General features: G+C 37.4%; 13 protein-coding genes, 2 long non-coding RNA genes and 3 pseudogenes across 15 annotated transcripts; 9 read left to right on the top strand and 9 right to left on the bottom strand.

Moving 5' to 3' along the window:
• Window positions 1-2,241: 2,241 nt before the first annotated feature.
• Window positions 2,242-6,080, top strand: LOC126583344 (2-alkenal reductase (NADP(+)-dependent)-like). Its single transcript, XM_050247695.1, has 6 exons — window positions 2,242-2,747; window positions 2,864-3,047; window positions 3,288-3,454; window positions 5,294-5,376; window positions 5,475-5,601; window positions 5,761-6,080. The coding sequence occupies exons 1-6, from the start codon at window positions 2,517-2,519 to the stop codon at window positions 6,013-6,015; spliced, it is 1,047 nt and encodes a 348-aa protein (XP_050103652.1). The 5' UTR covers window positions 2,242-2,516; the 3' UTR covers window positions 6,016-6,080.
• Window positions 6,081-16,976: 10,896 nt separating this feature from the next.
• LOC126583345 (transcription factor MYB101-like) lies at window positions 16,977-21,398 on the bottom strand. Its single transcript, XM_050247696.1, has 3 exons — window positions 20,588-21,398; window positions 18,999-19,944; window positions 16,977-17,632 (listed from the first exon to the last, which is right to left on the bottom strand). Exons 1-3 carry the CDS (start codon window positions 20,945-20,947, stop codon window positions 17,475-17,477), a joined length of 1,464 nt encoding a protein of 487 aa, XP_050103653.1. The 5' UTR covers window positions 20,948-21,398; the 3' UTR covers window positions 16,977-17,474.
• An 8,325-nt stretch (window positions 21,399-29,723) lies between these two features.
• Window positions 29,724-31,581, bottom strand: LOC126583346 (probable membrane metalloprotease ARASP2, chloroplastic). The gene has a single exon (XM_050247697.1). It carries the CDS (start codon window positions 31,409-31,411, stop codon window positions 30,041-30,043), a length of 1,371 nt encoding a protein of 456 aa, XP_050103654.1. The 5' UTR covers window positions 31,412-31,581; the 3' UTR covers window positions 29,724-30,040.
• A 13,892-nt stretch (window positions 31,582-45,473) lies between these two features.
• Window positions 45,474-48,279, bottom strand: LOC126583349 (uncharacterized). Its single transcript, XR_007609726.1, has 2 exons — window positions 47,773-48,279; window positions 45,474-46,307 (listed from the first exon to the last, which is right to left on the bottom strand). It is a non-coding gene; the product is annotated as an uncharacterized LOC126583349 (long non-coding RNA).
• Window positions 48,280-57,683: 9,404 nt separating this feature from the next.
• LOC126583348 (uncharacterized) lies at window positions 57,684-58,887 on the top strand (annotated as a pseudogene).
• A 1,187-nt stretch (window positions 58,888-60,074) lies between these two features.
• LOC126583347 (aquaporin SIP1-1-like) lies at window positions 60,075-60,983 on the bottom strand. Its single transcript, XM_050247698.1, has one exon. The coding sequence runs from the start codon at window positions 60,909-60,911 to the stop codon at window positions 60,189-60,191; it is 723 nt and encodes a 240-aa protein (XP_050103655.1). The 5' UTR covers window positions 60,912-60,983; the 3' UTR covers window positions 60,075-60,188.
• A 649-nt stretch (window positions 60,984-61,632) lies between these two features.
• LOC126633747 (protein ANTAGONIST OF LIKE HETEROCHROMATIN PROTEIN 1-like) lies at window positions 61,633-67,567 on the bottom strand. The gene is made up of 5 exons (XM_050304318.1): window positions 67,518-67,567; window positions 66,646-67,157; window positions 66,323-66,548; window positions 65,841-66,226; window positions 61,633-61,653 (listed from the first exon to the last, which is right to left on the bottom strand). Exons 2-5 carry the CDS (start codon window positions 67,153-67,155, stop codon window positions 61,633-61,635), a joined length of 1,143 nt encoding a protein of 380 aa, XP_050160275.1. The 5' UTR covers window positions 67,156-67,157; window positions 67,518-67,567.
• A 2,310-nt stretch (window positions 67,568-69,877) lies between these two features.
• On the top strand, window positions 69,878-73,253 carry LOC126583350 (L-ascorbate oxidase homolog). The gene is made up of 8 exons (XM_050247700.1): window positions 69,878-70,295; window positions 70,376-70,485; window positions 71,016-71,286; window positions 71,453-71,555; window positions 71,645-71,990; window positions 72,162-72,527; window positions 72,619-72,697; window positions 72,791-73,253. Exons 1-8 carry the CDS (start codon window positions 70,155-70,157, stop codon window positions 73,001-73,003), a joined length of 1,629 nt encoding a protein of 542 aa, XP_050103657.1. The 5' UTR covers window positions 69,878-70,154; the 3' UTR covers window positions 73,004-73,253.
• Window positions 73,254-74,479: 1,226 nt separating this feature from the next.
• LOC126633748 (glycine-rich cell wall structural protein 1-like) lies at window positions 74,480-75,673 on the top strand. The gene has a single exon (XM_050304319.1). The coding sequence runs from the start codon at window positions 74,480-74,482 to the stop codon at window positions 75,671-75,673; it is 1,194 nt and encodes a 397-aa protein (XP_050160276.1).
• A 2,261-nt stretch (window positions 75,674-77,934) lies between these two features.
• LOC126583352 (uncharacterized) lies at window positions 77,935-78,406 on the top strand. Its single transcript, XR_007609727.1, has 2 exons — window positions 77,935-78,075; window positions 78,168-78,406. It is a non-coding gene; the product is annotated as an uncharacterized LOC126583352 (long non-coding RNA).
• A 372-nt stretch (window positions 78,407-78,778) lies between these two features.
• LOC126583351 (dihydrolipoyllysine-residue succinyltransferase component of 2-oxoglutarate dehydrogenase complex 1, mitochondrial-like) lies at window positions 78,779-83,329 on the bottom strand. Its single transcript, XM_050247701.1, has 15 exons — window positions 83,120-83,329; window positions 82,794-82,855; window positions 82,548-82,625; window positions 82,307-82,367; window positions 82,165-82,189; window positions 81,534-81,604; window positions 81,355-81,429; window positions 81,099-81,154; window positions 80,939-80,983; window positions 80,524-80,802; window positions 80,336-80,430; window positions 79,885-79,975; window positions 79,631-79,741; window positions 79,302-79,496; window positions 78,779-79,206 (listed from the first exon to the last, which is right to left on the bottom strand). The coding sequence occupies exons 2-15, from the start codon at window positions 82,827-82,829 to the stop codon at window positions 79,015-79,017; spliced, it is 1,410 nt and encodes a 469-aa protein (XP_050103658.1). The 5' UTR covers window positions 82,830-82,855; window positions 83,120-83,329; the 3' UTR covers window positions 78,779-79,014.
• A 6,765-nt stretch (window positions 83,330-90,094) lies between these two features.
• LOC126583366 (uncharacterized) lies at window positions 90,095-92,834 on the top strand. Its single transcript, XM_050247714.1, has 3 exons — window positions 90,095-90,264; window positions 91,410-91,713; window positions 92,251-92,834. The coding sequence occupies exons 2-3, from the start codon at window positions 91,431-91,433 to the stop codon at window positions 92,631-92,633; spliced, it is 666 nt and encodes a 221-aa protein (XP_050103671.1). The 5' UTR covers window positions 90,095-90,264; window positions 91,410-91,430; the 3' UTR covers window positions 92,634-92,834.
• A 505-nt stretch (window positions 92,835-93,339) lies between these two features.
• On the top strand, window positions 93,340-95,213 carry LOC126583367 (dirigent protein 1-like; annotated as a pseudogene).
• Window positions 95,214-96,588: 1,375 nt separating this feature from the next.
• On the top strand, window positions 96,589-97,667 carry LOC126583370 (dirigent protein 22-like). Its single transcript, XM_050247718.1, has one exon. It carries the CDS (start codon window positions 96,975-96,977, stop codon window positions 97,500-97,502), a length of 528 nt encoding a protein of 175 aa, XP_050103675.1. The 5' UTR covers window positions 96,589-96,974; the 3' UTR covers window positions 97,503-97,667.
• A 1,967-nt stretch (window positions 97,668-99,634) lies between these two features.
• On the top strand, window positions 99,635-100,313 carry LOC126633749 (dirigent protein 1-like; annotated as a pseudogene).
• A 5,390-nt stretch (window positions 100,314-105,703) lies between these two features.
• LOC126583362 (mitogen-activated protein kinase kinase kinase 18-like) lies at window positions 105,704-107,058 on the bottom strand. Its single transcript, XM_050247711.1, has one exon. The coding sequence runs from the start codon at window positions 107,001-107,003 to the stop codon at window positions 105,729-105,731; it is 1,275 nt and encodes a 424-aa protein (XP_050103668.1). The 5' UTR covers window positions 107,004-107,058; the 3' UTR covers window positions 105,704-105,728.
• A 6,392-nt stretch (window positions 107,059-113,450) lies between these two features.
• LOC126583359 (aspartic proteinase A1-like) lies at window positions 113,451-117,845 on the bottom strand. Its single transcript, XM_050247708.1, has 14 exons — window positions 117,685-117,845; window positions 116,962-117,330; window positions 116,784-116,844; window positions 116,478-116,572; window positions 116,286-116,398; window positions 115,961-116,129; window positions 115,810-115,849; window positions 115,632-115,696; window positions 115,318-115,431; window positions 115,070-115,134; window positions 114,808-114,964; window positions 114,613-114,732; window positions 113,848-113,936; window positions 113,451-113,753 (listed from the first exon to the last, which is right to left on the bottom strand). The coding sequence occupies exons 2-14, from the start codon at window positions 117,319-117,321 to the stop codon at window positions 113,669-113,671; spliced, it is 1,533 nt and encodes a 510-aa protein (XP_050103665.1). The 5' UTR covers window positions 117,322-117,330; window positions 117,685-117,845; the 3' UTR covers window positions 113,451-113,668.
• Window positions 117,846-120,251: 2,406 nt separating this feature from the next.
• On the bottom strand, window positions 120,252-123,469 carry LOC126583357 (probable WRKY transcription factor 31). The gene is made up of 5 exons (XM_050247706.1): window positions 122,861-123,469; window positions 122,207-122,305; window positions 121,488-122,048; window positions 121,273-121,386; window positions 120,252-121,143 (listed from the first exon to the last, which is right to left on the bottom strand). Exons 1-5 carry the CDS (start codon window positions 123,299-123,301, stop codon window positions 120,481-120,483), a joined length of 1,878 nt encoding a protein of 625 aa, XP_050103663.1. The 5' UTR covers window positions 123,302-123,469; the 3' UTR covers window positions 120,252-120,480.
• Window positions 123,470-143,863: the final 20,394 nt, after the last annotated feature.

Raw genomic sequence — 143,863 nt, forward strand, 5'->3', positions numbered from 1 at the left:
ATACAAGTACTGCCTCGGAACAACTGCCGCTTTGGCCCATACATAGATTCAATTTGAAGTCTCCAGCCAACAGACTCTATTGACCGAAGACTTGGGGGACTACACTATACACCATATATTGAGCCTCAACTGGGCCTCATGAAAAATACTTGAGGGACTCTAACCCATCATTCATGTATTGAGGAGCGAGCCCTTATTCTATAAAAGGGACTCCCTCACCACCATTAGAGAGCATCAACTCTAGCCCATATTTATGTATTGAGGAGTGAGCCCTTGTTCTATAAAATGGACTCCCTCACCATCATTAGAGAGCATCAACTCTAGTATATTATTCATGTATTGAGGAGCGAGCCTTTATTCTATAAAAGGGATTCCCTCACCATCATTAGAGAGCATCGCCGCTTACTGAGCAACCGCCTCACCGCGAGCATCAACTATAGCCCATCATTCATGTATTGAGGAGCAAGGGACTCCCTCACCTTCAAACGCCACAAGCCGAGCCAACCAAGGCAACATAAGCCACGATCCGAGTAGCCTCGCAGCGTGTGCTACTTCTAGTGGAGCATCATTTCAGATTGAGCATTGCCTCATATCGAACATCAGTTCAAGACAACATCTAGTTACTTCGGCCCACACATGGACCGAATTTTAAGTCTCCAGCCAAAAGACTCTCTTGACTGAAGACTTGGGGACTACTGTTTATACCATATTTAGGGCCTCCGTATTTAGATCTCGTACAAATACTCGAGGGACTTAAATGTAATTATATAATAAAGGAAATGGCAAATATGTAATAAGTGAGGAGTCTTTATTCTATAAAAGGACCCCTCACCCTCACAATTAGGGGAGGCCATTTCTTAAGGCTCCTTCATCCTCCCAAAGCTCTCACATTACAGAGCTCCCTCACTCCCCTCACCTCTCAAATAAATACATAATCAATGTGGACATAGCCCAAACCTTGGGGTGAACCATGATACATTTTGTGTTATTTCCATTTCTTGCAGATTCACGGTCGGATTTACGTTGTTCCAAGACCTCTGGTTTTGTGCATCAACAAGATTCATTTACAAAAGATCTAGCTTCGAAAGCTTTATTTACAGAGCTCTAGCTTCAAAGCTTCACTTGCAAAGCTTCACGTATAAAGCTTCAGTGCAGGGTATACAAATACCGCATCTGAACAACCGCCACTTCGGCCCATACATGGATTTAATTTGAAGTCTCCAACCAACAGAATCTATTGATCGAAGACTTGGGGGACTACATTATGTACCATATATTGGGCCTCAACTGGGCCTTATGAAAAATACTTGGGGGACTTAGCCCATTATTTATGTATTGAGGAGCGAACCCTTATTCTATAAAAGAGACTCCCTTACTTTCATTAGAGAGCATCCATTCTTCATGTACTGATGAGCAATCCCTTATTTTATAAAAGGGACTCCCTCATCATCATTAGAGAGCATCGCTGCCTGCTGAGCAACCGCCTCGCCGCGAGCCTCAACTCTAGCCCATCACTTATGTATTGAGGAGCGAGCCCTTATTCTATAAAAGGGACTCCCTCACCATCATTAGAGAGCATCGCCGCCTGCTGAGCAACCGCCTCGTCGCAAGCCTCAACTCTAGCCCATCGCTTATGTATTGAGGAGCGAGCCCTTACTCTATAAAAGAGACTCCCTCACCATCATTAGAGAGCATCGCCGCCTACTGAGCAACCGCCTCACCGCTAGCATCAACTCTAGCTCATCATTTATGTATTGAGGAGCAAGCCTTTATTCTATAAAAGGGACTCCCTCACCTTCAACACCACAAGCCGAGCTAACCAAGGCAACATAAGCCACAAGCAGAGCAGCCTCGCAACATGTGCTACTTCTCGTTGAGCATCATTTCAGATTGGGCACCGCCTCATATCGAGTATCAGTTCTAGACGACATCTAGTTACTTCGGCCCACACATGGACTGAATTTCAAGTCTCCAGCCAAAAGACTCTCTTGACTGAAGATTTGAGGGACTACTGTTTGTACCATAATTAGGGCCTCCGTATTTAGATCTCGTATAAATACTCGAGGGACTCAAAATGTAATTATGTAATAAAGGAATGGGCAAATATGTAATAAGTGAGGAGCTCTTATTCTATAAAAGGGACTCATCACCCTCACAATGGGAGAGGCCAATCCTTAAGCCTCCTCATCCCCTCAAACCTCTCAGATGGAGAAGAGCTCTCTCACCCTCAGAACTCTCTCTCTCCCTCTTCAACATCTCAGAGAAATACAATATCAGTGTGGACGTAGCCCAAACATTGGGGTGAACCACGATACATCTTGTGTTATTTACTTTCTTGCAGATTCACGATCAGATTTACGTTGTTCCAAAACCCCTCTGGTTTTCTGCATCAACACATATCATGCTATACAAATTAAAAAGGAAGAGGCCGGCACTAAGAAGAAACAAAATCAGTATACAAGGTGAATAAGCTAGGCTAGAGAGATCGAGAGAGAGAGAGAGAGAGAGAGAGAGAGATGGCAGAAGTGGAAAGCAGAGAATGGTACTTGGCTGCTTATGCAGCTGAAGGTGTTCCAACTTCTGATCATCTCAAACTCCGTATGGTCACACTCTCACTATCCCCTGATTCCATTCCCGAACAACATGTCATTCTTGAGACCCTCTTCATCTCCATCGAGCCATATTTACGGAGCAGCATCACTGGCCGGGAAGATGGGCTATGCATCCCTCAGTTCAACCTCGACCAGGTTCATGCAAGCATACCATAATGTATTCAATCGCACATGCATGTAACATGGGCATGCAAGCATGCTTAAACATTGATATCAAAGTTACAGTTTAAGATTATAATTTATGCATGCAGGTAATTACAGCATTTGGGGTTGGAAGGGTAATTCGGTCAAAAGATGGTAACTATGCTGAAGGTGACATAGTCGTCAGTGCATTCACATCTGTTGCTGAATATTGTGCGGTACCATCCCAGTTGATAGCAAGAAAGATCCATACAAATAGTGGGATTCCCTTGCCTGAATATATCAGCTTGTTAGGTAACAATTTTCTTTCCCAATCTCTCTCCTTTTGCATTTTCCCTAGCTATGGTAGAGGCAACGACACTCCTATTTTAGCCTCCTGCACTATAAACTGGACGTTCTATAAGTTTTCAGTGCTCACTGGATGATCAAGAAGCTCAAATTAGAGTTCCGTGATCGTACTTTCTTTTACTTCAAAATAATTCAAACGAAAATTACTTGTGTCATGGCTAATCCACTGTGGATGATAAAATATAGGGGTGCCGGGGTTTGCAGCATGGGTGGGAATTGAGTTGCTGGCAGACCCAAAACCAGGATCCAATGTGTTCATTTCAGCTGCTGCTGGGGCTGTTGGAATGTATGCTGGACAGTTGGCCAAGCTAAGAGGATGCAGGGTCATCGGAAGCACCGGATCAGATGAGAAGGTAAGTAGATTAAATTTTAGAAAATGCTCTAATCTGTAACTAGTTCAAAGTGAATGAAATACCACTGTTGCATTGTTTAGAAGTGAATAACTAGTTAATTGCTTAAGTGGCGTTTCATTCAGTTCGAACAATAATAGTGGTAAATTAGAGTATTTTTCAAAACATCCCAGATACAATCGATATATAGTTGTCATTCCAACACAAGTTTATTCATCCTCAATCAATGCTATGGTGGTTTCTCGTCCCATGTATCGTCCTGACTGAAAATGGCATCTAACTAAACCTTCTTAAGAAGTTGGTAAAATATACTCATATCTGTCTCCTACTGCTCAACTCTTTACAGAAAACTCGTACGCTGCCGGCTACTTTTTCCCTTTTTTGTTTTGTTATATATATATATTCATATATTAATTTTTCGTTGAGCTTATTTGAGGCATCTCTTGTAGAACAAATCTCTAATGTATTTCAAGGATCTAAATTGTCTATCATTAAGGGCTTTCCTCTAAGATAATCTATACCAAAAATATCCAACTCCAAACCCATATGACTGTCCAATTTAATAGTAGTCATTTAATGTTTCTTTGGAGAACTGTATTTGTTATTTTCTTCAATGTAATTGGATGTCTAAATGATTTTAAATTTGTCAAATTTTAATCTTTTACAAGAATGATCTATGAATGATAATTTAAAATATAGACCATTTAGTTAAGTTGAACAACTAAGACATTATAGTATAATGTTTGGTAAATAAAATTTGATCTGCTTGCCACTTAGTACTATGATCTAGTGGTCTTTCTCTTCACTTATAAGTGAGAGGTCTTAGGTTCGATTTTCGCCAAAGACGAATTTGAACCAAATTATTATTAGCTCATTGTGAAGCTAAGCACACCCCCTTCTCTTTATGTAGACAATATCGTTTGTTAAAAAATAATAATAATAAAATCAAATTGATCTGCTTGATTTTATTTTACCATCAAAAGTTAAAAGGGCTATTTCGAATAGTTTCGCTATTTCGATTTTATCTCAAGATCGTATATTCATCTCCAAAGTTTTAAGTCGTCTAGGAATGAGGTCAAGTATGAAGTATTCAAACTACCCTCTGGCTTAATAAAAAGAATTGTAAATGAGAGATTGTCTTGATGAATAGGGCACCTACTCTTTTTCAACCTAATGCATTTCGAATTTAAACTCTCCTACCCTCTCCTTAATATAGCTTATGGCAGTAATATTGCAGTAATATATAAAGAAATAATATATCAATAAAAAAACTAAACTATAAGTTGCATTGATATTTACAATGACCCAATGAAGCGCGACATGACAAACAAATATATATGAAGATGACATAAAGTATGGAATTTGAGTTGACGATGTAAAGATGACATAAAGTATGGAATTTGAGTTGACGATGTAAGAACTAGAAAATAAATAAAAATTGCTTGCATAATCCACTAAAGAGCGACGTGACAAATTAAGCGAAAGACAAATTATTAGCAGTTAAGATTGAAACGAAATCGTTATCATTGTTCATTTTTTCATTGAAAATATTTTTATTAGGGTTCACTCTTTGGAATTTCTGTTTGTCCCCATATTATTAGGAATTTATACATTCGATCATAATTGGTACAGCAAATTCTTAGTAGAACATGGATTCTTTTTATTTATTAGAATGCTGATTAATTAAATAATAATCTCATGAAATATCTTATAAGATATTTGATATGATGATGCATTCAAATACACTGATGTAAACCTCTGAAATTTTACACACACAGACTTCTATCTCTCTGATAGATTAATTTGCTATTTCCAATATTGTTGATAATTTGTGATTCTTAGGTGAGGCTAATCAAGGAGGAATTTGGATATGATGATGCTTTTAACTACCACACAGAGACGGATTTTGATGCTGCTTTAAGCAAGTAATCAATACTAATATTTAGATAAATTAGCATTTATGTGATGATTTTGATGAAGCGTACATGAAGACTCATGTGAAAGGTTTCCTTATAATTTGCAGGTATTTCCCTAATGGAATTGATGTCTACCTTGACAATGTTGGCGGTGAAATGCTTGAGGCTGCTCTTAACCATGTCAACAAGCATGCAAAGATCCCTCTTTGTGGCATGATATCAGGCTACAATAAGGTAATTTAATACCATTACAATTACTAACCTTTGTCTTCTTCATACGTATAACTGTCATATACATAAAAAGACATGTTATTGGAAATATATATATATACACACACACACACATGTTCGTCCGTTTCTCAACTGCAAAGCTCATCTATTTAATTTGTTCAGGTTTGGACTGAGAGAGAGGGGGTGAGGAATCTGCTGAATTTAATCGGAAAGGAGGTGAATATGCAAGGGTTCTTGGTGGGTTCATACCTGCATCGTTATGGAGATTTTGCAACCGAGATGGAGAGCCACGTAAAGCAAGGCAAGATTGGTTATTCTAAGCTCAAAATCTTCCATGGAATTGAAACATTATTGGAGAGCCTAGGATCCCTTTTCACCAGCTCTAATGTTGGGAAAGTAGTAATCCAAGCCAAGTGATTTTATTGAGTTGAGGTAAATCTATGTTAAGGGCATTATTAATGCTTCATGAAAAAGATTTTTTGTTTGGGAAATTGAAGTCTCCAGAATTAATTGTGAACTTTTTAAGAATTTAAAGGCGTTTGTGCTAATTAGTTTTAATAAAATTGTTTGCACACACGAAATTAACATACTTGTTGACACATTTGAATTGTGTCGTGAAGATATCTCAGTATTCTCTTGACAGATGCAAAGTGTGATTCTGTTGGTGTAGACATAAACTAACATACTGAGTTAACTGCATACGCAATATCTGGCCTTGTGAAAGTCAAATACTGCAATGAACTAACTAGACTCCTATACAGTGTTGGATCTGTCAAAATAGTGCCTTCTGCATCAAGTAATTGTCAATGTGGTTTACATGGAATTGTTGTGGGTTTGCAGGAATCCATACATACTTTGTGAATCAAATTTTTAATGTATTTAGACTGATTCATAAGAATATTTCCATTAGATATGTAGTGAACCTGCAATCCTAAGAAATAGATGAGTTTCGCTCAAACACATAAGACAATTCTTGAATAACTTGTTGAAGTTTTGAAAAGTTTGATCCTATAAGTATGATGTCATATCAATAAAGCAATAGGATTATCATATTTGTATCATCTGCTTTGACAAATAAACTTGTATCAGAAGGTGAAGCAACAAACTGTAAAGCTACCAAATAACTAGTGAACTTGGAATTCCATGCCCGTGGGGCTTGCTTCAGACCATACAAGGATTTGATTAACTTGCACTCATATGTAGGATGCGATGCATCAACAAAACCCTGAGGTTGTTTCATAAACACCTCTTCTTGCAAATCAACATGCATAAATTCATTCTTGATGTCAAGTTGTCTAAGATACCCAATAATTTATTGCAGCTAAGGCTAGAATCATTCTAACAGTTGTATGCCTTACCACAAGACTGAAAGTGTCTAATAATCAGTACCATGCTCATGTGAGAATCCTTGAGCTACTAGTCTTGCTTTATATCTTGAAATACACCCATCTAGATTCTTTTTAACCTTGTACACCCATTTACTCCCAACAATTGCCCTATTTTCTAGAGATGGTACCAAAGTCTAAGTTCCTTGTGCTCTATGTGAGTCATATTCATCTTGCATTGATGTATGCCGTGGTGGCAATGTTGTAGCTTGTTATACCCCACCCCCGATTTTAAAGGTAGTTTTGGGTTTTTATTTAAAAATGGATTTTTTGTCTTAATTAGTGAGCCTAAGGGGGCCCACCCCCTGATTTGTCCCCCGGTTCCTTTCCCCTTTTCTTTGTTTTTCTGATTTTTATAACTCATTCTATAGCTCTCTCTCTTTCTCTCCCCAAAACTCTCTGCACTTCTCTCTCGACCTCACTCTTCCCTCCTCACCGTCGATCGTGCACACACACAAGCATACAAAAACACGACGGCAGCACCACCATCGTTGGGCCTTTCTTCTCTCCCTCTTCCTTTGTGAAACACAAAGACCACCCAAACATGCTTAGCACACCCATACGAGCGAGTTTTACTATTCTCGAATAAGTGAGGCTCGAAATACCATCACTCATTCTTCCTTTTCAACGTTCTGGTAGTTTTAATAAAAATAGGTATTGTCTTGGGGACGTTATGACATAGGAAAACCACCTTGGAGAACTAAACCCAGATTCCAGCAAATACTCGTGGCTTTCAGACCACTTTCCAGCCAAACTACCATGATTTGGTCGACGTGCAAGGTATCAATCTCTTCGTCTTGCTGAGTATTATAACTTTCCTTTTTGTTTCACTCAATTTCATTGAGTATTGAAGAAGTTATACTCATTTGAATCTTACCCAGTTTCCGTCGACCTTTGCGGCTTTCGAGGCATTTTCCGGCAAAACCACGACAAGTTAGATGTCATGCAAGATATCATTCTCTTCATCTATTCGAGAACTATAATTTTCATTTTTGAATCGCTCGATTTCGTTGAGTATTGACAAAGTTATGAGTGTTCAAAGTTTGTCTAATTTCCGGCCGAATTCCGGCCTTCTCCTTCGATTAGGTCCGGCGACCTCAATGCCAATAAGCCAGGCCCTTAGGCCTTTTCTCAAAACACCACGGGCCTTAGGCCCTTTAAGCACCAACCCAACCCTTTTTAGTTTTTTTTTAATTAATTAATTTATTCTTTTTCAAACTAAAGGCCCTTTGGGCCATTCTTTTAAAACCCGGGCCTAGGTGCAACCCAATCCTTTCTGTGGGCAGGGCTTTAACCCCAGTAACCCCAAAACCCATTGTGGCCCAAACCCTTTAGAGACCAACCCTTTTAAAAGTTTAACCTAAACCCTTTAACCTTTCAAACCCTAAACCCTAACCGGCCCAAACCCTTTATAGAGAATACTCTGTTAGGGAATATTCTGTTGACTTTTACGAAACTTACCCGGGACTCTCTTTGGGTAATTCAACATCCTGAATCCGTTTTTTACGTCTGTTTTCCCAAATTCAATTGTTATAATAGAGTTTTATTAATTGGACCCTTTATGTGCTTAGGAGCAATTATTATGGCGTTTTCGTCTTCGCTAGTTTGCGTGGCTCTTCAGCGGTGAAGTATCTGTGAGTGGACCCCTTCTAAAATACATGTTTTAATAGTAGAAACGCATAAATGAAAAGCATGAATTAATGATTATGTTTTATGAACCGTTTAATGAGATAATATGCTTACTAAGGCTAGATTGAAATATTACTATTTTTCCTATAACACGTGTTCTTATAGAATATTTGATGGATGACGATATGAAGGGATAGATTTCGGTCCGTTCCGGGTGATGGTTATGGTGTTGGCATATGGCCTAAAGTGTTTTTCCTTTGGCTATTAGCACAGGAACGGGGAGCCGGCATGGGGCTTGGGGGTAATTTTCCTTTGATTGTTTGCTCAGAGACAAGGAGCCGGCATGGGGCCTGGAAAGTTATCGAACATTTACTAGTGATTATTATATATACAAGTTATGATTTGAAACACTGCACGGTATGCTAGGTTTCGGAAAACCTATGTTTATCATGATATATATGTGTTTTCATAAAACCTGGGGGTTAGTATGTTGATAATTGTTTTATTATATATATATATATATATATATATATATATATATATCAACTTGGTCCAGTCATGTTTGTTTTGCGCCCCCTTCAAAACTTAGAATCAAGGCATATAATCCCGACATCCAGGCACTTCCGTATCTGCATCTTCGAGTCATCTCGGTGTATAATCCATCCTTTGTTTCATTCAATTTTATATTATTTCTTTTAGTGTTCTAGTTAGTTGTATGCTCTGAACACGTTCCTTAAATGCATATTCATTATATTTTATATTTATAAGTCTTATCTATCCTTTATTTTCAGGTTTTGCACTCAATAAATGACTTTGGTCACCCTCGGGTGTCGACCAGCATGTGCCTATCCTTGTATTCGGGGAATATCGGGATCGGGGCATGTCATAGCTTTTCTGAATGATGAAGGCTCTGAAGCATCAACAATCTCAGATAAGAAGGAAAAACCCCTAACAAATGGTTCATCCTCAGTTAATTGTAGAGAATGCAATTCAGGACATGAGACAAGTAAAGTTGCATAATTCTTTCTAGGTAATGTGCCACTCTTCAATCTAGTGGTCATAGAATGTGTGATTGACTCATTGTCTGCAGGTAAATCAGTTTGTGTAGAGACATGAAGTATTACCTCAAGTTGTGTGGATGAATGGATATGCAACATTGATGATATACCAGAGTGATGATGGGATGAATGGGGATGTCATTGTAACTTTGGAGATTATGCATTACCACTTAAATCACACTGTTGTGAACTGATAACCCTTCATTACCATTTGAATTAGAAGTATAATCATTTGTCATTGATGTATTTTTTGAATCAACATTAGCCATTGCATAAATTTCCTGTGAATTCTATATCTATTGCTTGTTGAATTTCCAAGTGTGTCAGCTAAGTGATTATAACATGAAACTGTGTTGTTGTCTTATGGTCTTCTATACTTCTTAAAACTGACTTACACAGATGCTAAAAATGATACGTATCTTCATTATGTACTATATGCATGGACACAATAAACTTTCTGGATTTAATATCATAACTAATGACCCCATTATACCCCAGAGCAAAACCCATAAACACACATTGAATGGCTATGGGTTGCAGTCTATTAGCATTAAAGAGCCTGAGTAATGTATAAATAGCAGTTCCAAAGATCTTGAGATTATAAATCTTAGGATTTAGTCCAAAAAGAACCTGATAAGGAGACTTCATATCTAAAATTCTACAAGGCATTATGTTAATTAAGAAAGTTGCATGTGAACAAGAGTGATACCAAAAGGATGTAGGAATTTGTGCTTCTGTATGAAAGTCAAAGTTGTCTCAACTAAGTGTCTATGCTTCTTCTCAGCAATTCCATTTTGTTGAAGGGTATGAGGAAAAGACACTTGATGAGTAATTCCTTTATCTGCCAAAAAGCTCTTAAATATATTACTCATGTATTCCCCTCCACCATCAGATTGGAGACATTTAATAGTGGCATTGAACTAATTAAACACAAAACTTTGAAATTTGATAAATATGGAAAATGTGTCTAATTTATTCATCATATGGTAAATTCATACAAACCTAGAGAAATCATCTATAAACCTGATGTAATACCTATAACTTTCTACGGATTTCTGAGATGAATGACCCCAGACATCTGAATGTATCTTCTAAAACATAAATTTTGATCTCTCTTGTTTTACATGAAATGGAAGTTTACTCATCTTGCCTTGAATACAAGTAGAATATATAGAAAGAGATGAATTTATACTAACTGGTAATTATGCACTCTGCATCATTGAACTCAATACTTCTTTTAAAGGGTGTCCCAATCTTCTATGCCATACTAAAGTCTTTACTTACTTCCCTATGAATGCAGCACACTTTCCTAACTCTGCATCAAATGAATGAGAAAATACATTGATTGGTATCTTGAACAACTCACTATCATCACTCGTTCCTTGGTACAAAATCATTCTTGTTGCCTTGCCTTGTGTAAAGTAGATCAAATCATCATACACAAACCAACAATCATTATCTCTACATAACTTTTTAACTTACAACAGGTTCATAGTTATTTTCAGAACATGCAAAACATTATGCAGAATTAGTGCATTAGATGGTGTTCTTATAATAAAAGATCCAATATGTTGAACTTGCAAACCTTCATCATTACCAACAGTGATCTTAGCATCACCATTGTAAAGAACATCTTGATTGATGATATCAAGATTAGCTATCATGTGGTGAGTGGCCCCTGTGTTCACTACCCATGTATCAATTGCAGAGAATTCATGCACATTTGGATTGGAACCAATACCATTTGATCCTTGAGCAATCATACCAGCAAATGATAGAGGTGGTGGAGGGTTGCCTTGATATGAGTAGTTGTTTCTATGATAACATTCAAATGCTATGTGGCCTCTTTTTCCACAAATTTGACACACATTACCATTCCTAAATAATTGATTCTGATGATGAGTACTTCTGTAATAGCAGTTAGGGGTAGTGTGCCATTTTCTAGAGCATATTTGACATTCTGGTGAAACTGATGACCTATAGTTTGTATTGCCCTGCCAACCAATTTATTTTCTTGAACCATTTCTAAAAAATAAACCATTTGAACCATTCCAACCAAAACTATTCTGAGAACCTTTACTATTTGAACCAGTACCACTTTCATAATTAGAATTCCCTGTCTTATCTCCAAAGTTAGAATAGGACCTGAAATTGTTGTTGTTACTTCCAGAATACCTCATGTTGTTGTAATTGTTTCTCTATTGTGGATGAACACACTTCCACCATTTCCAGCATAATCAGTTCCTCCATCAAAATTTACTTCTCCTTGAGATCTTTGAGTATTAAAACTTTCTCCTTGTTTATACCATTGATAGCTTCCTTGATATCTCTGTAATTAGAAAGCTCACCTTGAACACACATAGCTGACATTGTATTTGGCAGACTTGTAATCTTGGAATCAATATTTGCTTCAACACCAAGAAGTTGTGCTCTAAAATCTTTCAGAGAAATTGATGTATCTCTTGCCAGCAATAATGTTTTAATGACTTCAAAATTTGTTGGTAAATCGGACAAAACAACAGTCATAAAATCATTATCTGTTATCTTTTTACCATCGACACTAACTGATTTCTTATCCCTTTCAATCTGAGTAAAAATTTATCCACATAATCAGCCCCTTTCTGTGCAGTATGAAATTATGTGTTCAATTGATTCACTCACACCATCAAAACATATGCAAACCTCTCTTGAAGACACTCATATTCTTCTTGTGATGTCTTACAGCCAATGACATAATCCATGGCCTCATCAAAAAAAAAAAAGTGTTGCAATCAGTAAGCTTAATAAAGCTAAATCATTTTTTACCCATTCTTTGTAGGCAGTAGTAAGTTCCTTAGTGACACCACATTCAAGAGTGATGCAAAACTTTGGTGGACATTGAGATTCTCCATTAAAGAACTCAAACAAATCATAACCTCTGATAGCCTATTGGAATTGATAACTCCACTTGACAAAATTGTCATCTTGAAGTTTCATAGTTATCATTCCTAGCAATCTTTCAATCTTGACATTATTAGACCCTATATCGAATCAAGGACTGCAATTAATCAATTTTCACAATAAACAATCTTCAGAAAAGCAAACTTACAATAAACAAACTTCACAACAACAATCTTTACAATAACCAGTCTTCAATTCACAATCTTCACAATAAACAATCTTCAAGAAAACTGTTGATTCACTTACAATTTTATTCTTCAAGAAAATTCTCACTTCTTTTGGCATTGGCCTCTAAACAACATACTTCTGATAATTCTTTCTTCCTGAAAATCTTATTACTCTCGGCATCGGCCTTAATCAATACAAACTTCATCAAACTTCAACACAATCCTAAGAAAGACTGACATTGATCTCAAAATCCTTCAACAACTGAGCAAGAATGGCTTTGGCCTCAAACAATCACACAAAAAAAACTTAGAAAACTTTTCACTGTGGCAATTTATCAAACACTTGCAATGCATAAAATTCCAAGAACATAACCTGAGAAAGCGACAATCTTGAATCGAAACCCAAATGAAGAAACTCGGATATGAGCTCCCCAAAGAAATCTCCAGTCTTTAATCTTCAACGGAAGAAAATGGCACCAAGGATTGTCTGGGCGATTGATACCATGATAACCAAACCAGAAAACTGAAATGAATTACTAAAGCTAAAGAAATGTAGAGAGAGAGAAAGATGTTCACTCAATGAAGGATATAGAATCTCAATCTTCGATTATTTTCTCAGTAGTTACAAATGAGATACAATCATCTTTTTATAGCTCAGATGAGTCGTAAGCCACAAGCTACAATGTTAACTAACTTTTAACAACCTCTAACAACTCTAACAAACTCTGCTGACATGGCTTGGCTGATGTGTATATGGTATTGCTAATGTGTCACTCCAACACCACAATCATTTCCTTCTCACACATCTCTTTTAATTTCCGGCCATCGAATTGAATGAATTATTGAAGATCAATGTCCAAAAATTAACAAGTGTATGAGAGTTGGGCGGGTGAACATTTTCCTATATATATTTGGATCCCACCAGCATTGGAGAGAATTAACCAACAAATATGTCCAAATAGCATCACTCAATTTGTTGAGGTATTTTTAACATTACTAAACTGACCAAAGCAGACTTACATATAATTCATCATATATTTAATGTCTAAAAAAGAAAAAAAAATTAATATTTTAATTGTTCTTTAAAATGATATAAACCACCATCCATTAATTAACGCCAAATTAATCAAAAAGGAGGAGGATTCAAAGGTGTCTACAAATTATAAGTTTTCAATGGCTAGAAACGGGGTGGTGTGGAAACTGCTTTACGTTGTGCATGAGTTACACGGACAAGTATATCAATGCCACCAATCTTTTGCTCATGCAATCTCTATGCCCCCAAAAAACCCCAGGCATCACAATGTGCCAATGTAGTGAACATTCATGCCTTACCCCCATTCCCTTAGGCCACTATTATGCCCCCACAATCCCGGCAAGCTAGCCACCGGTCCTCACCATCTTATAAAGGATGTTGCAAGAAATTGTATGAGTTGGTTAACTTTGGATTAACATAAACTACTACATTATAGTCTAGAGGCCTTCCACAGTAGGGGAATAATCAATCATTATACTCTAGAGGCCTTCCACAGTAGGGGAATAATCAATCATAGTATAGGAAAAAAAAAATTGGCCTTTCAATGAATACATAAAACTCTACTCTATCAAACTCACATTAGTGTAGCAATAATGTTATAATAAGAATTAACCTCAAGGTATTTAATTTTTGTTTAGAGAAGTGATTTTCACACACCCTTTTTGGCTTCTCACGCCCTTCTTTATTTCTAACCATTAGATTGAATAAATCAAATAGAATCAATGATCATGATTAACCATGGTTGTGTAAGAAGCTGAAAATTGTGTATGTTTATCATTTTCCTTATGTTTATAGGAACCAACCTAAATGTGAACCACTACAAAAGACGTACTTCCAGAGTGGTATACGTGAGTTTGATTCCCATTTACAAGAGAATTAAGTCGTTTGAGTTTAATTGTTATAACATTATTTCTGTAGTGGGGTGTGAGTTTGATTACCTTGTAGTAAAGGAATCAAAACTAGCAAGACACATTACACTCAAGAATTGGAACACAATTTTTCCGGCCTATTGTAATTTATAAAAATTAAACTCATGTGTTAGAAATACTATGAGGGGAAATTGTTTGAATCCTAAACACAGTGCGCTCATGAAAAAAGACTTTATCCATCATGACAATTCGTCACTTACAAAATACCTCCTATATTTAATATATAAGATACATGAAATAATAATGGGAGACTTTGGATGCGGTCCCTAGTTATGAACAGTCTTTGACTGAAACCTTGTTGGTTTTCAATTTTTGATCCAAGTCCCTGAAATTAATTGATAATTTATTTCTATGTAAGTTACTATATTTTTTAAATTAAAAATTAAAATTTATAGTTGTTTATAGTAATGAGATTTAAAAAAAAAAACCACAATTTGTGGGATTAAAAATATTAAAATATAAATATACTATTGTGTGTGTGTGTGTAAACATGGGTACATTCATAAAAAATAACAAAAAAATTATTGTATCAAAACATGGGTACATTCTTCAAAATGGGTACATTTAGCAAAAATAAAAATGGGTACAAATAAATAAAAAAATATGGGTACAATACAAATAAAACTTTAAAAAATATGGGCACAAAAAGAAATTAATATATGGGTACAAATTAAAACTGAAAGGAAAATTGGTACAAATTAAAAAAGGGTTGCAAATTAAAAATAGGTACAAACTAAAAATAAAAATATATGATAAAAAATTTAGCCATAAATATAAATATACTAATTGTAACATTTTTAATATTAAATAAATATATTTAGAAATAAAAAATATTTTATTATTGAAATAATTAATGATATTATTAATACAAAGGACCTTGATCAAAAATTGAAAAGTAATAAGGTTTTAATCAATAGAGTAGTAAAAATAAGGATGAAAACCTAATTACTCCAATAATATATTTAAGTCAATTACGAAACGCACACCACTTGGTACTTGGAACACTGATAAGTACGTATATTTTGTTCTTTTATCGAACTCAACAATTGATCTGGTACGTACATTTGAACCAAAAACTGAAAATGGTCAAGCAAAACTAGTAACCGATACAAGAGAGTCAGAGACACATATATTGTTTCCCCCATTGACCAATTTTTCTTCCCTTTACTCACTCACTGGTCCTACTGTGGTCAAATGGCCAATTAGTAAAACAAGTTGAAGTTTAATATTGCCTTTTTTGTTGTCTTGAAGCTTGTTCAAGTGTCTTTTTTTTTTTTAATGTTTATTTTGTGCTAATGATCATTACCAATTTATGAAGTGGAAAAGCAATTAGGATAGAACGTGAAAAATGTTTGCGTGCATATATTGTCACTCCAATTCAAAAGCAGCATCTCCTGAGTTTGCTCTCACATTTTCTATACTTTTTTTATTACAACATCAGTGAGGGAAGTAGGCGATGAATAGGGAAAAGAGGGTATGCGTGAACCCTTCTTTTTTCGTTTTTTTTTTTATTTTTGCTAAAATACGCTTATCTTGTCCAACTTGAGGGAAAAAGATTCTCTCCTGAGCATATGCTCAGGATCCTGCTGAGCAGGACACAAGGACCATTGGATGAAAATCCAACGGCTATAAAAAGGTAGATCCCTTTAAAGTTATAATAATTGTAACTGTTGGATTTTCATCCAACGATCCTCGTGTCCTGCTCAGCAGGATCCTGAGCATATGCTCAGGAGAGAATCCTTTTCCCAACTTGAGATCAAAGGATGACTTGGCGCCCAATGGCTACAAAGCACACCTCTATGTTTATAATTTGGCAAATTTTCTGTGATGTTCGTGATAAAGTTGTCTAATTGTCACTTGGAGTTTGGATTTACTACATTACAAGCCTTCAATTTTGGCATTGCGTGTGTCCGAAAACTAGGATAAAAGTTAGATTTATGTGTAGATAAGAAAACGCCCCAAATAGATGAAAAAGCGTCAGAAAAATGTGAGGGCCGCAGAAACTTAAAACTCAAAAGCTTCTTTTTAGAGTACAAGTTGGGTTGGTTGAGTTCCTATTTTGATGTATACAACTTCTCCACTGGGTTCGTTTAATCCAAACAGCTAGCATTTTCTCATATTATGGAAATTAAGAAATTCATTGAAAAACACCCGATAATTATGAAAGAAAAACATAACACAAAATAAAATTAACAAGAATCCATAAAATGGTTCTATCTCATGAAGAGCTGGTGCCATTAAAGCCAACTAAAACTCCAATTAAGTTAAACACTGATGATATATACAACACACGCATAACATAAGCAACATTTTTTTTATGTTTTTGAGTTTAATTACTAGACTTCAACATAAACGCTGAACTAAAATAGAAGAGAAGGTTCATTAACCCTAAGACAATTTTCGTCTTCCTTACTGCTAGAATAACTAGCCCTAATTATGAAAACTCTAGCGAGCTAAAAAGATAAATCCCTGCGAGACGGATTCACTAGCTAGTAAAACTCTCTAGCATATTAACCATATGCACACTAAGCTCTAGTCCTCATCAGTACTCATATGGACATTCTCACTATCTCTAGTCTGTTGAAGCAGATGTTCTCAACATGGAGCTTTCAATTCTAGCATATGTCGTCCATGTCGTTCCAGGATAAAGATCCTAGCGAGCGCTTAACTTCAGATGCTGCCGCAGTGCTGGTCTTGACCGATGGCGTCAACGGTGCATTTTGCTATCTCTAGACTCACTCACTAGTACTCACGCCTGACATCGATGCCCGGTTAGACATGCATCCCTGCGCGTACCATGACTCAGACACTGCAGGCATTGTGGAGGGAAAGTTTAGCAGGCTCAACAAGTCATCATCCATCTCCTCTAATGGATCCTCATTTTGTATCATGCCTGTGCAACAAACCACAAGTTTAGATAGTATATTATATATTGGTATCAAATGATACAAAAACTATTGACTTGCTACGTACATTCGTCAAATTTTTTTACTAAATTTTGTTCTCCAAACAGTTAGTATTTCAGTTAAAATTTGAACCCACTAGATTGTCTAACAACATAAAATGCTTATATTGTCATATCGTATATTGATTTAAAGTATTGATTAAGTCGGTTTATAAATGGATTGTACAAATTCAATGTTTGCAACATAAGCATTACATTAGACTAACAAGATAAAATTACCATAACATGCATAGTATTCTATTCAATTTGGTGAACAAATTTGATAACAGTGTTAAATTACCATAACATGCGTACTATTCTATTCAATTTGGTGAACAATTTTGATAACACTGTTAAATTATTAAGGGGTTTTTGAACATTAGTCCTTGCAAAAGATTAAAATTTAAAAAAAACCTGATGCTAGATTAAATATTCAATTTAATCCCTTGAGTGTACTTTTATCAAAATTTATATTCAATTTTTCTTATTTAATGTGTATTTTTATTTAATCTCTCATATTAAATTTTAATTTTATTAATATGCACATATTTAATTTTTTAATTAGAAATGAACGTAAATGAGAAAATATTAAAAAAAAATTGTGATACAAAAATATATAGATACATAAGTGTACAGAAATGATTGTGCCAAAATATATAAAATTGACTTTTTTGTACCAAAATATTTGTACCTACATGATTGTACCGAAATATATTATAATGTACCTAAATGTCAATACCAAAATGTATGTACCAAAATGTACGAACCTAAATGTCAATACCGAAAATGTATGTACCTAAATATCAATACCAAAATGTATGTATCTAAATGTAGTTACCGAAATAATAATTGAATTAATGTACCTAAAAGTCAATACTCAAATGTGTGTATCAAAGTGTACGTAACGAAATGCCTTATATTGAATCAATGTAACTACATGTTTGTACCGATAGATATACCAAAATATTCAAATGTATTAATGTACCTAAATGAAGACAATACAAAATTGTTATCGGAATATATATTATAAAAAATTTAGTTACCTAAATGTAGACATTAAAATATATTATGATGAATGAAATAAAAATTAAATTTAAATGTAATTAATACATTAAACTAAAAATAAAAAGATAAAATAAAACATCAAAATACAACTAATAAATGATATGATTAAATGTGCTAGGGACTAAAATTGGATTTTAATCTTACATATGGTTATAATCTAAAACTCATCTTTTTTAGGGATTAAAATGAAGTTTTCTAAATTATTAATTACACTAAAACACAAAAGACATGCAAAAGTTTTAGTATTTACCAATTGATGACAGAGAGGAGCTGCCACCCCTCTGATTTTCAGCACTATTCTCGCCGCTATTCTTCAAAGTTGATTCGACCTGCACGGTGTCTTCGGCTTCCTCCTCAGCAGACTCTTCCTCCTCCTCCTCTTCCACCATAAGACCTTTCTCTTGACCGGACCACCCTGACGAACAGCTGTCGCCACTCTTTGCTTTCTTATTCGATATATTCTGAGCCTCCACCAAAACATCATCCAAAAGGCCACTATTCCCTTGGGACGGCACTGGTGCAATTTCATAGTGATCTTCATTAGCGGTATAGCCTGAGCCCCCCATCTGACCCTCGCTGCCGCCATTAATACTCAGCGGTGTTTGGTTGGAAGGGAGCTTTGGATTGGACCCTTGAACCAAAGGGGTTGGGTCATAAGTAGGAGGCCCCATGATCATGGAGCTCAGACTAAGATTATTGTAACCACCAAACCCTCCATGAGAATTGTACTGACCTATTAGGGTTTGGTTTGGAATGTTGCTCTGGTTGAAGAGAGCTGAAGACCCGAATGGAGAAACGGGGGACAAAGGCATAGCAAAGCCACCATTTCCATGGAATTGAGTCATGGGATTGGAGTAAAGAGAAGAAGAATTGTGGTGGTGGTTTTGAAGAAAGTAATTGTTATTAGGGTTTTGGTGGTCTGATGTGGAGGAGAAAGTACTTGTGATGTGGTCGTAAAGAGAAAGCTGCGAGGGACAGAAACTGTTAGGTTTCCGAGGGTGAGAGGAAGAGAAGAGTGATGAGAATGAAGAAGCAGGAGACGAAGAAGAATGTCTAAGTTGGTGTTGGTGGTGGAAGGCTGCAGCCGCTGCTTCTTGTTGAAGGTCATGAGGGTAAACTGGTAAACCGGCTCTCTGGCGACGCTTCATTCTAGTATTCCAGTAATTCTTTATTTCATTGTCAGTCCTGCCGGGTAACTGATGATAGATCATATGCAAAAAAAAAAGTAACAGACGAACATGAGTTTCTGAGAAAGAGAAAGTCAAACAAATTGAAAATTAAAAAAAGAAGATTATCAAATAGGTGGGTCCAAAAGAAAATTAAGAGAGATGGGGAATCTTGTCAAAAAATGAGATCAGCACCATATATATAATAAGAACACATTAAATTTTTGTCATAAACAAGAACAACGGATTCATTATTAATAAAAAAAAAAGGATTTGAGCTAGAAAAACTCAGAAACTAAGATTTGTACAACACAAAATATTGTTACAAAAATGAGTTGCAAACTCTGATCGTCTCTGACTTACTCAGAAATTTAGAATTTTATAACTTGATAACAATTAGAATAAGGAAGCGAATCCTCCACTAGGTTTCTGTATATTTTAGACAGATAGTCGAAGAAGACCAAAAAAGAGGGAATGAAAGCAACTCGGGGCACAATCAGGATCAAAAATGAAAACAAAAAATCACACAAAAAGGTATAGTCCAAGGGACAAGAAAAAAGAAAGAAAAAAATTTATTCCATGGAGAGCAAAAAAAATATAAAATATAAAAATAAAAAATAAAAAATAAAAAACCAAGAAAACCAAAAACAAATGAATGAACAACAAAATTAACCTGAGAAGCCATGCGAGCCCATTTGTTGCCGAACTTAGCGTGAAGCTCGATGATGAGTCTCTCCTCCTCAGGCGAGAGCGAACCTTTCTTGAGATTAGGCCTCAGATGGTTTGCCCATCTGAGCCTGCAGCTCTTACCGCATCTAGCAAGCCCTGAATTCTTCTGCACCGCGTTCCAGTTTCCCTCTCCGTGCTTCTTCACGTACTCTACCAAAATCGCGTCCTCTGCTCCCGTCCAGGGCCCCTTCTTGAGGCCCCGCTGGTGATGGTGGTGGTGGTGGTGGTGGTGGGAGCCGCCTCTCTGAGCTCCTACCGCCGTCTCATGAACTCTGTCCATAACTCCGCTGTTGTTGATTATCATGAAGGCTTTTACGCCTACACCTACCTAGCTCTCTATTAGTTATATGTGAAGTTATCGGCCACCTATGTTTCTTTCTTAATTCTTTGAGTTTGGTTTTGTTCAATGTGATTTCTTTATTTATGGGATGCTTGAAAATGTTACTTTAAATTGGGATAGAGAGAAAGAGAGAGAGGGATATGAAGGTTTGGAAGGGTTGATCTTCTCTCTCCTCTCCCAGAAATGCAAGAAAGAATAGGGGAGAGAATCGGAATTTAAAGAGAGAAAGACAGATACAAGAAGCTAGAGCTAAGATCTTGTCTCTATTCTAGCTATGTTTTCGTTTCAGACATGGATTTCAGATTAGAGAGAAAAAGGCGAGAGAGCTAGAGAGAGATTGAGAGAGAGAGAAAGGGAGAGGATGATAGGAGAAAGGAGGGTCTCTGAAGTTTGGGGCTTTGGTGGGGATGGTGAGTGTGTGTGAAAGAGGGGGGATTTATTTAGAGGTATGAGCTTCCATTTCGGTCCGGGTTGCATGCTAAGTGCTACGTCCATGGACGCGTTTTTTATGTCCACCCTTCGTTGCTATTACAACACTCTTCCCCTCTTTCACTCTAGAACACCATTTTGGACATTTGCCCTTCCCTTTTTTTTTTTTTTTTTTTCTTTCTATATATCAAAATAACCCAAGCATTGTAAATTCAATTCATGTTCATTTCACCTGTTTTTCTTCCGCGGTCAAACTTCAAAGATACATTTTAAGAAATACATTTGAAGTATACCATATATACTAAACTAATTTGACCACATTTACAAATCGCATTGCTCGTCGGACCTCTCAAAAGTTTAGAGTTTATGTGGGGCCCATTGAGAGTTAATTACAAAAGAATCTCTCACCCTTCTAAGATTAAAGCGACACATGGAATTAAAAGATGGACGACTTTTCTGAGCATTCTTATCCAATCAGTACTAAAAGTTATTATTAGGGTTACGTTCGCTGTAGACTAGTGTATTATTAGTTCTTGTAGTATGTTATTATATAAATAAAAAAATCTCATCAAACTTACCAAGAAAAGGATTTGCCTCGATGTTTTAAATTTATTCCTTGAGAATTTCTCTTTCTATATTTAAATATATTTCAGCATTTTTATTTGAAAGAAAAAGAACGAGAACAAAAACAAAGTTATCACCAATTCTCTTTTTCTGACTCGGTTACATAAATTACATAGAGAGAAAATATGAAAGTTCACCACCAATTAGCTTATAGTGCTTGCTTAAGTTTTATTTGCTAAGTGAGTCTATGACTTTTTACAATATGATACAAATAGTTTTCTTTATCAATCAAAGTTAATTAGGTAGTACTTACTTGACTCGCATCATATCTTAAGAGTCTATCATCATATGTTTGCGAACAAATATGCTTAAAAGCGAAATTTTATTTATGCACTGAAACTTTTTTTTTAACAAACGATATTATCTACACTAACAGACGGGGGAGTAGACTAAGCCTCACAATGGACTAGCAATAATGTGGTTCAAATTCGTCTTGGCAATAATCGAACCTAAGACCTCTTACTTACAAATGAATAAGAACATCACTAAACCGTAGTACTAAGTAGCAGTTACACACTGAAACTAAATCTAGTCATTTTCACCCTCCTTTCTTGCTACTTGGGCACCCCAGGGGAAATTTTGTATTTCTATCAAAATGAACGTTGCGTTCTTTTTTTTATTGGCTAAATAGCCAAAATGGTCCCTGAGATTTGCATAACTCATCACTTTGGTCCTTAACATTTCAAATCAATAAAAGTGGTCCCTGAGATTGTCCACCATCCATCATTTTGGTCCTTCCGTTAAAAACTCTGTTAAGTGTCCTGGAGCTCTTGGCCAGAAGTTTGGGCAATTTTTAAAGCTTCGTAACTCAATCGTTTCTTAACCAAATTCGACCCATAATAAATAAAAATGAAGATAGAAAGTGTAGAATAAGATTATACCTATTTAGAATCCCAATGTATGCCGGAGATGGCCGGAAAATAGCCTCAAAGTTGACTGGTCCGAGGGAAACTGGAAAACTCGCCGGAAATTGGGTAAACTTTAAATACTCATAACTTCTTCAATACTCAACGAAATCAAGTGATTCAAAAACAAAAATCATACTTCTCAATGAGACAAAGAGAATGGTACCTTTTTGATGGCTAACTCGCCATGTTTTTTTCTAGAAAACGGCTTGAAAGTTGCTATCTTGGTCTCGAGTTAGCCAATTTCAAGCCGTTTTCCAGCCAAATCATGGCGATTTATCCATTTAAAAAGATACCATTCTCTTAGTCTCATCGAGAAGTATGATTTTAGTTTTTGAATCACTTGATTTAGTTGAGTATTGAAGAAGTTATGAACATTTAAAGTTTACCCAGTTTCCGGCGAGTTTTCCAGTTTTCCTTCGGACAAGTCAACTTTGAGGCTATTTACCGGCTATCTCCGGCAGCTATTGGGCTTCCAAATAGGTATAATCTTATTCTACACTTTTCTATCTTCATTTTGATATATTATGGGTCGCATTTGATTAAGAAACGGTTGAATTACAAAGTTTTGAAAATTGTCCAAACTTCCGGCCAATAGCTCTAGGACACGTAACGGAGTTTTTAACGGAATGACCAAAATGATGGATGGTGGACAATCTCAAGGACCACTTTTATCGATTTGAAATGTTAGGAACCAAAGTGATAAGTTATGCAAATTGTCACGCCCCAATCTCGACATACATCCAGGATCGACACGTGACGTCACCAAATGCCCGTATATCTAACATACCCCGCCTCCTGAAAATATACAAAGTATAATTCAAGATCCAGATGCACAATAATTTTTCGTATACTTTATGGCTGCATCTAACATCTTCGTTAGACTGCCTACGTACCCTCAACAGGGATCAAGCCATTCGTAGTTCAACTTCTCTATAACTCGACATATAACACGATTCATTCAAGCCAAAAAGGCATAACATTCCTCAATCAAACACTTGGACTTGACAAGCATGAATTATTCAATTCAAGCTACATAATAATCCACATGATAATCAAGCTTTCTATTTCATCCATCATATACATCATTATGTTTCAACATAATCGTGCAAGCGGTGATCACCCAATGCGGATATACCAAGCATGATCACCCCTGAATACGTAAGGTCCCCCATCGTGGATATACCAAGCAGGACCATCCATATACCTCTGCTACATGGTGCAATAACTTCAACACACAACTTATCCACATCTCAACCCCTATGAGTTCCAACATAGTCATCTACACCATCAACTTCTCAAGGCCATCACTAATACGTCACACAAGCATATAGGTGCTACAACATACTTCTAATAGGATTCTAGGATAACCTTATCATAAAAATAATCATACACATCAATCATAGTACTAAAAGATAATTAAACTCAAATATATCCCAACCGTCATCAGTACACAAGCCAAGTCATGTTTAACAAAATAGTCTATGTCTAATATATAAAATCACATTTCAATACAAATCCCATTTATAAGACCAAGACATATTCACATACGATATTAGTAAAAGAAAAATAAGTTAATATCCATATCACATGTAACGTATCCAAGAACCAACAAAGCACAATATTATTCTCAAGCCACTTTGAGCAACGAGACTAATCATAATAATAACAATCATATCCCACATCATTCCGCAATCATTCTACTTAATCAATCCTAAAAATCAAAGATGCATGATATCTATAATTACTATGTTATTCAATCAATAAGGTCCCATATCAATTCACAAATTTTAATAAAGGATCCCTACATAATTCCCCATCTGGATTCCAAGTACTAACATGATAAGTCTAATTTATACACAATGTCTACTGTGAACAATTCATATTCACTCGACTCTAAGGTCGGACTACCTTTATGGAAATGAGCAAGCGTAGGGATTCCAGACCACTCAACAGAATCCAACCAAAATACCAAGCGACCTCTTGTAATCTTTTCAGAACTGACATCTATACAATCAGTGCCTACACCATGGGAATGGTGCATCGACATCAAGAATTTAGATAAGCTGCAAAGCTCGGGTGAGTGACAATAATACAAGGATATGATAATAATGATAAAGTCAACCATTAATCACAGTTTACATCTCTTGAATATAAATCATTCATAAGGAATCAATACCAAACCTTTGTAACTCCGAATGAGTCACCCAGACATCCAATGGTTCGTCTGAAACAAATCACAATAGCTCACAATCATAATCTCATACAACACAATGAAAAGTAGGGTTAGAGTGACACAGTTCGGCCGAAGTCTACATCTCTAACGCTATCTCAATCCAAATTCAGCAACCCCAAGGTGAACACGATCCCAGACCATCTCTCAACGGAATCGCGGAGCAGAAGGGATTTCGGACCATCACTCAACGGAATCGCGGAGTAAAATGTGTAACACCAATCAATGAAACAAGACATGGATCAAGTTACCCAAGGTACAAAGACTCAATGAAACAAGAATGAAATAATGACACGAGGGTTGAAACATGTTTCGAAGTAACAAACCCCATAACAATGGGTTAATGGTCCACTACTAGCCCTCGCATTTCATCACATCAATCCAATCATACAATACAAACCATATTTCCAATATGCACATCAAATCACACCATAAAACTACATCAATGGCTAACTATAAAAATTACCAATTTTATAGGAAACATAATTATAAAACCATCTCATATCCACACAGGATAGTAGTTATGAAAACAAAGTAATCACCAATATCACATATTAGTCATTCACATTTCTCCACATCACACCAACAATTGAATTTCGGGAAACCAAGCTAGACATAGGTTCACAGGGTCACTAGAAGGTATTTGGTACTTAGACAATACTCGTGGACGATCCCACACACCACCACATGCAATGGTAGCCATGGTGAAGGGTTTGAAAACCCAATTTTTCAACCTTAACCCAAGAGGCTCAAATTCACGTGGTAACTAGAGCTCAACAAGGGAGACATTATTCACAACTAGACCAACAACAAATTCTAACCGGAAATCATCCAAATTCTTCGGGAAAACCGGGTTTCTAGGGTTCTAAACATCCAACTCTAAAACGAATACGAAAGCACAAACCAAGCATACCAACTCGAAGATTATGAAGACTACATGAAGTTTCATACCTCACTTGAGGGAAATGGTTGCCGGAATCGCCGGAAAAAATGACAAAACTCTCGGAAAACCCACGGGACTTTGCTGCCTCTGGAAAAATGGATAAGAAAATGGAAAATCTAACATTACAGAGTTGTATGGCTCATCAAAAGCTTTCCATGGACACCATGATCACCCAAAACGGAGATCGGATGAAGGAGATACAATAGGGTCAAGTTTGTGGTTTTAATGGGTCGAAAACGTCCCAAAACGGGTCAAAAAATCAGACCCCTCCTTCTTCCCCTTTTTTTCAGAAACCTTCCACTTTTTAAACTCACTTAACTTTTAACCCACATGTGGGAATTAAATAATTCCCACAATCTATAGTTCACAACTTCAAACGTCTGTAACTATACCGTTATAACTCGGACTCACAAACGGCTTTCGCCTATGCGCTCGTGACTTCAAGACCTATTCGAAAACGTTACTTGTGACCTCAAAAGGTCAACGAATTTTAAATAATTATTTTTCAAACTTCACTCTTCATAACTAGTTTAATTAAAATCTAAATCCAAACAATTTAAAATAAATTCTCGAGAAATAATATAAAATCTCAATAATACAAATACGTAAATTATAACAGTGAAATCCGGGAACGGGATTTCATACAAATCTTAGGAACCATTTTGACTATTTAGCCTTTTTTATTTTATATCTTTTTTATTACTTTATATTCACTCCCTTTATTTCCATCAAGGATCTGAATTTTTTTTCAATAAAAATTTAATGCCTTTCCTTGAAAACTTATATGCATTTTGACTGTATTAATTATACTTGAACTTAGCGTTTTTAGGAAATATTGTTTCTGCAAAGTTCAGTACTTATTTGGAATATAAGTAAACAATGTTGAGAGAAACTCAACTGAGTCAGTCACAATTATTTGTCCCTTGAATTTCATCCTCAAAGTTATAGAAGTATAATCGTATTTTGTTATATTTAGCTATGGGCTTTGTTTGGTATGAAAAAAAAAAATTTAACAAACGATATTATTTATATTAGGAGGGGTGGGCTAAATCTCACATTAGACTAACAATAATATGGTTCAAATTCATCATTGGCGAGAATCGAACCTAAAACCTCACTTACAAATAAAGAAGAGTATCATTAAACTGTAGTTTTAAGTGGCAGTATGAAACTATATCAACCAAGAATAAAATATGATGTTTTTTTATGAATCAATTCATCTATGACCATATTAATTTATTACTACTAAAATGAATTGTTTTGTTTATTTAAAATGAATTAAAATTAATTGATTAAAACTATATTCATTTTAGTAAATGATATCAGAATTGACCAAAATGAATTTATTATTTAAATGAAATGCTGATTACTAAAATGAATTGTTTTGCTTGAAGTTGTGATGGAAGAATCTAAATGGAATGCTGATTGTTCTAGAAATTTGTAAATGAGTTGTGAGTCCAATTTATAAGAAATTTCTTTTCCCTAAAATTTGTAAGTATTAGGTGAAATTTGATCACACTAGTAAACAATGAAATTATTTATCTTAGTTTTGAAGTTCAAAATTTGTAGATCCATGATTTAGGCTATTGTAATTATTGCTTAATTTCACTTGTAATTGTTACTTAGTTACATTTATAATTGTTACTCAATCAAATTTATATATGTAATTATCACTAGTTACGTCAAACATCGTATCAATGTCATATTTATACAACTAATATTTTTAATGCATGTTAGATGTCGAAGATTTGTCTAGTTTATATGATATTTTTAATGACTCTTATATAATATTTAAGTTTGAATTTTACTATACTTTACAAACTTGTTGATACATATTTTCCAATCAAGTGAAGACAACGTCCACAATAATTATTAACAAGCATTTTAGTGAACAACATGCAATGAGTATTGTTGAATGCTATAGGCAACATGCAATGCATAAGTTACAAATTTAACATGCAATGAGTCCCATAAAATACTTTGTATAAAATTTCATGAAATACCAGTATTCTTTTCTTGTAGACATTGCATAAGTTGCAAATCCAATTCTTTTTTTCCTTATTACTTTGTACAAAATTAAATTAAACATACGAGAAAGGATGTGAAATCAAATTTAAATTAAACAAGCCTACAACTACAAGGACCCAATCTAACTTCAAACCTTATGACTTATGTAGATTTTTTTTTATTTGAATATAACAAAATATACATTGGATTTTGAAAAAAAAAATTTGTATACTAGGTTGAATTTGAACATTCCAATCACGAGACAACAATGGAGTAAAAAAGATTGTGGCCCAAAAATGACTTTCAGGCTTATCAAGAACAAAGTCAAATATAAACTATATCTTTTAATAGTACCAAGGAACTTTAAATATAATAGTTGAAAACCACTACTATAACATGGATGAGGATCCTCTTTGGATTCTCTTCGTGGGGATCCTAGGGATCCTCACATTTTAGCTATTCATCGTACATCGTGCGGCTAATTTTCGCTAGATACTATTTGTGTTTAATTTTAAATAAAATAATTTAAAATAATTTCTGACTGCACAATTTACGATAAACGGTTAGAATGTGAGAATCCCTATGATCCCCGCAATTTAGATCTAGATGAGATCCAAATCCCTATAACATTATCAATGAAACCACCCAAGCACTACAAGCTAGCTACACATGCACTATAAAAGCCCCAAACAAAATGAGACATATCATGGAGTCATTTGAAAATTCTCTCAAATGCAATGCTCTAGAATGTTCTAAATCCCTCCTTCTAATATTTGTATTGGATTCCTAACAACTTTAGCCTAATCTCAACAATACTTTATAGTCCCACATCAAAATGCGCCAGAAAGCTCTGTGAAAAGGTATCTAGAAGCCTTTAAAACTATGACCCAGATACGAAATGTAAATTCTATGAAACGTATGTATGCCACCCCCTCTCTCTCTCTCTTATTAGATAGAGCAGGGTGGCATGATACAACCCACGAGATGGAAGTTTTTCAACTTAGATACGACTCAAGGAGTGATCTGAAGACCAAAGTGGTACCAGAGTACATCATATGATCCTGAAATTAATTGGTGCCTTTTGCATTCAAATAAGGAAAATTGACTTTCAAAGACCAACTCAGCATAGCTAACTCCAACATAAAGTCTGAAAGTATCTATTGGTCTGTACTAAATCTCTATTCCAAGATAATTCCGCAATTCTTTCGACTCATTGTGCTGGAAACAGAAAACCTTACTACATTGATTCTCCGGAAGACGAGAAACCTCCTTCTGCATCGTGAATTCAAGTTGCTGCCACTTGTGTTTAAATTCCAACCCAATACAACAGAAGTGCAAACCACACCTGGTAAAAATGCTATGACTCTACTTGCTTTTGACAAAGCTAAGTCCCAATAGAGGTCTTGAATCCGTCAAATCTAACAAAGCCGGACTCATTACTTCAGGGTGTTTCATTTCGTACACAAAGAGCGTGTTCGTAAGATTCATGACCTTTTTTTTTTTATGTATTGCAGCAATCAAACACCAGTGATGACTCCTCTGTATTACACACATTTTCGGATAAGCACAACCTCAATTACCAAATATTTGCCACAGAACTTGAGTATTAACAGTTATATTCATGGACTATCATGAGTCAAAACAAAAATGTTAGACAAAGTTGCCAACGGGATTTATTAAAAAAAAAAACTATTATTTACAGGACCATAAAGAACCACATTTTGTGAAACAACTTGAAAAGAGAAGATGCCAGAAGTACCTCCTACACATTGTGGAATCAAAGTAACCATATATGTCAAGCATCCCCAAAGTTCTTGGTTTGTTTCCTTCTTCACACATCAGATGATTTAATGCCAGTGCCACAGGGCTTTCCCGAAACCCAAGTTTCATTCAAACTTCTAAGATTTTGTAAGCAATTACAACATGTCCTTGATAAAATCGAGGTTAAGCGTGTCCTTAACGATAAGGAACAATCCTAGGAAAATAACAAGAGTTATCCCTGATGACATAATCCCCTGCTCTACTTCTAGAGGGAGCTTTCTCCCACCCCTGGCAGCCTCTATGAGGATGAAAGCCAAGGTACCACCGTCTAAAGCAGGTAACGGAAGAAGGTTGATTACTGCAAGGTTGAGATTAAGCAAGGCTGCGAACTGATAGAGTCCATCAATATTCGACCTTGCAACTTCTGCCCCTACAGCTATGATTGCAACTGGACCTGAAACCTTGCTAGCTGTCTGCGAGAAGTTAAGAACAGTCTGCTTTAAACTATCTAAAACATTAAATGACAAGCCCCAAAATTCTCTCCCAGTATAATTAAAAGCTTCTGAAACACTTTTGGGTTTAACTTTCGTAAACTTCACATTTGGCGATAGTTGCACTCCGATTTTGCCTGTTCCATCATAATTCTCATCCGGGGTGATCCCAATTTCAAAATCCTGCTGTCCCCTCGCAACCTTAAGAACCACATTTCTTTTGGGATTCTGCTTAATCACATCAACAATCTCTGACACACCATTAGGACCTCCTCTTGGCAATTCATTTCCGTTAACCTTAAGGATCACATCGCCGGCAAGCAACCCATCTCGGGAAGCAGCGGAGAAGGGGCGAACCTCGGGCACAAGCACCCCAGGATAGGCCTCTTGTACAGGCAAACCAACAGACAACACTTGAGTAAAGATTATAAGATAGGCAAAAATAATATTGGCAACCACACCAGCTGAAACCACAATTATTCTATCCAATATTGGCCTGTTTTTAAGCAGATTCTTATCATCAACTGGAATGTCACTATCTGGATCATTATCTGGAAACCCCACAAAACCACCTAAGGGAAAAGCTCTAAGAGAATACTCCACATTGTTTGCATTGAATTTAGCTAAAATTGGACCAAAACCAACTGCAAATTTACTTACATGGATGCCTTGGAGATAAGCAGCAAGGAAGTGACCACTCTCGTGAACAACAATTATGGCCGTTAGCACAGAAGCCGCCTCCAAAACCGACTGAGCACTCTCAAAGTTGCCATGGTCGAACCCAGGAATCGCACAAGTCCTAAACTTGAACCTTTTCCCACGTGGGTACCTGCCATTTTCGATGAAAAATCGATCCTTGCACTGAAAACCGACGTCTGGAGAAGAGAAAGAGTAGCAAATGGAAGAAGACGGAGGTTTTGGAAGGTGGGTTTTGGGTTTTGATGGAAAACCTGAGATGGAGGATTTGGAATTGGACAACTTGATGAGAGAGAACGAAGAAGAGGAGGGTAGAGAAGCTGAGAGGTTAACGATCATGGTTTTTTTTTCGGTGGTTTTCTGATAGGGGCTGTTAAAAAGGTGAGGTTTGGTTTTGTGATGGAGGAGGGATTGGATAATTCATAATCTCCTGCCTTTTTTGGGTTTTGTGGAGGGGAACTCAACTCACTCATTTGTCTTCCCTCCCTCTTATTTTTCAGCATTCGGGTGGCGTTCTCTCTGCAATTTTTTTTGTTTTTGGGTCGAAGTTTCTGTGCTTTTTAGATGGGCCTTCGGCCCTTGTGCTCCATAAAAAAGAAGGGTTAATTAGATTTAAACGCTTAAAATTTAAATTTCTTTTATTAAACATCCATGCCTTTTAGAATTTTGATCAACGTGCTTTAGTAGGCCACATCAGTATTTCTATTTTTTTTATCCGGCCATTTTTTTATTCATGTATTTTAGGAGTTGTGGACTCTTTTTTAGGAGATAATTCTGGTTTTTTTGCTCAACATATTTATCCGATTATCTCTTTTAATTTTTGTTTTCGTTCAAAACATTTTTTTATCCTAAAATTGAAATGATGGACGCTTAGATTTTTTTGTTTGTTTATTATTTAGTATATTTTTTGTTAGATAATTATTTTGTATACGTTTGAATTTGTACATATTGTTGATTAGTGATAATGGTATATTTATTGTTGGTTATCATATATTCGTTTTGTATTGATTGGTACGTTTATTTTTAATTTTTGGGTGTACATATCGTTGATTGGTACGTTTAGTTTTAGCTTTTGGTACGTTTAGTTTTAGCTTCCAGTACATTTAGTTTTGTTCTCGTTGATTGATAGGTTTTTTTTCACGATTTTGTTACGATTGTTTTTGTATACATTATGGATTGTACCATTTAGTATCATATGAGTACGATTAACATTATACATATCGTTGATTGGTACATTTACTTTTGTTGTTCAACGTTGTTTACTAGTACATTTATTTCCGGTTTTAGTAGGTTTGTTTTCATGCATTTATTTTTTATTGGTACGTTTGTATTATTCTCGATGTTATTTTCTTATATGAATTACTACAAAAAATTATATATGGATTACTACAAATATCTTAAATGATATTTTATTTCTTCATTGAAAGGAAAATAAATAAATAAATCAAACGGCAGGGTATTTTATTCCTTAATAAATTGTATATAATCATTTTTTTTTTCTATAATTATCTTTAGAGGGAATCAAAGGAGCTAGATTGTAGGAATTTGTTTCAATATCTCTGCAATTTTTTTCCCTGACGTGAAGAATTTAGGCAGTGGTAAGATCTGTAATTTTGGTAAAAATAAAGGATATTTATGATAGATGAGACTCCAAATTTGTAGGAAAAATGTTTAATTAAATCTCTAAAACCAAAAAATGTTTAGTCTATAGAGTTGAAAATTCAGGCACTTATATCAAAAAGCCCCTAGAAAGAAGGCTGTGTGATCCGATTTGATTAAACTCGTGTAACCTCTTTCTACATCCTATTTAAATTTTAAATGTGAATTGTCTTTTTTACTCTATTGTATCATTAGCATAATGTACAAAATGAAAACTAATAATAAAACTAAAATTGATCAATAAACACACACTCAGTAATTAAACATTTACCATCATGCAATTCTTTTCTAACGTTCTATTTGGCTAAAACGGTAAGACAAGAGCAAGTTCTTTTCTGCGAATGGATGGTGACCTGGAGTTTTGGATCCTCCAACTAAGGTACGAATTGATTTATATAAACGAATGAACCCTCTTCCACCTTTGAAGCCTAGTGGGGCAAATAAGTAGTTTTAACATGCCCTAGTTCGTTCTATATATAAACGAATGAACTCATTTCAACTAAGAGCTGGTTGTGGTTGGCAAAAAATGTGAAGTGGATGGCTTCATTATGGATGAATCAATCTCGTAGCCTTATCGCAGCAGCACCAGATTTAAACAGCTAACTTCGGTTGCATTTCCACGACTTCTACAGATATTCGTTGGTCCTACGGCAGTAGGAGTTAAAACCTACGAGAAACTAACTAGTCTAATAGCTATAATGACTCACAAGTCAAGTTGGACTGCTCAATCTTCCCGTTCCATAACCAAATTGCTCATAAAAGCATCAGAAAGTGACCAAAAATGGTGTTATCAAGCTTTTCCAACATGGTAATCACGCACTCCTTTACTTAGCCTCAGAAGATCAAGCTTTTCCAACATGGTAATAGCATAAAGGGTGGCTTTATGTCATTCTCCTGTAAACCTAAACGATAAATTAATTCTCATCAATTCTTATTAATTTCGATTTCTATTAAATCATGAAGAATTAAAAGGGAAGACGACGGGCTTGTTGGAGGAGAGAATGTGAGAAGAGAAAACTAAATTTACATATTGAATTAGATTTGTGAGGGTAGTCTAGATAGTAAATTAGGGTTTAAAGAGATATTAATAGTTTGATTAAAAATAAGATGGGTGTATATAATAAATTGCGTGTAAAGAGAGGTTATATGGGTTCAAATAAAATTACCCTTATGCATTTGTCATGTGTAAAATCTTTCTCTAATTATATGAAATACTTGATTCACAGTCGAGGATATTAAACGCTAAACTATTTGATTATAAGAGAGTAATTAGAGATATAGACATATCAATGCATAAAACTAAAGTTTTTTTATTTTGCAAGACAATATTTTAAATTTGTCGAGCAATTGAACTTCAGTGAAAAGAGGCAGTCATACTACCCTAAAAACTAGTTAGTGTTATGTAGATTAGATACTACTGTTTATTTTTTTTAAATTAAAATTGGAAGTTAAAAAATGGTAGGAGGTAACCGAATTAAAACCCACTCCAGATTTCTTTGTCTCAACCTCACCGATCAAGAGATTTAGACCACTCAACTTTAATCATACAGTTCCTATTAGCTCATCTCACTGACTCAATTCATAAAAACTAAAAAAACTTGAACTGTCTGTATCTCTCTATCTTTTGAACGGTGAAAATATCTCGGTCCGCAGAGTCTCGACACAAAGATCCAGAGTCGATCTTTTTGAGAAGGTAACCAATTAAAAAGGGTCCCACCACTCTTAACCCTCTCCTCTGTATTCTTCATCGATGTAGCCCTCCATCTCCCAACTTCCTCATCTACTTCCACCATGACCAAGTCATCTGCTATCAAAATGTGATGGTCTCAAATCCCATTAATCTCTTCTAATTGTAAAAAAGTCAAACTTGTAATTGCATATATTTGAATCAATGAGAATCCCCAGGCTTTAAGCTCATATGCTGCCACGACAATCGGTTTAGCAAATTAAATGTTGGTTTAATTAATTTTCATGTGGGGTTTTATAATTTACAACTTTAAGATCTTGGGTTTCTGTTGGACAGTCCAATTTCAAGGCTTTCTCTTGAGAAATTGGGGACATTTGATTTACATAGATCTCGACATTTAAATTTATCTAATAGTAGTAACTAGTAAGTAAGTTGCTAAGAATTATCACCACTTGAGAATAGTGGGCAAAAATACACCTAAAGTCAATAGGAAAATGTTGTAACCTGTTACCTGCCATTGCCCTTCGTTTATCATATTTATTTGGATTTTTAGCACAAATGGTTCTTCAAATTAACTCACTGGGCCACTCCGTCAAAATGATCCCTAAAATTAAGTGTCGCAAATCAATATAATTATTTCGTCATAATTCCATCAAAAATTATATTATGTGATGATGTGACATATACATGGATCCCATAAATTTAAGGGTGTGTTATCCACACACCTCATTTTACTTCTCACACACCCTTCTAATTTTCGGCCGTCGGATCAGATGGATTAAAGAAGATCAACAGACAGAAATTAACAAGGGGTGTGTGAGAAGTAATTTGGGGTGTGTGGATAGCACAACCCAAATTTAATTAAGGGCAAAAGATTGTTTACTACTCTCATGTTTCATGGTTTTCAACATTTAGTACATCAATTTTTTTTCGTCCCAAAGTCATACCTAAATGTAAATTTTGGGACAATTTCATACATCCGTTAGTCAAACTGTTAATTCTCCCATTAAGTGATGACGTGGCGCTCATGTGGACAATGACTAGGCGCCACGTGTCATTAAAAATATTAAATTATTATTATTATTATTATAAAAAAATTAAAATAAAATAAAAACCTGTCGTCTTCCCCACCCCGACCCCCCCTCCCTTCTCGCTCCAACCCCCAACCTCTGCACCTTCCCCCACCCCGAAACTAGACTCGACAAAATACCCTTCTCTTTTCAGCAAAATACCTTTCTCTTCTCTGCACCTACCCAACCCCAAACCTCTGCACCTTCCCCCACCCCGAAACTGGACTTAACAAAATACAAGATCCAGCCAACCCGAAACCGGATCCGAGCTCCAGCTCTCAGGACGCATGGTGCAGCCGTTGCCAGACGCAACTCCGAGCGCCCCGTTCCGAGGCTCCTACCACCGTCAAACCCAATCTGAGGTCCATTTTCTGATCCCGACGATCTACTCTAGAACCCGTTCGAAGCCCGTCCTGCAGCTTCGAGGAGCTGGGCGGCTTTGAGGATGACATCTTCGGCACCTACTGGACATGGAAAAGCTCGGATCCAAACTCGATGATGGACCCTCCAATCGACTGTGTTTGGGAGAGAAAGGTGAAGAGGGAGGGTGCTTGGGAGAGAGTGGTGAAGAGGGATGAATGAGGGGGATCGGGGAAAAGGGACAAGGGGTGGGGTTGGGTTGGGGTGCAGGATAATGAGGAGGAAGAAGGGGTGGGGTTAGGAGAGGAATGGTGGAGGAGGTGGTGGTTGTGGAGAAAGGGGGGATAAAAATGGGGGAGAGAAAAGGGGGAGCCGAAGAGGGTGTTGCAGAGGGAAGAAGGAAGGGAGGTGGAAGACGGGTTAATTTACTTGATTTGGATGTGCAGTGGGGGAATATAGGGGGTGGGGGAAGGTGCAGAGGTTGGGGGTTGGGTAGGTGCAGAGAAGAAAAGGGAGAGAGAAGGGACGGGGGTTGGGGTGAGGAAGACGACAGGGTTTTTTTTTTTTTTATAATAAATTTAATTTAATAACAATAATAATTTAATATTTTTAATAACACGTGGCGCCCAATCATTGTCCACATGGGCGCCACGTCATCACTTAATGGGAGAATTAACAATTTGACTAACGGATGTATAAAACTGTCCCAAAATTTACACTTTAGGTATGACTCTGGGACGAAAAAAAATTGATGTACTAAATGTTGAAAACTATGAAACATGAGGGTAGTAAACAGTCTTTTGCCCTTTAATTAAATATCAGATGTGAACTAAAAATATTTAAATAAAAAACAATTTTTATTTTTATAACTAAAAAAAAAAAATAGGAAGACTCACCACCCAATCAGTAAAAAAAATGGAGAGCTTCAAAGCAGCCTCAACAAACCCAGTTGTCCTTATTTCAGGTCTCTCTCTCATTCTCTCCTTTGTTTACCGAATCGCAACCCGCCTCGCCTCCAACTTCCACCGCCAAACACTTTGATTGATGGGTGTTCACTCCGAACCAATCCTGCTGCCTTTTTAGGCAAATTGAGTGCCTTGATGAGGTTTAATTTCTCATCCTTTATGCGATCATCCCCATTCTCAACCCTAATTTTTCTTCTTTCTGGCCGAGCAATTGCAACGGAACGGATTGCATTGAATTCGACGAGCCAGTACTGTGTCGCTAATGAAGAAGCAGAGGTAGAAGGAGACATAAAACTTAGGAACAGCAGACCTGCTGCCGATGAACAGTGTTCAATGATTCCTTCTTCTTTTATTTTTTTAGATTTTAATTATAAAAAAATAAATTTTGTTTTTATTATTTAAATATTTTTTATTCACATAATAATATTTAATTAAATTTATGGGACATATTTATATGCCACATCACATTAGCACTTAATAGAATTTTTAACAAAATTGTGACAAAATGACTATATTGATTTGCAACAGCTATTTTCAAGAACTACATTGATTGATTTTCAATTTCAGTAATCATCTTGATTAAATGACCCTATTTATTTTATGATAAGTTTCATTTGACGGTAGCAGACCCTAAAACTAAGATCTAGTTTGGGAGTGAGGTGCTTAAAAAAAAAGCACCCATGAAAAAAAACTGTGAGGGTTTTAGGTGTTTGGTAAACTGAAAAAAAAATGGCTTATTTTGGAAGCTGCTGTGAGAATTAGGGCTGGGTTCGGTTCAAAACGGTTCGGTTTTTTGCCAAAACCGAAACCGAACCGAAATTTCGGTTCGGTTCGGTTCGGGCCATTTTTTTTTCGGTTTTTTTTCGGTTCGGTTTTTTTCGGTTTCGGTTTTTTCCGGTTCGGTTTCGGTTTTTTTCGGTTTTTTTTTTTTTTTTTTTTTTTTTTTGGGAAAATTGAAAACAAAATTGAAATCTAAAATTTTAACATCTCCAACACAATTATAACATAAGCATTCTAACACAATGAACAAAATTTATATGAAAAATGCACACATCTTTAAAATACAAAGTACAAGTCTATCATTCCTAAACATGAAGTCGTTTAATTACCATACCTGTTTCACCATCAACTGCATGAACACTATCAGTAATTTATTTGAAGGACCACAAAGCCATTATCTGGACGTCTAGTATTCAAAGGATAATCTAAAATTGAACACCACCCAGATGGATGGACAAAAAGAACGCTTTGAAGGGAAGCCTAAAATTAATTTGAGACAATACAGATGCATATAACCAGTTTTCTCTAAAGTGATATAAGTATATCTTATATAAATCATGTCAACAAGAACAAGCCTGGATGTTCAATTCTATTTGTTCTCTGAGAAATCAATACCAACTTCATATATTGTCCAGATCCGTTTACAATTTAAACTCTAATACTCATACATAATGTAGTCAAGAAACAATATGCTCTATTGATGCTAGGTTTGATGGAAATCTTCCTTCAGCACCAAAAACGTTATCCATAATAAAACGCTACTCAGAGAATTGCAATGCCTATGCTACTTTTCAGAACACGTTACCAATGAATCTTTGGTCTTTTCCATCATGACTTAGCAAGTCCAAGAGTCCATAACCTAAATGAAAATACATGTTTAACAAGATTTTTACCACTAAAAGAACAACATATGATTTACAACCTTCAACAACATGTCAAATTTGCAGGGCCATAGTTTCACTTAAGGAAATACAAGAGTCGGCAGAGAAATTCAAAGATAACAGGTAATCACATATCATGGAAGCTCTGATTCCCAGAGAAATATACTTATCTCCATCCTCTTTCAAATTATACATAAAAGTAGGCTATCTATCGTCACTACACCTTGCCAAACCATAAAGCTGCTGATTTCCTCCAATAGCCGAGCTTCCACATATATTACCAGCTTGACAGATTACCCCAAAAACAAAATGATAAGTCAAACATGATCAAATTGTTCCCAAATTAAGACGAAGAAAGAAACTGCAAAAGTAGCTCAAAAAAATCCAATTGGGTAACAAGTAAGCAAAAGTTCCCAACTCAAATTTAGCATGCAATTAAAAATGAATGAGCAAAAAAAATTCAGAAGTACAAAAAAAGACAATTACTTTCTATTTCCCTAACCTCAAATTTCTCCCCTGAGCAAATTTAACATACAATTAACTGATTAAGCAAAAAAAAATGAATGAGCAAAAAAAATTGTAAAGAAGTGGGAAAGAACACAGAACACCTTGATTTTTGTGTACTTTTCGTAGAGTTTGGAGTAGAGAGCTTCCGTCTGCGAACGAACAAGAAGAAGCTCACGGCGAGACTAACCTTTTGCAGTCGAGACTCGAAACGGCAAGAAGAAGCTCACGGCGAGATGAAGGACTGACGACGAGGGCGAGGTGTGAGAGATTGAGAGTGAGATGGGTCGCCCCGTCGTGCGTCCTGAGATTCAAGACCGAGAGAGACAGAGAGTTTGAGAGAGACAGAGAGTGATTGAAGTTGAAGACCGAGAGAGAGAGAGGAGGCTAACCTTTTGCTATCAAGACTCGAAACGGCGAGATGAGAGACTGATGGAGAGGGCGAGGTGTGAGAGATTGAGAGTGATAAGGGTCGCGCTGTCGCGGGTTGCCTGAGAGATTGAGAGAGACAGAGCGATTGAAGACCGAGCGAGAGAGACAGGAAGCTCAGGCGGCGCGAGAGGGTTACTGGGTTAGGGTTCATGGAGGGAGTCTGGAGGCAGGGAACAAGAGAGAGAAGAGGGGAATGAAAAATAAAAAAGTTAGGGTTAAAGGATTTTGTTGATTTCTCAACAAAATTAAAAAACAATCTCATAAATCCTAAAGGCATGAGGGTTCGAACCCATTGCCACCAGTGTGAAAAATTTCGCTTAAACCAACTTGGCAACAAGTTCTGTTTTGTTATGATTGTATGCCTAAACTATTTATAATATTGAAAAAAAAATTAAATATATATATATCGGTTCGGTTCGGTTCGGTTCAGTTTTCGAACCTCAAAAACCGAAACCGAACCGGTCAGATTCGGTTCGGTTCGGTTTGACAGTTTCAGTTCGGTTTTTTTCGGCCTCGGTTCGGTTCGGTTTTCGGTTTTTTGAACCCACCCCTAGTGAGAATAAGCTGAAATCAAAGGAAAAAGCTAAAGCTGCTATTTGCAGCTTTGGAAAACTGGCTTTTTTTCAAAGCACACGGAGCTACAATGCTTCTTTAATGAAAAGACCCACTATTAGACTGCTTTTTTTTCCAAAAGCACTTTTACAAAAAAGTTTATCAAACACTCTACTGATTTATTTCACAGCCGCTTATTCTCGCAGCAGCTTTTTTTCAAAGCACAGCAATATCAAACCAGCTCTAAGTTGACTCCCTATGGCTTATTTGGCCCACTTGAGGTTTGATGGCATGAGGGTTTAAGATCATGTCTCCTTCATATATTGGTTTGACGGAGGCCTTTAAGAAAATGAATCTTTATTTTTATTTTTTAAATAAGAATTAGTTGTGGGAATTATATCACAACGAACTTCAACAATTCAAATCGTTTATTTTTTAAGTTGGACCTCGTAGATCATTCTTACAAAATATTAGCCAATTTGGAAATATGTGAGACATTTAATTGAGTTCAAATAAATTGACCAACACATTATTCTATAAGAGACAATGAAATTTCATCGTAATAATTAAATAGACAAATTGTTTCGGATTAAATTGAATTTTTGCAAGGATGATCTATGTAACATCTCACATCGCCCAGCGGAGTGATTCTTAAATGTATATTCCCATCCCTACCTAGCATGAGGCCTTTTGGGAGCTCACTGGCTTCGGGTTCCATAGGAACTCCAAAGTTAAGCGAGAAGAAGGCCAGAGCACTCCCATGATGGGTGACCCACTGGGAAGTTGCTCGTGAGTTCCCAAAAACAAAACTGTGAGGGAATGGTAAGCCCAAAGCGGATAATATCGTGCTACGGTGGTGGAACGGGCCCGGGAAGTGATCCGCCCCGGGCCGGGATGTGACAATCTATGAGTATGTAATAAATTTAGAATTACGACATCTGTATATGTGTCACACTATAATTTTCAAGTAATGAAAAATGATTCATTTTATGTATAGAATCAAGATGGTTCTACTTCTACATTATAATATCATGATAATAATCACAAAAATGTGTAAACTACATAAATAAAAGTATAAGTATTCTTAATTAATTATCTAGGTAGGTCATCATTACCAATTTATTGACCAACTTGACGGATCAAACACAAAATCTAGCAAAAGATTAAAAAAAGTAGAAGATGTTTTGTTTGGAATGAACAAGAGTAACAAGACGGCTACAACAAAAGGATTTTTGCTTGCAAAAGTTAGCATTTCGAAAGGCTATCTGGAAGCTTGAGGTGCCCCCGAAATTGCGCCATTTTCTATGGCTCACTTTGCACAATTGCCTTCCTACTTGTGAGGCTCTGTTTCGCAGAAGGTCCTCTGTTTCCTCTACATGTCCTATTTGTCTTTGCCATGATGAGACTATTGAGCACCTGTTTTTTACCTGTCCGTGGGTTGAGCCCATTTGGTTTGGAGGTGCCCTGACTTACAAAATTGATCGTGCTGCTATTCATTCTTGGGTGGATTGGTTAACGGGAGTTTGGTCTTCTTCCTTTGCGTCTTCTTCCCATGCTAAATGGTTGCGGACTTATATTGCCTATACCTGTCGGTTCATTTGGAAGACTCGATGTGACTTTGTGTTTAATAAGGTGCCCATTTCTCCTTCTAAAGTGTTGTTTGCTATTTCTACGGCTGTGGGCTCTTTTTTGGCTGCGAACGTCATTTTGGGTGTGTCCAGGTCGGGGGGATCTGGTGGGGTGGACCAGATTTCACGGTGGTGTGCTCCTTCCTCTCCTCTCATCAAGATAAATGTTGATGCCAGTTGGTCTAAGGTCTCTAAGATGGGTTTTGCTGGGGTGGTTATTCGGGCTGCGGAGGGGAGGTTTGTTGCCGCTGCAAGGTACCCTATTTCTGCTCCCTCAGCTGCTGCAGCTGAGGCTCTTGCTTTGCTTCATAGCTGTGAATTGGGTGCAGCTTTGGGTATCCATGCTCTGATTATTGAATCTGATTCTCTTGATGCTGTTAATTGTCTTTCTGATTCTCTTGAGATGGGCAGTTGGGAGTATTTCCCTGTGTTGGCTCGGGTCAGGCAGCTTGGGAAGGCTTTCCAGTTCTGTCGCTGGTCATGGGTTCCTCGATCAGCAAATGGTGCGGCGCATGAGCTGGCGTCGGTTGGTTTTCTTAAGATGAGTGAGTTTGTCTGGGTCGAGAGGCCTCCATCTTCGTTGGTCTTTGTCTTGAACAATGATGGGCTCCCGTGTCCTCATTGACTCCTTTTAGTGGTGTTTGGGGTGACGTCTCCACTTGGTGGCGACGTCTCTATTGTATCCCCGTCCACTACTTGTTTTCCTGCTCTGTGTTTGCCTCTCTGTAGGCTTTCTTGGTCTTTGGCTTATTTGCCTTGCTGTTCCAAAAAAAAAAAAAAAAAAAAAAGTTAGCATTCTGAAAGGAAGAAACTACTGTTTGGCTTTACAAATGGCACTTTGAAAATAACAATATTTGGCTACTTAAAAATGAGTAGGGACTCCTACTCAAAAAATTTCAAAATTATTTGTTGACAATTTATAGAACCTCATGTTTTATAATCAGAACCGTTCATATTATAAATCACCCTATAAAAACCAACTCTGCAAAAAATAATTAAAACTAAGATCGTTTAATCATCAAACTGTTTAAAAACAAACGAACGGTATTGGTAAAAGCATTACACATTGTCTATGTATTTGCTACAATAGATTGACTAAACGATCTTAGTTTTTTTCTTCTTTTTTTTTTAAATTTTTTTGCAAAGATGATCTTTACAGTGTGATTCATAATATGAACGATTTTGATCACAAGCACAAAGCTCTATGATTAAAACATTAAAAATATTTAAGTATGAATTCTTACTCATTTTTAAGTAATCAAGTATTATTCCTTTGAAAATTGTCACACAAATTATTAAGGACCCTGCTGAAAGTGAAAAATTAAAATTAAAAAGGTTAAAAAATTAGTAAAGATGGCCATGGTTTTCGCCCAAATCCCAACGTATCTGCCAAGTGGGACTCGGGGCAAATGGGGCAGAGAAAAGTATCAAATCATCGATAATTAAAAGATGGACATGGGTCCTTGCAAACAGCCCCATATATGGCTTGTGGATTTGGATCCTCTCCGAGGTAAATGATCGGAATCATTCTGATTAGTGTTCGTGGACCGTTAAATTTTTATCTAACGGTTACAAATATGAGACATTCTAAAAATTATAATAATTGTAGCCGTTGAATAAAAATTTAACGGTCCACAAATACTGATCAAAAGGATCCGACCAATTGCCTTGGAGAGGATCCAAATCCCTGGCTTGTATCTTCTTCACGAAGGGCCCTTCTACCAGCAACTAATGCTATTGATGATGTTTCTCTGACATCAATACATGGCCAAACATTACTGCTACTGGGGAGATAATTTTTTCATTTTTCATGTCCAACTACCCAATTTTTTACCGCCGATATTTAGTTCATATTATTGATACTATATTTTGATACTTTAAAATGTTTATGTGTAAAATTCTATATGAAAAGCAAATGAAGACGTGATATCATCTTATTTAAGTAACATAACCTAAGTTCCTTGATTTGGGGAGAAGGTCCCGGATACGAGTAGTTGCATTGCGGCATCTTTCTGTCCAAGACACGCCCATAGGAGACCCTTCATTAAGGTCTATCAAAATGTGCCCATGTGAGATCTAAATGCTAGAGTCTTGTCTGTGTGTCTTGGGCGGGCAGGTCATGTGACACAATTGTCATACTAATTACTTCTCCTAGTATTGACTCTTCAAATCTTTGCTTTTTTTTTTCTTTTCATTATAAAGGTTTATGGATACATGTAAAGTGAAAGTACCACTAGTTCACAGTGCCTTTTGTTTCAATATTAGTGATTAGAGGGTTAAAAATGAAAATGATGGTTAGGGTTAAAAATGAAAATGATCGTTTGAAGGCATATCAAGAAGAATGATTGTATGACATAGGTACACCATCAATGAAATAAAGATAAAAATATGTTTAAGTTTTAGTCCACATATTTTTGTTTTATTGAGAAGGGACATTATATGCTTGTGTACTCATATCATGTAAATTGTTCTACATATCAAGAGGCTATAGTAAAAGTTTTATAATAATGAATTGAAAAGTAGGTCAAAATTTTGGATCATATCACATAATAAGATGATATCTAGGAAGGAGTGCCAAACAGGCCAATTCGAATTATATTGGTCGGTTTGGTTTAGTTTTGACCAAGAAAAAAGTAAGACAATTTAAAAACCGAACTGAACCGATTTTACTTTTGATTTGGTTTGGTTTTGATAGTTTTGAAATCGACCAAAACCTATTAGCTCAGGGTTCTTTCCAAATTGCCTATTAGCAACTAGGCCGAGCATGGTACTTTCTGACCGCCGAGATGCAAGTTGATGCACTGACAACTTTATGGTACAAGGTCTCAAAAACAAAAGGACTGGCCTATTCAAACATCAATTCCAGGCCACATGGCGGCTAACCAAGAGAGCAAAACCCAATGATAGGACATAAAGGCTAATAGGTAGGGCGCTTGGGTGCGGGTTTCCACCAACTCTAGAGCCGAGCATGGTGCTTGATATGCGTTGTCCCATGAAAGCATGCAAGTGGGCTTGCGCAAATGCAAAGGTCGTGAAAGACTTGAGCCCAGGGACCTGAGGCTCATTAAGAGCCTATAGAAAGAGCACAAGTACTCCTTAGAAGGGGTTGAATGAATTGAGAGAGAAAATATATTGTGTTGAGCCAAACGTTGTTTGTAACTCTATATTCAATATATTCAAGAGACTTATGTATGCAGCCCAGTTTTGAGGAGTGAACCACTTAAATTATGTTGTCAATTCCATATTACTTGCAAACCTTGAACCCACCAAGGGCCGACACACGACCATCCTGATCTTTGTTGACCTCACCAGTTTTGAGCGTTAACAAAACCAATCCGGACCAATTAATGATGTATCTTTTAATTATTAATTTATTTGTTTTATAATGTCAACTAATTATAGGTTATTTAGAGGTTTTACCATACACATATTATTAGTTGTAATGACCATTAATAATTAAAATTTCATATGTGTTTTTATTCTTATGTGGATGTTTAGAAAATTAAAACTGTTCAAATATTGACCCTTTTTTATTAATGTATTCAATAGGCTTTAAACCGACCGAACCAAATCAATTTTCAGTGGTTTAGTTTGATCCGGTTTTAATAATGGTATTAAACCAAACCGTTTTCTTTTTTATGTAGATATCTACCAGTAAAATTTTTACAACTATGCAATCGAATCGAAGTATAAGATATTGTATCACCGTATTATATTGTATCAATAATATGGTGAGTATGTCGGTAGTTATCGATATATGGTAAATTGAGAAAGACCACATGAAAAGAAACAGCGAAAGTAAATTAGTCCTTCCATAAACATGAAATTAGCCTCCAACACATTTTATCTGATGTGATCATAGTAAAAGCACGAAAACTCAACAGACAATAATTTCTCAAAATATTATAAACAAGTAAATAAAAAGGTTAGGTTTTCCAACCAATTTGTCTGGTAACAAATTGAGAAAACTCATATGTACACTCTTTCTTTCATTCATTACTTAAAGATAAAGATCATACACATACAATTACATATACAAACAAGTAAATCACAACACACTCTTTTTTTTATTTTATTTTTTTGATATATGTTATATAAACAAGGAAACATATATGATCGGCTAAATGAAAATTTCTTTCCATAAACCACACGTATAACTATTCGATTGGACATTTTGTGAGAGATTTGCTTGTTCCATTGATGATATATCTCCACGAGTCTACAACACTACACACGTTGATTCCTTAGACCAGCCGTTGGAGAAACCTTCTAGGTAGAGCTAGAAGTTAATTAGTACTTGGTAATCGACAGGGATGGTGGAAATTTTTAATGCAAAGCCAAGTGAAAGAAAAGGATCGTAGGACCTACTCACATTGCAGTTATGGTTCCCACTTCACCAGCTAGGTTCTGGATCTGAGATTCCTGAAGCCCTTGGACCATATCGAATTAAAACGATTCTTTCATTGACAGTCCTGCATGCATATGTCTGTTTTCTCTCTCCCCAAGTCTCTTTCACTTTTAACGTTTTTAGATTTTTCTGTAATTTCATTTGAAATTTTAGATCAGTTATATTCCTCTAGTGAAAACGAAATTGGTTTAGAGAACTGAAGGTATATACAAGTGTGAACTGTTCTATCTTATGTGTTCGAGTCAATGGTAACAGCCAAAGTTTGGTACACTTTATACATGCTGGTCCTGCAAAATAGGTTTGAACATGCTACAGAAAGCAACAGAAAATCAAAGAATTAGAAAAAGAACAAACTAATTACGAACTCATAATGTTATTCCAAATCGACTACATAACGTGAAAAGAATACTCCTTATCAAACTTAATGCTACTGAGTTACAACATGATATAGACACCTAGTGCATTTTTACTTACAAGGAATAGGAATTGAATCCATTTTGGTTCCTTAGTTTCTAGTGTTTACTGAAAAATAAGTATGAGAATCATTTAACTTCTTAACTTTAATTTCATATGTTTACTAACACGTGTGAATCAGAAAAAGTGTCTGTTTTCTTTTGAAATCCGTAATCAAATACCTAAAAATTGATTTCTCCTAGTTGATTTGATTCTCTTTCCTTACTTCCCCTATTTTTAAGTTCTCCCGTTCCTTCCTTGTCTCATTTCTTTTAAGTGAGCATGCCCATAATTCAGAAATAAACAGGAAAGCAATCTAATCAAAATAGAAAATATGAAAGGACCATAATCCTTATCTCACTAGAAAACATTAAGACAAAATATCAAAAGCTCAAACAAACATGCTTAAAAATAAGCCAAGTGGCTAACTAGTCAATTTTCCCAAATTAAATATTTATACAATTTTGAAACATTGGTTTCATATATGCGTGTGTGTGTTGGATAATATACAAAACTAAGCACAGGGATCATGCGTGTATGATGAGTTGAATTACACGATCTTAAGAAATTATACAATTTTGAAGCATTGCTCCTGCTTTAGTGTAATGCGGTACTCACAACACAATTGGAACATTTAGACCATGACATTTGTATTTTTTTAATAATTAGAAGGTTCCTGCCAGATTTATTTTATTTAACATATGCATAAGCTACTAATTTGAATATCTCATCTGTGTTAAAGTATGAACGTGCTCTCTTCTTTTATTTGTTTTTGAGTTTTGAAAAGATTGGATGGATCTTTCAATATTTCGTAAGATAATTTAATATTCAATGATATAGTGGGAGAGATGGGCATGGCCCGACCTGAGCATCTGCCCTTAATTTTCTACCTACTCTCTTGAATGACAATCACCTACATCATCATGCTTTTTTCATCACCTTTACAATTTCCAAATAATTCTCTCTCTCTCTCTCTCTCTCTCTCTCTCACATACGGTATCAGTCAGGAGCAAACCCTAGCGAGCGGGGATGAGCTGATTATATATGCATGTATGTTATAATCATTTCAATTTTCTTTGCCTAATTGATTGGATATACAGAGAAAGTATATGGATCTAATAGGAAGTATGCATGTAGAATTAAATCTAGTGTGTGTATATATATACCAACTATATAAATGCAAATTAAAGAATATATATAGCAACAATCAAAAGAAAAATTAGCGCTTAAATCATTCAGAGGTTTCTAATAAAACCCAGAAAGAAACAGACGAGACTAGGAATCAAAGAAGGAAGGGGGATAACTTAGATCAACAACATACCATGAATATATGATGTTGAGTTGAAAGGATAGATGGAGAGAGATGCAAGAGGAGATATTGACGCGGCTCAATCAGAATCGCATGATTAAGTCTCCAATATTAGCCACGCGTTCAAATTGAGGCGCGTCAATACCTTCGTTATGAATTCACAACTTTCTCCATCAAAACCTGAAATTGAACCAGACTTTTGCCTCTTTCTTCCTCGGTAACTGCTGAAAAACCCAACTGCAGCTCTCTCTCTCTCTCTCAAAAGATGCTTTTATAGACAAAAATCAGTTTGATGCATTTATCTCCTTTCTTCTATTTTGACTTATTAGCTAGCTTTTGGCATCTCGCCCACATCACCTGCTGCCTAAAGGGAAGCAAAAGCCGAAGGCTCATAAAACCCACTTGTTCCAACTCGAAACGATTTTTTGTGTTTATGTACGTATGCCAATTTGGCCATATTTTGACTCATACATATCCCGAATTTTTATTCTGCTTATCCCTTAACCAGTCAGGGACTCCACGTAGGGCTATTCATTGTTTGTTCTCAAATAGGAGAGATTCTTGCATATAACCGAAATATATTTCGTCAAGTAAATATGGCACTCATTCAGGTGATGAGTGCTATATTCACAAGAGATATACTCTCAATTACAGCTAAGTATTAGATGTCAAGTAGGAAAAATACTTTCTTGCAAGTGTGTTTGTAAGTACTTTTAAAATAACTGAAAACAATTTTTGATGAAAGTGATTTTTGCAAATGAATTTTGAAAAAACACTTGAAGTGTTTGTAGTGCTTCCAGCTGGTAGAAGCACATAACTGGTGCGTCTTCTAAAATGCACTTCAAGTCCTTATAGAATCCAATAACCCATTCACCAAAAGCGTTTTTAGTCATTTTAAAAGGACTTAAAAACGAGTCGGCATCACACATTTGATGTCAAGGAGGAGAAAAACTTTCTTGCAACTAAGACATAATCTAATAGCATCACATATTTGATAGATGTTGTTCCATGCTTAAAAAGTGTATTACCCATCCAATAAAATGTTTGTCACTTAGTGTTCATGGTTACAAGAGAAAGGGAAACCATTGTCAAGTAGAGGGTAGTTTGAAGTTGCCCTTTATTTTTTGTTCTAGTTTTGGTCAAGAGGGAAGAGGGCTGGCCAAGTCTACTGATGCACTCGCCGTGGAATCCCAATTAAGCTGAAAAGAACTCTATGGGATGATCTAGAAGCATATATACAAATTGACGGGAAGAGATCCGGAGGGGATCTCTTCCCCAAATTGACCAATCAAAATGGAATTAAGAGATTATAATTATTGGAAAGGGATCGTATCCGGATCCCTTTTCACCAAATTCCCCTAGTCTGGGATCCGGACTGTTAGATTTTGATCCAATGACTACAGTTATTATAATTTTTAAAAAAACCCTATGTTTGTAGCCGTTAAATTAAATTTCAATGGCCCAAATCTCGAACTAGGTGGATTTGGTGGAAAGGGATCCGAAGAGGATCATTTCCATAATTATTTGTTACCGACTACTCAAATATTGGACCAACTTTTCCAAGGACTTGGTTCCCGCTTACCCAATTAAATTCTTAAAGCTAAATCCAAGTATGCGATGATTTCTGGAGGTAGGTGAGTAGGTACAACCCCAATATATATTATGGAAAATGTTTTCCGAGAGCACAAAATTCCCTGCACTTAGCATCATTGTATCCAACTGGTTAGCTAGACAGCAACATGATCAAACTACCTAGATATATATATATATATATATATAGAGAGAGAGAGAGAGAGAGAGAGAGAGAGAGCATACAGACATTGTTAGGGTAGTTTAAGCAGACTACGCAAATTAGGTTAATTAACTTTCTTCTGTATATATGTACCCAATTCAGCTTCTTGAGTTATTTGTTACAGCATATCTTGGGACAGATTAAACCAGTAAACTCCGATATTGTGTTCTTATCATGCAATCTAAGGAACTTATATGAGAATCAAATTAGAAAATAAGAAACCATTAGAAAGCATGAGAAAATTCTCAAAATTTAAGATTGAATAATATGAAGGATATGACCCTAACACCATTTAAAGTCTACCTCAACCCTAGACTTGCTAGGAATCCTAATAGAAAACAGAATACGATAATATCAAATAACCAAAATTATCATTAAAACTTATAATGGTGTTTTAACCTAGTAAACGTTGAAATTCGGATTAAAAAGGTCATATATGTCACCGCATAGAGAATTGCACTTGCCATGTCATTCTCTTTTTTTTTTTGGAAGCATGGTTCAAAACTTCGTTAAGGGAAGGAGAACCAGGGCACAAATGCCATAGAGAACACAGAAAGCCATCAGGAAGGCCAACAGAAACCAAAAATCAACAAGCAATAAAGGGGATGAAAAAACAGACAGTATCACCAAGATCCACTGTCTCCCCCAACTGACCAACAAATCAATGGGGACAAGGCAAGCCGTCTTTATCGAGGACATGAACCAACGAAGATGGGGGTCGGTTGACCCAACATAAATTGCACATCTCCGTACAGGTACGCGACGCCAACAGATCCGCCGCTTGATTTGCTGATCTTGGAACCCAAGTCCAGCGACAGTCCTGAAAGGACTCTCCCAAACATTTAGCAATAGCTAAGGTAGGAAAAGCCTCCCATCTGCCCGTCTCTAACGACGCCGTTAAAGCAGAGATGGAATCCTTAGAATCAAATTCCACAATGATACAGCCAAGACCCAAACCCGCGGCAAGCTCACACCCCTTCACCAAAGCCAAAGCCTCCGCAGAAGCAACACTAGGAGCAGAGATATGCTCCCGCCTGGCAGCCACAAAAAGCCCCCCATCTGCCCTGATCACAACCCCAACGAAACCCGACGAAGATGAAGAAGACCAGCTAGCATCAACATTTACCTTAAAGAAATGGAGGAGAGGAGGAGTCCATCTAACTTCTGGACCAACCTGAGGCAGCGCAACAGATGAAGCAAGAACAGGTGCACTCTTCGCTTCAAAAAAGAGTCGGCGGGCAGAGCGAATGGCCATAAGAATTTGATGAGGGTTGAGAGTAACTTGCTGGAACAAAAAATTACAGCGGGCTATCCAAATATGCCAACAGGAAAAAGCAATATAAGAAATAATCTCACTTCGATCCTCCTTTGATCCATAACGACGAGAAGCAACGGAAAGGAACCAATTTAACCAAGAAGAGATTGAAGATCTATCAATTCTGAGATTTAGCATACCTCCAAACCAAATAGGCTCCACCCAAGGACACAACAAGAAAAGGTGCTCCAGAGATTCCTCCTGCATTTGACAAATCGGGCACAGAGGGGATGAAGCCATTTTCCGCACATAGAGATTCTCAAACGTAGCCAAGGCCCCGTGGGCAAGCCTCCACATAAAATGTTTAATTTTTGGAGGAGTTTTTAACCTCCAGATCAGCATCAAAAGCTGCGAATGAAACGTGGACGATGAGGACGCACGGGTAGGCACCGCAGGCTGACGAGAAGATCTAGCCCAATGATATCCAGACCGCACAACATACATTCCATTACGAGTGTGTGGCCAAACAAGACGGTCCTGCTGCAGATCATCGCCAAGTGGGGTTGCTAAAATCGCAGACCTCTCCTCCACCGAAAGAAACGGATGAAGAAAATCAATATTCCACATACGGGGAGAAGTCGACAGAAGAGAAGCAACCCGAGTATCTCTAGTGACAGACACCCGTCCCGGCAGAGGATGACCCAAAGACAGAGAAGGTAACCAACGATCAACCCACACCCGGACAGATCTCCCGTTCATAATTTGCCAGTGCGCCCCATGAAGTAAGAGATTTCTGCCCTCCAAAAGACTATTCCATCCCCAATAAGCCCTACTCCCTTTCTGAGCATCAAGAAACGAGCAATTCGGGAAATATCTGGCCTTAAGCACCTTGGCCCATAACGAATCCGGGTTGTGAATCAATCTCCAACATTGTTTCGCAAGTAACGCATCATTGAAATCAGAAAAATTCCAAAAACCCAAACCCCCATCCTTTTTCGAGAGGCCCAGAGTATGTTTTGATACCCAGTGAGTTTTACGATGATCGCCCACAGAACCCCACCAAAACTCAGCAATTAGAGAGTCTAATTCATGGCAAACAGTCACAGGAAATTTAAAGACACTCATAGGGTACGCCGGAATCGCCTGGACGACCGCTTTGATTAAAACCTCCTTACCCGCAAGAGAAAGGGTATTTGACGCCCACCCATGAAGTTTCTTCAAAATCCGACCTTTAATGAAAGCCAATCCTTGCCTCTTTGATCTACCCCACAAAGCAGGAACCCCAAGATACGTACCCGGATCATCAACAACCTACATCTGGAGAATGTGTCCCAACTCCCTCGACAGCTCAGAAGGAGTATTAGAACTAAAGAACACAGACGATTTCTGAAAGTTAACCGCCTGGCCCGAAGCAGCACAATAATCATCAATAAGCTGGACCAAAGAATAGCAATTTTGCCGATTGGCCTTCAAAAAAAGAAGAGTATCATCAGCAAAGAAGATGTGGGAAATAACTGGGGACTGCAAATTCATCTTAACACCCTCCAAAGCCTGCCGATTAACTGCCCCTTGAAGCATCCGAGAAAGAACATCACTCACAAAAAGGAACAAATAAGGAGATAACGGGTCTCCCTGACGTAGACCTCGAGAGGGGGCAAACTTACGACTCGGGTGCCCATTTAACAAGATCGAAAAAGTAACCGAGGTCACACACCCCATAACCAGCTTGCGCCACCTGGAATGAAAGCCCATTTTCTCCATAACGGCATCTAGAAAATCCCACTCCACCCGATCATACGCCTTTTGCATGTCCAGCTTGATCCCCATCTCAAACCTACTCCTAGCTTTCCTCAGTTTGAGGAAATGAAAAAGCTCGTGGGCAACTCCAATATTATCCTGGATTTGGCGCCCACCAACAAACGCATTCTGCATGGGAGAAATAAGATGCGGCAGCAGCGGCTTTAATCGATTTGTTAACACCTTTGCCAATATCTTATAAGAGAAATTGCATAAGCTAATCGGTCGAAACTGAGAAACCTCTTCCGGGTGGGGAACTTTCGGAATAAGCACCACATGCGTGGCATTTATATTCCCAAGAGAAATCTCATCCGAATCCAACAGACGAACTAATGCATGAACCTCCCTCCTTATAGGCTCCCAAAATTTATGATAAAACACACCCGAAAAACCATCCGGGCCTGGAGCCTTAAAGCCATCCATCCGCATCGCAGCATCACGAATTTCATCATCAGTTATAGGGGCCAATAAATCATTATTCATACTAGCAGACACAGACGACGGAACATGCTCCAACACCGAGCCCCAAGATCTGCTGCCCATAGAGGTAAATAAGTGAATGAAATAGTTATCCACCACTTGCTTTATTCTTTGTGGCCTCTCCTCCCATCTACCATCCTCAGCTTTAAGTTTCAACACCTGATTACGCCTTCTCATTTGCATAGTAGACTGATGAAAGAACTTAGTATTGGCATCCCCGTCCTGTAGCCATTTAATACGTGACCGCTGTTTCCACACACTTTCCTCCTGCGCCAGCAATTGATCAAGCATTCGCGATTTATTATTTATCTCCTCCTCATGGTCTCCCCAGTTCAATTGAAGCTCACCTAACTGACGAGTGAGCTGCTCGATTTCATGCTGCCTCATTTTAAACTTTCTCCTACTCCAACGCTGAAGTTGAGTGCGACAGTCATTGATCCTAGCCGTCCACCTGCCCATAACAGCACCCCCTACAGGTTTTGCCCAACATTGCTCCACCAAATTCAAACACTCAGCCTCCTTAACCCAAACAGATTGAAACCGAAAAGGCCTTTTGCTTGAAGCTCTCTTAGGCTCCCGTTGGATGATCAGAGGGCGCCATGTCATTCTCTTTGAAACAACATCACATGACCCAAATTGGAGTTCGAATCTGTAAGACTTATACTTTGCTGCCGAAGTGCACTTGTCCAAGCAAATCATCGATCTATTTGAAGAAAGTTGAGGCTTCACCATAAAATCAAATATGAGGAGTATTCTAATTACTTATAAACACATGCAAAATAATGAGGGTTTGTCAAGACTAGAGGAATTGAAGATACTAAGTCATGTTACGCAATTATATGCATTGCTAGAGCCTTTGCTCTAGAAAGCCAATGCCGCCCAACGAGCCGGGCAAGGGCCCAGTTAGAGTTGTAGGTGTAGTTTCCACTTTCACTCTCGTGCACACCCTCAAGGGCTAACTCTGCATATAATATTCCTAAGGCACATGCCCTAAGGTTTTTCAGGTTCCTCAATACCTTTATTCCCTCTATTAGAAGTCCACATTACTAAGCTCGGCAAACTAAAATCCCAAAGAATTTGTCGATTGAGTGTACAAATTAACTACGGATCCATTTTCAAGGGGGATTATTTATAAGAAGAAATTGGAATGTTTACTGATATTTGTACAGTTAATTAGTGATTAATTGATTTTCTACGGCAAATGTTGGTTGCAACCCAAGAAAATTCCGATTGAATACACCTCCCTAAGTTAGATACCCCGCACTACAATGTGTTCCGATGGCAATCTCCCAAAAATAACTGAGAAATCAAGAACTTAACCAAATGTTTTAGGAGTTTACATCTTCTGATCTGCTGCATTTATGTACAGTGGGCGTTGTGGCGCGTTGGAGTGGACTAAAACTGGACTACTTTTTTGGATTGCACGGCATGGATTGGACTGCTTTGGGGTTTGGTATGTGTCTTGACAGTGAGAATGAAAGAATGAATGGTTAGTCTGACCCAAGGCCCATCTTCAAGGACTCAACACTCTTAATTAGCATCTCAATACATAGCATGCATTGACTATACACATGCACCATGGGCCATCAACTTTCACAATACACAACCCAACTAGTTTTAGATTTGGTAGTACTTCTTTTTCGAATGCTAGAAGAGATGTCCTCAAGACATTATTGCCCCAACATCGATTCACAAATCCACGTGACTAAACTCGGCAAACTAAAGACCACACGCACGCACTTGTTAACCAACCAATATGGTTTGCAACTTTGCATTCATATTTTTTGGGCATGCCCGCTTGCAGTTTCGTCTTCCTTTTTTGATGTGATATTTTCTTATTTACCTAATTCTTTTAGAATTTTTTTTTAATTTTTTTAATTTTTTTAATTTTTTGACAACTTGTCTTACAAGTTCTTACTTTTTGGGTTTATTTTAGAGAGGTTTGATCCTATGTCCCCTTATTTTTCTTGTATTCTATTTTTCAAGAGAGGTAAGATTTATGCCCCCTCCTTTTTCTTGTATTTTCTTTTTCAAGAAGGATAAGATTTATGTATCTTCTCTTTAATTTCTTGTATTTTATTTTTCTTGCTTTTTTAAGGATAATGTTTATGCTACTCGTATGTAAGTGTAACTTTTTTTTTATATCAATAAAATTTCCTCTAAAAAACTAAAAAGAAAACCACCAAATTATGGGTATGTTTTGTGATGTGGGATTTACTAAATAAAAAGAAACAAAATTATGCATATGATGTCGTCTCAATCTTTGGTAGATTCTCCTCCGCCCTAAAAAGTGAAAAAAACAACAACAACAACAACAACAAAAAAAAAAAAAAAGGAAGAAAAAGTCGAGTGCCTTTAGCTTTTGCCGTTGGGTGCCGAATGCCGATGCCATAATTGAGGTGAGGCAGCAGCCTTCACAAAACACATGGCCAATTGGGTTTGTTCACATGCTCTTCAAAGTCAAGTTGTTATTATTTTTTTACCACTTTGAAGAGTTCTTAGATGTGCTCATGGATGGGAGCCATATAACTCATTTTTTTACACATGAATGAAGACTAAGGATTTGACGGTACTAATTATAGAATTTATACAGTAAAAAAATGTTATTTTCAAGAGATAGATCATGAGATACGTAAATATTATCCATCGAGTTTTAAGCCTCAACAAAAAAAAAAATTTCGAAAAAAATGGGCTGAGAGAACCATGAGGGACATCCTCGAGCCACAAACAGCCATATATCCTAACCCTAATTCAGATTCTGTCATGTGGCCTTTGTCCTTTTTCTTGGAAATTTCTTTTTGAAATTAGTATATGCCAATATGACAGTGTCACAATCCTCTTGGAATGGAGACTATCCTTGTGGGCAGATACAGTCTCTTGCAAAAGAATGAAGGGTCCCAGTTTTTTTTTTTTAAAAAAAGAATGAAGGGTCCCATATACAAACCCTTTCCTTCCTTTTTTTTTAATAGAAAAGTTTAACAATTATAATGGGAATCAAATCACCATATTCCTCACATGTACGGCAATAACTTTGTATATAGCTCAAGTTTTTAAAGCTATTCCGCGATGTCTGAGTATTGTTCTCAAATTCTCATTCAATATCGTTAGAATAACGCAATACAATGACTTTTAATTAAAGTAGTTAAAATTATTTGCTTACACGTTCGAGAATATATGTTTGATTATTTGACAAGTGCGTCATCTAAATGCAATTAAATTACCCAGTAAGTAAGTGATGTTGATCATCTGATACATTATATGATTTTTTTTGTTATTATATATGTTAGTAATCATGCATATGTGCTATGCTTATATAATATATATATATATATATATATATATATATTAAACAGTTGACGACATAATTTTCATTCTTCAAAAGAGGTTGACAGAAATTTTACTCTTAAATTATAGTACAGGTAAAGGTGTCCTGAAACATTATAAGGATCATCAGCTAGCGTGTCCAAAAATATTCCTTATGCTCATGTGTAAAGTAGTGAGAGCTCAAGGTCAAGCTCCATTCAGAGCCAGGTTCAATGAATCTGAAAATATTACCTACTTTTTTTTTGTGCTGATTACTATTTAAACCTTGTTCATGGTCAGATAAGACATCACAAAAGAAGAGAGGGTTTAATATCATAGTCATGTTATATATGATCATGGCCCTTGCTGAAGCTTCTCGGTCTCAAACTGCTGCTGCTTATAACTTCCTCTCCTTCTTCTTCTTCAACCTCTTTCCTTGAGCTCCATGGTAGGTCTCCTCTCTCCTCTCTCCTCTCTCTCTCTCTCTCTCTCTCTCTCTCTCTACACACACACACACACACACACATATGTGTGATTTACATATTGGTTTTTGTCCGTTAGGCGTTAGTGCCCAATCTATATATCTGGATTTTTGTTATTTTCTCTTGTGTTTTATTTGGTCTCGTATTCGGATTGCTCCAATGGAGGAGGAGAATTTGAACAACCAATCAGGGGAATGTTACTTTGATTAGAAAAATAGTGTTTTCTTAGTTTTGTTATATAAATATTATTGGAGGACATTGATCATTAAGGGTTCTGAAAATAATCCTTTGTATTTTCTTGAAACAAAATTAAATTATAGTTGAAGAAAGTTAAGCTTCATTATAAAAATCAATTGGCAATAAGGAAAGTAGTCCAATTACTTAGAAGTATGTGCAAGGTTCATTATTTCGCTGATGTGGGATTGATGCTCTCAACATGCCCCTTTACGGGCTGTGAATTTTCAAGCCTAACACGTGGACAACACAAATTGGTTAATATGGAGCACGTGTGGCCATTGAGCTTCACACGCCGCACAACCTGCTCTATTACCATGTAGAAGTTAAGGTTCCACCCAATTATTTATAAGCACATACAAGATCTTTTTTTTTTCCTGATGTGGAATTGATACTCTGAACAATAGTCTAATTCCGGTTATAAGATTTAATAATACACACATATAATATTTGTTCCTTTTTGCCATTCATTGTATAGTTTGTATAAGATACATTGTTCCAAGGGCTCGTAGAAATTTGACAATGTGATTACTATGCATATCTGGGTTGTTCAGTGGAGCTGAGGATGTCACAGTGTGATTGAATTTGCACAGAATGGTTGCCCCGTTCGATATCTTAAACCCGATTTCTGGTAGCAGAGTTCTTGTTGACGAGGACTTGAATGTGGCTTCATTTCAAGGCTTGGATGGCGTAATTGGCAGCTTACTGATGAAATGGAACCAGCAAATCGCAATCATGGGCTGCCAAGAAATACGGCACCAATATTATTGGAAATGCCTTCAAGTTCAAGACATGGATGTGGCTGCAGTTACTTTGCATTTTCCTCAAGAATTTCTGTCGACTGCAGAATTCAAGCCATGCAATATTATTATGCCACTACTCCTGTTCTGTCATGATGAAAGAGAAGGGGTGTGGTGGCCGGAGGAGGTAAATAAGGCCACGGAGTGTGGGCTAAAGATGGGAGACGTCGAAGTCAAACAAAAGTCAAAGCTCCCCCAATTCAATGAGAGTTTTCTCAAGCTAGAGAGCCCATCTGCACCTTGGCTTGTTTTTCTCTTCACTCTTTGGTACCACATTTGCCAGGTAAGATAGTTCTTGCCCAATACTAATATTACAGCGTAGTTTAAGTACCGCATTTGTGCGCATATAGTCAAGCTCTAAACCAATGTACTCCCTCAACTGTACCCAAATTTAAATTAATTTGTCTGCAGTTTCGATTAGATTAAATAGAATATTGCAGGAATAAAAACACTATAGTTTTAAGTAGTTCATAATTTGGCGTTCTATTTTGTTAATAAAATAGGCTTTGGAAGAATCACGTGTTGAATTGGATGAAGGGCAGATGGTAAGCACTCATGATCGGGCAAGTTCAAGCCAGATGGTTACACCCTCTCCTCCAAAAAGGTCCACGCTGATGACGATGATCTGTTCTTTTTGTTGATGATGATTGACGGTCATGATCAATGCCACATGGATCTTCTGGTATGGAACACTAGGATCTCTCCAACTCCTGGGAGTTTCTAGATTGTTCTACTGAAGAGTTCCCCTTTAAGCAACTTCAAGTCTTTTCTGTTCATGTGTAATAGTGCACTTGATCAGTCTGCCCCTTTTATTTTTCCTAAACTTCGATAAAACAATGGTGGCAGTCCTGGTTTGTAGTTTTGCATTTTATTTGCTTTTGTGAACGACAATAATCTGTTTGATTTTATGCTTTAATTTGCAGATTTTGTATTTCCTATAATTTCCAATATTTAATGAAGCGAGCTAGATGGTTTTCCTTTTGAGTTCTGAACTTCCTAACTTTTTGTATGTTAAACTATATAAAATTTAGGGTGTTAAAAGTTCAACTGATGAACATTTGGGAGTTCAACTTTGTGTAATGTTTAGCCTAAGTTTGGTTCGTGGGAAAACGGGCTTTGAGAATGAGAAATCACTTTGGTTAGTCCATGCTCGGCAGCCCGGAAATAAGTTTCATGTCATATAGGTGTTTCCCTCTTTTCGGAAATTTGGGTACAAACAACAGGGAAGGCGGAATATGAAACCCTCCATTCTACTTCTGTCAATGAGATTGAAGGGAAGCATGCTGCAGCATTGTATTTGTACCACAAATCCTTTTAAATTTATTAATGCCATGAATCAAATTCTGTATGTCTGTAGAGGATTTATCAATCAGAAACGTTTCTGATGTGTAGTTTGGTTCAATAGGCCAAAAAACGACGCAAAGGGATGCAAAGCGAAGGGATCCCGAATCGCTTCTTCTGAAGGAAACCCAGAAGAAATTCAAGTTGATCATGCATAATTCTGTGCTTCCATTCTTAAAGAAACTCTTTGATTTGGAGGTTAAATGTGTATAACTCTGTTTTCTTTCTTTTAAGTGGGAGTTGATGGCTTTTTGAGTTCTGCAGTGTGTCTTTCTAGACAAGTTGCAGATATAGAGAAATTTTATGAAATAAAAAGAGGAGAAAGGAAAAGGGATTGTTTCTTTCCTGATGCCTTCAAATAAAAGGGAAGTGTTTTTGTTTACAACTCTTCTAAACACAAAGGTGAAATACACGAGATCTTTTGACCATTTTAGCCAATTGCCTATTTATTAATGTCGTGAATCAAATGTTTTGTCTTTGTGGTTTCTATTAGTCTTTGAGTTCTAGTTTCTGATGATATAGTTGGGAATTAGTGAAAGATTTGCTTGTGCTCATTCCGTTTGAAATGCAGATGACCAAAAAAGCAATGCTGAAATCACGACCAATTTGACGAGAGATTTCTCAGTGTGTCGTCACACGAGGTGATACACCACGTGTCCCTATATAAATAGTGGGTTATGTGTGTTAAAATGTTAATAACTTAAAAATTAAAATTTTCCACCACTTGCATAAAAACACGTGGTGTACCATCCGTGTTCCCGTCACAACTAAAAATTTCTCCAATTTGACTGCCTTCATAATCATTAAAGCCCAAAACCTGAGTCTTAAAATTCACAATTTTAAATCATTCATTCATAGGAGAAAGGGAAGAGAATCACAAACAGCAAGCCAGCTATCTTGCTATTGAATCGAATATATGCATTAACCTAAAGTTCTTTTCTTCTTCAAGCTTTCTTTTCCTTTGGTACCGGTGGGGGAAACAAAACCCTAAAAGCCGAAGCAGCTACAGTTGCTCCAACAAAGGGGCCAATCCAATAAACCAAGAAAAGCTCCCAACTGTTGTGCCAATTGTTCACATAAGCCCACCCAAAAGCATTGGCCGGGTTCATGGAAGGCCCCGTGTACCCATTTCCGGCAACCACCAATCCGAGCGTCGTGACCGAAAGCATCCATATGTTCACAATTGGATTTCTAGGCCCTCTCATTATAATCACAAGCAAGGCAAAGCAAAGAACACAAGTCATCACCCCCTCAGCTATAACACCAGTATACAAATCCACTTTCAAAGAAGGCCCTTTAAGCATGTGCTTGTACTTTTTTGGCATCACCTGCAAAATTGCCTTGGCACCGCCTACTCCGCCGGCCGCCTGAGCCGGGAACCGAACCGCCATGGAGAGGAGGGAAGTTCCAGGATTGAGGCCGGCGGTGTAGAAACTGACGGTGGTGGAGGGGTTGAAACTGGCACCGCCCAACAACTTGCCAATCAAGCTGAATATTAAAACCACAAGTGTCGAAATTATTGTGGTGATGAAAAGACCTACCAAAGACCTAGCTTGGATGCCAAGAAACGAAGCAATGATGGATGTGAAAACCCCCATGCTGGGTGCACTGAACACCCACATGGATGTCAAAATTGCATCTCCTGCAGCTGCCTTGATCACCCCCATCTTATCTTTCTTTTGCTCCACTGATTTTTCTCTGTTGAATCTGTTTTGTTTTTTACCTGTATATATTGGTGGTGTGTTCCACCGATGCGGGAGAACAACATGTGAACTATAAATGTCAGCCGTCGATTAAACCTAACAAAGCACTTACGTTTAAATCAGATTGATTGGATTGGTAGAGCCTAGTTAGACAGCACTTGTGGGCATCTTACACCAACCACTTGCCTACTTACCAAAATTATTGGAATACACGAGCACAACGTTAACGTTTTTAAATTAAGGGTGAGGTGGTTTAGACAGCATATAAATAATTGACCCAAATGTTTGGATGTTGACAGAATTGTGGACGTATGCAGAGAAAAAGAATATGAATCTTTGATGAAACTGTGCAACCTTAGGAAAATGTGAAGGGAATCTTTCCTCTTTATGGGATTAAAAAAATTAAGATACGTGATTAGATTTAAATCGCAGCTTAGCCGAATTAACTAGAGTAATATATACACTTTTTCTACAGTCAAGTACAGAAAGTCTTTTACGTAATTCACTTTGATTTAATAAGGATTATCGATTGATAATTAAAATGAAAAGAATACTTGCTACAATGACGATAGTGATGCTATGATGCTCTTGGATGCCTGGTAAAATAAGTGAACCCATTGATATAGAAAAGTGACTTTCATATGCATTTTTCTCTTTCTGTACATTCTGTTTATTTATCTCTCGATTATCTTTTAGTTTGTCCAATCTGAAATAGACATCAACATGTGTGTAAAAAGAGAAAAGAATGTGAGAAATCACTCCTCATCGATATAACGGCTATAAACCTCTGTCCTTTAATCAGTATTCTCATTGTATAAATCTATCTTATCATGTACACCATTGGTGCATATTAGCAAAATATTTTATGCATAGTTCTCCCATTTCTTTCGTTACTAATTAGAAAACCCGTAAAATAACCTAATTCTTAACCTAGTAATATTTTCGTCATCATAGATCATGAGAAAATCCAGTGATTATAAATTTGATGTATTCGAGTATAAATTTGATGTAAAACCAAAACGTCGGTTGAACATCGTTGTCATTTGCCTAAGTTTGTTCAATTCGTCGTTGTTTGGCCTTCCTAGCAACAATTCCATCCAGCTTGAGCTTGTATATCCATCTCTGGCCACTCAATTATTTGGGCCACCAAGTTTCAAAATTTCTCGACTTTCTTTTTTTGTCCCATTTTTATTTATTTATTTATAGAATGGAATCGTGACATCACTTTTTCACACAATTTTTAACACATATTTTGTGGCGTTGATTTTGTAATGTATTTTTAGGTTTTCTTCAAAGATTATGTTTACCAAAAATCACCCAAATTTGGCCACTCAATACTACGGTCTCGTGATATTCCTCTTCACTTAGAAGTAAGAGGTCTTAGGTTCGAATCTCATGGATGACGAATTCGATACCAAATTAGGCTACCTATTGTGTGGCTGAGCCGAACCCCACTTTCCCTTAATATAAAAATATCGATATCTCAAAAAAAAAAAAAAAACTCAAATCTGGAACTATATGAACGTTGGATTAAGTGTTTAGGGTTTTTTTTTTTTTTGTAGAACTGTATTTGATGGTTTTCTTTACTACAAATAAATGTCTAAATGGTTTTAGTTTCGTCTAATTTTTTTGTAAGGATGATATATGAATAATGTCCTAAAATATATACGGTTCGAATTGTTAAAATACATTACGGAGCGAACCCTATAAAACTGTGTGTCAAAAGGGAAGTTAAAAAAAATAATGTCATGGATCCACTTTATTTATTTATGTCAATAATTGAAAATATTCTTACCCAAAAGAAAAAAAAAAGAACTATGTGGTCAAGCTTGGTGTTATATTAAATTATTACTCTTTGGAACCAAAGTCTTCCATAGTCAGTAAGATTTGTGGCCCATTAAAAAGCATAATTAAATCTAATTTCCTTGTTTAGCTATTAATTAAATATTTTTAGTCACTTCACCAAATATATATATATATATGTTTAGTCAGAACTATCACCGACAAGGCTCATGCCAATCTAACATACCACAATGATTTTTTTAGTCAAGATCTCTTTTTTTTTTTTTTTTATCTTCAACAAGACATGTTACTCGTGCGTGCAGATGATAAGAACTTATCTACACATAAATGTAATTGTTTGGGTATTTAAAGTCAATCAAGTAATGATATGTGTAAAAATGTGTAATTATTAAATTAGAAAGAAATCAATCAAATTAAAAATAATACGTAATTGACTTGAAATACTATTACATTATCATCTCAAGTGTAAGTAATGTTTCCTCCAAACAGGGAATGTTTTAAGAAAATTGGATGTTATACGACAATTACAAACCACTTGTGCTAAAATAGAAAAATTGACACAAATTTTAACACGAGAAAATATCTCAAATGCCTCTATAATATACAACTTTAAGTTGAGTTCGTCGTCCAAATGCAATATTTTACTTGTCAATCGTATTATTTGTACACAGATGTCCATGTCAATTGAGTCAGCCCTGTTAATTTTTCTATTTCAGCAAAGGGAATTTGTAATCGTCATCAATTTCCCAAATTTTATGTTAGATTTCACCAATCACGCTTAAACAGAAAGCAATCAACCAAGCAAATGACTTTCTTTCTGCATCTCTACGATAATCCCAATACCCTAATCAAGCTCCTTTTATTTTACCAAATAAATAAAAAAATGATTTGTTAAATGTCCTAAAATTTTGAATTTCTTCACGCCAAGAGATTTTTAGTGTGTCACGTCTATTTATTTTTAAGGGGTGTGATATCCACACACCTATTTTTACTTCTCACACATTTTTTTAATTTTCGGCCGTCAGATTAGATGAATTAAAAAAGATCAACAGATATAAATTAACAAAAGATGTGTAAGAAGTAAAAAATGTGTGTGGATAGTACATCCCTATTTTTAATACTAATTATGAGATGCTTGTATTAAAAAAATCGCTAACTTCAAAAATAAAACTTGATTCTACATATATAATGACATGTAAACTATTTAGGGTGCGTTTGTTGCGCCGGACTGTCTCGGACTGGACTAGCTGCCGGGACTAAGCTGGACTGGCTTAGACTGGACTAACTTAGTGAAGCGTTTGGTGTAATGTCGGACTAAGAAGCAGGATAAGAAAAACAGTACTGTTCACCATATTTGTGTTTGCTTAGACTAGGACTACAAATTTTTGCCATTGTGTAATAGAGTAATGCTACAAATCTCATGATATGGGTTAATTGGAGCATATTTTTTCCATGTATATTATGAATCTTAAAAAAAATTGACAATTGTTTTGTTTCTATTACCTGCTAATAGAATTGGGTTTAATTTGCAAATGTAGCTTGGTTTAAACTCTATCACCCAACAGAAGAAAAATAATAGTGCCCAATACATGCAACTTCAACAAATACAAGTACATAAGAAGATCTCCATAATTTAGAAAATCCTAGTTAACATTAGTTAACATTAGCCAAAATAGATCTCCATAATTTACAAAATGGCTAGTTAACATAAGCCAAAATACTAGTGCAAAGCTAAGTTATAAGTCATAACATAAGATTGTATGATTAATAAAATACATCCATGTTAACATTAATAAAATACATCCATGTTAACATTAGCCAAAATCCTCATCCGCTTGCGTTGTCGCTTAAAAGCCTTTGGACGAACACTTTCTTGAGTTCCGGTTTGATTGCCCTGAACACTCCCACATTTTTTGGTTTATCCAAAATAAGAGACAATGCATCAATTTGATCCATAGGAGAGAGACCCATTGCTTCAAGTTCATTAGCTATGTCAGTATGATCTGCAGTACCTTGAACTAAAGCTTCAGTTACCATTTGCATCCTCTTCCCACTTTCAACATAAAAATCTTTCAGTTCACTGATAATTGCCTCGGTTCCATCACTTGAACTTCCCACAGCTCTTTTCCTCTTTCTTTGGCTATTTTCAGATGGGGTGCTTTGTTGGCTTTGTTGGTTCATTGAAGAAACAAAATTTTCACCTCCAATATCACTTTCACCAACATGATCATGACTTTGTTCCTCCACCATTTGAGCAGGGGTTTCGGCTACATTACCCGTAGCCTGATCTTTTCCAAATATATATGCAAATCTATCAAACAGTGGAAAAGGTTTGCTTCTCTATCCATCGGCTTCTTTATTTCTCTAAGATTATATCAACATAGCAAAACTAAAATTTAGCATGCGTAACAAATATAGCAGCAATAATATAACTAATGTATAAATAAAATAGGATATGAACCTGCACATAAGTTTGCCATGAGTCATCACTGTCAACTTCAACGCACTTTTTGACATCATTCCATGCAAATCCACTTGTGTTTATCATGTCAACGACCATACTATATGTTTTTTTCCATTTCTTCAACTTGGACTCAATATGTGGATTTGCCTTTATATTTGAATGAGGACATAAAACATTGACAGCTTTTGCTATTTCAACCAAAGTACCTTGTTTGAAAGCACCGGTGTCACACCGTTGCTTCCGAGCAACAAAATCCTCAAGAACTCCTAGTAATACTTCTTCCTCAAATGCTTCCCATTTACACCTTCTTCCTTTTGGCTCTTGAGTAGCATTCAAAATATTTTCGTTATCCATACCTAAACAAAAAATATTTTAATGAAGGAAAATACCATACAAATAATCAATTTGCATAATATCCAATCAACTTGCATAATATCCAATCAACTTGCATAATATCCAATTAATTTGCATACCATCCAATCATTGTGCTAATATCTAACAAATGCATGATAAAAAGGAATACTAAAATAAAATGTTATCATTAACACATATAGCTAGTTCGGTTGCTGGTTCCTAATTGCTCTCCACTCGTTATACATTTCCTGAGCCATATCATTCCTCTTTACAGTCCATTGGTCAGATGTTTGAACACTACCAACATATTCACCTTCTTCTGTATTTTGTCCATCTTCTATTATTGGCAAATTCTCCATTGGATCTACAGACATCTCTTGCCTAATAAGATTGTGTAGTAGGCAACAAGCGGTAATTATTCGACCTTGTGTCCTTATCGGATAGAAAGATGGACTCCTTAGTATCGACCACCTTCCTTTTAGCAAGCCAAAACAGCGTTCAATTACATTCCTTGCCTTAGAATGCTTCATGTTAAAATATTCTTCCTTATTAGAAGGTGTTCGTCCCTCCCATTCAGATAAATGATAAGGTATTCCTCTATAGGGTGCAAGGAATCCTTCACCATTTGTATAACCACCATCTACAAGGTAATAATAACCTAATGAAAAAAAAAAAACAGACATTATTAGTGTTTTGTAGTTGACAAACAGAACTAGACCTAACTTACAAAGTTGAGACTAAGTAATAGTCTTACCCGCTGGTACCTTAAAACCATTAGGCCTAGTAATTGCATCATGTAGCACTCTAGAGTCTGATGCGGAACCCTCCCACTCCGGAAACACATATATGAACTGCATATCTCCTGAACACACACCTAACACATTAGTTGCGACTCGACCCTTTCTTGTTCGGTATCTTGGTTTGTCAATTTCAGGTACATGCACATCAATGTGTGTTCCATCCAATGCTCCCAAGCAATTCTTAAAAAAAAAAAAAAAAAAATAAATTTTTGTTAATTTATACAAAGGGAATGAAGAGTTAAATCTTAGGGAAAATGAAAAAAAATTCTCATCATACCTTAAAACATTGCCACCTAGGATCTGTAGAATCAATAGGCACAGGCTGAGGGACTTTTAGTAGGATACCTTGTAATCGCAAAATTCCTTGCAATACGCTATTGAAATACCTACTTATAGTCTCTCCCGACCTATAAAATCTACCGACAACACTACGATTCTTAGTATGATGTGCTAATATTTGTAAAGTCATACACACCTGCTCCTCTACAGACACCAAACCATCAGTTTTTACCCTCCCATCTTGACGAAGTAAGTCACATAATATGCCAAAAGTCCTTCTATCCATTCTCAATTCGTTGACACATTCAGTATCAGTATTCCCTATTATACCATTCAGATAACACAAACTAATCTCTCGTCTAATAAGTGAACGGTTAGTCAATGTGGGTCGTTCAACATGTCTCTGTTTGCCACGTAGCATCATCAACACAAGAATCGTACAAATGCAAATTGTCTCCAAATAAGACATCTCTAACAATAAGATCAATAAAAGCTTCATTCGATCCATATCTATCCAAACAAACAAAAAACAAAAAACAAATTAAGGACATTATATATGTAATATTTACTGTTATTAAGGGTGATGGAAATGAAGTGATTATGATACGAAATGAACTAGATCAAAGTAACTAGCGATGTCACAATCCGAGGCATCAAATATACGGGTGGTGTTGGAAAAAAAAAAGTTATCATTAACCCGAGGCAACAAATATACAGGTGGCGTTGAAAAAAAAAAGTTATCATTAACCCGAGGCATCATATTCAAAATGTTCTACTCTTATACATCTATAAACATGTGTCTAAGAACACTAGTATAAGGATTGCTATCATTGCTAGGCATTGCATGTGAAGAGGGAAATTAAAGGACACCTGTAATGCAGTAGCCTTAGCCTTAGCCTTCCGTTTATGCTCCTCTTCTCTGCAACCAACAACCACAAAAAATTGCAATTCAACATCAACCCCACACAATACAAAACATTCACATTGTAATATCATAGTTATAAACCAAGTACACACACACACACTCATGGACAAATGTGCAAAATACACATACATACTCACACTCACACTCACACTAACACACACACACACAGACATACACACTCTCACACACGGACATACACTCACACACACCCTGCATACATACATACACACACACACACACACACACACTGCATACATACATACATACACACACACACACACACACACACTGCATACATACATACACACACACACACACACACACACACTGCATACATACATACATACACACACACACACACACTCACACTGCATACACACACACACACTGCATACATACACACACACACACTGCATACATACACACACACACACACTGCATACACACACACACACTGCATACATACACACACACACACACACTGCATACATACACACACACACACACACTGCATACATACACACACACACACACTGCATACATAGACACACACACACACTGCATACATACACACACACACTGCATACATACACCCACACACACACTGCATACATACACACACACACACACGACATACACACACACACACACACACACACACTGCATACATACACACACACACACTGCATACATACACACACACACACACTGCATACATACACACACACACACACTGCATACACACACACACACTGCATACACACTCACACACATACTCACACGGACATACACACACACACACACTGCATACATACACACACACACTGCATACATACACACACACACTGCATACATACACACGCACACGCACACTGCATACATACACACACACACACACTGCATACATACATACACACACACTGCATACATACACACACTGCATACACACAAACTGCATACATACACACACACACACTGCATACATACACACACACACACACTGCATACACACACACACACACACTGCATACATACACACACACATACACGGCATACATACACACACACACACACTGGTCAGCTGCACACACTGCACTCACACGGACATACACACTCTCACACACTGACATACACTCACACACACCCTGCATACATACACACACACCCTGCATACATACACACACACCCTGCATACACACACACACACACACACACACACACACACACACTGCATACACACACACACTGCATACACACTCACACACATACTCACACGGACATACACACTCTCACACACGGACATACACTCACACACACCCTGCATACATACATACATACATACATACACACACACACACTGCATACATACATACATACACACACACACACACTGCATACATACATACACACACACACAGAGTATACACACACAGATTACACACACACACATATTACACTTACACACACAGATTACACACACACACACACACACAGAGTATACACAAACAGAGATTACACGCACACAGAGAGTATACACACACACACAGACAAACCAGAGTACACACACACATAGTATACACACACACGCACACACACACAGACACACACATAGATTACACACACAGATTCTAATCTCAATTTGACCTAAAAATTGATTTTGAAGTTTACCAGAAAAGTTGAAATACGAAAACCCCAAATTCTAATCTCAATTTGAACTAAAAATATGAAAACCCCAAATTCTAATCTCAATTCGACGAAATCAATCGAAGATTTGAAGCTTACCAGACTGTCTCCGACCATATGAGGGCAAGAAGACGCAGAGATAAGGGTGAGGAGGACGACGACGAGGAAGCAGGGCAAGGTCGACGACGAGCGACGAGCAGGACGAGGGACGTTGGGGATCCTCACAGAGATGAGGACGAGCAGGACGTTGGGGATCCTCGCGGTTTTCTCTCCGAGCTTACGAGTCTGCCCAAAATTGGGGTTCTTCGTTAAGAACTCGTAAGGAGGCGTGTAATCCGAGCGAGTCCCACCTAAGCCCATTAAAGCTAATCCGGTTGCACACCAAACACAGGACTATAGTCTAGTCCAGTCCAAGCCTTGCTAATCCTGTCAAACAAACGTGCCCTTAGTATACTACGTGTGTTTCGTAAAGAATAAAAAATTTCTCTTTCGCGCCACCCTAGGCACAGGACTGTGGACTGATCAGTGACTAGTGACTGCAAAGTCTGCAACAAAACCTATTTATTTCCTTTACATAGAGACGGGAAGCAACAAGTACAGCTCATAGACACTCACTCCCTGTTGGCTTACTAAAAATAACCAGCAAACAGCCGAGGGAGGGAGATCTCATCTCGCAGACAAAAGCACTCTTGTAGAACCCTCTCAAAGGTGCTCAAAGAAAAAGCAAAAGCAGAAAGAAAAAAAAGCACAGGCGGTTAAGGGGAGCTTTACAGAGAGAGAGATTTAAAGCTTGAATCTTTATCTTCTGGGAGGGTTTTATTTTGCATCTCAGTCCCATTTCTCCATTGATTTCTCTCAAACATCCAAATAAGAATATTGGGTTGGAGAGAGAGAGAGAGATGGGAGTGTACAAAAGCGCTTGTTGCGTGATATTGGTTGCCCTGCTTACTGTGATCTGCACAAGTGGTGAAGATCCCTACAGGTTCTACAACTGGAATGTCACCTATGGTGATATCTACCCCCTTGGAGTTAAACAGCAGGTAACCTTATCATTGCTCTCTCTCCCCTCTGTTGTGGGAATTTTTGGTGCTAATAAAATGAGTTTTGAATGGAAATGCAGGGGATATTGATAAATGGGCAGTTTCCAGGGCCGCAGATCGAGTCTGTCACCAATGACAACCTCATCATCAGCGTTTTCAATAGCTTGGATGAACCTTTTCTCATCTCTTGGTTAGTCATCATTCTTCTGTTTCTTTTTATTTTTTCCTTAGCATATGTGGATTGTGTATTTACTTTTCCCAATGGAAACACTTAGAAATGAGACGTGAGTTAGGCTAGTTGGTCGCTCAGTAATGTCATTCTAGTGGCACTAAGTTTGAATCTCTCTTTTAAAACAGTTTAGAATATCCGCTTTTAGAAAAGAAATGGTATTAAATTTGTTGCCTATTTGGATGGGCACTTTTAGTCACTTTGTTCACTTGGCAAAAAGTGAGTAACATGGAAAATGATTGGTCATTCTGTTGTACATCAATCTCTTAGATCCAATCCTTAAACTCGGATTCTTTAGCGCACTTCCAGCTGTTCAATTCAGCAATGTCTGACGTTTTTGCGAATTTTTTTCTTGAAAGATTTACTACTTCTCAATCGACAGTCTCTGGGGTCTTCTGTCGAATTTTTCTTCTTTCCTGTTCTCTAAGTAACTATTTCATTAGCAGAATTCCTTGTTCGACTAACTAACAAGTCCTGCAACTCTTGTTCAGGAATGGAGTACAGCAGAGAAGGAACTCATGGCAGGATGGGGTGTTTGGCACGAATTGCCCCATCCCGCCGGGACATAACTTCACATATGTTCTTCAAGTCAAGGATCAGATTGGCAGTTACTTCTACTTCCCTTCCCTTGGCCTCCACAAGGCTGCAGGAGGGTTCGGTGGTATCAAAATTGACAGCCGCCCACGTATTCCAGTACCTTTCCCTCCTCCTGCTGGAGATTTTACCATACTCGCCGGAGACTGGTTCAGTAAAAATCACACTGTAAGTAGCATATAACATTTGCAGTTGCTCGCTCGCTACATAATGTGGTGTAAAAGTGTGGTCCTTGTAGCGTTACTCGTGATTTACTATCGTTAGCGAATACCTAGTAGAAAATTTAGGAATGTGATGTGTTGTTGTTTGATGGGATTGTTTTGAATCCTTACAGGATTTGAAAGCAATTTTAGATGGTGGAAATAATCTTCCCATCCCCGACGGACTCCTCATTAATGGCCGTGGATCCAATGGGTTTACATTTACAGTTTATCAAGGTAATTAATGAATACAAGCAGCATTTTGATCACCATTTCTGTCATTATTTTCGTTCTCATGACATTTTGATGTTATACTTGCTTGGCAGGCAAGACATACAGATTGCGGATATCGAATGTGGGGCTTACAACTTCCATTAATTTCAGAATCCAGGGGCACAAGATGTTGTTAGTAGAGGTGGAAGGCACCCACTCTCTTCAAAACACTTACAGTTCTCTTGACATTCATTTGGGTCAGTCCTATTCTGTATTGGTTACAGCTGATCAACCGCCACAAGATTACTACATTGTTGTCTCTTCGCGTTTCACGTCACAAGTGCTCAGTGCAACCTCCATTCTCCACTACAGTAACTCTGCAGGAAGTGTTTCTGGTCCTCCACCCGGTGGCCCAACAACTCAGATTGACTGGTCTCTTGAACAAGCCCGATCTCTAAGGTAACTAACTTCAAAGAATTGTTGAATGTGTCTATATCTCATGCTTTTTGAACTTTTGCAACCTAAAAGAATTGTAGAATATTTCTATATCTCATGCTTTTTGAACTTTTGCAACCTAAAAGAATTGTAGAATATTTCTATATCTCATGCCCTTTTCATGTATAAAACCAGACGGAATTTGACAGCGAGTGGTCCGAGGCCTAACCCCCAAGGCTCTTATCATTACGGATTGATCAACACCACCCGCACGATCAGGCTCACAAACTCTGCTCCAATTATCAATGGCAAGCAGAGATATGCTGTGAACAGCGTTTCATTCATCCAACCGGACACACCACTTAAACTTGCTGACTACTTCAAGATCTCAGGGGTGTTTTCCCTTGGAAGCATCCAAGACAACCCCACTGGCGGCGGTGCTTATCTTCAGACTTCTGTCATGAATGCTGATTTCCGTGGCTTTGCTGAACTTGTGTTTGAGAATCCAGAGGATACTGTGCAGTCATGGCACATTGATGGCCATAATTTCTTTGTTGTAGGGTAAGTTTCTCTGCCTCAGAAGTTCAAACTTTTTTTCGACTGCGAGAAATTCAATAACACATCTTTACTGTGGTGATTTCGATATGGGCAGGATGGATGGTGGACAGTGGACCCCTGCAAGCAGATTGAGATACAATTTGAGAGACACTATATCTCGCTCCACCGTTCAGGTACATTGATAAATCCAGTTTTGTAAAATCATATGCGCGACTTACAGTTATGTCTTCGTGATCGATTTTAATGTCTGTTCTTTCTATGAACAGGTGTATCCCAACTCATGGACTGCAATCTACATGCCATTGGACAATGTGGGAATGTGGAACATAAGGTCCGAGAACTGGGCACGGCAGTACTTAGGCCAGCAGTTCTATTTTCGTGTCTACTCGCCTGCGAATTCATGGAGGGATGAATATCCGATCCCAAGGAATGCTCTTCTATGTGGTCGTGCATTGGGGCGCAGAACCCGGCCTCTTTAAGCAAACCTGCATTTTCGGAAGGTGAAAACTGTAAGCATTGTCAGGTTCAAAGATGTGAACTACAGGAGAGGATATTGTCTGCAAATCAAAGATGTAGGGCGTAACTTGAGCCATTTTCGTCACCCTTTGTTAGTTTGTGTCTTCTCTGTGTGATCCAAATCAAACTTTTTGGATCTAATTTTTAAAGATAAATTGTTATCCATCATGTATTCTTTGTTTAACGTATTTTAATCACAAAGGATTTTTTTTTCTTTTTCGCATCACTAATTTTAACCTGAAGATAGAAACTAATCACGAATGTGATGAACACTAGAAAGCATAACTTTTTACATATTACTCGTAGCTCATAGCTAGGTTGGTTAATAACATTAACTTGTGCATCCGAGCTTATGTATTCGACTCCTCCATCCTCCAGTATCGGTTTTCTTACATCAAATAAATAATAGCGTCCAATCTGTTAACAAAGGCTTATCATACCAGTTCTTGAATGAAATTTAAATTATATACTTGCGTATCAAATCACTCAGTAGCTGGTAAACCATTCGACACAAAACCAATTAGCAACCGATGAAATTAATCCAACTCAAAACCAATTAACGATGAAATGGATATACTCGCAATGCCTCGCACTTCCTGGCCCAACTTGTTCCCGAAAACTTGACAATCCTGCATGAACAGTCACCGGCTACAACCACTTCCCATTTGTTTTTGCAAATTGCAAAGAGGAAGGTGGGTGATTTAATTTGGCAAAGAGTAATATTAATGGTCGAGCGTCGGTGAAGTTGACCGGCTTCAAATGCAGAATTGCAGAGCTCACATAAAATTGGTTAGGAAGTGTTCGGCCTACTTATCATGTCTAACTTTCTTTAAACTTTAAAGCATACATGTTCTTTAAGTGGAATAAAGAAAAATCAAATGTGTGAAAGAATCGACAAAATCCAAACAGAATACTAATTAGGTCCCAACTCTTGATCAAATTAGATGAATAACTGCTACAATAATATTTGAAAGACTAGTTTTTTAAAGAAATGATATTAAGGTACTAAATTACGAAGATCTTTGTTTCATTGTGTTTTCATTTAAGCCTCTATGTAATAAGATATGAGACTAATTACACATTGTTATTTAACTTTCACACATAATATGACGGTGCGAGAAAAAACTAAAAGAAGTGGATGTGCATATAAGTCAAATGGTCAATGCAAAACTGAAGTGATATATATCCAAATTAGCCTTTTGAGTTTTGACTTCCTCCTTCATTTGGCATTTAATGGTCCTCCAAGTTTCCCAACTGTGCCAACGCGTGCCATGAACATGCACCCATTAAAGGCTGTTCAGTGTAGCTGTACGTACTGTATTATTGGCCAAAGACCCCATGCCTATAAAACAATCGTCTTTTGAAGGAAGAAGATAACAACCTCCTCAGCAATCTACCTGAAAATTTAATCGAGCATTTTACAGAAGAGGAGAGAAGCCATGGTTGTCTCTCGAAAATGGCTGTCTTTGAGTCTTGTTGTTCTATACATTGTCCTCCAGCTGAGTGCAGTCACCACTCTAGGTGATGAGAAAGTTGACAAAACTAGATTTCGCGGTGATGATGATGATTGCCAATGGGGTCGGAGATGTGGTGGTCGGTTTGGTCGAGGGAATCGCGGTAGGGGACCTAGGGGCGGTGGCTTTGGAGGCAGAGCCGGAGGAGGAGGAGGAGGCTTTGGTGGTGGTGGAGGAATTGGTGGAGGAGCAGGGGCTGGTGGTGGTATAGGTGGTGGAGCTGGAGGAGGAGTTGGAGGTGGTGTTGGAGGCGGTGGTGGTATTGGCGCTGGTGGAGGCGCTGGTGGTGGTGGAGGAGGTGGTCTTGGAGGTGGGTCAGGTCATGGTGCAGGTTTTGGAGCTGGAGGGGGTGTAGGTGGTGGAGTTGGTGGTGGGATTGGAGGTGGTGGTGGTGGTGGAGCTGGTGGAGGAGGCGGTGGCGGAGTTGGTGGCGGTTCTGGGCATGGTGGAGGTTTTGGAGCTGGAGGTGGTGTAGGTGGAGGTGTTGGAGGAGGTGGTGGTCTTGGAGGAGGCGGCGGAGGTGGTTCAGGAGGAGGTGGTGGTGTTGGTGGAGGTTCAGGCCAAGGAGGCGGGTTTGGTGCCGGTGGTGGAGTAGGAGGTGGAGCTGGAGGGGGCGTTGGTGGTGGAGGAGGAGCAGGAGGAGGTGGTGTTGGTGGAGGTTCAGGCCATGGAGGCGGTTTTGGTGCAGGAGGTGGTGTAGGAGGTGGAGCTGGAGGGGGCGTTGGTGGTGGGGGAGGTGGAGGAGGTGGAGGTGGAGGTGGTGGGGGTGGCCGTGGTGTTGGTGGAGGATCAGGCCATGGAGGCGGTTTTGGCGCAGGAGGTGGTGTCGGAGGTGGAGCTGGCGGAGGTGTTGGTGGTGGAGGAGGTGCAGGAGGAGGAGGAGGTGGTGGTCTCGGTGGAGGTTCAGGTCATGGAGGTGGTTTTGGTGCTGGTGGTGGTGTAGGAGGCGGAGGCGGAGGTGGAGTTGGTGGCGGCCTAGGAAGTGGAGGAGGTGCTGGTGGGGGCGGTGGCAGTGGTGGAGGATTTGGAATTGGAATTGGGGTTGGCATAGGTGTGGGAGCTGGCGCCGGTAGTGGCCAAGGGTCTGGAAGTGGATCCGGTGGAGGTGGTGGAAATTAAAAGCAGGTTCTGCATGGCTGATGACACCAGCAGCATATTTGAAATTCAGCAGAAGAGCTTCAAATTAAGAGGAAGCAGCATTGAAATTGAAATGGGAGCAGCAATCTTATTAATTACTAGAAATATTTAGGCACATTGCCGTGAGTTTAATCTCCTGAATTGTTATTGTAATCAATCCACAACTTGCCCTTAAGTTGATTTAATTTGTCTTCTTATTACACATTAAACATCATTAGCCATCAAATACTTATATCAACATAATTTGATGCAAGGATTTCTTACAATCTCAAACATTATTTCTACACTTTGGAATTAAATGTTACATATATACCTATCCATGATTGGCGTTCGGTAGCAATAATTGTTGTTCTTCTTTCAGCAACCAAGTAGTGTTCAAAAATAAATTGAAAGGAATCAAAGCCACCCTTGTGGTTTGCCCTGTCGTTGCTGTGAGTCAATGGGTGAGTGAATTAGAGCAGTTTACTTCAAAAGGAAGTACAAAGGTTTAGGTTTATGATTTTGTCATTACTACCAAGGACGGATCCACATAGGGACCTGGGAGGTTCCATGACCCGTCGGCAATCCTAAATCGCTGTTAGAAATTTTTCGGGGACCCCTCGTACTTGAGCATGAGGTCTGTGCAGGTTGTAGGTTGCATGTTGCAGGTTGCAGTGGCTGTCTTCTTTTTGGAGAAGATGACCGCGCACGGAGAAGAAAGAAAATAAGGACCCTTCCAGCCTCTCTCCTCCTTGCTTCTGCCATGGTCTCATCCATCAGTGCCACCCACTCTCCTCCAACCTTTCTCTGTCGTCTGACAGGGCAGTACATAAGCCCAAATTTTCCCAAATTATTTCAAACACCTTAGTAATTTTTCTTATGGGTGAAATTTCCTGCATAAGGTTAGTAAGATGGATATGATCTATCATGGGTTGGTGAAATTTGGGGGTTGAGCTGCCATGGCTTCGAGAGAATGGGGAGGGAGACGGTTGATGGAGGTATGGCAGCTGTGTTCTTAGTGAGAGAAAAAATGGATGTTTGGAAACTAGTAAAAGAGAAAAATGGTGTGCTTGGTTAGAAAGATAGTGGGAGTTTGGAGAGAGTTTTATTTGACTGGTGTTTTAAATTTAGTGGTCCATATTAGATAATCAATAACTTAGGTACTCCCTAGTAACTTATGAAACCTCATAATAGACGCTTGAATTATGATTTTATAATTTGTAATATTGTTTTGCATATGATTTTTGAATGAAATGTATTATATTTAAATTTTCAATGTTGTTTTTGTCTATAAATTTTTTGACCTTTATTATTGGGACCCCCCGAGTTTAAATTCCTAGATCCGCCACTGATTACTGCATACTCCATTGTTGAGGCTGACTACAGGAAGAATGTGATGCCTCCCAAACAGAAGTGCCAATATTGTGGAAAGTTGTATTATGAGAAGAAAATGTCAACTCACTTGAAATATTTTTGTGGCCTAACGCTTTTTGAACTGAGAAGCAGTCTAAGCAACAAAGGAGAAAGCATCCACAACCAATGTCACAGAAGACATTTTTCTAATGTAACTGGAACCTGCAGTTCCGCAGCACTATGTTCGAATTGCCCTCATAATTCAGTTAGACATTTTCGTTGGTGGAATAAAGTGAGTTTCCAATCTGGTAATTTTTTTCGTTGATTTCTTTACAGAAATAGATGTGCTTACATGTTTTGTAATCCGTGATCCTTGCAAGTATGTGGCGACACCGATACAGATGAATGGAAATCATATCCAAGGCAAAAGAGCCATGTATTTGCTAAAACATAAAATTCTAAATGTATGTGCTTACATGTATTGTAATCCGTGATCCTTTCTGTTGCTTATTGTTTTTTCATCAACAAAGTTCTATTTGGTCCATTAGTAATGTGCACTAATTTTTTCGTTTACTCTCTACAGGCTGTTAATCATCCTTACCTTGTGGTGTATTCTGCATCTGCTGCACTGAGAAATGGAAGCAACCTTAATATAAATGGGAAAATCTGTGGAATTTGTCATGAAGATCGCACTTTCCTTCTTCGTTTGTGCATTTGATATTTTCTTGATTGTCGAATATGTCAATCATATTGATTTACTTAGCACAGGTACACATGTAGCGTGCTTATCATCTTTCTTAACTTCCTCGTGCCTTTTGAATTTCCTCTATATGGCTCTAGAGGGAAGAAATCAGGTCCATGGTTGAAAAGGATGGCTCTGCAAAAGGAATTGTTTTCAGCCAGTTCACTGTTCTGTCACAGTTTTTAAACTAAGTTTGGTAAGATCTCTAATATTTTCTTCTCGGTTGCAGAATTATGAGATTTGTGATTGAGAACGCTATCGAGGAGAGGATTCTAAAGCTGCAGGAGAAAAAGGAATTAGTGTTGGAGGGGTAAGTTTGATTCGTTTGCTGTCTGTTCTTCTCTTTGTAAATTAACTAATGGTCATACAAGCTATCTCAAACGCCTTCTTTTCGTTCTATAGGACCATCGGTGGCGCTTCAGACGCTCTGGCAAAGTTAACAGACGCTCTGGCGCTTCAAACGCCTTCTTTTCGTTCTATAGGACCATCGGAAGATGAAGCGGAGAATTTTCGACAATTCGCTTGCAGTTTATTGGAATAGAAATGGAAACATTTGGTAGAACTGATGTTAGAGTTTCAGTTATTATACATTGGTTACGGTCCATTTTTGGGAAATGCAATAGTAAAATCCTTGTCTTGCCTGTTTCTCTGTTCAAGTTTTCTCCTTTTCGGCTGTAATTGTTTTTTATACCATCAAATATGTTATTGGTTTGTATGCTGGAAGTTTTTCTTAAAAAATAAAATAGGATCAAGCCTCGCAGTACATCTTTTCGGGCGTCAGAAGACTCAGAAGCATCACTATTGTGTGATTCACCAGCGCAAGACTCAAACATAGGACGTGCCGTGTGAAGTACAGACTTGAAATTTGTCCTCAACCACTAAGCTATCCCGAGGTGGTTGTTTGTATGCTGGAAATCAAAAAGATCCCTAGAACAACACGAGAAACTGGATCATATATTTCTTGAGGATAAATAATTAAAGGCTAACGATCGTCAAAATACACCCTTGAGAAGTAGAGTAAACTGAGTTTTTTTATTTAAAATCCTCAGTGAACGAAAAGCCGTAGTAACCGGGCTGAAAGGAAAAATGTACTTTTAGATCAACCTGTCCTGCAGAGTATTCCAACTCTAATTTAAAAAAAAAGGCATTGGACAAAACACACTTGCCAACCATATCGACTTCAGAATGCGGTGGGATATATTGCGTTCTACATATAGTTCAAAATCGGGGTTCAGGGACACCGACGCCTTTACACATCAAGGAGAAGCCTGCGAGGGTCTTCCACGACATCTTTAATGCGGCGCAAGAAGAAAACAGCCTCTCTTCCATCAATGAGACGATGATCGTATGTCAATGCAATGTACATCATCGGCCTTGGTACAACGTTCCCCCCAACGACCATGGGACGGTTCACTATTGAGTGCATACCCAAAATTGCTGACTGCAAAAGGAAAAACAAATCAACAAATAAACTTGTCTGAGAGAGTATTGCTACGAAGGTTTTCCGGAAAAAGAAAAACGAGTACAGAGCAATACCTGTGGAGGATTGATGATTGGTGTGCTTAGAAGGCTTCCATATACACCTCCGTTTGATATTGTGAATGTGCCTCCAGCCATTTCATCAATTGATATAGAACCATCAGCTGCTTTCTTAGCCAGGGTATTGATTTCCTTCTCTATCTGAGCAAAGTTCATACTACCAGCATCACGGACAACCGGAACAACAAGGCCCTTCAATAAAAAGAATTCGACCGTGGTTAGTTCACATGCGACACTGGAATTCATCGTGCCAAACTATGAATGACCAGAAATAACTCATAACTAATGCTCATGTGTGTTAAGTATCAAACGTAATACTAGCATACCTTCGGTGTCCCAACAGCTATGCTGATATCAATGTAATCTCTGTATATGATATCATCACCATCAATAACAGCATTGACAATTGGCAACTGCTCAAGTGCGCTAACAGCAGCCTGAAACAAATTAACGTATAACTTAAGAACGGCCCACACGCACAAAAAGTATAGTACTACAATTTCACAATAATTTAATAGTACTTTGCACTTCCAATTTTCATTTGGCGATAAATGACAGTAATTTATGCAACAACACATACTTTAACAAAGCCGGACATAAATCCCAATTTCACACCATGCTTTTCCAAAAAGGTGTCCTTATAGTCTGAACGGAGCTTCATCAAGTTAGTCCTGCATTATATTTTACCGATCATTAGATGGGAATCAAAGAGAGCCACTACATAACATTGTCATAAAAGAATTGAAGATTTTGGGGGGCAAATTTGTCCACTTTCAAAGTAAAGACAGAACAAGAGAGCCATTGTGGTAGATGACTCTCATCCTTCACACTCAACTGAACACTTAGACAAGTGATTTCATTGTAGGTAAAACTTCAAGTAAAAATACTAGACTAAAATCTCAACATTCTAAGCTTGCATAAATGGTTAAACCTGAAAGTCCATTGCAGAGAAGATTTGAAAGGAAAGATAAAAAGGATATATTGTGAGGAGACATGGTGAAACCATATTTTGAAAGGAGGCATGAGCTTACATATCAATCTCATTAAATGTGGTTAAGAGAGCAAATGTATTCTGAGAATCTTTCAAGCGTATTGCCACCCGCTTCCTTAGTCTTGTCATAGGAACCTATACATGAGAAAACAATTTATACCTATTAAATTCCTTTCTCATCTAAGAAAAAATCGTTTTCCTTAGATAAACAAAGAATCCTGAACTTACTCGTCTTTCCCTATCCTTGGGAGGAAGCCGGAGTTCTGAAGCTGTGTGTTTAGGCGGTGGTGGTGGTGGAGAAGGTGCCTTAGTTTTGGGTTGTGCATCCTTGACGGGGGCAGGTTCCGCTTTGGGGACTTGCTTTTCTGCACTTTCCTTCGGTTTAGTAGGTTCTGGCTGAGCATCAGCCTGCTCTGATGGCGCAACTTGTTCTATACCTTCACCAGATTTGGAAATGATTGCAATCTTTACACCTGGCTCCACAGTCTCGCCTTCCTTAGCCACAAACTACTAACAAGAACATGTTCAAGGTAAAAATAAAAAGATTAGTATACTAAAACCAGAATGCATGATTGTAGGTCGTGATTAGTGATGATCTCATAAGGAATTTATAATTTATATTGTGATGTTGCTTGAATATTACCTCTTTAATGACACCAGCTTCAGGACTAACTACATCAATTGTCACCTAGTTGTAAACAAAAAAATTATATATATGTCAACACGTAGATTTAGTGAAAATGCATGTCAGCACTTAAGAATGGAAAAGTTATCAAACAGGAAAAGTTTGTTTGAAAAATTACCTTATCCGTTTCAATTTGGGCAATAGGCTCGTCAACTGCGACTCTGTCACCGGGTTCTGCACATGAATCATACACATGACTCTCAAAGAATTCAACTTATGCATACACTACACTACACACGCACAAAAGTTCTCCACATCAGCTATCATCAGCATGAGTCTCAAAAGAAATCACGTTAGGTGAATTAAATGCACAGACAGAGAAGAAATAAATAACATATGGATTAAAGTATCACAAGGCATCTTCAGTAACATACTCTTTAGGAATGTTGCCAAAGTTCCATCAGTAATAGATTCACCCATGAAAGGAACAACAGCTTCTACCAAGTCTCCTGCATAATTCAACAGTTATAAAGTTTAATTACTTGCATATTTTATACAGACAACAGACCCAAAAGCATGTAAATATGTCAAGACCAATATATTCATTAAATACCACTGTCTGAGGAAAATGGTCTATTGCTCAATCGGATAAAAGACTCTGTTTGACATAGAGAAGTAGCTTCCCTGCAACCAAGAACAAATAAACACCATAAGAGAAATAAAACTGAGTGTGTAATATCAAACGAAGTTTATTGCACTTCAGTCATTTGGTTTAGGCTTGGGCCAAACATTCTGATTCTCATCCAAGATTAAGGATGTCAATTGTACGTCTGTAACACACACCAAACAATCTCATTGCTAGTGGAAAAAGGTAAGCCTTTTGAGGTACATTCTTGCTAACTCACAATGCACCTTAAAATTCAACCAAAAAAAAAAAATTGCAGAACCTCTCTCTCTCTCTCTCTCTCTCTCTCTCTCTCTCTCTCTCTCTCTCTCTCTATAGATAGAATTGGTGAGCAAAAAGAAAAAAGTAAAATAAAACAGCAGACTGAAATATATAGGGAAAGAGAATTGTGGTTACATAATTATGAAGAGAGTATTTGAAAACGATAATCAAATTTTGAAGAACCTATTAGAGGAGGTGGATTTAAACAATATCTATGATCGCATGTTATGTAGACATATTGTGAAATAGAAGGGCAGAGGATTAAGTTTATCGCTGAAATAAAAGATCAGAGCTCAACCTGCTTAGCGCTGGAACACAATTGCCTGGAAAGTAGGAATTCGAAAAGGTCAATAACACCACCACAAAGAAAAAAGGAAAAGAAACACACAGGTAAAAGCAGCCTTAACAAACATGATTCAGCTTATAAAATCTAAAATTACCTAAAACAATGTGGTAGCTTGCACTCTGAACGCACTCATATCCTTTCCCAATTAACAAAGCCTGTTGTGGATAAAAGCTATTAAATTATATTCCAAAAAACTACAGACAAATACTAATATCAAAGGAAATAATGTTACATGGAATTGCCACCGGTTGCAAATCCAAATACCTCATCAAAGACCCTATATTCAGTAACGAAATAATAAGCGAAAGAGAAACAGAAGCTCAATTTCTCAGTACCTCTTTTGGTACAGCTCGGTAACAGCTTGGGGCGGACACTCCATGCCTAACCTTCCACGCTTGTCCCAGCACCTGAGACTGTCCATTCAAACATACATAAGCAACTACCAAACTACAACATTCTTTAACAATTACTTGAAACATAGAACAAAGAATCCCAAAACTAAAACTACACAAAGCATGCACATTGAGGATCAAAAATATATCAACTGATTGCAATACAACAGCGAAAGTTTGATCGAATACCGAAGCTACTTTACGGCGAATAGTCCCCCAAATCATTGCTCTTCAACTCTTCAGAACCTGACCTGAAAGAATCGAAATTTCCAACCAAATCAGCACCAGTAGTAACTGAAATCCGCAACCATAATAATAATTTGAAAATGTAAAGATTAAACTACGTGAGATGAATATCATCGTCTATACCTAAACTCCAAAATTATGGGAATTTTTTTTATATAAGTGATCAAATTATTCGTAGAAAAAAAAAAGAAATTCAGAAAATTACGAAGTCAAAATTACACCTGTTTTGGTTTTCGATAGATGCAAAAATTGAGGAGGGAAGCGTTTACCTGGAAGCTGAGAGCGGAGTGGCGATCCAAATGCTGGAAATACAGAAACGAAAGGGAAGAAGAAGAAGAAGGAGGAGAAGGATGAGAAGGAGGACGGAGAGGGAGGGAAGGTGGAAATTCCAAGCGGAGGAGAATGGTATGAGCTTCTAGCGGCTGCTCCTGCTTTCACGCCGACCATCTAACGTGCGCTTCCATCCTTCTAATTTCTTTAGAAGGATTAAAATTAAAAATAATATAAAATCTAATCTTATGAGATATTTCCTTTTGTAGGGTACATTTTCTTTACTACTTTAAAATAGTAATGTTGTAATTTTTAAACTTCTCTTGGCCACAGTCAAGTAAATTTGCCGGTTTGGAGACTTGAACCTGAGACCTCTTGATTTTTTTTTGTATTTTGGGAGTCAGAATTCATGCCCTTATCATTGGGTCACTTACTATGGTTACGTAATTAGGTGTGTTAGAATTAAGTTAAAATTCGTCTGAATTTAATTTGATATCAATATCTTTTATTGATTAGGTTGAGGTACTCATCCATGTCAATCCAAAATCAACTGAATTCTCTTATTCACATCCTTATAGGGTTAATTGCACTAACACCCCCTTAGTTTTATTGTATTTTCACAAAACTCCTGTGAAATCTCATTCCTGGATTTCACTGTTATAATCTACGTATTTGTATTATTGAGATTTTATATTATTTTTTGAGAATTTATATTAATTTATTTGAATTTAGATGTTAATTAAACTAGTTACGAAGTTTGAAGTTTGAAAATTAATTATCTAAAACCCGTAGACCTTTCAAGGTCACAATTTATATTTTCGAATAGAGCTCGATCTCATGAATGCGTAGGCGCAAACCATTCATGAAACAGAGTTATAACGACAGAGTTATTAACGTTTAAAGTTAGGGATAGTTTTGTAATTTTGGCCCTCATCTAGAAGACTCCAGATTTTCTGGAACAATCAGACGATGCCACGTGTGTGGCCAGATGGTGGGATGAGAAGGGAAATGAGAGAGATGGACGGATAGGAGAAGAAGAAAATGAGAAAGTGGGGAGGAAGATAGGCCAATCAGGAAATAGAGAAAATGAGAGGATCAATGGGAAAAGAGAAAATGAGGGGAAAAGAAGGAGAAGGAGAGGAACTTGGACCCCCTTCGACCCGCCGACCCAACCCAGCCACAATTCCTTATTCCGGTCACTGTTAACGACGGGGCCTGTGTCAAATTACTCCTCACTTCGAACCTAGTCGAGCCTTCACCTTAATTCCGCCTGTGGATTACCATGTTTGACAAAGTCGAGCCTTCACCTTAATTCCACCTGTGGATTACCATGTTTGACAAATGAAGCACGAGAACCTCGCGAACTAGCCGAAACCCTAGAGTCGTTATATCTATTTCTTGCAACAATCACGAAACCCTAGATGTTAATTAAACTAGTTACGAAGTTTGAAGTTTGGAAATTAATTATCTAAAATTTGTAGACCTTTTGAGATCACAATTTATATTTTCAAATAGAGCTCGATCTCATGAACGTGTAGGCGCAAACTGTTCATGAAACGGAGTTAATACGAAAAAGTTATTAACGTTTAAAGTTAGGGACATTTTTGTAGTTTTAACCCTCATCTAGAAGACTCCAGATTTTCTGGAACAATCAGATGGTGCCACGTGTGTGGCCAGATGGTGGGATGAGAAGGGAAATGGGAGAGATGGATGGATAGGAGAAAGAGGGGAGGAAGTCAGGAAATAGAGAAAATGAGGGGAAAATAGGGAGAAGGAGAAGGAGAGGAACTTGGACCCCCTTCGACCCGCCGACCCAACCCGACCATAATTCCTTATTTCGGTCATCGTTAACGACAAGGCCTATGTCAAATTACTCCTCACTTCAAACCTAGTCGAGCCCTCAACTTAATTCCACCTGTGAATTACCATGTTTGACAAACGAAGCACGAGAACCTCGTGAACTCGCCAAAACCCTAGAGCCGTTACGTCCATTTCCTGCAACAATCACGGTGGCGCACCACCTAGGTTTGGTAACCTTTCCTTGCAGGAGTAAAACCAACAATAATCACGGTCATTGGACCTTTGACGGAGGAGCGGCAAGGCTCGAAAGTTTTTGGCCACCAGACCATTTTGAGGACGTTTTCAGGTGCTTTCCGACTGAACTAAGCTTCTGCCCAGGCGACGATCAGACGTGGATGCCTTGATATTCGTGCTAGAAAGTTGAAGCGCGGACTCTAGGTGAGTGACTTTAATATATGTGATATGATTATTACCCTGTTTTCGTATTTAGTATCCTTTGTGGATATGACTTGGTTTTATAAATGTGGTTTCTATTAAAAATGGGATTTTTAATAATTAGCCATCAATATATTATTATGAAATGTGATGTGACTTGTGCATTGGAAATGTTTGTGAAATGTGATTTAAAATGCATGTTGAATTGTTTGTGAAATGTGAGGGCTAATGGTGGACCGTTAACCCATTGTGATGGAGATTTTTATAGTTGCGGGTTTGTTGCTTCGAGACTTGTTTCACATATTGTATCATTATTTCATTTCTTGTTTTGTTGAGCCGTTCTAATTATATACCTTGTGCTTTGTTCAATTTCTTGTTTCGTTGAGCTTTTGTATTTTGAGTACTTGATTCATGTCTTGTTTCTTCGAGCCGTTGTTATGTTTCTTGGACTTCCACTCGGTTCCGTTGAGTGACCTAGAATTGGGTTTCTGTTGGGGTTCCGTTGAGTGGTTTGGTTCCCTACTCTGTCTGGATTCCGTTGAGTGGTCCGAAATCCCTCGTATTCCGTGATTTCTTTGAGTGGTCCGGGATTGTATCCAGCTTGGATTTCATTGAGTGGTTTGATATGCATTGTACTCCGCAATTCCGTTGAGTGGTCCCGAATCGTATCCACTCGGATTCCATTGAGAGGTCCGGAATCCTTTATACTCTGAGATTCCGTTGAGTGGTTTGGAATCGTATCCTGGTTTGGATTTTGTTGAGTGGTCTGGAATCCCTTTTGGTGTCTTGGTTTCGTTGAGTGGTCCGGAACCCAATGTTCATGGATTTCGTTGAGTGGTCCGAAATCGCATCATTTGACTTGTTGGTTCCTTGGATTTGATTTCAGCTACAGAAATGTAGGCTTCGGCTGAACTATGTTGCTCTAACCTTGCATTTCGGTGTATTGTATGTTCTATTCATTGGTGTGATTATTGGATGATGTTGGTTATAGTTGTTATTATTATAATTAGACTCGTTAACCAAGATGACTAGAGAATATTATTATGCTTCGTCGAATATTCCTTGAGATGTTGCATGCCTGAATTGTGGTATTATGTTGAGACATAGTGATTTATGTGATAAATGTTCGAGTGTAGTGAATGGTGAACTACAAATGGCTTGATCCCTATTGAGGATACGTAGGCAGTCTAACGATGAGGTTAGATGCAGCCATAAAGTATACGAAAATTACTATGCAATTCAAATTTGGAGTTGTGCTTCGTACGTATCCCGGATGTGAGGTATGTTAGATATACCGTTACTTAGTGATGTCACGTGTTGATCTTGGACGTATATCGTAATTGGGGCGTGACAACCTCCTCATGTTTGAAACATATTACTAACACCCCTTAAGGTTTTAGTTCACTTTCACATAACCTCTTTAGGACAAATTTTCCCTCATTATAATTAAAAAATAAAAAGAAAATTATAGAAATATCGTTATCTTTCTTCCTCTACTATGAACCCATATCTTCTTTGGAATTCGGCAAAAAAGTTCAAGGTTTCCAATGACAACATGCTTTTCGTGAGGAAGATTAATTTGGCGGTTTTCATGTTTTTTTTTTTATGGCGGAGGGTGAGGCCAAGCTTGTGGAGAGGCTGATTGATTGAAAAACCGAGACGAAGGAGTAGCTTCTTGTGAGGACGGCTAGGGAGGAGGTGAAACATGTTAAGAATTTCCATTATGTTGTGGTGAATGCGGAGGAGAGGCCCTAAACCCTATATTGTTTTTTAAAAAGATTGTTTTTATTTTTTAAGTAATTAAATATAAGGACAAAATTTGTCTTTAAGATAATATTTTAAGGTGACGTTAGCCCTAAAGAGATTATGTGAAACAAAATTAGAACCTCAAGGGGTGTTAGTGTTATGTTTCAAACGTGATGGGGTTTTGTGCAAACACGATAAACCTAAGGGGGTGTTAGTGTAATTAACCCCATCCTTATATATGCTATGTGATTCCAACTTTTAATGTTTGAAACGCCATTTGGTTAAATTTTTGTGTGGATGCAAATTGGTAGGATTGAATTTTAACAGGATATTAGTGTTATTTGGTTCAATTCTTTACAAGGTTCTAAAAATCACTAAACAGTAGTTAGGTAACTAGCTAGAGCCTAGTGTAGGCGCCTAGCCGGGCCCTAAACAAACTAAGCGGATTGAAATAAAATTATTTATATATTACATAAATAAGAGCATGTAGACATCGAAATTTCGGTAAATAAATGTTGACCGATAAATCAAAGTGTCAACGCTCATGTATTACATAAATTCTACACGTAGCGTGTGACTCAACGAAAATTGAAATGAGTTGGAAAAGTCATCAAATAGGACACGTGTCAACACTTGGCAGAAACGACTTATTTCATCTGGGATATTATATTCAAAATTAGGCCTTGGAAAATTCTATAAATACAAGCCAATTTCATTCATTTGAGAGGGAGGGGACCAAAAAATCATTAGGCAAAACTCTTGAAGCTCTGAAGCTCTGAAACTCCGAAGCTCTCAAGCATTCAGGTTCCCTAAGAATCAAGAAAGCGTTCTTCGTTCATCGTTCATCCTAAGATCAAGCCCCAACGGCCCTTTGGATCAACAATCATCCACCAATTCAAGATCAAGCCCCGACGGCCCTTGAAGAAAGTGTTCCTCGTTCTTCGTTCATCGTTCTTCCAAGATCAAGCCCCAACTGCCCCTTGGATCAACCATCCACCAATTCAAGATCAAGCCCCGACGGCCCTTGAAGAAAGCACCATCGTTCATCATCCGTTCATCCAAGATCAAGCCCCAACGGCCCTTTGGATCAACAACGTCGACAAATCCACACATCCAACCGTTCTTCAAGATCAAGCCCAAAAGCCCCTTGAAGATCCGTTCATCACTATTCTTCAAGATCAAACCCAAAAGCCTTTGGAGATCCGTTCGTCACTGTTCTTCAAAGATCAAGCCCAAAAGCCCCTTTGAAGATCCACTCAAATCCACCTTCAAAGATCAAGCCCACGGCCCCTTGAAGAAACTTCCAACAGTTCATCCAAGATCAAGCCTCGACGGCCCTTGGATCAAGGAAACATCCACAAATCAATACCTTACGGAGATCGAATCAGAGGATCAAAATAGAGAGAGATTGTAACCCAAAATCATCAAATACAAATATTTTGTTTGTGCACGTTGTTCTTGTCTCTTTCGTTTCAGGAATTTTCCGTGTTCACATAGCATATTTACACTTAAAAAACTATAAGAATTTGGGTTTATTATTTAACATACAAAATACAAAATTATTAAAATATTCGTTTAAATATCTTAGTAATTTGATCTCAAAAACCTTACGAATTTATAATAAATTTTAGAAAAAAATTAATGGGGTTACACCGCGAATAAAAAAGCATTGGCCTGGAGAAATGTCAACCGAAGTAAGACATCCGGCACCACACCTCCTAATTTTGTGTCGGCGTATATATTCATCGCCTCCCAATTCATAAGCCTTTTGTTAATGGGACGCTAGTGCTTTGTGGCGGACCCTCATAGGATAACAATTACATAAGAAGACCAAAATGTTACTTTGTCATGTGGGAGAGAGAAACGAGGATCTATGCATTGTCTTCTTCGTGGAACAATGAGGCTCCTCCTCCTTGCGAAGAAATTTTTAGTTGTGACAGGTATACAAATAGTACATTAGCATAACCCACTATTTATATAAAGACACGTGTTGTACCACCTTGTGTGATAGTCACATTGAAAAATCTGTCCTCCTGGATATTGAAACAGAGAAGAAAAATTCAAATTTATAATCTCACTTCTCAGACTTTCAACCATGCCCAGACCGACTTTGCTTTTCAGCGCCCACCTACACCATTTAGACACCGCCCCGTCTAATCTCTTCTCTGATTTGTCTTCCGACCTGAGTTTAATCCGAAAACTGACCATCATGTAGCGTTTAAGCCGATTTTTAAAACACTAATCCTTTAGAAATCCTGCAATATAAGTTGACCTAAAGGAAAATGATTGGACACCATAAAATTGAAAAATCCAAAGCCCAATCTGAATAAGTTTGAACTTGATCGAAACTCGAGCACGAAAAAACCTCCCAGGCCCAAAATGCAAAAGGACAGATTAACCCACACCCAAATGTTCTAGCCAGTAAATTAGTATCACACTCAAATTTTCTAGCCATTGTAAAAATGTGATTCATATATGAGTTAAATATATTAGTATCATACCCACTTCTTCCGGCCTACTCGCCTAAGAATCGTGTGGATAAATTAGTTTGAACTCCTTGTCATCGAAATTCAAACCTATAATGCCAAGGAGACTTTCTATGAATTATTCGCCACCTCATCTTTTTGACACAATGTTTTATAACCTTAGTAAGGGAATGGTGCCAAAAAGTAATGTGGCAGTCCCTTGAGAGTTCTACTTGTTTTTTTGTTTTTTTTTTTTTGTTTGAACAAATGATATTATCTACACTAAGGAGAGGGGATGTGCTTAGCCTCACAATAGACTAGCAATAATGTGGTTCAAATTCGCCTTTGACGATAATCAAACCTAAAACCTCTAATTTATAAGTGAAGAGAAATACAACTAATATAGTAGTAAGTGACGAGAATTCCGATTTTGAAAAAGTATTTTTAGCATTTCTCTGGTATTGTAGTTGCCATGGTCAACTTTAGTTCAATTGAACCTACTCTCAAACCTACTAAACCGATATTTGTCTATAGTTGAAGCGGTTCGCTTTCTTCCTGATATTTCACTCTCTCTCTCTACTCTCCAGCTACCATTCAAAAAAGAAAGAAGAAAGGAAAAAAAACTAGTCGCCCATTTACTCTCCCACCCATACTCTCACATTCATCCACTCTCCCCTGCACTCTGTCTTTACATCTTGGTAAGTCTTCGCAGTTTTTGATTTCTTCTGTTGCTTTCCTTTACTTGATCTCTGATTTTTGCTTCTAGACTTATTCATCTCTGAATCTGCTTATTTCTGTATTTGTTTATCCTTGATCTATGGTGTTCGTTATTCATTTTGATTTTATTTGTGAATTTATTTAGCAAATTCATCTAATTTGTGAAGGAAAGCAACGTTGTTGATAAATTAAAATGTTAATTTCTTATTTTTGCTATAGTTTATGTAAATTTAGCACTCAGTTTCCGTGTTTGCGTTAAATCTGTAGAATGAAGGGTAATATTAGATAAATTCATGACATTTTAAGCATAAATTTATGCAAATTTGTAAATCATTCGGAGTTCCATCATCATTCAGTTTGCAATCGGTTTTTATTGAAATGCTTCAGTATTTTATATGGAAAAATGCATATGTATAAATATCTTACGATATCTGAAAATACACCGAATAGAGGTCGCACTTGGTGCGATAGCAAGTGCGATAGCAAGTGTCTTCGTCCATGAGCGGTAGGTCTCGAGTTTGAGACTTGGGAGCAGTCTCTCCATAAATGGGGGTAAGGCTAGCCGACATTCACCTCTCCCAGACCCTGCGTAAAGCGGGAGCCTTGTGCACTGGGTACGACCTTTATCTGAAAATACACCGAATGAATTGATTAAATGAGTCGGTAGTATTGTTTTTTTGCTTTTTATCCAAAATGGACCTGAGATTGGAATAACTACTCAGTTTGGTCTTTGATATTTAAAATCGATAGTAGTGGTCCTGAGATTATCCATCATCAGTCATTTTGGTTCTTCAAATCTCCGTTAATTTAGGGTATTTTTGTCAAATCAACCCCTTTGCTTGTACTGGTGGTTTTTTTAATTTAATGAAATTTTTTCTAGAAGGATCAAAATGATTGACGTTAGACAATCTCAGGAACTATTTTATCGATTTTAAATCTCAAGGACCAAAGTGAGGAGTTATGACAATCTCATAGATCATTTTGGCTATAAAACCTTGTTTTTATTGAACAAATACATAGCTTAAAAGTTGTCTGCTGTTATCATTAGTATTCCTTATTCGTATAATTACGGTCAGTGAAACAAACTGATTTTACTGAGAACACCTCAATTTGTTCATTGCTTCAGTTCTCGGAGTTTGGAGTAAAGATGTTGCAGCTGCTGTACACGGTGATTTTCAGCGAAATGCTGCTGATTTTGGCCTTCTTGTTCAAGAACCCTCTGAGAAAGCTAGTGATCCTCGCCTTGGATAAGATGAAGCAAGGGAAGGGCCCGGTGATGGTGAAGACGGTCGCTGGGACTGTATTTGCTGTTCTGATGGCCGACGTCTACAATTTGGTTGACATCAAGAACCGAACCATTGAATCTGGCGTGCTCAACCCTACGGACGAGGTTCTCATGTCCGTGAAAATGCTTGAAATTTCTCTTATGGGTATTCTTCTTGATCTCTTAAGCTTGTTTTCAAAAATTGGTATCAGGCTTATCTACTGTTATCTAGACTTACATCTTGTACTTTCTATTCGAGTTACTGGAGTTAGGTGTACTCGTTATGAATTGTGCCTGTTAATCGTTGAGTTCATATGTGATGGAATTAGAAAGAAATGGTTTGATTTACGTAGGGCAAGTTGATAGCTACCTTTTGAAGCAGCTGAACGTTCTTCTGCTTTGCCCTTAGTGTTGGACTTTCATCAGCTTGAGCATGAAACATATTAGCTCAACCTGTTATGAAGTTGAGTTAGGTCTCGAACATCAGATTTTCTTGCCTTCTTGTTTCCCTATATTTTCTTAACATTTTAGATATGCTACCTTACTTCCCCTTCCTTTCTGTTAGGCAGAACTTTGGTCATCTGATGCAGAGGTCATTAGAATATCGTTTTGCTCAAGTTATTTATAATTCTAATGATTTCTTTGATTTGCTTGATAACCATTCATATCCTTCAAAACTGACTTTCAATCGTATCGAATGCAGGATTTTTTCTGTTTCTTTCTCTGATGATAGATAGATTGCACCATTATATACGAGAACTTCGATTCCTCAGGAAGGCCATGGAGGCTGTGAAAAGACAAAACCAAAGTTCTCAAGAGGAGAAAAACGGAAGTTCAAAGCAACTTAAGACCATAGTACAAGAGAATGAGACATTGAGGACAAAGATCAAGACTCTGGAATCTGAATATGAGACGAAAGAGAAGAAGGCAGAGGCGGCGGGAAGTGAGGTAGAGGCCCTAAGAAAGCAATCTGAAGGACTTCTTATGGAATACGACCGCTTGCTGGCAGACAACCAAAATCTCCGCAGTCAGTTAACATCGATTGAACAAAGCGCATCCCACACTGATGGAAAAAAGAACACGTAAGGGAGTGGTTACTTAGTAATTATCTGTCATCTTTGTCAATATCTAGCTCTATGAGGTGGGTAGTGTAGATTTGAGGTCGAAGCAGAAAAGAATATGACTGCAGTTATAAATTCGTACCTATAGTTATATATAAAATGTAATCAAATGATGCAAGAATTTTGTTAATTCTCGTTTTTATTCAATAAATATTGCTTTTCGGTAGTGTTATCTCACTTACGTGATCTTCGAAAGTGGAAAACGCGTGGCTGAGTGATTTTAGTTTCTCTTCAGAAGTTCAAAACTGAAGTTGTTCTGAATGATTATGTATTTGCTTTCTACCCAAGAAGTGGCACGCCATGGATGTTGTGAGTAGTAATCTCATCCTAGCAGTCGCTTACTCGGGCTCGGGGGAGTGGAAGTTTCAGTCATGTTAGCTGCTACTCTCAACCAGCCATCGGCATACTGCTCGCGGTCAATAGATACTGCTAGCTAGCATTCGGCCATAGCTTTTCTGTGCTTGAACAATTCTTAGTTTGTCATATACAAATGCACATTGAAAGTAATCCATGACCCTGACGGAGAAAATCACAAAGCTCTTCGGGCCCATTTGGTGGGTTGGATGGGGGTAGGCGTTTCAGATAAGATTGGGTTGGCATGGATTGGTTAGATTTTGAATCCTAGTCTATATTGTTTGGTGAAACACTAGCTCGATGAGACCGGACCGGTGCCGCAAACGGAAGAAAAGGATGAGCGTTCTCCCACTCCCTCTCTCACTTCACCCTCACTCCTCCTCCTCTCTCTTTCCCAATTACGGTCGTTCCAATCCAACAAAAACAATCAGAAAAAAATCAAACAACTGAGTAGACTCAAGTTTATAGGGAGGAGAGGAAGATTGAACGCGGTTGCCTTGCAATGCGATTGTAACCAGTGTGTGAGGATGAGTTAGATAACTCACTTTATTGTAAATTCATAACACATCATATCCTACCATGTTTAATCTATTTTTATTTTGACACAACAAACAACTGACTAGACTTAAGTCTATTTCAATTGGTCATAATTCATCCCAACCGGCTCACCAAACAGACCCTTCATTGCCTTCAGGACCACTTTTATTGATTTGAAATGTTAGGGACCAAAGTGATGAGTTATACAAATCTCAGGTACCACTTTTATTTATTTATTTTTTATTCGAAAGATCGTAGATTCAAAGAAGCCAAAAGCAGGCAAGCAAGTACAAAGGGTGAGCCAAAAGGTCCCAATTGAAAAAAAAAAAACCACAAGGCCAGTGGGAGTTGATACAAACTATGAAAAACTTGCAACAAATAATACACTAGCATGCAAATAATACATATATTGTAAACAAATTATTTTGCATACAAATGAGAAGTTAAATAATTGCTCCTTTGTTCAAATTATAAATTGAAACCCTAACCGTATGAAACTGAAGATCACCAAGCTATTTCTAAAGCTAAATTGGTTGTTCTTCGTTTCTCAATTAGCTCCAATGCATCAACCAATGGCATTAAAGTTCATACCAAAGCTCAGTGCTCAATCCATAATACTAGTCATGGTTCTAGCCATGGCTCCATTTCCACTTCCAGTCCGAGCCACTCCCAAGTCCAAAGAAACCCAACTCTCCCTCTACCTTCAAGACATCACTGCCGGTCCAAATGCCAGAGACATTCCACTTGTAGGTCTTCCGGCAAGCTTTGGAGCTACACCCAATTTGCCACAAGTTACGCCGTTGATGACCTAATAACGGAAGGCTTGGACCGAAACTCAGCCTCCGTTGGCAGGGCTCAAGGGTTGACTATGACGTCTGGATTGGACGGACGGAATGCCCTTGTATTGATATCGATTGTGTTCACAAAACAAGGAGTACAATGGCAGCACTCTGGAGATACAAGGAATTAGTAAGCAATTTGAGGAGGTTAGAGAACTATCGGTGGTTTCAGGTACCAGAAAGTTTTGATTTGTTAGGGGATATGCTACATTTGAAACAGTTTTTTTGGACGTTCCAAATTCATACGATGTACTACGGTGCATTGTTACAATAAAGCACTACTAGAATATTATGTCCATTTGTTATACTATGGGCGTGTTTGGCATGCCGGATAACACACCGGATAGTACTATTTAATATTATCCGGTGTTTGGTGCCATTCCGTATTAGCACCGGATTATTTATGCGGTCCGGCTTATTTTATACGACGTACGCCGGATAACTTATACACTCCAAATCGTCAGTATTAATTAGTCGGGTTGCTGAAAACAAAATCAAGCTGGCTCTTTTTCCATCTCTCTTGCTAATTTTAAATTGTGAACCCTCAGTGCCATAAATGTTCTTCAATCTCCTTTTGAGGAAGTAAATGAACATGATAATCTTTGATGAACTGGATTTTTAATCCGGTACTGCACCAAACGCTCGATTAAATAGTTAGTACGCTTAACTAAATAGTCAGTACTATCCGATGACAAATTATCTTATCCGACTGAAATAATCAGTACAGTCTGAGCTGCCAAACGAGGCCTATGCATGCAATGTACCTGCAGTTCATGTTCTTTTTTGTAGCAAATGCTTTGGTTTGTAATTATAATTTGTAGGTCAACCTTGAGGCTTGAGAAATGTGCCCATCTTGTTTAATCATGCAAAGCCTATACCAACTGTCTCAATCTGAAACGCTCCCCTAATCTTACAAAATTACACTAGTAACCCCATGCTCTGTATTAATCACAAATTTAGGAGGACAAACTGCAGTGCCATCAAAATGATCAAACATCTTATACCCTTTCATAACATACTTGAACTGATAAACCCATTTCGAAAAATTCTTATCATTCAACTGTAAGACTAAACTTATCCAATTTATAAGTTAAGAGATTAAGCTCATGAACCACAAATTTATACAAGTATTAAAATCACAATTCGATAAACACAATAACTAACTAACCCGTAGGATAGCGTAGGCGATCGCAAAATCCACAGTGGCCACTAGCACCGCTACGGTTGAGCATGACTCTGCCATTTCTTTTATCCATTCTTGGACCGACTTCAAAAGCTCATTATGCTCATGATGGTAGAACAGCTCCTCCATTGTCTGATCCTTGTTGTGGTGAATGCCGTAATGTGGTGGTTGTATTGTAAGACTGTAAAAATAGTAGAAGCCAAATCAAACTTCTAAACAGTGCACCTTCTCCCCTCTTGCAAAACCAAAAGTACTCAAACTAACAATAAGTCTTAGTTCAATATTGAGTGTATGTTTTGTGAGAGTAGTGACTTATGTTTTTATACTAAATATAGATTGCCCTATTACAATCCTACAAGGAATACAAGACAAAATCCTTGTACAAGTTCTATTCTTAAGCTTATCGACATAGAGTTTCAATCCAAACCAAAGTCGAATTAACTTTCATAAACATATTAAGATTTTTCTATAGCAATATGAGACAATAAGGATTATTACCAAACCGTATGAATCACACTCATACTCTAACATCAACTTGATTGTAAGCATACCCAAAAGACCTTCAATTTGAACAGTATTAGACGCCATTGCTACACAAACTATGCATATTGCAAGAGCACAAGTAGAAAAAGAACAATTTCAACTTTCAAAGATACAAGAACAACAAAAAAATTTCTCAGATGGCTTCATGCCCAAACAAACAATCTTGATCGCAGATGGCTTCGTGCCGCAAACACACAGTAATGGCTTCGTGCCCCAAATAAACCGTGATGGCTTCGTGCCTCAAAACAAAACAATCTACTTCTTCAAAGACTAAAAAAAAAAATCATACACTTACACGGAATTGAAGCATATAACCTGAATTGAGAAACCGAGCAAGGCAATTCGAGAAATCCAAATGCACCAACTCAACTTCCAGATGCCCAAAGTGCCGTCGCCGACTGAAATTTCAGATACCCAAAGTACCGACGAGCCTCAGAAAACCAATCAAAAAATCGGACACCACAGAAGAATCGCTGGCTCTTGATACCATATTAACTACTGTAAATCTACTAAAGTTTGATCAAGAAAGCAGGAAAAATGAAGCAAGGAAGAAGAACTCAGAGAGAGAGAGAGTAGTGCACTCAAAGGATGAATATTCATTCAATGTAATGGTTCGATACAATAGGTCTTTTCAGAAAGCTAACATATAAAGGCCACCAACCGACTTAACGACTAGAAAATCTTTTATCCAATCTAACCAAATCTTAGCATCCAATCCAACCAAATCTTATCTAAAATAACCACTCTTCAACAAATCCCAGCTGTCTTTTCTGACATGGCAGATATACCTACAAACTTGCCATGTGTCCTCTCTTATCAGCTCACACCTTCATCTTCCTAGCCTACTCCAATGGCATTGAACTTCATAGCAAAGTTGCTATTAGTTCTAACCTTTGCCGCTTTTTCGGCCGGTGCTACAAGAAGTCAGCTCAAAGAAACCAAACTGACCGTGTTCTTCCATGACTTCATTGCCGGTCCGAATAGCACAGTAATCCCAGTTGCAGGTATTGCCGGCAAGCTTTGGACCTTCACTCAGTTCGGAACAGTTTACGTGACTGATGATCCGTTAACCGCAACACCGGATCTAAACTCAGCCGTAGTCGGGCGAGGCCAAGGCTTGTATGTGACATCCGGGCTGGACGGACTCAACACTCATGTGTTGATATCGATTGTGTTCACAAACAAGAAGTACAATGGCAGCACATTAGAGATACAAGGGACCAGTAAGCAGTTCGAGGCGGTTAGGGAGGTTTCGGTGGTCTCCGGTACCGGAAAGTTTCGATTTGCGAGAGGATACGCTACGTTCGAAACGTTGCTTGTGGATGCTGCAACTTTCTACTCGGTTGAGAGATGCAACGTTACAGTGGAACATTACTAGAAGATCTCTGTATCGATGCCATGGCTTCTTACTTTTGTTAATTTACCTGTAATCCCCAACATATACTTCGAATTCGATATAACTGTTGCTAACATAAAGTCTGCGTCATGTATTTTTCGTGTCACATGCTGGCAATTATTCAAATAAGATGGCTATCGTTATATATTCTAAATCCAATCATTTAAAACTTTGATGAAATGATTTTAAATGAATATCAGAAACTGCCTTCGCCCATGAGTGGTAGGTCTCGGGTTCGAGACTTGGGAGCAGCCTCTCCATAAATGGGGGTAAGGCTAGCCGACATTTACCTCTCCCAGACCCTGCGTAAAGCGGGAGCCTTGTGCACTGGGTACGACCTTTTTTATCAGAAACTGATTGTTGTGACGAAAACAAATTGGTCTTATGGTTACCATCTTCAAGCTTGCTTTGGTTACTACTGAGGAAGGAAGAGGAGATTCCGATTTTAATAGGGTTTTTGACGAAAACAAATTGGTCTTATGGTTACCATCTTCAAGCTTGCTTTGGTTACTACTGAGGTAGGAAGAGGAGATTCCGATTTTAATAGGGTTTTTAAGCTAGTTAGATTTATAATTTTTACGTTGTGTTAATATATTTCAAAAATTTAAAAGAATGGAAGGATATAACGTTCATCGACAGCCTCGAGGGACTATTTTGCCGGCACTTAGGTTGGTTTTGCCGAAATAATGGAAGGGTGTAGTGGTGTGCTAGGTTTTGGGTCACTCGATGTAGAGATAGAAACACCAATGTTTATATCCCTTTATTTTCTTATTCTTAATTATTTAAGGACAAATTTGAAAGTTTGGTGGAGAAAATTTTCTAGTAAGATATAGAGATAAAATAACTGAGTCTAAATAAAATTTCCTGCAATTATTTTGCCCTCGGCTGAGAGTTGCTAAGAGTAAAATTCGAGAAAAAGAGCCGGTTGTATGAGAAATATTTCAAAAAGTTATGCAAAGGCATGCCGTATACTAAATATGGCGCCTACTATGCAAAGGTTTGGCATACAGCTGTTCAAACCCATTTTAGTAGAAGGACACTCTATTTGTTTACATTCATTCATTTGTAAGGGATTCAATGCGGACTTTGATGGTGGTCAAATGGCTGAATGGCATTTAACCTAATTTCAAGGCTACCAAAATGTCCTTACCAATGTTGCTTTTATGATTTTATCTGTGCGATTTAACTTTGAGTTTGAGCATTCAACAAATTAACGGACCATTTACTTTTGGTGTCCGTACTCAGACATGATGGTGGGCTTTCCTTTTTGGACCAAATAGGAACTCAAATCACTTCTATAGTTGGCCCAAATCCATCTTGGACTTTTTTTTTTCCATCTGAAATTGATTGAACATTGAAGAAATATATGATAAAATGTTTGGCAATGCTCGTATTTGAATGCAAGTGAAAGGGATGTTTAATTTATATGCAGATATAATAATATTACAAAATTTCAAAACATTAACAAATAGGTTGTGGATTAGTATTGAAGGGAACCTGCAACTAATTGAGCAGTTAAATAATTGCTCCTTTGTTATTCACACAGATGCAATTGATGACAATTACAACAACAGTAATATAATATAACTGATTAACTGTAAATAATAATTTCACTAAAATATAAAATTCAGCAATCAAAAATTAAGGTTCATACTGAACCGGAAAAAACAAAAAAAGAATGTTTCATGCAATCAGATTGAAAACATATCGACAATTTAGACCTTGTTTTAAAATAATCTGAATTACGATGGTGAATCTTGTGAATGAGTTTGTAGCAAAAAAACTTTCAGTTCACAACAACATGAGATAATGTATTGTGACCTATTTTACTAAAGGGTTGCGGCAAAGAAAGAGAGATAGAGAATGACTTGATAATCCTTTATATTATTTCTTATGTCCTGCGCTTGCTTTTATTTATTATTCGAAAGATGTAGATTCAAAGAAGCCAAAAGCAGGCAAGCAAGTACAAAGGGTGAGCCAAAAGGCCCCAATTGAAAAAAACCACAAGGCCAGTGGGAGTTGATACAAACTAGGAAAAACTTGCAACAAATAATACACTTGCATAGATTGTTACATATATTGTAAACAAATTATTTTGCATACAAATGAGAAGTTAAATAATTGCTCCTTTGTTCAAATTATAAATTGAAACCCTAACCGTATGAAACTGAAGATCACAAAGCTATTTCTAAAGCTAAATTGCTTGTTCTTCGTTTCTCAATTAGCTCCAATGCATCAACCAATGGCATTAAAGTTCATACCAAATCTCAGTGCTCAATCCATAATACTAGTCATGGTTCTAGCCATGGCTCCATTTCCACTTCCAGTCCGAGCCACTCCCAAGTCCAAAGAAACCCAACTCTCCCTCTACCTTCAAGATATCACTGCCGGTCCAAATGCCAGAGACATTCCACTTGTAGGTCTTCCGGCAAGCTTTGGAGCTACACCCAATTTGCCACAATTTACGCCGTTGATGACGTAATAACGGAAGGCTTGGACCGAAACTCAGCCTCCGTTGGCAGGGCTCAAGGGTTGACTATGACGTCTGGATTGGACGGACGGAATGCCCTTGTATTGATATCGATTGTGTTCACAAACAAGGAGTACAATGGCAGCACTCTGGAGATACAAGGAATTAGTAAGCAATTTGAGGAGGTTAGAGAACTATCGGTGGTTTCAGGTACCAGAAAATTTTGATTTGTTAGGGGATATGCTACATTTGAAACAGTTTTTTTGGACGTTCCAAATTCATACGATGTACTACGGTGCATTGTTACAATAAAGCACTACTAGAATATTATGTCCATTTGTTATACTATGTATGCAATGTACCTGCAGTTCATGTTCTTTTTTGTAGCTAATGCTTTGGTTTGTAATTATAATTTGTAGGTCAACCTTGAGGCTTGAGAAATGTGCCCATCTTGTTTAATCATGCAAAGCCTATATCAACCGTCTCAATCTGAAACGCTCTCCTAATCTTACAAAATTATTTATCGGTGTGTTGAGCAACCAACCACTATCGTTTGGGTCTAGTATGTTGTCGTCCTCATCATCATTTCTTTAAATGTAAACCCTAAGCCTCTCTGACTTTCGTTCTTTCTCCCTCCTTCTCAAAGCATACAAACAACAGATTGCTTGAACTCCATAGGAGCCATCAACCTTAAATCAAATTCAATGAAAGAAATTAAAATAAAAACATTGGATTAGGGCCCGAACCTGTGGAAAACCTTAAAAATCATAAACATAATACTAAATTTTTCAGTGTGAAAAAAATGTCAGAATGAACATGTGACCATCTAGTTCCTTTCATGACTTCTCCTCTGTATACCAAATTACCAATGCAGTCCTCAATAATTTATTTATTTTTTTGTTTTTTGTGTGATTGAAAATCTGAATGTGCCCATCCTCAATTTATTGTCATCCAATATTTATTTATTAGAAGCAGAGCCATGAATTGTATTGTAAAAAAAAAAAAAATTTAACGAAAAGCATTCCGTATTATTTATTTTAACGAAAAATCATATTTTTACTGACACACCCCGATCCTAGAATCAAGGCGTGCTGGCCGTCACGTGAGCGTGACGTAACCAAAGGTGCGATGCGGAAGCAAAAGATATGAGAAATACGAAGGAATAAAAACCAACTACTAGCAAAGATATCCAACTAACATGCTAGAGTGAGTTTAAGTGTAAAACACACAAATTCAGAGCATAATTACTAGATGCAGTCAAGTAGGACTATAATTAAGTTACAACACCCGCAGGTGAGTCCTACATTTATATAGTCTGTCAGTATGCCGTGAGAGTCCTCGTGGGCCACCAACGCTGCTAACTAGAACCTGGAGGGGCGCAAAACAAAATTGAGTGGGTCAGTAAAACCAAAGCTTTTTGAAAACCTTTCAATTAATACATTTCTAACCCCTCACTGTAAAACCTGTATACTTTCCCAGAAAATAACATAATAGCATAATATTTGTTCAAATCTCTCAAAACATCAATCTTTATCAAAATCCAGCAAGTATGCCATGCTATAAATGTCAATGACAGAATATGGATGCATCAATATAACAGGTGACATAATGAATCAACCGGAGACCCTGCAGTTGGTCCTGTACGGTTAATTCTATAGCTCATTATCCCAAACCAACCGAAGTCACCACGGTGACCTGTACGGCACTACTTTGCACATAAATCGGAACTACCTGAAGTAGTCTGTACGACAAGAATGGTGTACTAATACGCTCTAGTGCTTCTCTCATCAATCATATGCGCGCATAATCTAAGGTCACTTACCAGTCGGAACCACCTCTAGTGATCTGTAGGACTAGCATGTCGGAACCCTCTATCGGTCAGTACGACATGCACCTACTTGGATACAAGGTGAGCGTGCGGTGCGGTGAATAATATAAGCACTAACACCAGGGGTGCAGGTTATGAGCTCTCAACACAAATCACATCATCGTTAATTCATATAAACCATATAAACTCACCTGATACTCACCTGTGCGTCCACAACACCAATTCACATATATATATATATATATATATATATATATATGCATCAGTTATCAATTCATATATCTCATAATATGCATGCATGGCATTTTAAAACATACTTTCATTTAAACTCAATTTCTGGGAAAAATATCAATAGTATATAGGTATAAACATAAATATTGCCCACTCACTGATAAGTCGAAGGGTCGTAACCCCCGTGACATCCATGGATGTGCTCGTCCTCAGGATAGGTATCACCTATATGCGAAACAACTATAAAAATGTTAATTAAAGCACATAACTGACAATTCGTAATAACTTCTCATACGGTGCTCAATTTGGGTATATGAATATACCACAGTGACATACTCGACGTCACGAACGTCGGCATATTTTTAGAAAAAAAATTTGAGGCCGCACGCGCCCCCACGTGCCAGGATGGGCACGGGTCCATGCGCCCCCATGCGCATCACCCCTAACCTCTAGTCACCAGATTGGTTCGCCGGTCGCCGGAAAACTGGAGATTTTTCAATTAATACATTTCTAACCCCTCACTGTAAAACCTGTATACTTTCCCAGAAAATAACATAATAGCATAATATTTGTTCAAATCTCTCAAAACATCAATCTTTATCAAAATCCAGCAAGTATGCCATGCTATAAATGTCAATGACAGAATATGGATGCATCAATATAACATGTGACATAATGAATCAACCGGAGACCCTGCAGTTGGTCCTGTACGGTTAATTCTATAGCTCATTATCCCAAACCAACCGAAGTCACCACGGTGACCTGTACGGCACTACTTTGCACATAAATCGGAACTACCTGAAGTAGTCTGTACGACAAGAATGGTGTACTAATACGCTCTAGTGCTTCTCTCATCAATCATATGCGCGCATAATCTAAGGTCACTTACCAGTCGGAACCACCTCTAGTGATCTGTAGGACTAGCATGTCGGAACCCTCTATCGGTCAGTACGACATGCACCTACTTGGATACAAGGTGAGCGTGCGGTGCGGTGAATAATATAAGCACTAACACCAGGGGTGCAGGTTATGAGCTCTCAACACAAATCACATCATCGTTAATTCATATAAACCATATAAACTCACCTGATACTCACCTGTGCGTCCACAACACCAATTCACATATATATATATATATATATATATATATGCATCAGTTATCAATTCATATATCTCATAATATGCATGCATGGCATTTTAAAACATACTTTCATTTAAACTCAATTTCTGGGAAAAATATCAATAGTATATAGGTATAAACATAAATATTGCCCACTCACTGATAAGTCGAAGGGTCGTAACCCCCGTGACATCCATGGATGTGCTCGTCCTCAGGATAGGTATCACCTATATGCGAAACAACTATAAAAATGTTAATTAAAGCACATAACTGACAATTCGTAATAACTTCTCATACGGTGCTCAATTTGGGTATATGAATATACCACAGTGACATACTCGACGTCACGAACGTCGGCATATTTTTAGAAAAAAAATTTGAGGCCGCACGCGCCCCCACGTGCCAGGATGGGCACGGGTCCATGCGCCCCCATGCGCATCACCCCTAACCTCTAGTCACCAGATTGGTTCGCCGGTCGCCGGAAAACTGGAGATTTTTCAATCTCCTTGTTCTCCGTCATTTCTCAACCATTTTTCATGCATTTTATATCAAAATGAAGCCCTAAGCATGTAGATTCACGTTACACTACTTTAAGGCTCTAAAAACTACGAAATCTCACTGGAGAAATTCCAAGAAAACCGGCCAACTTCGAACTCAACGATCCCGACGTCCAAAACCTTCAAACTAAGTACTCCGAGCTTCCTTAGGACCTCACTAAGCTCACTTTAAGCTTAGAATTCCCTAAAAATCAACACATCACAAATGCATGAACAGTACTCAAATCGGACCTCGGGTTTTCAACGTGATTTCTAAGGTTTCCCGTTTTAAAACTAGTACCAAACGACTCAGGAGGTTGAAAGGATGTAGAACCTTTCCTTTTTGGCGTCGATCCGTGAAGGTTCGAGGGTTTGGCCCTCTGTCCGTACAATTTCGAGAGGGAGAGAGGGAGAGAGACTGAAACGGAGAGGAGAGAGAGAGAGCACGGGGGAAAGGAGAGGGTTGTCCCGTGTGTGTGTTGTGTGGTCCACCCAAAAACAAATCACAACTTCATTCCCTAACCACACAAATTTACAACCCAAATTTTTAATCTAACTTAAATAATTTTCCAAAAGCTTATGGAATATGTGTATTTAGTCCAAATAATATGTCACACACACATACCTTAGTAACTGTCAAGGGTAATCCCGTCATTTCACGTTCTCGATAAATAAAATCCCGGGACGGGCTGTGACATTTACATTAAAAAGTCAATCCTGTTACTATTCACTTTACCTTTTATTTTATCTTTATCGTTAAAACTCAAAGTTTTCAAACTACTTTCATTAGTTTTCCTAAAAAAAAAAAAAGGAATACAACGAATGATAATAGGATATTCAAATACTCCACTAATCATTGACCCCCAAAACAAAACTACTCCACTGATCAATCTAATTTATGATTTTTTAAATATAAAATTACAGATTGTGAAATGAGAGGCAAATATTTTTTTTATTACATAATTGTTAATAAAAAAAAGTTTGTGGATTAGTATTGAATTGTAAACTTCTGGTGCTTTTAGACCCTTTCTCCAGCTACTAACAAAACTTTAGGCCAATTCCACTTGGAAGGACTATATCCACCCAAATGGTGTTCCATATTCTTTGAAGGAGATAAGATTATGATTGCCAATTTGCCAGTAGGTTTTTATTTTCAACAGAGGGAACAGAAATCTGGTGATCCAGTTTTAAATGTTGGTTCCTGCCTTACCAAATACCAACTCAAACTAGCCCATATTTTCTGACAGTTGCCAAGAACAGTAAGTAATGACCTGAAAATTTTAATTCCTAGGCCACTTGCATTGAGGAACCACACCAAACTTGAGCAGCAGTTGGCAGAATGGAACTGTAGACACCCAATTTGGCACCCTTCTTTTACCTACCAAATGAAGAAACTGATGAGCAGACACCTTTTCTACCAAGAATTGTATTATGGCTCCTCCTCTATGCCATGGGAATTAACCCAAACTGGCCCACCAGCACAAGAAGTTTTTCAATCGGACTGTCACACTGTTCTGGGAGTTTTACCATGTTAGTGGTATTGGTGTCATAATATATGCATGAAAGATATTTCATAGTCTTAGGTCGCGTTTGTGATTGTTTTGGGAGGAAGCACTTCTGTTCATAGGCACTTATACTTAAAATACTTTCAACTGGATCACATTGATTTTTTAAAAGAATCTAACTACTTCCAAAAGAAGCATTCGACAAGTTCTTCTTCAGAAAACGCTTTTATGACTCATAAACACTTTTAACTTTTTATGTCAAACGCATTTAAAAACGCTTTTAGCTGTTATAAATTATGTACGCTTTCTAAAAGCAATCTCAAACATATATTTAAGATATTGTTATAATGTGAAATGGCTGATAATATCGCGTGACAATATGAACTTGTCAGAGCTCTTCAGCACAAAGACAGTCTTTTGTGCGGTTGTTGTGCTTATTATGTTCACTCAACACCATCCAGACTAAAAGTAACAGCAGTAAAACAAAAGAACAGACAGAAAAATAAAGATTTTTATGATTACCAAAAGCTTGAAACTGAAGGAAGCAACAAATTGTCTCTGTCGAGTCTGTCCCTCTCAAGAAGGAGATTGCTCCAACCTACACTACTACTATTTCTCCTACCATTTTTGCAGGCCTCTAAAATATCCACATTAATTCTACAACTAAGATTACTGCAATCTAAGAAATTTAAATCCAAATCCTCCTCACTACCTACAGCTTCAGCATCATCCTCGATGCTGTTGCTTTCATCACAATCATTCCCTCTAACTGCGATCCAAGTCTCATCATCCCAACTCCACTTGGGGTCCCCTGAAAACAATGACAACCGTCTGATCCTCTGATCGTCAGAGGAGTTTTCGAAACTCGGGTTTTGATCAAGACTGCCCGAATTCTCTGATTCCCCAAAAGAATTCCATACATCTTGATCGAGAATACTTGTTGGAGAAAATGAAGTGGATCCTTGAACTTGTTTTGTACTGCTAGAAAAATTAATTAAAACTTTTTCTTCTTCTTCCTCCCCAAGAAATGAATGCTTTAGAAGCTGACTAGCCGTCCAACGCTCTGTTGGGTCCCTCCGTAAGCACCTTTCCAAAAAGTGCTTTGCTTGATCTGAGAGGAAGCTTGGAATCTCAGGCAGCTCATTAGAGTATGCAATTTGATAAAGAACAGTTACTGGGTCAGCTGCGTTAGGCCACGGCGCTGATCCTCCGGTAGCCATTTCGATAATTGTACACCCGAGAGCCCATACGTCGCACGCGAACCCCTGCTCTTCTCCGCGTGCCACCTCTGGCGCCATAAACATTGGCGTGCCGCCAATTGTGGCAACGGAAGCTGCTGCCGGATTAGCCCACCTAGCACATCCAAAATCTGCAATTTTTGGACCGTCTTCACCAACCAAGATGTTCCTGCCTTTTATGTCACAATGTACCAACCCAAGTGAATGCAAGTAGTCTAGCCCTTTCACCATGCCCCTCGTGTAGTTTCTGATTATTGATTCGTCAACTTGGCCTCCGCGGCTGCGAATTGCATCGATGATCGTGCCCCCGGGCACGTACTCCATGAGAAGATTGTACACGAGCTTGTTGTTCTCATTAGTAATGTCATGCCCCATGTAGCTTACTATATGTGGACTGCTCAAAACAGAGAAAATTTTCTGCTCCCTTTGCAAGAACTCGGAATGGGACATCTCAGCGGACTTGACGGCAAACTTGTCGCCGGAGTGGCGAGAAGTGGCTAAGGAGACGGTGGCTGATGAGCCTTGGCCAATGGTGCAGCCTCTTGTCCAGTCCATTTGGTGTTGAGCAAAGAATAGAATGTACAAAATACAAAACTTTTGTGTTGGTTAAGATGCCTATTGCCTTTGCCTTTATATATGGACCAACTCACTTGCAAATATAAGGTGGCATATTTTAGAAGGTTAGTTTAATTGGTTGGTTGGGTCTCTCTCTGACTCTCTCTACCGCCATTAGGGTTGACAATTCCCTTAACTTAAGTCGGCCACGTGTCGAAATTTGGATGGGGTTGACGGCATTGGTCTCCTATACGGGTGTGATTTGGCAAAACAAGATGCCGACACATGTCAACAATGGGTTTAAGAGTGTGCAACTGCGAGAAATTTTTCAATACGTCGGAAATATGGTCCAGTACACTATGTGTTATAATATAAATGGTTGGAATTTTTTTTTCAAGTATCAAACCACTTATATTATAATACTTGGTATGTTGGCTGTGCTACCAACACATTGAAAACTTTCTCTCGTGGAACTGCGAACCAGAAAATTGGGGTAGACATTTGGTTTTGGTTTGGTGCAAGAGATGGGAGAGGTTGGATAGAGTTAGCTTGGATTGGATAATGCTAATGGGATGGGATTCTGTAATTTGGAAAGATGTGTGAAATTAAAATTGGGTAAGGTGTTAGGGGGTGCGTTGAACCACCAAAACAGGGTTGAATTTTAGTCTCACTTTCTCAATTTTTAGTTTTGGTATATCGTTGAATTTAAGCATGTGGTTTGCCACTCTACATACAAGTTTTGTCAAATTTGAAGTCTTTCTTTTGTTGAGAAAAGGAATATGCCAATTTGGTATAATTAAAAGGAGGGTTAAGACAAGATAATAATTATTTTTTATATGTGGGCATTGACCAATTTTTACTCTACCACCATTGCATAATTTTTTTCTTTTAAAATGATTTTTGGTACCCTAGATTTTTTTTTAAATGAATAATTAGTGGTGAACCATGGTTGTCTACTCTTTCATACTCGAAAATGGCTAGTTGGGAATTGTACCCTACCTTTGGCCACGATTAAACAGATTCACAGCTTAGAACGAGATATCTTGGATTAGTGGAGTTTGTGCAAAGGCAATATTCGTAATTTTTCTGTTAAGGAATCAATAACCCAAATTTTCCCTCAATTGAAGCTACATAATTTGATTGACTTAAGATTATAATGCTTGACCCCCATATTTTGTTGAAATTTGTATAGTCATCACTGGCACATCCAAAATTCAAAGAATACCTTACCTGATCTAAAACAATGTCTTCAGATTCTATGTATTTGTCTAATTTGTCTAAATTGTCTTCACTAACTAAAAAAATATATATAGGGATGGATATGTGACACTACTTTTTTTACATAACTTTTGACATTTTTTGTGTGCAACCCACTTCGTAATGTATTTCAACGATTCGAACCGTATATCTTTTAGATCTTTCTTTTCTCAAAGAGCATGTCCACCAAAAATCACTCAAGTTTGAAACCATATGACTGTTAGATTAAGAGTTTAAGATTTCTTTGTAGGGTCGTATTTATCAACTTTCTTCACTACAAATAAATGTCTTAATGGTTTTGGATTTGTCGAAGTTTTTGCAAGGATGATCTATGAATGATGTTCTAAAACATTGTTCCAAAACATGAGATGACAAATAATTCATAAAGAATTCCACTTTTAAGAGAGCCTCCTTAACATGTCTCTTAATTTTTCGCCGCAAATTTATATTGTAATTTTGTGACACTAGTTATTTTTCAGATGTTTGACATACCCCATCTAAAGTTGCATTGACCCTTTGTCGATGGATTATCATGATTGATGATATGCCGTCACTCAACATTTTTATCTTCCATACATCTTTTTCAAATTTTGATAGTTGAATTGAATAAATTGAAGAAAATTAAAGAGTAAAAGTTAACAAGGGATATGTGGATAGCATCACCCCTAAAATAGTCAATTGGATGAAATTTTTTATTTTTTTTAAATTTCCAATTAATTGTGTTATTAATCTTGATCTACTGTGCCGTGTACTCGGCACACCAAAAGGAAAGACGATGATTCACAAATGTAACTTACACACCACAAAAGAAACTACCATGACATGAGTGTGAACATGATTTCTACCATGCTAAATAAAGCACTTTCATCCTTTCTAGAAAGAACAATAATAAAAGGAAGTTATATTCATAGACGAAAAGTGTCATTCAAGGCACTAAAAGAATAATCTTGGTAGTAAATTAGAAGGTACATACCATTAATTATAATTAAATAATGAAGGGAATGAAACCATTAAATTATATTAATCACTAATAAACCACACGTAGCATATATAAGGGTTAATTAATGCATGTGCTACGATTTGTTTCTCAAACCTCATGTTTCATTTACCAAAAAAAACACCTCATGTGAATTCATCTACTCTTAAACTTTTTTTTTTTTTAAATTAATTGAAATATTAAACGTCCTTCGATCTCTAACTTCCACCGTACGTACACACTACATTATTATGCCAACTAAAAAAATATGAATGTGTGATGTTAGATATATGATCTTCTTAAATTATTTTTGTAGATCGTGTGATGTACACTGATGGTTTTTTTTTTTGTTTTTTTTTTTATTATATATATATATATATATTTTTTTTAAATCATTAAAGAAGGTATCCAACCATTAACAATCACATCATGTGTGATCTACAAAATATGATTTCCCTAGCATTTTTCAATATGTATATATGAATATCTATAAATTGTATTATATTTTTTTTGTTTTTCTCTTTAAAAGTGGGGCCAATTGGTGGTTTCGCCAAAGCAGTCTAGCCTTCCAAAGGTCGGAAAAACTCATAAAGACATTTCAGCCTTCCCATGACTACCATCGTATGATTCACTAGCGCTAGGAATTGAATTCAAGATGAACCGTGTGAAATACGAGCCTGAAATTCATCACTAACCACTAAGCCACCTTGCGGTGGTTAAATTAAATTAAATTATATAGTATATTTGATCGACCTGTTAATTAATAAAACACAAGATGGTAGATAAACTTGGTGGACCAATAAAAGCTAGAAAGTGGGGTGGTGGTTTGAACTTGCAAAAGAGTTAAAGAGAGGAATCAATTCAGAAGCAAAAGAAGGGGGAAAACAAAGTGAGTCCCAATTGACTAAACAATATCCACAGTAAATAAGCAGGTGAGGTTAGTTGTTTTGGGAGTATAAAAGTAAAATGGCAACAAAAACCTAATTAAAAATCTTCTATTTGTTGTCTCACTCACACACATACTTAACCACCATCTAAATATCTAATTTCTGTCCAAAACTTGTTTAGTTAGTTGGATCAAGAGTGAGTATCCCCACCAACAATTCTCAAATTTTATGCGTGGCTTGTAAGATAACTATACATAAGTCATGTTTATATATAACCAGAGTAATGTTTCCTTACCAGTGTTATGTTGTAAGAAAAATACTTACGTTGTAGATTGAAACTAAAAAACATTACTAAGAATGTGTTAAACTAATGTGTGATGTGTGTTACAGATTCACAACCAAATGTTGAACAATATTATGACAAACTCGCTAAAACTAAATTACATAATTAAACATGAGTTGACTAAATATGCTGTACATATTCAGAGTTGGATTCAAACTATAATATGACTAAGAATATGAACAATATAATTTGAATTCGATATTGAATTAACTAATGTGTGACACAAATTTCCAATCAACGAAGCAATGACAATATAACATTTTCGTATATGATTCTAGTTCATTTTCAATGAAAGAAAAACTCATCATTCAGTACTCGTTACTAGTGCAATTGGAGGCTAAAAATGAACCATAGGGAATGGAACACGTAGGTGTTGAGGGTTATTAAAGGGCACGTTTTATGTGTGTTGTATATGTGGAAGTGACAAGGTTTACGTGCCTTTGATGCAATTGAAATGAAAAGTATAAAAAAGAAGAGTTGTTGGTGTGGGCTGTGGTCCTCGGCACACTAATGATAGGTGGCTTATATCTCCCTTGCGGCAGAGGATAAACAAATTGCAGAATGCTTTTTCTTGTAAATTAAACTATATAGTTGTGACTTTGTAGAGCAACTTGCATAAAGCAGTTCGTATGTATGGTGTTTCAGTGCAATAGCACAGTACAATGTCAAGAGAAACTTGCAAATACTCTCATATTATTACATTAAGACATCATGATAACCATTATCATATTATTAGACTAAGACATTATGATAACGATTACCCAAGGAATATGAGTTTTGCTATAAAATAAATTGGTAATATGAAGGGAAATTCAATTACTTATAAGCACATGCAAGGTTCATTATTTTCTTAATGTGGGACTTGCACTCTTAACACTTCCCCTCACGAGTGACGAATGTTCAAGTTTAACATATGGACAACACAAATCGGCTGACATGGAACACGTCTCATTAGACTTCACATGTGAGACAATCTGCTTTGCAACCATAAAAGAAGTTGAGGTTTCACCATAAAATCAATTGACAATATAAGTAGCAGTCCAATTACTTATAATCAGCACATGCAAAGTTCATTCTTTCCCTAATGTGAGACTCATACTCTTAACAATTACCCCGTTTCATGTAAGATTGTGAGTGTGAGCTCGCCATCTTTGCTAGCTTTTCTAACAATTAAAGGGTGTACTGAATTAAAGGCTTTGCACTTTTGATTTGGCAATAAGATGAAACAAAAACTTGAAACCCTATGAGCTGCATTGGTCCTACTTGATTTGTACCATTATTTGCCCTAAAAATATTTGCTTATAAAGTTCGCAGCCCCACTTATCTTAGCTCGTTTTAAACGCAAAGCATGAGGCCGGTGAGCTGAAGTAACAAAAACGCAGCTAATCATGCAAATGGCATGGAGCTAATCAGTATTTTGGGGGTAATGCCATACCCAAAGTTCCAAAATTTAGGAATTTCAATTCACAATCATCTGTTATGACGACATTATATTTGTTCAGAGCACCATCAGTCCTCAGTCCTCAGGCTAAGTCATGGACGTCGATGTCTTTATCAATTCCAGAATGCCAAGATCTCGATTACGAGTCATGGTATCAGTTTACCTTGACCTAATTTGTGCTTCATCTAAAATTATTTGAGTTTTACAATGTTATGAGTTGTTAGGGTTGTTGGAAAATTTAACTGAAGGTTTGCTTTGGTTAAGCATGATAGCTAGGGTTTGTTGTAGCCGGCATTTCAATGAGTAAAGATGGATAGTGGATTTGCTTGCTTGGACGTGCCGTTATAGGAAATGCTTTCGTTCTATCTGTCTGTGTGGGTGATGGGACAGATGGAAATCATAAATGACTCGGCACACGTAACAAGTTTGTTTATATGTCACTTTGTAGTTTGTTAGTTAGAGACTTTGAGGACTAAAAGTGCTTTCCAATATCGGGTCTCTTTCTGCTTCAACCACGTACTTAGGCGAGTCCAAATTGAAAGCGATATCATATCGTTAACGCTTCTAGAACATATAATTGTGATTTGTAGGTAAAACTCAAAATATCATGTGACGGTATCTCAAGTCAATTGAGCATTATCATGTGACACTTAAATATTTTGATTTTCTTATATAATAGTGTTTGATTGATTTGAAAAACTATCAACGTAGTATTGATGAAATTGCATATGATTTTTATCCACGTATATCATTAACACTGCTACTGCATGCAGGCGTGATTCCTAGAAAAAAACTTGCATACACTTAAGACCTACATTGACAATATTTCAAATTGATCACGTAGAGTTATACGCTAGTAATATTTCAAAGTGAATCACACAATTTTGGGCTGGAATACCACCAGCAACAACATCGAAGGTGGAGGAAGGAAACGTTTTTAGAAAAATTAATGAAGATAATTTGAAAACTTTGAGTTTTAACGAAAATGACAAAATAAATGGTACAGTAAATAATACCAGGATTGATTTTTTTACTGTAAAAATGTGATTTTTCGTTAAAATGAATAATATTAAGAGTTTTTCGTTAAAGTTTCCTAAGGTTTTTTTTGCTTGATCTGTGAGCTCAAAATTCAAACAAACGATATCAGCTTTTCATAAAATGGTTTTGCAATTAGCCACGTGTACAAATATTGGTTGAAGCCTGAAGATGACTCATGTCACATTGGAGTCATTGTGACGCTTGACAAAAGTTTTTTTTCTTTAATAAAAACCGGTGATTTCGCCACAACAATTTAATTTTTTTTATAAGCCGAAAAAACTTATAGAGACATTTCAATTCTCATTAGCCATTATCGTGTGATTCACCAACATCATGAATCGAACCCAAGAAGTGCCGTTTATAATACGGATCAAAATTTCGTTCCCAACTCTTAGGCCACCCTGTGTGAAACATGGACATTCGATAATTTTTTTTTTTTTTTTCTTTCGGGTAAACGGACACTTGATAAAATTTAGGTATTGCAAAAAAATTAAAGAAAACGAAATTGTCAATTTCAACCCCAAGTATATATTGCAATACCAAGTTTTCTTGTACAGAAATTAGCAAATCTTGTCTTGATTTATTCACAGATGCAAGATTATCCAAGGATCGTGTCCATCATCCATCACATAAACAACTTCCATTGTATCTAACTTTTTGTGATGTCAGTAGAGATTATATACAAAAGTAGGCAGGCAGAAAATATAGAATCAGCCCTGCGTCTTAAGCTGCTTCTGCAAATCCAACTGACAAGTTTCCGTAGTCGAACACGGTGTGATACCGACCCATGAAAACGTCTCCCAAAATCCTGCATCACATGCATATACACCATTGTTTTTAGTTGCAAACTATTTCTGTGTGACATTGCTGGAAAGAAGGTAAAAGTTCAAAGAGATAAATACCACAGTGGTCCACGAGGAGGTGCGACGTCTAAAGCTATGAATCCGCTGATGCATTGAGCTGCGACTCCCTCCCCAACTTTGAGAACGTACTGATACCAACAGACATAAAGATATTAGTTAGGTGATAAATAACACACGAAATGAACAATTGAATACCGGCCAAAAAGGGCGAAGACTGGTTTTATCAACAATGATAATAATCTATCAACTTCCATAATATCTACTGTGGCAATAACTAAATGTCATTCATCGTATCCTTTGTATCGAAAAAAAATAAATGTATGCGAAAAGTAACTAATACTAAAATGTACTACGGTATAGTTTCCAGCAGAGAACTCACTATGACAGCTCGAAGTTGATAAATCTTTCGTAAGTGTATTAACGCAGTTCCACAAAAACAACATATAAAATCAATTCTAAGACTATTCGGAAACATAACCAGTAACGGGTAAAAGTTTAAGTCTGACAACCTAGCTATATGTATAACTGCTTCATAGTTAATGAAGTTAGATTGGAAAATAGCTTACGAAAACTGCTTAGGTCATCCTTGGGGCCTATATGGATTGTAGAGACTCAAAAATACACAATCTCGTGTGTAATACTAGATTTCCAGAAATTAGATTCAGGAAGCTTCAAGAATAAGTACAAAAAAGACGGAAAATTGGAGATCGTTTCACAATAGGGCATGTACATAAAGTTGATAAGTAGTTTACTCGTGTGCTCAAACGAGATGAAAAGATTTAGGGTAATGTCACGACACCATACCTGTTCTGGAGCAAGGTCAAATACTTTACCACCAATGGTAAATGAGACACTGGGCAATGAAGATAGAGCATCACACTCTACAACTGATTCTCCACTGGGACTGGGAAGTCGTTCACAGAGCTGCAAGTGCAAATGCCAAAATGAGCATGCTGCAAGGGACGTTTCACATGGAGATGATATGAGAAGTTGAGTTACCTGGTTGACATAATCCAAGATCTGCTCCTCTGTCTGATTTTTCCTTAGCTTATTCTGCATCCACACCACTGCCATCTCACAAGCAACACATGTAGCATCATGCACGCCATCAGATTTCTTTTCTTGTTTCTGATCCACCATACTTTCAATCCCCGTGCTGTAAAGACGTAGGCACATTAAAACCAGGATGACCTAATTGGCCCATTATTACCACCATCCTTTCTATCATAACTTTCAGAAAATAGGTTGAACTGCATCTAACCTCACACCACGAGTTCCGTCAAAAGTACAGAAACCAATTTGAGAGCAGATCTTTTGGGGTTGTGCCTATAAAACATGCCAGTAAAAGAAAAATTCAATTTACTGCAAGGAGATTTTAAGGCAAGTAGAACCAAAGAGAAACTGACCAATCAATATTATCTACTTATATCAATTAAAATGATTAAAGAACAGGAAAGTTTCATTAAAATGCACCAATAGAAATATTAAGTAAAACTCAAATCTATATACCTTGGCTACCAACATTTCTATAATGGTTTTCCCATACTGTTCAACCACTATCTTACATTCCTGGCTTACAACACCAGAGGCTCCGATGGCATGATTGATTTGAGTTATAACAGTCTGAAAAAGCAAGATTATAAAATAAGTTAATAACATTAATCAGAAGTGCTAAATGTGAATATAAGCATGATAAGATCACGGTGAACTGGGATCCCTATAAGCAACAGTATGCCTTAGCATTGGATCTGTATGTCTTGTGCCGTGCTTCTTGATATATTGGCAACTGAGTACTAAGAAATAAGAGTATCGACATGGCATACCGTTGGCCCAGCCAATAGGGAGGTTCCTGAATCCGCAATTGCTGAACAACCACTTGCACAATATCCTGGAAAGCGACATGGCAATCTTTCAAATACAGTAACAAGCAAGCTGGCCGAGGCCATAGGAAGCATCTACTCTAGACATAATAAGGTTTCAAAAACAAGTTCCGGATCAGTACAGATGATTCACCACCAATTAAGACATCACCCATATCAAACTGCAAATAACAGAAACAAAAAGCAAGTATGAAACAAAAAGAAAGAAAGAATATGAATAATATATCAAGTAGAAAAATCTGCAAAAGATGAAAAGATTTTGGATAGCAAACCTGCCAGTAGCCTTTTTGAGTCACGGGAACATATGTATGCTCACCCTTGAAATGACTAGAATCAACCCCACCAAAGACAATCTCACCCCCTTCTTCCCCTTCAGTATTGCGATTTAACCAAAATGAGAAAACTGGTTCTTTAACAAGACCTTGATTGACCAAATTATACCTGTTATAATAGCAAATGTACAGTAAAAACAGATTAGCAACGAGGACTTACAACTGTGGAGAGGCAAGTAAAATACAGAATTTGGAGTGTTAGTTTTAATTTATAAATTGAATCGACTGATTCGGGATTTTTACGAACTAAGTGGCACTGAATTACCAGACAGGAACAGCATCTCCAACTGAGATCTCTTGGAAACCAAGTCCAAGAATACCATCAAACTTAGCAGCCACGAACGTGATGCCAGGCTCTTTGGTTGCCTCAATAAAGTCCTATAACCAACAAAAATAGCAAAGGTAAAGTCCACAACACCAAACATCACCAAATCTACTTTCTGTCAAGAAAACAAACCTGATCCTGGACAACAAGATCGCCAACTTGGACATGGTCCTGGCTGAAGAAACCTGAAATTGCACCAGTGCCATACTGGATTGCCGCAGATTTGCCTACATTGGAATATGAAACACGGCTTACGAACAAAACATACAATCAGTCTCTATATCAATCTTTAAAGAGTGTCAGTTCCCACCCCCCCCCAAAAAAAAATCCCGTTAAGTTTAAAACTGCTATAAGCTAAGGATATGGTTGATCACTCCCATTGGACTGTCATAATCTTATAAGAAAGTGAATAAATTGAAACGGGGAATGGAAGCGTACCATTCTTAGTGTATGTACTTGACTGGCTAGACTTATACTTGGGATGTAAATAGCAAGCAACCTGCAATTCAATTTGAAAGCCAACCAACTTGTAAGAAAACTTCATTTGACTAAACATTTCTAATACAAAAGGAATTACAAAAACGAAAAAAAACAAAAAGGACTTTCTGAGCTATACCGAGAAATAACACTTTGCTGAGGGCACCCAAAGATTAGAACTTCCGGTGTCAAATATCACAGTGAACTTCTGAGCAGGAGTTCCAATACCAATCTCACCAAAATACTGAGCATCCATATAGTTCTTTAGAGCGACGATATCAGTGTCCTCAGACTCCCCAAGATTACTGCGTAAATGATACTTCCTAATCGTACCTCCCGGCGTTCCATTACTTCTTCTACTCAGATGACAAGTTTTATCTATTTTCATCTTTTTCAGTCCAATTCTGACCAACCCATCATTGGGTGTGGAAATCACCACATGGGAAAGAAGCAGAAACAGAAAGGAAGTGACCAAACCAGCTCTAAATTCAGTACCCATTTTCGACAACTGCAACAAAAAGTGCGCAAATTTGTTGCTCAAAAATCACTTTTAACTTAAGCAAGTAGTGAAAATCAAATGCTCTAACAAAACATAAACATGGTCTATCTTTGATCACTAAAAAAAACATAAAATTGCATTCCAATTCCATTTTTTTAACCTTTCCTGATATTTTCTCAGGAACCAAACAGATTTTAAGCAACCCTAGAACTCAATCAGCAATACAGGTGCAAACATCAGAAGAAAACAATCCAAAACATGTACCAAAATAACGATTCAAAAGCTTAAAGCTCTGAAAAAAAATTATCAGAAACTTAATTTTGATGCATTAAATTATAATTATAATTAAATTAAATTACTTACATTTTTTTAGTACGACGACGAACTGCGAATGATCAGATGAAAACTGAAGCAAGAAGGAAACCCAAGCCAGAGGACGTAAAAAGAACCAGAGAAGAGAGGGTCGGGTTCCGCTGCTTCGCGCAATACATACCGTGATGTGTCGTATTTTGATTGGCCGGCTTTCGGTCCAACCGAAAATTGCAGTTAACCTTCGGCCGCAACTACCAGTCTAGTTTTGAAACTTAGGTAGTGGCGCCGCTTGTGTGATGTCACAATCCGCAGGCCCATAAACAGGCCCAGAATAGTAAGTCAGCATCCTGCTGGACTTTGATGAAGTATTGGGGCGGCCCAATATGGTATCAAGGCTGGGAGTGGTGTTCCTCCAAGGCATCGCTCGTGAAAAATAATGTGCGCGAGAGCATTTATGTTAAAGCTTGGTAGTTATAGCACATACAAGAAATGCACAACTAGTTGCGGTATTTTGTCACACTTAGAGAGTAGTGTTTAAGGGATGCAAAAGAACAATGGAAAATTCTTTCTTATTTTTTTGTACAACGATATATTTATACTAAAATGTGCATAATAAGTTGATACCGAATTTGCTACTTACAATTTCGTCCCTAATACCTTTATAGGAAAAATATCACTGCACACCCTACAAATAAAGAAGCTCCCATGTAAGTGCATACCGTTCAACGGTCTCTTGAGGTGCTTAGTTAAGCTTATGAAATCACCAAATAAAACTGGTGATTGTATTCCTCTAGCATCATGTACCAAACTACAGAGAATGATTTTCTCACACTTTATTTCTTTTAGATATTCTGCCATAATTTATAGGTGGCTTTAAGTCCAAAAAAGTTGAAGTCTCATACAAACACTACAGTTATAAATAGGCAAAAGTGAGACAGAGAACATTTGCTAGAGATCGGAGTGGAATTGGAGCAATGTGTCACATTGTTTGTTTTCGTAAATGTATCAGATAATTAATGCAAGTAGAGAAGGTAGGGAGATTGGTATTCACTTTCTACTTTTGATCTTGTGTAAGAGAAAGAATAAAATTGGCACAAATTGTTTGCTGAGATAGGTAGATAGAAAGATGGGAAGATCTTTACATTACATATGTCCCTTTATAATAGGAAAGCCTTGCACCCGTAGGAAATAATGGCATGAGTGAAAAGTCATCATTTATTTTTACTATTTCATCTCCCTAACACTTTTATACGTAAAGCTTTTAATTGTTGTCACCAAAGCCCACTTTTTGGTTGCATGTTGATTTTCTTCTTCATGCATTCGTATGTGCAACATTCACATTATATTTTACAATATATAAATTTATAGTTGGTTTTATTTTTCTCCAATTTTAACCTTGAAGCGTCTTTTTAACCTTAGGCCATCTCCAATGGAGAGGGCTAAAAGTCCAAGAGCCAAAAAATGACCTGATGTGCCAAAAAATCATCTCCAAATTGAGGGCTGGGGCTATAATTCTATGCAATCCACCAAACCATTATTTGGCCAAAAAGGCATCAGGTTGCCCAAATGTAGCCCTACTCTTAGCCTGTTTCTTGGGGGCCAGCTCCTCATATGCAATAACTGATTCAAATTCAACAGTTAGATTTGAAAATGTCCACCGATAGTTTTATTAAATTAATCAATAAATTTAAACTATAAACTTTAAACTAATAAATTATTGAGAGATCTATGTTTAGCCTCTTTGGTTAAAGATGATATATAATTATGGCTTAACATTATTTATTTAATAATAATTTCTTGCAGGGCTATAATTCTAAACGGGACTATATTTAGCTCTTTGGTTGCAGATAACCTTTATATACACTATCAGATGGTATAACTAATAATCCATTTTTGCTTCTATGATTTGCAGTATATTTTCTTGTCATCAATAGGGTGAAGCTTAAGAACAAGCTTTGCCAAATAGGTAAATGGCAAGAGTTGGTAGCACCGAACGTGACAAACAAAAACCAAAAAAGTCTCTCTCTCTCTTTACCTTTCCTCACTTTCCTTGCATGTCAAACTAACCCCATAACTCCGAGACGGTTTTGTTGACTCCTTCCCTTGACTTCCACTTTTTATACACATAACTCCAACAACAAAAATAGAATAAAATCCCCTCTTATTCTTCCTTCCATTGTCATTTTCCAATATCCTCACTTTGTTCTTCTCCTTCTAACATTTGTTTTGTCTCTTTTACAAACGATAAGATATTTATATGAACATTTTACGCACAGATTTACAAATTTTATAATAAAGTTGGGCCACTACAATTAGATATTAAACTTTTAAAAAATATAATTTGTTTCTCTATTTAAATGTAAATTGAATCTGAAGTCTTCTGATAGCTGACATCAGACTAATTGTGCTTCTTTCTAGGTTTTGACTGGTCAATCGGAAAACATAGAACATTGGCATAAATAATTATAAGACGAGAGAGTGCCAAAACATCAATCTCTCCATTTCCGTATGCATACAAACATGGAAGAACCAATTTGCATCCTTTCCTCTTTCTTTGTTTTTTTCTTCGTTTTTATGTTACTTTGTATTGACATACAATGTGAACATATTATTCCAAATGACAAAGAAAATAATAACATATTATTCAAAATGACAAAGAAAATAATATCTATCGTAAATTTATCCCCTCCACCCAAAAAAATAAAAGAAAAAAAAACATGTATATTTTCACTTTCTTTTTCTCCCATCCCAAAACAAAAGTAATTAATCCTAACAGAAAACTAATAATAATAAAGCATGCTTTAATTCCCTGAAAAACTAGAATTGCTAAGTTTATTTTTGCAATCGCTATTGCTGTTGCTTGGTGGCATTGGCATTGTTGTTGTTTGAGTTGGTTGCTGGGTTGGCAACATTGTTGTTTGGATGAGCATTGCCAATGATAGAGGTGATGGCAGCCGCTAGGGCTGCAGTGAAGTTTGGATCAGCTGCAATGGCAGCGGTGGCGGCAGTAAGATCGGCCAGTGAGCCCTGCTGCTGCCCGGGTTGCGATTGGTGACCTAATTGGACGGCCGCACGGTCTGTATCCTGTGACATGTGGAGGCCAGAGAATTTAGACTGGTTGTATAGCGCCTGACTAAAAATTTGAGGCAGCAATGAGGCAGGGCCACTGGTGAAATTCTGATTAGGGTTTGGGAATGGAATGTTGAATTGGCCTGGTGGCCTTTGGAATTGTTGTAAAGGGTTCGGTGACTGTGTTAAGTCCAATGTAACGGTAGGGAATGGCGCTGAGGCGGAGATGGTGGCCATGCTAGAGGAGTATGGGAGGATTGTCCTGCTGAGGAAGTTTGAGTCTATTAGGCTGTCGGCACTCGGCATAGCCCCCGAGAGCAACATCCGCGCCGCGGATGATGTAGTCGATGCCATTGCCATTGCTGCCGGAGGCAATGGGTGGTTGTGATTGCCTTCATATGTAGTGATTAGGATTGTCCTATCTTCTGCACATCTTTGTACCTGTTTGATCATAATAGTAGTTCAAATTACTACAACGACTAAAATTGTATGTTCCTAATTCACAGTTTGACAAGTTAACATGTCCTATATCTAATAAGAGAAAAGTTACCATAAGTGAGCTTAGCTTACTTGTTTTCGAACCGGGCAACCAGCAGCCATGGTGCATCGATAATAAGCACGAGGACAAGGGTTTCCTTTTGCCATCTTTTGCCCATACTTTCGCCATTGACATCCATCAGTGATCTACATCAAAACCCAACAAATTTAGCAAATCAACAAGGATGTTGGAACAGATATTCAATGTCACTCATAATACTACTCCAATTCAGTACAAAAGCACATACCATAGGCGCCTCGGATCGAGCTCTAACCGAGACCCGAGCCTTCCTCATTGTAGCCTCGGTTTGATCAACCTCTTTCGGAGAACTGAGCCTCGGAACTTTGTTAGGCCTCCAACTCTGTGACGGCTGATCTGGGCTCTCATCTCTCCCAATTCGTCTCCCGAAATCCTTCTTTTCGTGATCAAAACCGATCCCTTGGTCATCACTGTGCCCTGCAGCCTTCATATTATCTCCAAGCGATCCAGACCGTTCGCCACGACTTCGTTCATCAGACGAAGACTGTGAATGCTCATCAGCGTCACCATTTTTAGCAGCTAACCCAAGATCGATGAACTGCCTCGGCACCACTAGTGATGATCCATTGCCATTCATAAGCTTCTTTTCTTCCACCGCCACTCGATGGCCTTCGGCACCGCTACTGTTCTGATCAGCCTTCTGGCTTTGCGTCAAATTCAGCAAATGCACCTGAAGAGCATTGTAATTGGTGGTCACCTGATTAAGCATCCCCCTCAACCGTTGATTCTCCACGTTCAACCGCTCGAGCTCAGCTTGAAGAACAGCCAGCTGAGAAAAACCGAAGAACCAAAATTCAATCACAGGTCAAAAAATGTAAAGCAAAATTGATCAATATGTAAGTTATTTTACAATTCAATAAAATATCTCTAGTACCGTCGAAGTTTCTTTATAAGGAAAAAAAAGAACAGTTAGATTTTCATCTTTACCTCACTTTTAGCTCTTTTATCCTCTATGTTTGATGGAATACCATCTTCCGCCACTGAATGGTCAGTACTAGTGTTTGTAAGCAGAAGATTCAAACCAGTCTACAAAGTTACAAAAACACAAAGACAAAATTAAAACCAGCAAAAATCCGTCTCATGAAAGAGATTATGAGTTCAAATTTTATAAATGACCAGGAGTAGAATGAAAAAAAAATCTATAACTATAAATCAATAATACAATGAACAAAAACTCGCATGCACGGACCTAGAATTTTAAAATGGGTTGAGCTAAGAGAAGATATTGGGTGCAGTTGTACTCTTCGTTCTATGATACAAGTTTTATATATTACGAATATATATTTATTTATTTTTTGTAATTGGCATGGACCAAAACTGCGGTGGCCAAGAAACGCAGATGCGCTGTGCGATGCACTCTTCGGTAGCCCAGCTCTTCATGCTTCACGACTGAGGCGATTCATATGACAACCAAGCTTTCGAGAGGTCAAACTTTAAGGTTTAATCGGAGATTTTGGACTAAGAAACAAGCAAGGAGAAACACTTTGAGGTTATTAGGCGCTGAGGGAGGATAAAGGGGCAGATGCCTAGGGTAGGCTGGATCCGTGCCTCAAGAACAAAATGGCGAAAAGGGTCGCTTACATTTACGTTGAATTCCATGTCTGTGGGGCCATGTAAGTCCATTTTATTGGCAGGGTCGTCGGAGCCGACGGACTTTTCGTGATCGAGGTGGTTCTTGCTATCGGCAAAGAAGTCCCGCTCGTCGATGACCTTGCGTTGCTCGTTGGAGGGTGGTGGTGAGTCAGGAGAGTGCTGAACATCGTCGTCGTGGGAGCGGTTGAGGTTGACTGCGAACCGGATAGTCGTGGGAGGAGGGGGCGGAGGAGATCGGCGGTGAATAGCGGTCGAGTTGTCCATGAGCATGAGTGATGAGTGGTGGTGGTGAAGTTGTTTTTTGGTGGTGGAGAGTGGTGGGAGGTGGTGGTTATATTGGTCTTCCTGGAAGGAGTTGAGGACTATAGGGTGGTGGAGAGAGAAGGAAAATGGATCTGAATCAATGGAGAGTCCACTTCCTTTGGCCATAAATCCTAAGAAAAATTGTGGAGAGAGAGAGTTTGTGTGTAGGTGGAAGTGAATGTGTGAGTGAAGGGGGAGAGAGTGCAACGGACTCGGCAATAAAAGGGGGGGTTGGACTTTAGAAGAAGACCTCCCCAATGGGGGGGGGGGGGGGGGGAGAGAGAGAGAGAGAGAGAGACTATAGCAGTACTAGAAGTGAATGTGTGGTGTGATGGGGTGAGGTGTGTGGCTTTTTACTCTTAATATTTTTTGTGTTGCACTTTGGATTTGGACTTGGACTTGGAGAGAAATGAGGAGGAGAAGGGAAGGGAAGGGAAGGGAAGGGTTTTAATTTTAGAGAAATGTTAAGGAGATTCTCTAAAGAGTGAGACTCTTCATAAATTCTCCGTCACTTTATGTTTTTGGTACAATGTTTTAAAATGTTGGGACTAAAATTAACGTTAAACTATCAGATGACAAAGAGTTGATGGACTTGTTTTGACCCTCAAATTCTTCAGTCGGCCTTATACTCTGGAGGAAACCAGAAAGCCCTCCAGCTCAGTTCAAGAATAAGCCTGTGGAAAGTTACTTCTTCAAAAGCAAAAGTATCCCATATCATCTCTTCTCATTTTCTTCTCTTTATCCTTCATGCTGCCTGCAAGATAGGGAGACTGTGAACAATCAGCCGGAGCTATGATTGCTTACCTTGTCTGTCACCTCTTTCAGCAGATCCCCTAGCTCGGCGACTTGGGGGACTCCTACTACATGGTTTGTATCGTGCTTGACCAAGCATGAAACTACAAGTAAGCTTCAAGTGAAATTGATACATTACCTTGTGCATCTCCACCAGTTAAAGATACCACCCCTGGATGGAGGAAGAGTACTTCCAGAGAAGATGCCCCATCTACCTATGAGACAGATAAGGCACGTCAAGACGATACCACACTCCGATACTTAGAAGTTTCATGATTACGAGATCATTCTCCCACAATATTTCCTAATGTCATTTGTACTAAATCATTCACTTGTACTCACTAAAGGAGAGTTTGAACCTATGTACTTGTGTAAACCCTTCACAATTAATGAGAACTCTATTCCGTGGACGTAGCCAATCTGGGTGAACCACGTACATCTTGTGTTCGCTTTCCTATCTCTATCCATTTATATACTTATCCATACTAATGACCGGAGCAATCTAGCGAAGATCACAAAAAGCGACCGTTTTCGCTACCTAAGATTTATCGTGCAAGAGAACGGAGAATTAGATGGAGATCTCAACCATAGAATACAAGCTGGATGGATGAAGTGTAAGAGTGCATCCGGCGTGTTGTGTGACCGTCATAGGTCACTGAAGCTCAAGGGAAAATTTTATAGGACGGCAATAAGGCCAGCGATGTTGTATGGCACTGAATGTTGGGCGGTGAAGCATCAACATGTACAAAAAATGGGTGTGGCGGAGATGAGGATGCTTCGTGGGATGTGTGGGCACACGAGAAAGGATAAGATTGGGAATGAGGATATTCGAGGTAAAGTAGGAGTAGCCGAAATTGAAGGAAAGATGAGAGAAAATCGGTTCCGGTGATTTGGACATGTGCAAAGAAGGCCTACTGACGCTCCGGTTCGAAGATGTCACTACTGGACAGAGGTTCAGGGCCGAAGGGGTAGAGGAAGACCTAGGAAAACTTTGGAAGAGACTCTAAGAAAAGACTTATAGTACTTGGATCTAACGGAGGACATGACACAAAACCGAGCGCAATGGCGTTCTAGGATTCATATAGCCGACCCCACTTAGTGGGAAAAGGCTTTGTTGTTGTTGTTGTTGTTTGTGTTTGGGGAAAGTAATAAGATAGGGATGCTACAATTGGAAGGTTTTAAGAAGAGAAAAAAAGGGATTCAAATTTAAGGCATTACTAGCTACTTGGATATCGCTTTAAATATCACATGAGTGATGACTAAATACACTTTATGTATGGTCACATGAGTAAAGGCTCGTTCATTATCAATATTTGACTTTTGGGATTAATCATCATACCAAAAAAAATTAAATACTAATGAGACATGGAAAGTTTTTGTTAAAAAAAAAACAATGTTTATGCCGATATTTCTTACACTTATCTAGCAAATTAAAAAATAAAACTATGCCATTAAAATGAGTTAGTCACGACTAAGTATCTTACTCATGGCAAATATATATCGTTCTTATGTCCATATGACGAAGATTATCTACAACTGATTGAAGACAAAATTACCACCATACAAAAGACTAGTTGGTTAGAAAGTTTTGATTGATTATGGAAAATGAAGTCATTATTAGTAATAACAAAAGTGTACACGCTTTAGGTTGTTTTTTTGTTTTGTTTTTTTTTTCTTTTGAGGTTATCTATGCTATTGTTATATAACAGTTGAAATCACATTTTCAGTCATAAATCATATATCACTCTTACTTCCATGTGACGAAGACTTTCTGCAACTGATTGAAGATAGGTACCACCATACCAAAGACTATAGTTGATTGGAAAGTTTTGATTTCGAACTTTCGTGAACCGTCATGCTTTATGTAGAACAATTTTTTAAAACAAATTTGTAAATCATGTGATATGTCACTAATAAGAAATAAACATGTTAATCAACACTTAAATAATAATTCGATTATCAACAACCACGTTATATGATTCACAAAATTTAATCTAATAGTTGATCTCCCTAGCTTGCTCAAATAGAAATCATGTCCACCTGAACCCTTTGTCTTCATCGGAGTATATTTTTAGGAATGGAAAAATGTCGGCTGAAAAATAAAAATGATTAAGATGTGCCAATCGTCGTCTTACCTAAAGCTTTTCTTAATCTCGATGAGAATATTACCTATTCACATCATAGCCCGGTAGTCCAGGTAGCGATTCACAGACTGACGTACGGTGTAGGGAGGGAGGCAGTTGGACCCCACATGCATGACGGTCCTGAGCTGGGACAGCCGTCCGATTTGGCTCTGATGTCAAAGAATGGAGGAGAGAGATTGATGCGTTCCAAAACTCCACAGGCTCCCCACTGGCCCGCGACTGGCCCGGCGTCTCTCGCTCGTGGAAAGCGCTGAGTCAACGGTTCTGATATGAGATTGGTCCGGAACCGAGTGTGGGATATCGAATTCAATGGAACGGATTCATTATTCTCACGGCATTTCTGTTTAATAATATAATATAAATGATAATAAATTACGGTAATTGACCGGAAGTCATATAATGTAGAATTCGTTTTATATAAGTTACGCTACAGACTGGCTGCTGGACCACCAGAGTTTTGACACCGAACCGTGGCTTCATTCGGGGTGAAGTTGACGGGTTGACTCCGTCCGCTCAAATGGACCTAACCCTTTGGTTTTATTCCGTAGATACTTGATCCAATAATAAAATGATAAAAATAAAAACAGGAATAATAGTTTAAAAATTGGAAATAATGGTCCAGGAGTCTTGAGTCTTTGGCTTTGTTTTGTTCTTGTTTTTGGTTATTGAAAAACACAATATGATAATGGTTTTAAGTGGTAAAAATCATGGACACGATTTCAGAAAATCAAATGAGTGAAGATTATTGCATAAGATCTTTGCCTTGTCGAATACGCAAGTGTGTATTTGACTTGTATATACGTGTGATAAAGTAGTAAATTCTAGAAAATTAGACTAGAAAAGAAGGCTCTCTAACAAAGAAAAATTAAAAGGAAAAAGAAAACAAATTATCAGAGGTTTCAATTTTTTTACATTACGCTTTTAAAATCGTATCAATTTATACTTTTTCATCTATATGATTCTAGTTTCCTTTGTAAATTGATGAATGGCATATGAGATACTCGTTTCTAGGTTGTACGTAGAAGATACACCTACACCATTGAAATCAACTTACACCATTGAAATCAAATTGTGTGATTGGTTGTTGTTTGCAATATTAAGCATATATTGATTTGGGAGAAACCGTAGCTCCATGATGACCGGTTTTGAATCATAAAGATGCATGGTTCAAGAATATATGGTTCCACATCAAGTAAGAACGAGTTCTAAGCTTTTCAAGTCATTAGATTAACGAGGGACCAAACAATCAAATCAACTAAGAATGATGCAATGATGCAATATATGACAATTAACGAGGGACCAAACAATCAAATCAAATCATTCTTTTTGCTACTCAACTGATTAAAATCTTATTTCTTTTCAATTTTTTATTAAGGTCCTTAGGTATTAATAAACATCATTAATTATTTCAATAATAAAATAATTTTTATTTCTAAAAATATATTCATTTAGTGTTAGAAATGTTACATTTGGTATATTTATATTTATGGCTAAATTTTTTATCATATATTTTTATTTTTATTTTGTACCCATTTTTAATTTGCAACCTTTTTTTTAATTTGTACCAATTTTCTTTTCACTTTTAATTTGTGACCATATATTAATTTCTTTTTGTGCCCATATTTTTTAAGTTTTATTTGTATTTGTACCCATATTTTTTAATTTATTTGTACCCATTTTTAATTTTACTAAATGTACCCGTGCTAATTGTATGTATTTATTTTATGTTTTAAAATATATCAGTAGTTTTTTTTATTTTTAAATATGTTAATAATTATGCGGGTACATTATTTTCTTTGCTATAATTTAGTGAAGAACAATATTATTCTAATATTTATTTTCAAGTATTTATTATATTTTAAAAATATTATTTGAATTTGTTTAAATTTCATAATTGGTGGGACATTAAATGCATAAATGCATGACTTAAATCTCTTAAATAATGTTAAGGACCTCGATCAAAATATTTAAACAAATAAGGTTCCAGTCTAACAATTAAGTTGATTAGGGACCGGAATCAAAATGACCCATAAAAATATCTAACCCATTTCAAAATCACTCTAAATTAATCTAAAGGATATAAATGCAATTGATCATTAAAAAAAAAAATTAGGGACGACAATTACAAGAAAGGGAAGTCCAAACTTTGGGATAAGAGATAAAGAACCATTGGAAACCAAGTTAAAGACAATGGCCTTGCATTTGGAAGAAGAGGCAGATCTGATGAGAAAAGGGAGAGAATTAGGGAGGGTAAAAGCTCGTAGCTCAGTTAGGTAAGAACTTAAAGAGTATTATTTCTTGCATTCAAATTTTTAAGTTCGATATGTGTTTGTGTATATATACAACTTGGAGGGTAGAAGGGGTTTGAGATCATCATGATTCTTAAGTGGCACTGCCCATGGTTAAAGATATGGTAGTAGGTAGAAAAATAATTTTTTTTTATTTTCATTGATTATAATAATTAGAAAAAAGTGTGACATTACTAATTAGCCAACTAATCATTATTTTGTCTAGCTAGTTTGCTGAAGACACTACTACAATACCATTTTCCGTGAATTTCAAATTACCCCATTTGAACAAACAAAATCTAGTTTGCCATGTTTTGAAATTTTCATGATTAAGAGGTATTTTCTCTAGTTTGTTGATATATTACCACAATACCATTTTCCATGTATTTCAAATTACCCCATTTGAACAAACAAAATCTAGTTTGACATCTTTTGATATTTATATGATTAAGAGGTAATTAACACTAATGCATGATTAATTCTTTCTTATATTTTACCATACAACACATTAGACATGGTGCAACAACTTTCTGTTATGTGTTTCAATGAACTTAAAAAGTTAACATCATACGTGTTTAATTACTAAATGAAATTGATAATGTCCGCCTACTGCTCTCCACTCTCTTGCATGATGCATGTTACAATTGCCTTTCCAAATTTCCAGTTCTAGTCAATGGAAGGGGCCGCATTATTTGAAAGGGCAAGTGAAGTCGTAAAAACAAGAGCAAAATGGGTCGTCCATCTTTTCCTCTACCAGCTGCAATTTGCATGCCCCATCCTATATACACTCTTCATTAATTCAACTCCATGTTATCTCTACTTATTACTAGTTGGACGTGACTCATGTGACTTTGTAATAATTTCCCTTTTAACTAAATGTTTATATATATAGTCTTGAGAGAGACTCTCTTGTACTAATATATTGTCTCAGTGACACCACCAATAATATAGACAGTTATAATGTATTCAAATAATCCACACTACCCTTTTGTTAGATAGTAATTAACATGCGGTGTCACCGGCTACATGAGAGAATTTCTCCCATACAAGGCCAAAATAGAAAAACCATGCTCTTCTTTGAAATTAAAGTTCTACTTTAGCAATTTACATTTAGTTTGAAAACCAAATAGGGTCCAATGAAAAAAGGTAGCGGCAGCTGTCCAAAGAGAGCTAATGAAGATTTTGTAGATCATAGATCTGGTTCAAAAAGTTTGATCAAAAGTTGTATTTTGTGCAAATATTACAGGACTAAAACGGTATTCAATTGATCGAGTTCTTTCTAGTCACTCTAAAGTAGTAGTAGTACAATGTTGTCCCAGCTTGTGTTATGTTTTAGTATTTGCAAAGTCAGCAGAGAAGCAGCTCACGATCAGTCACGCTACTGAATGTTGTTTCCAAATGAGTTTAATTGGGATTCGTTTTTTATTGCTTTAAGAATGGTTATGAAGCTTTTAGAGAACCAAAAGTGTTTGTAGCAACATTAGACCAAAAAATTTAGAAGTGCGTCTGGATTGTATAATGAGCTCATTCGTTTTCCTTTCTTTTCTTTTGTGGTCAAATGAGCTCATTGCTTATGGAAGCCATTTTCTTTTTCTTCGTATTCAATATATGTTGACTACTGCTACAATTCTAGCTGGCCATAGAAGAAAACGTGCATGCCAATGCGTGGAGACATACATACAATTGTAAGTATGGAATTGAAAAACAAAGCCGAAGTGTGGACTGTGGATTGCAATGTTGCCCTACTATAGGCTGCTGCGATTCTCAAAAGTACTTCATGCAACTGCTTTTTTAATGTTCTGTGTGCATTTTTCTTTCTGTGTTCAAAATCCAAAAGCCAATCAGAAGCGCTTTTAATTACTTGGTTTGTTGTCTCCTGTTGGTCACCTTCTGTTTAAAGCTACTTTTGCTGTTTCAGATGGTCGTTTAATATAGGACATAATTTGAAATCCCATGTATGCATATTTAGTGCTGGATTAAAGATATACATAATATATATATATATATATATATGTATATATATATGTATATTCTTACAGTCAGTCTTTCTAAAATGTTTCAACTATTGCTGATGTCACAGCATATCTCCTACAACCACTACTCCACAATACCATTTAAATTACACAGGACAAACCCTAAACATAATTTGATTACTTCAACTCTAAACTTTATAGTCCATTAACAAGCAGCTGATCAGTCTGGATTAAATAACAGGTCGAGTTAATAAGGTAAGGCAAATTACTTTTAAATTAAGAAAATGACGATCGAATCGCATAAACCAAACCTACTTCATCTGAATTTAATTGAAGTAATGATGACATATGAGAGAGGCCTTAATTCAGTGACTGCGGCTCGTAGGATTTAGGAAGAGATTGGATTAGTTAAAATTCTAGGTAGTTTAAATCCCAGCTACATAATTAACCATGTCTACTAATGAAATAAAAGCTGCATACTGATGAGATATGGTATGACCATAATTTCTTTTATATTTTATATTATGAGAATCAGTATCATATTATTTGATGAATAATCAAATCAATTGTACAACGAAAGAAAACAACATGAATGAAAGAATTAGGCAAAACAAACTACACATAAAAGATTTGATCGTCAACTACTATTCTAGTCTTATCCTCTTCCCATGTGAAGTGGAAAGAAAGACTCAAGACCCTGGGGTTAGGTCTTCAAACTACTAAGTTCTTTCTTAATGCTAGGTTTGGATCCACCGTTGCACAGTGCATTTCTACTTGAGTTTAAGAAACAATCAAAGCAGAAACAAATTATGGTGAGGAATCAAAAACTGCAATAAATAATATTTGATGAACGTTCCTTCTATGATATCTTCATATTTGACTACCGACAGGATTTGTTCAACATTAGCAGACCATATATAGCACGCAGAAAATAAAACAAAAACAAAATATTTAGCAACATTATATTACAAATTAGGTCATAAACAATTGGGTTAGCTGGGCTGCTGGAGAGAAGACTTAGACTGATAATGAGTTATGCCTGCAACTACTACCTTTACAAAGATTAAACAACCCTTATAAAATTGCAGCGTGGGATATGCCAAAATCAAATATCATATATTAAATAAATTAAACAATATAAAATTATTTCATTTTCTTAGAGAATATATTTAATTTGATATTGTAAAAGAGGTACCAACGTGTATGCTTTTATGCCCGCCAAGTTATTAAGCATCGATCGCTTTCATTTCCCAAAACTTCGAAAGTTAATTAAATTATCTGCACAATGCCTTAAATTGACACACTATTTATTCTTCCTTTAATTTCTTTCTTATAATTTAATTAAGGGACATTTTGGATGCAGTCCCTAACTATCAATATTCTTTGATTGAAACATTATTTGTTTTTAGTTATTGATCGAAAGTCCATGACATTAATGTAATAGTGTAAGTTACTATAATTTTTAAATTAAAAATTAAAAATTGAAAGTTGTATTTGTTTATATTAATGAGATTTTAAATATAACCCATAATTTGTGGGATTAAAAATAATAAAATATAAATTATACTCTCTATTATATTGTGTGTGTGTACGTAAATATGGGTACATTCATCAAAATTAACAAAAAACAATTATTGTACCAAAACATGGGTACATTCTTCAAAACATAGAAGAAAAAAAAGATATTAGACTTAATAACATTAGTAAATTTCTTCGATTAAACTTGACATAGATACATTCTCAAATCAACGAAAAAGAATGTACCCTTATAAGTTTAAAAATGGATTACAAAAATTGAATGGATTTTATATTAAAAATTTGGTTACATTTTATATGAAAAATTTGTACATTTTATATTGAAAAAAATGGTACATTTTACATATAACAAATTCGTATATTTAAGAATAAGTACATTTAAGATTGAAAAAAATTGAAAATTATATGAATGAGTACATTTAAGATTAAAAAATTGAGAATTGTATTATAAAAAACTAATGGGTACAAACTTATTCTAATTTAATTTTTTTTTTATTTTGGAAATGTTTGAATTGAAAATTAATTAGGAGTATAAAAGAGGTGTGATTATTAAAATCTTAAATCCATTACTAATTTTTATTTTAAAAAATATGTAATAAACATGTACATTCATTATCACATTAATGAGAGCACCTCCAGCGGGGGAGGTTGCTCAGGGGCCAGGCCTCCAAACAGTAGCAAATTGATGGGGGTATGACCTCCAGCGTTATGAAGCTCGAGCTACAAGCGAGGCCCGTTGAGGATTGCCAACCTGATAGCCCGAGGGCTTCGTCAGGCGTGTGCATTTCACACGAGCGTGGGCGTGAGTCATCCGACAAAAAAACAGGGCTGGGGCCCGCGACATCAGTTGAGAAAAGTTACCGTTGGGGAAGCAACGTGGCTTCCCCATGTCCGTTCGATTGAAACGGTCATATTTTATGGACCGTTGGATTTCCAACGGTAAAAAACATTTTAAAATCTCATTTAATTTCATCCGTTTGATCTAAGATCAACGGTCCACGTTATTAGGCTTTGTAAATTAAAAAAAAAGAAAAAACTGTTTAAAAATCTAAAATGTTACCGTTGTGACACGTGGCACAATCTGGAGTGTTGGAATTTAATTTTTTTTTAAATCCAACGGCAGAGATTAATTAGGTGAATAAAAATTTAAAAAAATGTAAAAAATCCGAAAAAAAATCCGAAAAAAAAAATTATGAAAAATTATAAAAAATTTTGATTTTACTTTTCTATAAATACCTTCTCATTATCTTCTACCCTACACCACAATTTCATATTTTCTCAACTACTTTCAACCACATTCCTATCTTTCTCTCAAAGTTTCAATCCAATTTTTTTTCCAACAAATGACTACTCAAGCAGGTACAAATTGGACGCTTCTTGAAGATGTTGCGTTGTGTACTAGTTGGGTTCAAGTTACTCATGATTCGATTACGGGTAATGAGATGCAGTTGCGAGAAATGTGGAGTCTTATTCATACCAATTATCTTGAGAAAATGGGTGGGCAAAGAACTAAAGAATCGATTTCCAGTTATTGGAAATTACTTAGTCAATCGTTTAGTACGTGGAGAGACGCCTTGGCACAAGCTAGTGGTAATCTTCGAAGTGGGGAAAATTTAGCGGATCAGGTAACAATATATTATTTATTTGTTTGTATTATTTGTTAGCTACTTTCATTATGTTTATACCATATTTAGGGCCTCATATTTAGACCTAGTATAAATATTCGGGGGAATTAAATGTAATTATGTAACAAAGGAAGGGGCAAATATGTAATTAGGGGAGGAACCTTTATTCTATAAAAGGGCCTCCTCACCCTCACAAACCCTAAGTCTCTCTTATCTAGAGCAAAGCTCTGACACTCTCTCCCTCACAAATACTCTCAAATAAATATAATCAGTGTGGACATAGCCCAAACCTTGGGGTGAACCATGATACATCTTGTGTTATTTACATTTCTTGTAGATTCACGGTCGGATTTACGTTGTTCCAAGACCTCCGGTTTTGTGCATCAACATTTGGCACTGTCTGTGGGAAACGATACAAAAAACTATGTCGGTTCTCTTTCATTTTTTTCATCAAACCTCACCACTGTGAATCTGCAAAAATCACAAAAACTCAGAAACCCAGTAACTTCTCTCTCTCACTCTATTATCCTCTTACACACAAGTCACAAAAAACCAAACACTCTCTCCCTCGACCTCACCGTCCTCGACCTCTACAACAACAACCTCACCGGCGACCTTCCCGTATTTTGGGCTTACTGTAAAATGTCTCCCCCAGTTGAGTTTGGGATATTAATCTTGTCTACCATCTCTGATTTCATCTTTAATTCTTTGTAGCAAAACTGGGAACACAGCAACTCATCACAGCTCTAACAAAGCAGAGAGGGATTCAGGAGAGGTTGACCTGTAAATCCCAATTCCCAACCGCAGTGATGAGAACCCCTCATCCCAATCATCACCCATCCAAGTCGGCCACATCCCCAGCTGAGGACGACTCTGACCAAACCCGACCCACAATGCCCGACCTCGGCGTGTCGGTGGCCGGCGGGCTGAGGAAGAAGGGGCTCTGCGTGAGGCCATGGCTGCTTCTGAAGTCCAGCGGGCAAGCCCAGGTTGTAGAGGCCGACAAGCACACTATCATGCGGCGGACCGGTCTACCCGCTCGGGACCATCGAATTCTGGATCCGCTTCTTTTGTACCCGTCTACAGTGCTGGGTTGAGAGCGAGCTATAGTTCTTAAGTTCATCCAGAGTGATAATCGCCTTGAAACAAGAGAATCAGTGGAGAAAGTTCTTGGGTTCATCTAGAGCGATAACCGCCTTGAGGGACTAAGAAGATTGGAATCACCTGTGAGTCTTGAGGATGAAACACACTAGTAGTTCTCCTCTGGCAGCAGGGGAAGACGTGCCCTTCAGATGGGATCACGTGAGGGTCAAGTTGAAAAAGGAAAATTGATCAAAGGTGGATATCTAGAGAGTGAGGAGTCCTTGGGAATCGACATAGTGGGACAAGTTCTCCTTCTTCGCCACCTCAACAGAGACGACACACGCAAATGGCTCTACGACACCAACTGGGTCACCACCGACGTCTTAATCGCCGAAGACCAGGCTTCTTGCTTTTTTTTGGTGTTTTCTTTCTTTCTTCCCATTTTTACTCTCTCTGCGCATTTTTTATCGGAGAAAATTGAAGATTCATTGAATTCCCTCCCGCCAGAATTGTCTTTTCAGCTGTTTATGCGCAAATGTCGACTACGTTTGTTGAGCAAGGCACGCTGATGGACAAATCTATCGGTTCTTTCACCATTCCCCCAGCCTTCCTCTCAATTTTTGACGCCATCAGTGTTATTTTATGGGTCCCTATGTATGACAAGTTTATTGTCCCAATTGATAGGAGATTTACGGGTAAAGAAATGGGCTTCTCAGAGTTGCAAAGGATGGGTATTGGTCTCTGGTTGGTCCATCCCTTCTGGTGGCGCTGCAGCTTACATTACATGGGCTGACAACAAAACCTTCACTGTCCAAGACACTCTTACATTCACGTACAGCAGCGGAAATCATGATGTGGCGGAAGTGACAAAGGCAGCTCTTGATGCTTGCAATGCACTAGTCCCGTCACTTTGGAGACTGCCAGCCCTACAAATATCACGCTTAGCTCTTCAAGGGAGCATTATTATATCTGCACCTTCTCTTCCCATCGAGTGCGGATGGGACATCGAGGCCATAAGGGGCAGAATGGACCAATTGCTCCAAGACTTTGACTTCTTTTCTACCGCCTCTATTTTCTCCACCAAGAGCCAGCAACATAATAATTAAAGTGGAAAGCAAAAGCAAAGCAAAGTAAAAGAAGAAACCAGAAAGAAAAACAATCAAGTGAGCTACGGCATAAAAGTAAAAGACAGAGACGCAGTGGAGAGAAAAGAAGAAAAACAAAAGATCTTCCTATTATTATGATTCCTTCTGTCTGCCAGATGAAGAGACAGAGAGTGCAACAGAAAAAACACAAACAAAAGCAAGGAATAAACAGCCGCACTGCAAAAGCAAGGAATAAACACCCCACCAGAATGATGTGGTTTACTTTCTTTATTTTTGAATGATGTAATTTAATTTTCGTATCTTTCGGAGACATCTGTATAAACCCCATCATAGTGTGAAAAAAAAAACCGCAAAGCCCAAAATAAATGGGCTGGAATGTTGTGTAGAGGGCGAAGGCCCATAAGCCCAAAATAACCCCAACCAGGCGATCAAAAGTATGCCCAGTGCTCCATAATTATTCGGCAACCTGCCGCTATTACCACCAACCAGGTGATTAAAAGTACGCCCAGTACTCCATAATTATTCGGCAACCTGCCGTTATTACCACCAACCAGGTGATGAAATGTACAACCTGTACTCTAAAATCATTTGGCAACCAGCCATTCATGCCACCAACCAGGTGATGAAATGTACAACCCGTACTCCCCTTCATGCCACTAACCAGGTGATCAAAAGTACACCCAGTACTTCAAAGTTATACATGAACACTACTTATGTCAATCATACATAAACATTCATGAGCATTACTCATATCAATCATACATAAACATTCATGAGCATCACTCATGTCAACATCCATAAGCATCACTTATGTCAATCAACATAAACATTCATAAGCATCACTCATGTCAATCAGCTTCAAAAGCTCAATTTACAAAAGCTCTAGCTTCAAAAGCTTCATTTACAAAGCTCTAGCTTCAAAAGCTTCATTTACAAAAGTTCTAGCTTCAAAAGCTTCATTTACAAAGCTCCAGCTTCAAAGGTTCACTTGCAAAACTTCACTTAGAAAGCTTCAGTGCAGGGTATACAAATACCATCTCCGAACAACCGCCACTTCGGCCCATACATGGATTCAATTTGAAGTCTCCAGCCAACAGACTCTATTGACCGAAGACTTGGGGGACTACATTATGTACCATATATTGGGCCTCAACTAGGCCTCATGAAAATACTTAGGGGACTTAGCCCATTATCTATGTACTGAGGAGCGAACCCTTATTCTATAAAAGGGACTCCCTCACTTTCATTAGAGAGCACACATTGTTCATGTACTGAGGAGCGAACCCTTATTTTATAAAAAATGACTCCCTCACCATCATTAGAGAGCAACGCCGCCAGCTGACCAACCACCTCGCCACGAGCATCACTCCTAACCCATCACTTATGTATTGAGGAGCAAGCATTTATTCTATAAAAGGGACTCCCTCACCACCATTAGAGAGCATCGCCGCCTACTGAGCAACTGTCTCGCTGCGAGCATCAACTCTAGCCCATCATTTATGTATTGAGGAACGAACCCTTATTCTATAAAAGGGACTCCCTCACCATCATTAGAGAGCATCAACTCTAGCCCATCATTCATGTATAGAGGAGCGAGCCCTTATTCTATAAAATGGACTCCCTCACCTTCAAACGCCACAAGCCGAGCCAACCAAGGAAACATAAGCCACAAGCCGAGCAGCCTCGCAACGTGTGCTACTTCTAGTTGAACATCATTTCAGAGTGAGCACTGCCTCATATCGAGCATCAGTTCAATAGAGTATCTAGTTACTTCGGCCCACATATGGACTGAATTTCAAGTCTCCAGCCAAAAGACTCTATTGACTGAAGACTTGGGGGACTACTGCTTATACCATATTTAGGGCCTCGTCACCCTAACAAACCCTAAGTCTCTCCTATTTAGAGCAAAGCTCTGACACTCTCTCCCTCACAAATACTCTCAGATAAATATAATTAGTGTGGATGTAGCCCAAACCTTGGGGTGAACCACGATACATCTTGTGTTATTTACATTTCTTGCAGATTCACGGTTGGATTTACGTTGTTCCAAGACCTCCGGTTTTGTGCATTAACACATTATATTTATTTGTTTGTATTATTTATTTGTTTACCTACTTTCATTATAATTATTTGTTAGCTACTTTCATTATATTTATTTGTTTGTATTATTTGTTATCTACTTTCATTATAATTATTTGTTAGCTACTTTCATTATAATTATTTGTTTGTATTATTTATTTGTTACCTACTTTCATTATAATTATTTGTTTGTATTATTTATTTGTTACCTACTTTCATTATAATTATTTGTTAGCTACTTTCATTATATTTATTTGTTTGTATTATTTGTTACCTACTTTCATTATAATTATTTGTTTGTATTATTTATTTGTTACCTATTCTCATTATAATTATTTATTCTCCCGCATTGTGTAGGAACTTCAAGCACAAGCTTGGTATGGTGTGAAAACCAAAAGCAAAAACAAAACATTCACTCGGTTTGAATGTTGGAATATTGTCAAAGATTGTCCTAAATTTAGAGTTGTGCATATCGGTCCAGAAGTTTTCATGAACAGCACCCCTCTACACTTTACACCTGAGCATGCCTCACATGATCATGATGAAGATGATTATGAAGAAGTGCCTGAAACGCCTCCCGTTGAACAAGTGTCGGGGTCGACCCGTTTTCCAATTAGGCCTCAAGGTAAGAAGGCTTCAAAGAGAAAAGGTAATGCTTCCAAGAATGATTATGCAAAGTACATGGAAGAACTTGCCCGCCAAGGTGAATTGAATTTGGCCCGGGAAATGGCTAAATTTGAGGCTGATAAGGCTAGAGAGGATGCAAAAGCTACAGCTTTTGAGAAAAAATTTGAAGCTGATGAGAGAGAAAGAGAACTACTTCGGCAAGAAAGGGAACATAGAAGAGAAGAAAGAATGGCTGAACGAGATCGTGACATTATGAAGGAGCCTTTAGAAGGGAAGTCTCCATACTCTAAATATTTTTGGAAGTCAGAGAAAGTGAACGTGGTGCGAAGGAGGCGTGCAAGAGAAGTGAGAGCAAGAAGAGATGATCCTAGCACGACAAGAGGAGATGATCCTAGCACGACAAGATAAGATCATCCTAGCACCACAAATTGGTTAGGTGATGGTTATCCATTCACGAACCCATAATTTTCCAATCAATTTGGGTTGTAATTTCTTATTCATTGAATAGAGTACTTTATGTTGTTTCCAATTTATTAAATTTAGTAATTTATTTAAACTAAAAGTATATTTATTTCATTTGGTAATTTATTGAATTTAGTACTTTATGTTGTTTCCAATTTATTTAGTTTAGTACTTTATTCAAAACACATTTAAGCACACCAAATAAAATAACATCAACACACCAAAAAAACACACCAAATAAAATTACATTTCAACTCACTAAATGAACTAAAAAAACACACCACATAAAATAAAATAAACACACCAAATAAAAACAAACACTAATGAACTTAAGTATCTTCAGCACCCCTTAATTCCCACTGGTGCTCTATCAAGTCAATTTGGCGGGCATTGTGCATATATGGCCTTTGAAGTGCAGTATATCGTTGAATGATCCTTTCATTGTAACGTCCATCCCTTTCTAGTGGCTCGTGTTGCACGGGCTCAACGGTGGCGTCATAAGCACAATATATACGTGTTCTTGAATTATTCATCGTGTCTGACTCATATTCATCAACGGCTTCATAATTGTACTCATCTTCCACAATCATGTTTTGAAGAATGATGCACGTCATCATGATGGATCGAAGCGACTCTACATCAAACAATCTGGCAGCACCCCTGATGATCGCCCAACGAGCTTGGAGGATACCGAAACAACGCTCCACATCCTTCCTACACCCCTCTTGACATCTTGCAAAGTGTTTTTCCTTTGCACTTCGCGGACGTGGCACTGTTTTGACAAATGTTGACCACCTTGGGTAAATGCCATCAGCTAGGTAGTATGGCCCATCGTACATATGTCTGTTGACCTCATATGTGACTTTTGGTGCCTTTCCTTGCAAGACATCGTTGAACATTAGGGATTGGGTAAGGACGTTGAGGTCATTTTGAGCTCCCGGAACCCCGAAAAAAGCATGCCAAATCCATGTATCAAAAGATGCCACCATCTCCAAAATGATACTTTTTGATCATTTTCTGTCCCCATAAGCGCCTTGCCATGCACTTGGACAGTTTTTCCAAGTCCAGTGCATACAATCAATGCTTCGAATCATCCCTGGAAAACCTCGCATCTCGCATTTCTTCATAAGCCTTTGCAAGTCCATATGAGTAGGTCTCCGGAGGTACTCTGCGGTGTAGATAGATTCGATTGCCGAACAAAACCTCATCAGGGACTCAAGAATGGTTGATTTTCCCATCCTCGTTATCTCGTCCACTTCGTCTGCAGCTGATCCATATGCAAGTATCCGCAAGGCAACAATAATTTTTTGCGCAGGCAAGAGACCCATAGCACCAAAAGCATCCGGCTTTTGCACAAAGTAAGAATCATGGTTGCAAACAGCGCCCATGATTCTGTTGAACAAATGTCGTTTCATTCTAAAACGAAGTCGGAAGTATGTATCAGGGAATGCACTGTTACGGAAAAAATAATCGCCCAAGAGCTCATGACCTCGTTGTTGCCTGTTTCTATCAATGTTTACAGCACGGTTGGGCCTGCAGATATGAGCCACCGCTTGGACGACTCGACGGGATTGTGAGGCTCCTGCCATTCTTGATTCGTCATCTCTTCGTCTACGCTCGTCATCCTCTTCCATCTCATTTTGGGCCCAATCCCCAACATTGAACATTCCTTGTGATTGGTTAAACAATTCTTCCTTTTCTTGATCGATTTCCCACATCATCTTTGAAGAAGAAGAAGAAGACATTGTAAGAAGGAAGCAGAAACTATGAATAATGATAGAGATCTTGAGAAAATTGGTGTGAGATTTATGAGGATGGATGGTGGATTAAATGGAGGATTCATAAAATATTAGGTTGTAGATAATGCCACGTGGCATGCCGTCATTCGTTAAAAATCTGGTGGAAATCTATCCTCAAAGATTGTAATCGGATTGTGACACGTGGAACGACGTGATTGGTTAAAAATCTTATCAGAAATCCATCACCAATAATTGTCTTTTCAGATAATGACACGTGTCTTGACACAACGATTAAAAATCTTATCGGAAATCCATCACCAATAATTGTCTTTGCGGATAATGACATGTGGCGCAACGAGAACGATTAAAAATCTTATCCGAAATAACAAATAAAATTCTTTTGAATTATTTTATAAATACAAAAATACAAAATTTTTATTACTATTGGCTTTTCGGATAATGACACGTGAAGCAACGAGAACGATTAAAAATCTTATCTGAAATTACAAATAAAATTATTATGTATTATTTTATAAATAAAATAATAATAATATTTTATTACCAATTGCCATGGCTATTCAATGCAGGGGTGGAGATGCAAAAGACAATTGCCAGGGGAATGCACTATTCATTAAGGGCAGTTACTGTTCAGTGGGTGGATTAAATAGTGAATGGCCTGGGGGGAGGGCTCCTACACTGGAGTTGCTTTGATAGGGACTTCAATCAAAATTTGAAAATTAATAAGATCTCAGTCAATGAAAATTAATAACTAAAGACTGGATATTTTTCTTTAATTAATATATATATATATATATATATATATATATATATATATATATATATATATATATATATATATATATATGAACAAAAAGTCAATTCGCAAAGCATACTTTTCTTTATACGTATTAATGTATGAATATCATGTATGGATCTCCGCTGATCTCTGAGTCTCTGAGAGTGCATTTCTTTCGTATTAGTATAAGATTGTCAATAGTTTTATATGTAGCCCATCATTTATTGTCAACCTAACAGCAAACTTGTCCCCCCATTTTTTTTCATCAATCTTGCCCTTCAAATTGATTAGAACTTGTGTGCTTGAACAAACAAGCAATCAACCCTATTATGAATGACCTGGTTTTGGAAGAAATCCCTTGGGGGTTTAAGAAGCGATACAGTCTCTTGTATTTGCATCTCATCACGCAATGAGAAATTTCACAAGTTTTAGATTTGATTAAGGTGTTAAATTTTGATCCGTCGTTGACAAAGCATTTGTACACAAAAATTATATTTTTAGGTTTAATTTTGATGTTGAAAGGCGAAGAAATTGTGGTTATATATATGACTAGCTAGGCATAAATCCAACTAATTTTGTTAATAATTTTGCGAAAACCAGAACACACGATTCTTACCTAGTAAAATAAAATTAAATAAATGCTCTTGACACAGCATAAAAAAGTGTTAATTTTCTCAATAATTTCCCGGCTTGGACAACTGGTTGGTCATCATCACAAGCTCACATTCACGACTTGTTAACACGCTAGATCCATGAAGGAAAATACTCGATTTATATGTAACCAGTCATTACTCCTTACATATAAATTATAATTTAACAAGTGTGTAGAATACAACTTATCTATTTGTGATTTTTTAGTTGGTCATTTTTTCATGTGTCAGACTATAATTTGAAGATTGAATTTTTTAGTTAGTCAATTTTATACACGATACAAATGTCCAAGTATGCTTGACATTAAGCACCTGAAAACTAATTGAAAATAAAGAGTTTATCACCCCCATTTAGCTTCTAAGCTCCAAAGTAAGTATTTCATAATATTTGTACACCTGGCATTGAAAGAGCCAAAAGCTAGGGTTGGAACTTGGAATGCATAAATTAGGGTTTAGGGTTTAGCAATGCCAAAACGGTTATCTAAAAAAATAAAAAATAAAGATAAGACCTAAAGAAGGTCTAGGTTCTTATCTGCATATAGCTAGGAATCAAGTTAATTGGTTCAAGTAGATTTTTTTTATCAAGATCCATATATTAAAAAGGTTCATTTTTTTTCAGTATTATATGGTGCTTATTGGACATAGGAAAGTATTTGTGAATACATTCATATGCAAGTGGTGACACGTGAAACATGTGAAGACCATCACCATCTCTCATTCTCTTCAAAGATTATAAAAAGGTCGTACCCAGTGTACAAGGCTCCCGCTTTACGCAGGGTCTGGGAGAGGTGAATGTCGGCTAGCCTTACCCCCATTTATGGAGAGGCTGCTTCAAAAGATTATAACGGGGAGTAATTTCACACATCTTTTTAGTTTCTCACATATTCATCTTTAGTTATAATTATTAGATTGAATACATCAAACGAAACTAATGACCAAAATTAAACAGTGTGTAAAAACTAAAAATAGAACGTGAAAATCGCTTCCTTTGCAATTAGTCATGTTAAATCCATTCGTGACAAAAGGATGGATGGTGTGGTCCATTCCATTCCATTTGTTTAAGATATGATTGTTGGTATGCAGTGAGTCCAAGGCATTAGTTAAGGGGTCTGCTTCTCCCATAATTCAAACATTCAACATTTTGCTCAACTTGCTCAAACCTCACTCATGCTTTTTTCTAACCTTTGCCCTACTTTTCGTTTATTTTTACAACTTCTCACGCATTACCCCGTCACATACATGTTGTGCCACACAACAGAAAGAAGTCAAAATTTACCTTCGATTGGATATGAGAAATTTTAAGAGCACCAAAATTATGGAAATTAAAATCACATAATTCGATTTTCTAAAATTTGTTTAATTTCTTATTTAGATAATCCTAAAAGTGTATACATATTTTGTACTGTGTTTAATTTGGACATATATATTCATCAATCTACACGAGTTGTTGACACGTGCTAGTGATGGTGGTGGCGTCGGTGCTGATGGTGGGATCGGAACACTGGTGAAGGTGGAGGGATAGTGGTGGCATCGATGGTGTCGAAGTGGTGGTGGCGGCATCGATGGTGTTGGAGAGGCGGCGGCGGCAATGTGTGTAATGGTCATGACAATGTGGCCATAGCAGAGGTGGTGATGTGTTGGTGTCAGCGGTTATGCAATGAGAACGTGGTGGTGGTGATGATATGGCCATGGGAAGGTAGTAGTGATGATGGTGATGGGTGGCTGCGGTTGGATGGTGGTAGCTGTGATGGTGAAGGCCATAAGTCCAGCCAAACCATTAAGGACACC

This window comes from Malus sylvestris, chromosome 9 (genome assembly GCF_916048215.2).
Source record: "Malus sylvestris chromosome 9, drMalSylv7.2, whole genome shotgun sequence".
NCBI classification, from domain to species: Eukaryota; Viridiplantae; Streptophyta; class Magnoliopsida; order Rosales; family Rosaceae; genus Malus; species Malus sylvestris.

Excerpts from the sequence above, each read along its gene's own strand:
- LOC126583344 (XM_050247695.1), top strand. The coding sequence starts at position 2,517 with ATGGCAGAAGTGGAAAGCAGAGAATGGTACTTGGCTGCTTATGCAGCT. Across the intron at positions 2,748-2,863 it reads CTCAGTTCAACCTCGACCAG|GTAATTACAGCATTTGGGGT; the intron begins GTTCATGCAAGC and ends TTATGCATGCAG. Across the intron at positions 5,602-5,760 it reads TGATATCAGGCTACAATAAG|GTTTGGACTGAGAGAGAGGG; the intron begins GTAATTTAATAC and ends TAATTTGTTCAG.
- LOC126583345 (XM_050247696.1), bottom strand. The coding sequence starts at position 20,947 with ATGATAATCAACAACAGCGGAGTTATGGACAGAGTTCATGAGACGGCG. Across the intron at positions 19,945-20,587 it reads GGGCTCGCATGGCTTCTCAG|TTACCCGGCAGGACTGACAA; the intron begins GTTAATTTTGTT and ends ATCTATCATCAG. Across the intron at positions 17,633-18,998 it reads CTCCTCTCTGTCATCAATTG|GCATGATACAAAATGAGGAT; the intron begins GTAAATACTAAA and ends TTTGTTGCACAG.
- LOC126583346 (XM_050247697.1), bottom strand. The coding sequence starts at position 31,411 with ATGATCGTTAACCTCTCAGCTTCTCTACCCTCCTCTTCTTCGTTCTCT.
- LOC126583347 (XM_050247698.1), bottom strand. The coding sequence starts at position 60,911 with ATGGGGGTGATCAAGGCAGCTGCAGGAGATGCAATTTTGACATCCATG.
- LOC126633747 (XM_050304318.1), bottom strand. The coding sequence starts at position 67,155 with ATGGATCGAATGAAGCTTTTATTGATCTTATTGTTAGAGATGTCTTAT. Across the intron at positions 66,549-66,645 it reads CTAGGTGGCAATGTTTTAAG|AATTGCTTGGGAGCATTGGA; the intron begins GTATGATGAGAA and ends TTTTTTTTTAAG. Across the intron at positions 66,227-66,322 it reads TGGTTTTAAGGTACCAGCGG|GTTATTATTACCTTGTAGAT; the intron begins GTAAGACTATTA and ends TTTTTTCATTAG.
- LOC126583350 (XM_050247700.1), top strand. The coding sequence starts at position 70,155 with ATGGGAGTGTACAAAAGCGCTTGTTGCGTGATATTGGTTGCCCTGCTT. Across the intron at positions 70,296-70,375 it reads CCCTTGGAGTTAAACAGCAG|GGGATATTGATAAATGGGCA; the intron begins GTAACCTTATCA and ends ATGGAAATGCAG. Across the intron at positions 70,486-71,015 it reads GAACCTTTTCTCATCTCTTG|GAATGGAGTACAGCAGAGAA; the intron begins GTTAGTCATCAT and ends ACTCTTGTTCAG.
- LOC126633748 (XM_050304319.1), top strand. The coding sequence starts at position 74,480 with ATGGTTGTCTCTCGAAAATGGCTGTCTTTGAGTCTTGTTGTTCTATAC.
- LOC126583351 (XM_050247701.1), bottom strand. The coding sequence starts at position 82,829 with ATGATTTGGGGGACTATTCGCCGTAAAGTAGCTTCG. Across the intron at positions 80,803-80,938 it reads AAGCTGGTGTCATTAAAGAG|TTTGTGGCTAAGGAAGGCGA; the intron begins GTAATATTCAAG and ends TCTTGTTAGTAG. Across the intron at positions 79,207-79,301 it reads CAATCATCAATCCTCCACAG|TCAGCAATTTTGGGTATGCA; the intron begins GTATTGCTCTGT and ends TTCCTTTTGCAG.
- LOC126583366 (XM_050247714.1), top strand. The coding sequence starts at position 91,431 with ATGTTGCAGCTGCTGTACACGGTGATTTTCAGCGAAATGCTGCTGATT. Across the intron at positions 91,714-92,250 it reads GCTTGAAATTTCTCTTATGG|GATTTTTTCTGTTTCTTTCT; the intron begins GTATTCTTCTTG and ends TATCGAATGCAG.
- LOC126583370 (XM_050247718.1), top strand. The coding sequence starts at position 96,975 with ATGGCATTGAACTTCATAGCAAAGTTGCTATTAGTTCTAACCTTTGCC.
- LOC126583362 (XM_050247711.1), bottom strand. The coding sequence starts at position 107,003 with ATGGACTGGACAAGAGGCTGCACCATTGGCCAAGGCTCATCAGCCACC.
- LOC126583359 (XM_050247708.1), bottom strand. The coding sequence starts at position 117,321 with ATGGGTACTGAATTTAGAGCTGGTTTGGTCACTTCCTTTCTGTTTCTG. Across the intron at positions 116,130-116,285 it reads GGAGATGCTGTTCCTGTCTG|GTATAATTTGGTCAATCAAG; the intron begins GTAATTCAGTGC and ends CTATTATAACAG. Across the intron at positions 115,135-115,317 it reads TAGAAATGTTGGTAGCCAAG|GCACAACCCCAAAAGATCTG; the intron begins GTATATAGATTT and ends CATGTTTTATAG.
- LOC126583357 (XM_050247706.1), bottom strand. The coding sequence starts at position 123,301 with ATGGCCAAAGGAAGTGGACTCTCCATTGATTCAGATCCATTTTCCTTC. Across the intron at positions 122,306-122,860 it reads ACATGGAATTCAACGTAAAT|ACTGGTTTGAATCTTCTGCT; the intron begins GTAAGCGACCCT and ends GTAACTTTGTAG. Across the intron at positions 122,049-122,206 it reads ATAAAAGAGCTAAAAGTGAG|CTGGCTGTTCTTCAAGCTGA; the intron begins GTAAAGATGAAA and ends GGTTTTTCTCAG.